Here is a 144,179-nt window from a genome sequence, read left to right as displayed (position 1 = left end):
TAATAAATATCCAATTTTTTTTTTTTTTTTTAACAAATTTTTTCCTCAGTTTAGGCCGATACGTATTCTTCTACATATTTTTGGTAAAAAAAAATTGCGATAAGCAATTGATTGGTTTGCGCAAAAGTTATAGCGTCTACAAAAATAGGGAATAGATTTATAGCATTTTTATTATTTATTTATTTTTTACTAGTAATGGCGGCGATCTGCAATTTTTATTGTGACTACGATATTGCGGCAGACACATCGGACACTTTTGACACATTTTTGGGACCATTCACATTTATACAGCGATCAATGCTATAAAATTGCATTGATTACTGTGTAAATGTGACTGGCAGGGAAGGGGTTAACACTAGGGGGCGCTCGAGGGGTTAATGTATGACCTAAGGAGGTGATTCTAACTGTGGGGGGAGGGGACTGACTGGGGGAGGTGACCGATCGCTGTCCCTATGTACAAAGGACACGCCATCGGTCTCCTCTCCTCTCTGACAGGACGTGGATCTGTGTTTACATGCACAGATCCACGCTCCTGTTCTGTTACCCGGCAATCGCGGGTGCCCGGCGGACATCGCGGCCGCCGGGCACGCGCACCGGGTCCCGAGTGATGCAGCGGGCATGCGCGCGCGCCGCCGGCGGCGCGCGCGCCCCCTAGTGGCTCGGGAGGGCGAGGACGTCATATGACGTCCTCCCAGAACAACAGAAGCCTCGTCCAGCCGTCATATGACGGTGGGCGGTGGCTTAGTGGTTAAGGGTGTACCTCTGTCAGCGAAATTTGGTAGTACGCAAAGCACACAGCCAAATCTCCTGTTTCTAATCATAATAACAATTTCGTCTAATGATATAAATGCATCTCACCTTTTGATCGTATCCATCCTCTGGTGTGTGCCCCATCCAGCCAACTAGACAAAAAAATCACATCCTCATGCTTCCAGTTCCAAGAACACACTGCAGCCAGCCTCCCTCAGCTGTCTGAGTGAGCCACTTTATTAGCATATCAATAGCAAGTCCCAAAGCTTGAGGGTTCAGCCTCCAACAGCCAATAGCACCTCTTACAAAGTTTGTGACCTCACAGGATATGACCTCACAGGATATCAATGACCATATAAGGATTTAACAACACAGGAAAATGCAACAACCAATGAACAATGACTATAGGAGTCTTATGGGTGTGTCTGAGCAGAGACAGGGTGCATGTATGTTTTTAGAAGCCACATGGCTTTCAAATATTAACCCCGTCTCCAACCAGAACAACCCAAAATACTCCTGTATTTCCTTTGATAGAAATCCCTATTATACATTGTTCCAGAGAACAATGTATACCTGGATTATTCTACTGTCTTTGTGGATGAGAGATTATCGGCAGGCGTACACTCATTGGGCCACAAATGTGTTGATCAGGCACACAGGGGCAACATGAGAGCACACTGGTTAAACCGATAATGTCTTTGCAGAGCGAACACACCCCCACCAGACGATTGTTCGGTGCATCGCACAGGGGCCCTTAGCTGGCGGACACGTCCCCACTCCACAAACATTTCTCTACATCCCCAAAGAGCTTTTCACTACCAAACGGATCTCAACCAGCGTTGGTCTGCTCCAGTCAGCTCTTTAGAGCGGGCTACGATTGAACACACACTGGGAGACTTATGACAATACATTAATATAAAATTTTCCACAACAGTTCCCTCCTCTTGTCATATGATCCCATGTGTCCATCGATGAATCCTGATCTTCTTCTTAGTCCATAAAAAGTAAAACACGGCTTGACATGTAGACTTTGTTGGAGATGACGTGGTGAACTGTAGTAATCGCCGGTCGGTCTGGGATCCTCTGTGTCTTGTACGTGGGTCAGGCTTCGGGGCATCTCATCAGGGAAGATGTGGTCATCTGCTCAGGCTCTGGTCACGTGTCCAATCAGGCAACAGGAGCACCTCATCATGGCATATAGAAGGAATAGAAACAAAAACATGAGTATATATATCCCTACTTCCTTCACTATGATCCGCTGCAAGATAAAAATTAAATCCCAAACGATTCCCAAACCCTTAAAAAGGATTCCAACCTTCACTATCTATAGCTCTGGCTTTGCCTTGTAGGGATCTAAACCTTATCCATATGGGCCTAAACTTTGTCACTACTATCCCCGGATCCAGATATAACAATCTTTACTTATGAATTCCCAGAAACCCTTGGACTGTGGGAACTTCCTTGTAGCTTCAACAGTTACATGAAACATCCCATCCTCAATGGATGAGAAATTGTTCAATTGTTTCATAAGCTCAAGTGCAAGCAATTCCCTTCCAGATGTCCCTGCCATTCTTACCTTCTCTCGCGCCATCAGATCCTCACGATCAGCCGCGACATAAGATGCTGGGACGAGTTTCATCAGCACACATGAACCTCTTGCCTTACGGGAAATTACCTTATAAAGCTGTAGATCCGCATTAATACCAAACTACAGTTGAAACACTTGTGGGCTACCTAGTTATTCCGATACCAAAGCTGGCAAGATCCAGAGCTATTGTTAAAATTATAATTAATTTTACCGTCTAGAAATGTTTTGTTAAGTTCTATTGACAGGTGTCTGTTTGGATTTTACTAGTCTGTCAAAACTCCTCACACCAATATGAACGTCACATATAGCATGTACCGCCGTCATCGCTGGGGCACTAGTAGACCCGATCATGTGTACTGTTCTCTTTCTTAGCTAGTTGGGATGCTTTTCATCGTTACCCTTGCCAAAATTTATTAAACAAAAAAATATAAATTAACGAAGATACTTCTCTACTCTTTGTGGTTGATCAGCTTCTTGCAGTGGCTGGCGTGGTCTCATCCCTCAAGCTTGTTTATAATGACCCAGTCACCTGGTTGTTAAGGATGTAAACTGGTTATTGTGTCAGGGTCCAGGATGGACTCGTGAACCCTGTGGTGGACCTTTTGAAGTTCATGTTACAGTGATTGCACCCACCCCATCAGCTGAGAATGTAGGTGACAGCTAATGAGGAAAGTACAATTCTGTTTTTGGTTGACCTTCAAACAAACCTCATATGACAATAACGCAGACATCGGGACTGTGGTCACTGCATAACCTGCGCGTGGCTTACCATCTGGGGTGTAATACCTGGAACCAGTGACAAAAAGGTTCTTAGCATCTGGGATGGGAGCCTCTTTCACCAGACTGCTGCTTGCTGATTCAAATTCTATCAAAGAAAGACAATCTTGGCACAAACTTGGTTAGAATTACAAAGGTTAGTATTGTTGGTTTGAAAAATGTGTCATTCTCACCACTCTCATCCCCCCTTTTCTTCCCTCCTCATTACAAACTGGAGGAAGACATGCAGGGTTTAGAATGGTGCAGAATAAAACAGTGAAATAGCCTATGATACTTTTACCTTCTTATACACCTGTACACACACTTCCAGAAACTCTTTGGACCTGAAAAGATACTTATAAACAAAGGTTATTACTCTATCCTTCAAAGAATGGTAAACAATACAACATTCATGTACATGTAAATTGTCACTGACATTCCACAAAACTGATAATAACTAAACCCTCTGTAAATCTTACTTTCACGTTTTTTTTTTTTCCCTAAAATACAACAGCCGCGACACGCAAGAGGGCTGTCACAGGAGGTTCAAACATCTTGTTACCACATACAAACAATTAAACAAAGACAAACATTTAGATACAAATGTGGGGGAGATATTTCATAGTTCCCAAAAACGAAAAATGAAAAAAAAAAAAAAAAACGACCAGATGGAATGCTGCCTTCACTCTTTTAGTGATAGAAAAAGAATACAATTTGAAAAGCATGAGAGCATTTCGAAATCTTTGCATGGACCAGCCACACAAAGTTCAAAAACAGGCCTGTGTATTTTTAATCACACAAACGTGTACTACGCATCCATCATCTCACTCAACATTACATATTTCTGAAGCCGCAGTCGCGCTACATCAACTCCAGAGGGATACCCAAAATAGTATCCTTGGACCACCTATGTCAATCTTTCTGGGATTTAATGGCCTTTTCCTCAGAACTCAGATTTCATGTATTATGTAGCTGTCTGACTGGGGTGCATGGACGACCTATTGCCCATGACGATTCAAATCGCTTTTTTTGGCGAACTCTGCATCCAGAGAACCCTGCGCTTTATTTTTGGAGCGATTATGGTTTGTGCCTCTATCACCATAATCGACCCCCGCATTCCGATTATCCTACACGGCCTGAGCGGGGCTGTTAACGTACTACTCCTCACGTTTATGCTAATACAATCGCGAACTGGAATTCCGACTATTATACACGGCCCGACCAGTCTCACGATATACAGCCCTCTAAACGTGTTTGTCCGACAACTACAAAAACACCATGAAATCCTCCACTATTCAAAACAATATTATGGCTTCTCTCTGTACCTAGATATTACGACAATAACTTGGATGCCTCCTGTTTGCTCTCTACCCAAAACTGTATTACAGTATAAACCTTCATTTAATTTAACAATAAAAATGATTTCGTCCTTCCAAACACAAGTCAAAAGACCCCAAGCCCCTCCCACCAACTTCCTGTTGCACACCTGAGTAGGAAGGGGTAGGGGGAGGGGAAGCCTTGAATAGCTTCATATTTTGTCTATCAAGACATTAGAAATCTTCACTAGAAACATAAACTTCTTTAAAACAACTGGAATAAAAACCTAAATGATTCTACTGGAAATGGAATTCAGTACCAAACCAGAGATATTTTGCTGAAGACTAAAATCAGCATAAACAAAAAGGCAGTTGCAGCAATCGAAAATCGGTCCACGGCAAAATGGTGAATGAAACCAGGACTACAGAAAAATGGCTGACATTAACAAATGACAAGACACAAAGTTACATAAAACGTCTTAAACAATACACTCTTGTCGCAAATACAACACAATATTTGACTCTGAGAGTTAGAACTTCCCCCATGTTATTACCTAGAAACCAGAGACCCCACAGAGTGTAAACAGCTCCTATTGTGATGTCCCAACAATGCATGGGCACTTGGATATGCGACAGGCATTTCAACTTAAAACCAATATTCAATACAGAAAACGCAATAGTTTCCTTGAAAAGTATGTAAACAGTACAAAAATAGAATTCACAAAATGGTGCCTAGAAGCCAGATTGTAGCTTAAAGCACATGGCTTTGCACACACAAAGGAATACACAATGGAGCAGCTTCCCCTATAGGAGGCTCACAGGTCTTCAAAATGGCCGCCGATGCACATGGTGACCACAACAAAGGCCAGACCCCAACAAAATGGTGCATTTTCCCGCCAAAACTGACCAAGATGGATAAACATTTCAAAGTTCATACACAAAGGAAAAGAAAATGGCCGACCGTAGTCACATGGCAGACAACAAAAGGAAGTAGTAGACAAAAACCATTTTCCTGCCAAAACCAAAAATTTCTCTCCACAAAATTACACATTTGAGATACTAAATGAACGCTTAGAGAAACATTTAAAAGTGTTAAAGTTACAAAAAAAGCACAACTTAGCAACACATGCTATCCAATGAAACAACCAAGCCACATAACCCACAATTACACGGCTGTAACATACCCTCAAACTCAGTTCACATCAGTTTTCACAGGAACAAGACACAGAGATACAGACAGTGAATGCTTGTATGTCTGTTCAGAACATTATAGTTCCCTTCCCCCAGGGCGTAGCCCCTTTCAATACAAAAACAACAATGCCTGCCCCTTCACTAAACTCATGGCATCTTTACAAAAAGGTTCAGCTACTTACAAAACTACTCAGCCACACACACACACATTGCAGGCTGCAAATAATATCAATTCATACATTTCTATTTCTCATATGCATTACACAGCATCACGCACGCACACACGCACACACGCACACACACACAGGCACACACACACACAGGCACACACCAGGCATACGAACAAACTTCCAGCATTATTTCAAAAGACGAAAAATGTGTTCTTTTCGCGAAGCAGAACCTCCCCAACACATCTTAATGATCCGATTCTGAAGGAGGTTCTGTTCACTCCTGGCTGGCTTGCCATTCTGTCAGCGAAATTTGGTTGTACGCAAAGCACACAGCCAAATCTCCTGTTTCTAATCATAATAACAATTTTGTCTAATGATATAAATGTATCTCACCTTTTGATCGTATCCATCCTCTGGTGTGTGCCCCATCCAGCCAACTAGACAAAAAATCACATCCTCATGCTTCCAGTTCCAAGAACACACTGCAGCCAGCCTCCCTCAGCTGTCTGAGTGAGCCATTTTATTAGCATATCAATAGCAAGTCCCAAAGCTTGAGGGTTCGGCCTCCAACAGCCAATAACACCTCTTACAAAGCTTGTGACCTCACAGGATATGTCCTCACAGGATATCAATGACCATATAAGGATTTAACAACACAGGAAAATGCAACAACCAATGAACAATGACTATAGGAGTCTTATGGGTGTGTCTGAGCAGAGACAGGGTGCATGTATGTTTTTAGAAGCCACATGGCTTTCAAACATTAACCCCGTCTCCAACCAGAACAACCCAAAAGACTCCTGTATTTCCGTTGATAGAAATCCCTATTATACATTGTTCCAGAGAACAATGTATACCTGGATTATTCTACTGTCTTTGTGGACGAGAGATTATCGGCAGGCGTACGCTCATTGGGCCACAAATGTGTTGATCAGGCACACAGGGGCAACATGAGAGCACACTGGTTAAACCGATAATGTCTTTGCAGAGCGAACACACCCCCACCAGACGATCGTTCTGTGCATCGCACAGGGGCCCTTAGCTGGCGGACATGTCCCCACTCTACAAACATTTCTCTACATCCCCAAAGAGCTTTTCACTACCAAACGGATCTCAACCAGCGTTGGTCTGCCCCAGTCTGCTCTTTAGAGCGAGCTACGATTGAACACACACTGGGAGACTTATGACAATACATTAATATAAAATTTTCCACAACACCTCACACTCAAAAAAAATGCATAAGGTCCCCCAAAATATCCAAAGCAGACTCTTAATCTGAGCATTTAGCCTGACTGGCCAGGAAAGGGGAGGGCGAGCATGCAGCCCCCCTCCTGAACCTTACCAGGCCACAGTTCCTCAACATGGAGGGGTCTCCCATGGCAAAGCACCTTGTCTCCATGTTAACAAAGACAAGGACCTATTCCCAACAACTGTGGCGGGTCTTTGTGGGGGTCTGCAGGCAGGGGGCTTATCGGAATCTGGAACCTGCCTTTAATAATAATAAGACAGATATTGCCCCCTACTTATATGAGAATGGAGTCGTTTGTAAGTTGGATGTTTGAAAGTAGAGGCCTGCCCTATATACTCTGCAGAAATTGGGGCCTTAGGTGTTGGTGTTGCCACAACACTGTAAGTCCTCACAGTTACTCTTGGTGGGTGCAGAAACAGGCCCTGCTGTGAGATATTAGATCAAGAATTCTAATTACATGTCCCTGTTGAACAGGGGCAGAAAAATGGGGCCTTAGGCACTGGTGCCACAACACTGCAACCCCTCACAGATACTCTAGTTGGAGCACAGGAATGAGCCCTCCTGTAAAATATTGCATCAAAAATTGTAATTACACGCCCCTGTTAAACAGGGGCTGAAAAATTGGGCCTTAGGCACTGGTGCTGGTGCCACAACACTGCAACCCCTCACAAATACTGTTAAACAGGGGCTGAAAAATTGGGCCTTAGCCACTGGTGGCGGCGCCCAGAACCAAAAATATTCTTACAAGCTATCAGCATGATCATTGAGGAGGAAGAGGATAGTCACTCAGCATAACAGGATAGTCACTCAGCATCAGCATAGGTAGTCTTGAAGGGATCTGACATTTCAGAAAAAATGATTCAGTTACATGAGCATCAGGTGCTTGGTAGCTAGTGGTGATCCAAGACTGATTCATTTTTATGAAGGTCAGTCGATCAACCGAGTCGGTGGACAGGCGCACCCTGTGATCGGTTACAAAACCTCCAGCAGCACTGAATGTGCATTCCGAAAGAACGCTGGATACAGGAAAGGCCAGTAGCTCAATTGCATACTGTGCAAGCTCTGGCCAGTGATCCATCCTCAAGACCCAGTAACCCAGAGAATTTTCGGTGGGAAAGGTGTCCAAGTCAGATCTTGCCCCTAGGTATTCCTGCACCATGTAATACAGACACTGGCGATGGTTGCTGGAACCGATCATACCTTGGGGCTGCGGACTAAAAAATTGTCTGAACGCATCGGTCAGACAGCCACCTTCTCCACCACTCCTTCTTTGACTGACCGAAGCCTCAGCAACAAGTTGTCCAGGAACAGGAGTTTGTAACCTTCCAGTCTCTGGGAACACGTTGCACAGACCTTTCTGCAAGGCCTCCCAAAGATGTTTCATCCTCTGCTCTCTCTGCGATGGCAAGATAAGGTCCACAATCTTACCCTTGTAATGTGGCTCAAGGAGGGTTGCCAGCCAGTATTGATCCCTCTCCTTGATACCACAAATACGAGGATCCTTCCGCAGGCTTTGCAGGATTAGGGAGGCCATGCAGCGTAGGTTTGCTGAGGCATTCGGTCCGGAGTCCTCTGGGTCACTAAGGACGACATGATCTGCAGCCACCACCTCCCAGCCACGTACAAGTCCATGGGTTTCTTGGGACTGTAAATGATCCCTTAAAGACTGCTGCTGATGCTGAGTGCCAGGCTCCACCTCCATGCTGACACAATCCTCCTCTTCCTCCTCCTCCTCCTCCTCATCCTCTTCCTGTGTGATCGGCGGGCACACAGGAACACTGTCTGGATAAAGGGGGCCTTTAGAGCTAAGGAAGTCCTCCTCTTCCTGCCTCTGTTCTGCCTCAAGTGCCCTGTCCATTATTCCATGCAGCGTGTGCTCCAACAGATGGACAAGGGGGACAGTGTCACTGATGCATGCACGGTCACTGCTCACCATCCTCGTGGCCTCCTCAAATGGTGACAGGACAGTGCATGCATCCCTAATCATGGACCACCGGCGTGGGGAAAAAAACAAGCTCCCCTGACCCTGTCCTGGTGCCATAGTCGCACAGGTACTCATTGATGGCCCTCTGCTGCATGTGCAGCCGCTGCAGCATGGTTAATGTTGAGTTCCACCTGGCGGTTCTTGGGCAGGTTAAATTCCTTTTGGAGGTCAGCCAGCCGAGCACTGGCATTATATGACCGGCAGAAATGCACACAGACTTTCCTGGCCTGCCTCAGGACATCCTGTAATCCCAGGTACCTGCCCAAGAACCGCTGCACCACCAAGTTAAGGACGTGAGCCAAACAGGGCACATGGGTCATTTGTCCCTGTCGGAAGGTGGAGAGGAGGATGGTGCCATTGTCGCAAACCACCATTCTTGCCTTAAGTTGGCGTGGCGTCAACCACCTTTGAACCTGCCCCTGCAGAGCTGACAGAACCTCTGCCCCAATGTGGCTCCTGTCCCCCAAGCACACCAGCTCAAGCACCGCATGGCATCTTTTGGCCTGTGTAGTTATGTAGCCCCTTGAATGCCTACGGAGCACCGCTGGTTCCGAGGACAAAGCACAGGAAGAGGCCATGGAGGAAGAAGAAGATGAGGGAGTGGAGGAGAGAGGTGTGTCAGAATCACCAGTAGTTGCATTTTGGAGGCGTGGTGGCGGAACAACCTCCAACGCTACTGCACCTTGTCCTGCATCCTTCCCAGCTGCCAGCAGAGTCACCCAATACGCTGTGAAACTTAGGTAACGTCCCTGTCCATGCCTGCTAATATGCACCTTACCGCTGACTGCCCTGTCCAGCGAGGCCAAGACATTGCCTTCCACATGCCGCCAGAGAGCCGAAATCGCCTTTCGTGAGAAAAAGTGGCGTTTGGGAACCTGCCACTGAGGAACTGCACATTCCACAAACTCACGGAAGGGGGCAGAGTCTACCAACTGAAAAGGTAGCAGTTGAAGTGCTAGCAATTTTGCCAAGCTAGCATTCAACCGTTGGGCATGTGGATGGCTGGGAGCGAACTTCTTTCTGTGGTGCAGCAGCTGGGGCAGGAAAATTTGCCTGGTACAATCTGACGTTGGTGCAAGTACTCGGCTGTGACACACCTAATTCTACACCTTCATTCCTCTCAGTGCAGGTCTCACAGAGGACTGAAGGTATAGTGGGGTTGGAGATCTCAGCTGATGAGGAGCAAGGAGAGGTCGTCTTTGTTCTTTGGTATGGGTCTTTTAGGTACGCTTGCTAACAAATTGCATGGCAGGTCAAGATATGTCTGGTCAAACATGTGGTGCCCAAGCAGGAGATGTTTTGGCCTTGCGAGATACGCTTGAGACATATGTTGCAAATAGCAGCGGTGCGATCTGATGCACTCATCTCAAAAAAGGCCCACACCAAAGAACTTTTGGAATAACGTGCAGAGACAGCAGCGCCCTGCACAAGCAGAGCTGGTGTGATGCAGTCAGTGTGCTGCCCTTAAGCTGGCCCCTGGAGGGCATCCTGCCATGTTGGTGATGTGACTCCTCCTCTCTCCTATCAGGCACCCACGTGGAGTCAGTGACCTCATCATCCCCTCCCTCCCTCATTACTGGAGCAAACCTGGCAGTATGCTGCAGCAGGGGCAACATGACTGCCAGATTGCTGTCCTTCTAGGGCACCCCCTCTGTCTGGGCTCACATTACTGCCTTCCTCTAGCTGAGTACCATAATCCGAGCCTTCAAAACTATGGGCATCCTATTGGAGCATGTACCCAATACTGTGGTCAAACAGTTCGGGGGACTCCTCAGGTGGACATGGTGGGGCTAGAGAAGGAGTGACTGATTCCATTGAGCCGAGGGAAGAGGCCGGGTTGGCAGTTGCTTTGCCAGACAAAGTACCCTGAGCATGGGTGAGAGAGGATGAGGAGGATGAGGATGGCTTGGTCATCCACTCGACCAAGTCTTCCGCATGTTGCGGCCAGCTGCCGAAAAAAAAGGCCAAGCGTGTCCCACGGCCACGTGCTGATGAGGATGCACCGTGTCCATGACCAGCACGGTTTCCTCTAGACACAGAGCCTGCTTGCCCTCTTCTATTGGCTTGTGACTGTCTACCTCTCCTTGTTGGCCTTCCAGACATACTAATGGCCTGCAGTGAGATGTAACTGCACTAAGCTGGGATATATATATACTGATACTGCAGCTAGCAAAATCAACTGCCTGCCTGTAGTATTATTATTATGAGAACACCACCAATCTTCTACAGGTAGCTTTAGCTGAACACTGTGCAGATGTTGCACTACACTAACTTGTAGCTTTAGCTGAACACTGTGCAGAGGCCGCACTACACTAACGTGTAAATAATGTAGCTGCCTGCGGTAGTGATAGGATCAGAAAAACACCACCAATCTTCTACAGGTAGCTTTAGCTGAACACTGTGCAGAGGTCGCATTACACTAACTCGTCGCTTTAGCTGAGCACTGTGCAGACGTCGCACTACACTAACTTGTAGCTTTAGCTGAACACTGTGCAGAGGTCGCACTACACTAACTTGTAGCTTTAGCTGAGCATTGTGCAGAGGTCGCACTACACTAACTTGTAGCTTTAGCTGAACACTGTGCCGAGGTCGCACTACACTAATGTGTAAATAATGTAGCTGCCTGCGGTAGTGATAGGATCAGAAAAACACCAATCTTCTACAGGTAACTTTAGCTGAACACTGCAGAGGTCGCACTACACTAACTTGTAGCTTTAGCTGAACACTGTGCGGAGGCCGCACTACACTAACTTGTAGCTTTAGCTGAACACTGTGCAGAGGTTGCACTACACTAACTTGTAGCTTTAGCTGAACACTGCACTGTAAATACTGTAGCTGCCTGACTTTGGTACTAATAGGATCAGAAGAACACCAGCATTTTTTTCTTCAGGTAGCTGTAAATACTGTAACAACACCTGCCTGCCTGTTAGTAGGAAGATAATAACAGGAACGGATCTAGCTAAACTGAATACAGTGTATATATATATATATATATATATATATATATATATATATATATATATATATATATATATAACACCTGGGATGCGTATATATACACAATACACTGTAAGTGCAGCTAACTGACTGACTGTCCTGCCTAATCTATCTAACTTAAATCAAATGACACTGTCTCTCTGTCTGTCTTTCAACGCTGGAACACACTACACAGGGCCGACGTGCAGGCGGCCTTATATAGTGTGGGGCGTGTACTAAACCCCCTGAGCCATAATTGGCCAAAGCCACCCTGGCTTTGGCCAAATACAGCTCTTTGTACAGACGGAGCTGTGATTGGCCAAGCATGCGGGTCATAGTGCATGCTTGGCCAATCATCAGCCAGCAATGCACTGCGATGCCGCAGTTAATTATGGGCCGTGACGCGTCACTTGAATTTGGCATTAACGGCCCATATCGTTCGCAATTCGGCGAATGACCGAACAGACGATGTTCGAGTTGAACATGGGTTCGACTCGAACAGGAAGCTCAACCCTAATACTCAAATTAAGGGTTACTTCTTAAAAGAATAGCCCTCCTTAGTGACATGGAACATATAATTACTCTAGGACAACAGAAATAAGAGATGGACCATCAAAGCATATGGATGCTGGATACAAGGCAAATAGATGGATAAACCTAATAAAACATGTCTCATAAATCATGGGTAGTATTAAATGGAATCTTATATTTTTCAAATATATAGCATCACTGCGTACTCTACAAGTGGACACAGGTGTTCACCTACTGGCTCAACCATTTACCTATAAAAAGCACACAGAGCCTGGAGTACCACCATGAATCCGCAAGATGGAAAACTACCCACTTTAATATATGATTGGTCCAGTTGTCAGAGAACTCACAGTGCTAATGCCCCTCTCCATGCAGCAGTGGCTAATTCCCATTCTGTGTACTCGCACACCCATACGAATGTGTGCGCGCACTTGCACACCCATGCGAACATGGGTGCGCACTCGCGCATGTACATTCACGTCCACCAATCCTGGTGCATGGAGCCCTATATAAACAGAGTCTCTGCCTGATACCAGTGCTGGATCGTCTTCAGCTTGTTCCTGAGTTTCTGATTGCTGTTTGACCTGTTACCTTGCTCCTGACAAACCCGGCTTCCTTGACCATTCTCCTTGATCACCCCTGCCTGTTATCTACCTTTACTGATTATACAGACCTTGGCTTGGATTCTCTACTACAGCTCTGCTTCCTGATTCTGTACCTCGCTGCCAGCCCGTTGCCAACCTTTGCCTGTCCTTGACTATGAACTTGCCTTCCATTTATGTACTTTGTTGCCAGCCAGTTGCCAACCTTTGCCTGTTTCTGACGTTGCAGTTGTTCCTGAATCCATACTTACCTGCCTGGCTTTTGCTAAACAGTTCTGGTGATGAGTCTTCGCTCCTTCCTCCGAGAGGATCCTGTATCTCCAGGCTCCAGCCTTCAGCCTGCAGGCACCTGCACTCTTTCGTTGCCCCAGCACTCCCTGTCCTCACTACCAGGGGTGTTGGGACCGGAACCGTGCAAGAGGTCACCCTCAGAATTTCGGACTCCGCTGTAAGGTACGTGACACCAGTAAGGAACAACCTGCTTACCAGTGTTCAAGCTCTTAAAATGGATGAAGCCCCACCAATACATATACTGGAAATTATGTAAATAACACTCTGCAACAAACAAAAAGACAGGAAAAAATAGGAGTCAGTCATAATGCAAAAACTTGATTGTACATCCTATACTCCACATTGCATCCAGACAGTGTTGCTCATCTAGTTAGCCACCAGTATTATTCCCACATATCCAACGCCCAGAGCTCCTAGTTAGTCACCTCCTCCATCAGCCCCTCTTATATGCCTCCATTGCCTAATGAACGCACACAAGCTGCCACACCTCGACATGGCCGACAATGTCATTGGGTGGTGCATCCACCACTACTGAACATGCACCTAGAGGTGCTGGCTCAGGTGCCCATTAGCTCCTGTCCACTTACCAGCACACCCACATGAGTGACAGATAGGACTCAGAGCAAAAGAATAGAAGGACTGGAGAGTGCGCATGCGTGGGACTTCCGTGAAGACCTGCTGATCGGGAGCTCCGACCCGCTCCGGCACTCCGAGGTCCCCAACGGCAGTTATACACAGTGGGACCCCTCGAGACAGACCCCCCCTAGCCTGCGGAAGGTTCCAAGCACTGACCTGTATGTTGGGAAACATACATAAAAAGAAGGTCAGCCAGCAGCTCGATTTTGGCCTACCCGCCCCCACAGCTCCCAAGATGGCGGACGCGGCTTCACCAGGTGGAGGCACAGGAGACCTGGAGTCCATAGTGGACCCTAAACCACCCACCCAGCACGCCATTCCTCTGCTGGCAACCCCTGTAAGTAGTCTGCCCCCACACCTGGCTTCCCCAGCCTCCACTGAGTCGCTCCTCAGCAGGACAATGGCAGACATATTGCACACCCCCATGCTGCAATCCCCACTCAGCAATCTGGGCTCCCTGCAGACATACCCCCAGCAATCAGTCCACCAGACTGACATGACCCAACTGCTTAAGTGCTTCTTAGACATGCTGGTAGCAGGCCTAGCTCAGAATGCGTCACAAATCACCACATCTATTAAAGCAGACCTGCAGAGTCTTGGGGAGTCATAGATGTCATTGAACAGGCCGTATACAATACAACTGAATGCACCAACCAAAACACAACTTGCATTCAGTTGCTGCAAGACCAACTCGCACTCACACTCGCTAAAATTGACGATTTGGAGAACAGAAGCAGGAGGTATAACTTTCGCATCAGAGGTATCCCGGAATTGGTCACTAATATTCTAGACACAGTAAAGCTCTTCATAAAAGCTGTCATCCCAGATATTCTGAGTCATAAACTTGAGCTAGACAGGGCCCACAGAGCCCTACAACCCCCCCGCCAAGATGGGCTCCCCAGAGATATAGTGGTTAAACCCCACTACTATGGAGTTAAAGAGGAAATCAAGAAGGTCCTGCAACCTTGATGACCTCACCATACAGGGAACCAAAGTACAAATCTTTGCGGACATTTTCCCGACCACAATCCAGAAGCGGAGAACCCTGAAACCTCTTCTGGAAGCTTTATCACAAAAATCCATAAAGTATCGGCGGTCCTTCCCCTTCCACCTTCAATTCCAACACAAAGACAAATCATTCAGCTTCTCTAGCTTCCAAGAAGGTGAACGTCTGCTCCTGCGACTTGGACTCATCGCTCAAGAATGACCTCCTTAGGGGTCCAACCAACGGCCAAGTTCCTCTAAGAGGCCCCCACCAGGCAGCCCCATTACACCGCTGTGGAACAAGCAGCAAATGAAGAGACATCAAGACTCTCACCCTCCGTGATGACTATCCACTCCACCTATCCTCTTAGGATTGCGGTCTCTCCTTCTGGGTGTTTTTACCCCCGACTGTGTAGTGGACTGAACTACACCCACCGGTTTATCCGCTCCACCTTTTGTTATATCCTTCCCTTAAAATTTAGAGAGAAATTCAGATATAGAAAATACTCTCTCCGGGTGGGCTAACCCCCCACCACCCGACGATTAGGATTACCCGTCTGAACTCACTCTGCTCAGTTTACCTTGTTTAGGTGTTTTGGACTTGTTGCTACTCCCTTCCCCATCCCCCCTCCCCATGAACCCTCTCCCCCACCTCACCCACTCTTATAGAACCATCCGAGAGAGTTGTTTATTGTCCTAAATGTTTGCTTAATTGCCTACTTGCCTGTCAATGTTACCCTTTTACTCTGTCTGTTTATGCTTTTTAGCTCCAATGCCTCGAGGTCCCACACCAAACTTTCATTTGTTCTCCTGGGGACCTGGTGGCCAGAGCGATCATGTATGCCATTCCCTCTGCTGTTATTTAGAGGGGTTCGCTCCTCTGGTGACATCAGAACAGCAACTTCTCCAGAGGTTGTTACTTTTCCGAGCCCAGTTCCTTGTGGGCCTTGGACCAGGACTTGGCTGGCCAGTCCTACACCTCTACTGCTCTAGTCTATCTTGACTAGGACCTATCTTCTTCTTCACTTTCCTACTTTTTCTTTCCCCTCTCTTCCCCTATGTATTCTTCCTTTTTACTTTATCTCCCCTCTTAATCCCCCCAGGAACCTGCACGGAAGGCTACTCTCCACTAGAAAACCCTGCTGAGGGATATGCTCGGACTTTCCAGACTCGATCCCCATTCATCAGGGACTCCATCACCACCTTTGATCACATGCTGGACAAATCGGCCCAAGGGACTTCTCACCTAAAAAGACCACCTTAACAGAGCCTCCTTCACTCACTAGGCCTTATTGATACTTGGAGGAACTAAATCCCTCCACAAAAGACTACACACACTACTCAGCACCACATAAAACCCACGCTAGAATTGATCACATTTTTCTACCCTCTTCTGAATTACATACAGCCCTCCAAGCCTCTATACAAGATGTTCCATGGTCCGATCACTCCCTGGTAACCCTAAAACTAACGGACTCCATAACCCCCCCCAGGACCCCTTCACTGGCGCCTCAATGAAACAATCCTCTCCAATCCAGTGCATTGCATTATGTTGGAAAAGGTATTCAGGAATACTTTTCCATGAATGACACTGGAGACATTTCCCCAAGCTCCCTCTGGTGTGCCCACAAAGCGGTAATGAGAGGGAAGATTATTCAACTCTCCTCCAAACTAAAACGCGAACGAAAAGCTGAAGTCATGAACCTAGAGAAGGAATTTAAAGCCCTTAGTGCATCCCACAAACATAAACCCTCCCCCACTACCCTTGCCAAACTAGAATCTACTAGGGTGGCTCTTAACTTGTCCCTCACCTCCAGTGCTGACAAACATCTCCGCTGGATCAGTGGCAGGCATTACATGAGGTCGGATGAGTTTGGCCCACAGTTAGCTGCTAAACTTACCCGCAAACATAGGTTATTTGCCCTCCCCAAAATCAAATCCTTGACCGGTTCCCTGACCCAGAACCCCAAAAAGATCCTTGATGCCTTCCAGTCCTTCTATTCTAACCTTTACTCTGATGGCAACCCTAACACCCACAATCACCTTGACTCCTTCTTGGAGAATGTCCCCCTTCCGAAACTCTCAGACTCCCACTGCTCTATCTTAGATTCACCGTTTCAGGAGTCTGAGATCTAAGCAGTCATTAAAGACCATAAAAAAGACTCCGCCCCAGGCCCCGACGGCTTCTCAAACCACTATTACAAAACCTTTTCAGATGTACTCTCTCTGTACCTGGCCCGCTTCTTCAACTCACTAAGCAGGGACTCCCCCTTGATCCTGCAGCCAATTTAGCTTATATATCAGCCATTCCCAAACCAGGCAAGGATCCTAGCGAAGTGAGCAACTATAGACCAATCTCCTTAATCAATAATGATTTAAAAATAATGACAAAGATCTTATCAAACAGACTTGCATCATTTATTGACCCAAATATTCACAAAGACCAGGTGGGATTTATCCCAGGGAGGCAGGGTCTGGATCAGATACAGAGAGCAGTGAACACAATTTCTCTTATGAAGTCGGGTTGGGACGGGGGACCCCAACAAGAGGGTTACCTCCTCTCCATAGACCGCCGGTCGCCTGGCCCTACCTCTTTGCAATGCTTCAGAAATGGGGCTTCGGTCCTGACTTCATTAGGATTCTGGAAGCTCTCTATTACCAACCCAAGGCACAGGTTAGACTTCAGGGACATCTCTCCGAACAGTTCCCCATCAAGAAAGGCACGAGGCAAGGATGCCCCCTTTCTCTCCTTCTTTTTGCGGTGGCCATAGAAACCCTGGTGATTGCGATTAGACTCCACCCAGATATTCATGGGGATCGTTGTGGTAAATCAACTCACAAATGCGCACTTCGCAGACAATGTCCTACTCTTTAATACGTCCCCCAAAATCTCAACCCCCAACATTATACAACTTCTCAAGGATTTTGGGCGCATCTCGGGCCTGAAAGTAAACATGACCAAATCGGTTGCACTCAATGTTTGAACTCCCCAAGACCTGGTAGATAGGCTGAAAGACCACTTCGCCTTCTCCTGGAGCCAAACATCTATTCCCTACTTAGGCATTAACCTCACGTCTAGAATTGACCATCTATACAAATATAATTACCCCCCCCCATGATCAAAAAGTTGACAGAAGACCTTCTCCAATGGTCCCTATACAAGATATCCTGGCTAGGCAGGATAAACATGGTCAAGATGACTCTTTTACCCAGAATACTGTATATCTTCGGATCCCTCCCTAAACCAATAACCAAACTACACATCAACAAACTACAATCTGCAATCATTCGCTTCATCTGGGACAAAAAAGGGCACCGCCTCTCTAAGAATGTCCTTTTTAGGCCCAGAACGAAAGGAGGCCTAGGCCTACCCAACCTGTGGTGGTACTATCAAGCTGCCCAATTTTTGATTATTTTTGATTTTGAATATGGAACGAGAAGCAACCCCTAACCACACATTGGACTTCTTGCTCTGGAATGTGATTCCCTACATAAAATGAAAACCCTAACTTCTACCTGGCACCCACTCGCCCACATTTTCCACAACCCCCGGTTCCCCCCAGGATTAGATATTAAAGCCTTCAAGTGGTGGCTGGACAAAGGCCTATATAGAATCTGTCGTTTTTTTAACTCTAACGGTCCCCTCACATTAAGCTCCTGTACCTCAAAACTTGAAATGCCCCCATCCAAAAAATTTTGGTTCTACCAACTAACACACTTCCTCAAGTAGATTTGGAAGAGTAGCGAAAACCCACTTTCGGTAACTCCCTATGAGCAATGGTGCTCCTCAGCCATGGATACGAGAGGGGGCATCTCCCTCATATACTCAGCATTAGCCGAGCCTCTGGAAAAAGCCACCTACATGTTGAGCTGGGAGTGTGACCTTGAACTTGACTGGGATCTAGACTCTTGGCACTCTAACTTTGCTCCGTTCATACAAGGGCATCTTGAATATTTTCCTGAATGAGGCCAGCCTCAAGGTCATTTCCCGCTGGTACTTGGTACCCACCCGCCTAGCCACATATTACCCGCAATCTTAACCCCTATGCTTTAGAGGATGTGGCCACATGGGTACTCTTCTACATATTATGTGGGAGTGCCCCAGAATCAGAGTTTACTGGAACAAAATTTTTAACCTTATTCGCAAAACTACTGGAATTGCGATTAAGCAATACCCAACAATTGCTCTGCTCAACTGTCTAAACCCTAAAACCCCCAACCCATCTCAGACTCTGATTCGCTTCATCCTCCTAGGCGCCAAAATTACTATTCCTCGAGCCTGGAAATCTCTGACAGTTTCCTACCAAATGACTAAACAAAAAATATCATGGATAATGTCCCAGGAAAAGATATCCAACACTATCCTCGACATGGTGGATAAATTCAAACTCATTTGGGAGCCCTGGGCCACTCATATCAGGGTCACTCTCTGAACCTGGTATAGTAGTCACAGGACACATATCTCTCCGAGGCCAAGTCCAAGCTTCCCTTACCACAAGCCTTCCATGTACCTCCTCCTCTCCTACCCCTCTTTTTCTCCCCAGTACTTTCCCCCTTGCTTCCTTCTATCTCTCTTTTCTCATTTCTGTCTTTCCCCTGCACTCGGTGCAGGCGTGAACCCCCACAGGCGTTTGATTTATGGTTCCGCAGACGGGGTTCTTTTGGTTTTTGCCTCAAATGTGACCACTTGAGCTAGGGTGGGATCAGTTTTTCTCTCCTACCTGGGTCCAAAATTAGGCTTGTTAGCCAGCTGTTAATATAGTGGGTCCAATGCTCCGGTTTACATGTGCCTGACCCACTGAACACATTTTTGCTAAACCTTTTTATCTTTTTTGAAACACTGAACTTCATATACTACATGGGCGACCTGACCTGGCTACCTACCACACAGCTTGATCCCAGACGGGGTGTGGGAGGTGAAGGTGAAGGAAGCCCCTAGATAATTCACTGTAAATGAGTGACATGTACTGTTGCCCTCTATAGATCAGTGTTTTCTGTTTACGAAAATGTTCAGGACTTGGATGTTGGTCCATTTTTGTACTTATACATACATTTTGTCAATAAAAAACATTTTCAAAAAAAAAAAAAAAAAGAATAGAAGGACTGCCCAACACCTATATACCCACAAGCCAGTGCAAACTATCCTGTCAACGGAAGTGGAATGCCTGAAATAAACCTGATCTGTCACATCCAATTATCAGCAATCCTCTGGACCATGTTACAAGACAAAAATATAGTTATGTACACTGTGCTTTTTTTTTTACAAAAGCAAAACATATTACAGTGACACAAACAAAAAAGGCTGAAAAATACAGGTGTGAATATTGAATATTGTCTGTGGAGTGTATATAAAGCACCCCCTCTGGGAACACATGTGAAACAGCACCTATAGGAAGGGTTTAAAACTTAATAGGTTGTCCAGAGGATTGTTAATATTTGGATGTGGCAACACAGGTTCTTGACCCAAATAAAGAGAGCTGTTTTGTGCTGCAGTGTTTTTACTTGCTCACTCTTGTTTTTCTTGTGCCCACCCCAGGAGTTTCCTGCATGCTAGAAACATCTTAATATTTGAGGTCTGGACCAACGATTTTTTTTTTTTTTTTCATTAAAATTTTTATTGTTTTGCAGAAAAACATCATAACAGCAATAATAACATTGAAGTCACATAGTCAAGCTACTGATTGACATACCGGTGATTCACCAAGGGATAACAAAAAGTTAGCAACTCTCATGCTTAGTATTCTTTAACAACTCATAATAGCTACAACTGTACTTCAGCACCGGGGAACTTTTGGTGCCCTGCTCCACTCCGGTCACCCCTAAAGGGATCATACTGCGTCCAGCGTGGAGCTGAGGCCCCGCCCCCATGTCCTGTACCGTCCCTTAATGGTCTCCCAGAGACGAGATTAACCATTTCCATCCTCCTAGGATACCATGCCTGTGAAGTATCTTGGCCTCTAAAGAGAGTGTAGAACCATGACACCACTGGTCCTAAGTAAGTCATAAAGACCTAATCATGAGGTGAGGAACCGGTGTCCTATCATGAGGACTCCCACGGGTAACTAAAGAGAGAAGAAGATAAAGGGAGAGGAAAGAAAAAAAAAAGAAAGGAAAAGAGAGGAGAAGAAGAAGAGCCACCAGTCTACCGGATGCAAGTCCCAGTGGTCAGTGATTATTATTGCCAGTGGTGCCAGGTATCAGGGAAATTCCCAGATGCTGAGCCCAGGGTTCCCATATCGCTTTGAAACTGTTTGGTTGTGTCCAGTAAGGAGCTAACCAGTTTTTCTTGTGCCATTATCCAGGAAATCTATCTTTTCATGGGCAATAGAGAGACTGTGGGTAGTTTCCAGGCTTTGGCTATAGTCATTTTTGCCCCTGTTAAGATGGACCAACAATTTTGATTAAATGTTTGTATTGTATGTTTTTAATATTAGCAAAGATTGTTAATGAGTTTTTTCCTTCCTCTGTGTGTCCTGAAGAAGCAAATTGAGAAATGTGTTGATCATGAGGACTTGTCTCCACCGATTAAAAATGCTATCATAAATAGCAATGAGCTTTATATGTTTGTTACTGTTAAATACAGTCATTGTTTTTATGACCTGCAATAGGTCTTTATGTTGTTTTATTAAATATCCTGCAATAAATGTGTTTATAGTTTTATACTTGAAACATGTGTGTTCCCTTTTTGTGCCAGTAAAGTCCGACATTTTTCTTTGGTTTTGTTTGGTATACAATACAGATGTGGCACTTAAGTGGTCCTGTATGCTTATCCATTTCAATGCTAGAAGGCAAGATATTGTGAAAAAAAGGGCATCAGAATCTGTGCACTGCCAGGGGAAAAGTGTACCAATGCAAAGAAAATGTAATTAATAACATTCTGGAAGCAGAGGGCCCTCCATTTTATATGACTTTGGGGGTGACATAGCAAAAACACAAATTCTCAAAAATACATGCTTCAGAGATGTCTTTAAACTATATTAAGCTTTCCAGAACAATACTTTTCTCCAAGACAGAGTCAACAAAACTCAGAATCAAATAATTTGTATATGTGGTAAACGTATTTAATTGTACATTATAAAGCATCAACACACCTATTAATTAATCATAACTTGATGAAATATTTTTGAGGTAATTTTTGCCGTGACACATTTTTTTTATCTAGAAACAGAAACAAACAGTTATGCCTCGTACACACGGTCGGACATTGATCGGACATTCCGACAACAAAATACGTGGATTTTTTTCTGACGGATGTTGGCTCAAACTTGTTTTGCATACACACGGTCGCACAAAGTTGTCGGAATTTCCGAACGCCAAGAACGCGGTGACGTACACCACGTACGACGAGGCTATAAAAGGGCAGTTCAGTACCAAGTGCGGCACCCTTTGGGCTCCTTTTGCTAATCTCATGTTAGTAAAAGTTTGGTGAGAGATGATTCACGCTTTTTCAGACTTGTGGTTTTCAGTTCGTTTTTCTGGTGTTCAGTTTGTGCTTGTGGGTTTGTATCTGGTCTTCAGTGCGTGCAGCGAGTTACCTTTGACTTTGTCATTGTGTTCTTGTTCGTTACCGATTTTCAGGTCGCTCTTCACAGGCCTTGCTGTTCTTCAGTGCGTTCTGTTACTTCATTCTGACCAGCCGACCGATTTCTAGCCATGTTGCATGTACGTACTCATCGTAGAGTTCATGTTGTGCGGGGGCTTGGTGTTGGGGTCCTTACTTTGACACAAGCCCAGTCCATGAACAGGGCAAGGAGGAGTTCATGAACCAAGAATTGGTTGCTCCAGCATGACCAGTTCTGTCAAATGCTTTTGCTCTGTGAGATCCATGAGAATAATCCTGATGATTTCAGGAACTTTCTCTGGATGACGGACCCCGTATTTCACCGTTTGTTGGCTTTGCTGTCCCCTTATATCAGCAGGCAGGATACCTGCATGAGGCAAGCCATCACTCCGGAGCAGAGGCTAGTCGCCACCCTGTGGTACTTGGTGATGGGGAGAAGCCTGCGGGACCTTAAGTTCTCAACAGGCATCTCCCCCCAGGCTCTGGGGATCATTATCCCAGAGACCTGTTCTGCCATCATCCAGGTCCTGCAGAAGGAGTATATTAAGGTAAGATTTTTATCCTTTAACATCACATTTTATTGTATAGAATGTTTGCTAATGTATTGTTTTTCTTTCCTCATTCCCTAAATACCATGATTGTAATATGCTGTGAATGTCCCCTTTGTCCTCATGCATACTGGATTTTTATGTAATTTTTTTTGTCCTTCATACATATTTGCCTTCACTTACCTCCCCAGTAGGGATGAGCCGAACACCCCCCTGTTCGGTTCGCACCAGAACATGCGAACAGGCAAAAAATGTGTTCGAACACTGTTAAAGTCTATGGGACACGAACACGAATAATCAAAAGTGCTAATTTTAAAGGCTTATATTCATGGTATTGTCATAAAAAGTGTTTGGGGACCTGGGACTTGACGGGACTTCCCTGTGGCATTCCCCGTGACGCCACAGGGAAGTCCTGTCAAGTCACCATGCGTCAGAGGGGGGCGGGGTCACCGGGTGCCCCCCCATTATTTAAGAACCGTCAGAAAAGGAGAAGCGTCACACAGCGGGAGCCTCCCTCCATGCCACCATGGATATGGAGAGGCCCGGAGAAAAAGGGAAGAAGACGCCAACGCCATGGAGGAGATGCCGGACGAGAACACCAGAGGAAGAACCAGAAGAACCAGAAGAAGAAGAAGATGGAGGAAGAAACCGAAGGAAGATAGAAGATAGAAGAAAGAAGAAAGAAGAAAGAAGAAGCATTTAAATAAAGGAATTGTCATTTTTAACATTTTTGAGTTTTTTAGTGAAATGGTAGGGGTACTTTTGTACCCCCTTACCATTTCACACAGGGGGGAGGGCCAGGATCTGGGGGTCCCCTTGTTAAAGGGGGCTTCCAGATTCCGATAAGCCCCCCGCCCGCAGACCCCCATAACCACCGGCCAGGGTTGTGGGGATGAGGCCCTTGCCCTCATCAACATGGGGACAAGGTGTTTTGGGGGGCTACCCCAAAGCACCCTCCCAATGTTGAGGGCATGTGGCCTGGTACGGTTCAGGGGGGGTGCTCTCTCATCCCCCCTCTTTTCCTGTGGCCTTCCAGGTTGCGTGCTCGGATAAGAGTCTGGTATGGATTTTTGGGGGGACCCCACACCTTTTTTTTTTAATTTTGGCACAGGGTTCCCCTTAAAATCCATACCAGACCTGAAGGGTCTGGTATAGATTTTGAGGGGGACCCAACGCCATTTTTTTAAAAAATTTTGGCCGGGGTTCCCCTTAATAACCATACCAGACCTGAAGGGCCTGGTATGGAATTTAGGGGGACCCCCATGTCATTTTTTTTTTTAATTTTTGTTCGGGGTTCCCCTGTGGGGAATTCTCATGCCGTTTTTATCAATGAACTTCTATGTGTATTGTCGGACCGGCAATGCATTAATAGCCGCAAGTAGTTTTAAATGACTTTTTTTCCTTTGAAATGTCATTTTGCTGTCAGACTGTTCTAAACTCGGGAAACATGTGCCCCTTTACAGGCATACTATAGACACCCCCCAGGTACGAAACTTAAAGGAATATTACACTTTTATTGTTTCACTTTAAACATTATTAAAATCACTGCTCCAGAAAAAACATCAGTTTTTAAAGCTTTTTTTTGCATTGATCCATGTCCCCTGGGGCAGGACCCAGGTCCCCAAACACTTTTTATGACAATACCATGAATATAAGCCTTTAAAATTAGCACTTTTGATTTCTCCCATAGACTTTTAAAGGGTGTTCCGTGGAATTCGAATTTGCCGTGAACACCCCAAATTGTTCTCTGTTTGGGGGATCAAGGGATGTGTTTTGTTGGTGCAACCCCTTCCTCTCAGCTACTTTATTATTGAGGAAGGGGTTGCACCTCCCAAAACGCGTATATTGATCTCCCGTGATGGCAGATAGCACATGTGGACACACTGTGTGCATCTTCAAAATTTGGCTTTTCTAGAATATGTCAAAAAATGTGCAAAACATTTTCAGAAAAAAAAAAGCAGAAATAAGTAAGGGATTTTGAGGGGTTTTAAACTCTCCCTAAAACATCAATGATGTTCTTCATTTTGTTTTGAACATCATTGATTTTTTTTTGATGTTTTCCAAGTCCCTATGACACCCCATGATCTCCTCGATCAGGATCTGGGCACTTTCACTGGTGAAATGACCTTCATCCACAACATCATGATCACCTAAAAATATAGAAAAAACCATACCATGTATTATAAATCCATCTCTTATCTGAGCTTGTGGTCGCAGACACTCACCTGTTGTGGTGACAATTTCCACCACGTCTCCCTCCTCCTCCTCCTGTTGTGTTTGTGGGATTTTCCCTTCTTCCTGAGGTGGGGAGTCTGTTGTCTCCTCTGATGAGTGGTGTCCTCTGAGTCTTTTCTCCCCTATGTTAAAAAAAATAGGTATACTTAGCACACAGATATTTTATGGTAGAAATAGGAATATGAAACATTGCTTGGAAGTGGGGTACAATTGTCTATTTTGGCAGAGTTCCAAGATGAAGAAATATTGTTTTCCTTTGTCAAGCTTGAATACTTACCTGTTTTGTACAAGCTTCACAGATGAAGACACCCCTATAGGATACACTGGAGCACCTGTGTGGGCCCCCTAATAAAAAGGGTGTTCTTGTGTCCCACGCTAGTGCTCCAGCGTCCATGTGTAAACAGCTGCTGAGTGCCCTCTCCTTACACAGAATCTAAGTAGGCCAGAAAAAATGTATTGAAATGCATCTGGACAAAACATGGTGTTTTATTGGCCGAACGAACAATGTTTCCTACGAACGTATAATGTGTCCATGAACATGAAAGTTGCCATTTTAAACTGTACAACAGTATAGAAAAGCACATGGAACAGCACGAACATAATAAAAATAACAAATAGGAACACAGGACAACTACTTACTTTTTTGCAGCACTCTCCTGATCCTTCTATACTGATCGTGCTCCCTGATTTTGAGGTCCGACCACCGCTTCCTGAGCTGATCCTTGGATTGCAGTACCCCAAAGTTACGGGGCAGATTCTTCACAACTTTCGCCATGATCTTGGCCTTTCTGACATTGAGGTTGGGGTAAGGTCCGTACTTCCCATCATAGTTGGCCCTCTTCAATATGTCAACCATCTCCACCATCTCAACAAAGGACATCTTTGATGCCCTAAATTGTCTCCTCCGGAATTGTGACGTTTCTGGCTCCAGACTTTCCTCCTCCTCCTCCTCGTTGCTGTAATTAGCATGCACCTGCTCTGTCTCCGCCATGTGCTCTTCCCCTACTGCGGCAAACGAGAAGGGGCGGGGAATAGACTAGAAAGAACGTCAGGGGCGGGCGCAGTTTCACGCATGCGCAGTGTATATAAAGCGTAACATGCGTGCGTAGCACATACGATCTGTGAGCAGAGGAAGGAGTATCGGAAGCGCCGATCGTGATAATGAAGGTAACATTTAAAGTTGGGCCTATACTGCTTATAGATTGAGGCCTATATTGGGACAAGATTAGGAGACTTTAGCCTGACATTAGGGTTTGTCTTGTGTAATGCAGATAAAATGGATGGCTTCAATGACCACAATTTCCTCCCCCTGTTCATAGACAAGTACAGGGAGCTGCCCTGTCTGTGGCAGGTCAAACACCCGCAATATAATCATAAACAAAAGAGGCAGGCAGCGCTGGAGAAACTGCTGGAGTTGGTGAAGCCGGTGGTCCCCACAGCAACCATTCCCTATTTAACAGCCAAAATTGGGGGCGTGGCCGGATCCCGAGTGAGATGGCTGCTTGTTAGCAGGGCTCTGATCCATGACGGCTTTACAGGGCACATTAAGCCAGGTGATCAAGACCCCATAAAGACACAAATCATCATCAACTACCGGAGACACCCGCCAGCATGTCCAAGCACAGACAGGAGCGCTCGGCTCCCCACAAACTGACAGAATTCTATCCGCCGGAGAAGCCGTCTACCCAAAATGGCACCGGCGGGACCGTACCTAACATACGAGGTGGACAGAAGGAGACCGCAATGCGGTCACACACCGTTCAACACCCAGACGGCAACTCAGTCACCTCCACACCATCCAATAGCCCAGCCAAATCGAAACTGCGGCTCTCACAGGATGCAGACCCAGCACAGGATGTAGGCTCTCTACCACAGCACCATCTGGTGAGCATAGTACCTCATAACTCCATTGCAGCATTTCCCACATCAAACCAGCCTGTGCTGGACACCACATTGAAGGATATGCTAATGTCAGTGCAGAACTCCATACACTCTGAGATCTTACATATGATGCAACGATTCACCTCTGACATATCTCATATGGGAGACAGAGTGTCTAATGTGTAAACAAAAATGAGGGAAGTCACAGCTTCTGTTAATGATTTAATTGATGCCCATGGGGAAGAAGCTGATGATATAGCATGGCTTAAAACTAAAATGGCCGACCTGGAAGACCGTTCCAGAAGGAACAACCTTAAAATCAGAGGCATTCCAGAGTCAGTTCAACAATCCGCTTTAAAAGATTACTTCTTACATATTCTGGAAAGGTATAAAATAAATACTGCGCTAACACAGAAAAAATAATAAGATGAGCTGCGACTAAAGGTAGTAAACCATAAATCCAATATAATTCAAAAAGTCGCGCTAGAGGAATGAGAGTGGCAACAACCAGGTGCCTACAGCATCAAAAAGAATTATGAAAGTAAAAAGTGGTCACTGTGCAAAAATTATAATACTCCCCAGTGTATGTACCGCAATAAAATTTGAATAAATATTAAATAAACAGAACACAGATATTGCTTTCTATGCCTATAAAAAAAGAAAGAAAAAAAAAAAAAATTATTGAATACAAAAATAGGTGATTATATGTGAACAACAAAAAAATCTTCAGAATGCTAATGCCAAGTGCAACAGTATTTGAGAGCTGTGCAAAGACAATAAAACATATACCATGTGAAAAACATAAATTATACAGTGTAAAAATGAGAACAAACTTAAGTATTCCACCAAAAGTCCATATCCATACAGGAACAATAATTAGTAAAGTTTGTGCATGCTTAATAGCACAAAAACGTATAGATGGGTGTCCCCCAGTGCTGAGTGAATTGTAGAACCAAAACTTGCTGCTGTGACTAAGGTGCGTAGGCAGACCTCCACCATTCAAAACTGCTGCCTCTTACCAGAAAAAGTTGGTCTCTAGATTATAGGAGACCTAAAGGGCGGATGGCTGCAACCCCAGCCAGGGATCTGTACAGCAGACACTGGTAATCGTCCAAATCCCGGAACTCTCTTTGTCAATCACACCATAATGAGTAGGATAGGTCCCCATAAAAGAGATAAAAAGCTCCACATAGCATAAAATCTAAGGTTTTATTGAATGAAAAAGTATAGATTGCACTTACAAGATAGTTGTATAAACAAGCAAACAGGAACGCCGGCAGGCTAAAAAAACTCCCCGTGTCTTCCGGGTGTGCAGATCGCGGTGTCGTCGGGACGTAGCTCCTCCTCCTTTTTGCACAGTGACCACTTTTTACTTTCATAATTCTTTTTGATGCTGTAGGCACCTGGTTGTTGCCACTCTCATTCCTCTAGCGCGACTTTTTGAATTATATTGGATTTATGGTTTACTACCTTTAGTCGCAGCTCATCTTATTATTTTTTCTGTGTTAGCGCAGTATTTATTTTATACCTTTCCAGAATATGTAAGAAGTAATCTTTTAAAGCGGATTGTTGAACTGACTCTGGAATGCCTCTGATTTTAAGGTTGTTCCTTCAGGAACGGTCTTCCAGGTCGGCCATTTTAGTTTTAAGCCATGCTATATCATCAGCTTCTTCCCCATGGGCATCAATTAAATCATTAACAGAAGCTGTGACTTCCCTCATTTTTGTTTACACATTAGACACTCTGTCTCCCATATGAGATATGTCAGAGGGTAATCGTCCGAATCCCGGAACTCTCTCCGTCAATCACACCATAATGAGTAGGATAGGTCCCCATAAAAGAGATAAAAAGCTCCACATAGCATAAAATCTAAGGTTTTATTGAATGAAAAAGTATAGATTGCACTTACAAGATAGTTGTATAAACAAGCAAACAGGAACGCCGGCCGGCTAAAAAAACTCCCCGTGTCTTCCGGGTGTGCAGATCGCGGTGTCGTCGGGACGTAGCTCCTCCTCCCTACGTCGTTTCGTCACAACAGGACATCCCGTGACCACGTCCTGTTGTGACGAAACGACGTAGGGAGGAGGAGCTACGTCCCAACGACACCGCGATCTGCACACCCGGAAGACACAGGGAGTTTTTTAGCCTGCCGGCGTTCCTGTTTGCTTGTTTATACAACTATCTTGTAAGTGCAATCTATACTTTTTCATTCAATAAAACCTTAGATTTTATGCTATGTGGAGCTTTTTATCTCTTTTATGGGGACCTATCCTACTCATTATGGTGTGATTGATGGAGAGAGTTCCGGGATTTGGACGATTACCAGTGTCTGCTGTACAGATCCCTGGCTGGGGTTGCAGCCATCCGCCCTTTAGGTCTCCTATAATCTAGAGACCAACTTTTTCTGGTAAGAGGCAGCAGTTTTGAATGGTGGAGGTCTGCCTACGCACCTTAGTCACAGCAGCAAGTTTTGGTTCTACAATTCACTCAGCACTGGGAGACACCCATCTATACGTTTTTGTGCTATTAAGCATGCACAAACTTTACTAATTATTGTTCCTGTATGGATATGGACTTTTGGTGGAATACTTACGTTTGTTCTAATTTTTACACTGTATAATTTACGTTTTTCACATGGTATATGTTTTATTGTCTTTGCACAGCTCTCAAATACTGTTGCACTTGGCATTAGCGTTCTGAAGAATTTTTTGTTGTTCACATATAATCACCTATTTTTGTATTCAATAATTTTTTTTTTTTCTTTTTTTATAGGCATAGAAAGCAATATCTGTGTTCTGTTTATTTAATATTTATTCAAATTTTATTGCGGTACATACACTGGGGAGTATTATAATTTTTGCACAGTGACCACTTTTTACTTTCATAATTCTTTTTGATGCTGTAGGCACCTGGTTGTTGCCACTCTCATTCCTCTAGCGCGACTTTTTGAATTATACTTCTTACATATGTTGGCGACTTTTCTACCAGATTCCCCACAAAGCGAGCTAATAATTGACCGCATTCATCGCTTGCCAAAACCGCCTCATCTGCCGGAAACCGTCCCACGAGATACTATTGTCCACATCCACTTCTTCCACATAAAGGACAGATTCATGAGAGCTGCCAGAAACACTTCAGAATATCCACAGCAATACGCCAACTTCTCCTTCTATGATGATCTTTCTAAGTTCACAATGCAGCAACGCAAGAATCTAGCAACTATCACAAAACCTCTGATACAAATGGGGCCACCCGGTGAAGCTCATCATTACGAAAGATAGCAAATCCTACACCGTAAGATCTCTGGAAGAAGGCCTTACACTCCTCCGGCAATGGAATATCCTGGAAACACAGGAACAGCGTTAACCTTGAGAGAACCGCTCACAGTGCAATGCCAACTGGGAAGACTTGGACCCTCCAGACGACATGACCACCTGAATCATATAAGCGTCGCAAAGCGACTCAGTGTGCCCTGGATTGCTTGAATGAGCTCAGTTCATTTGTTAAGCACCCCAGATATTTGACGCGGTTACCACCGCACAGGCAGAGTTCTGCGTTTCCTTCCTAAAAGTTGTTTTGAACCACTGATCTCTGTAATTTTTTTTTTGTTTTGTTTTTTTTTTTTCATTTTCATTTTCTTTTTTTGCTGTGTGCAACTATTGTAGACTTTACAATTGTTCACTCTTTATTCCATTCAAACCACCCTCAAGCAAAAACACCAGTAGCAAACTCTAGTCAGCTGAACTGTGACAGACCCTAGAAACAGAAGAACTCTCAAACAGTAAGTTATCCTCTTTACTAAGTCCTATACACACAAATACTGCCAACCTATATCTCATCATTCGTGACTCCCCCACAGAATCATCATGCCTTTCAAAGTCACAACCCTGAACGCCAAGGGCCTGAATCATCCAGGTAAAAGGCACTCTCTATGGTCAGACACCCGTACGCTTCACTGAGATGTACTTTGTGTCCAGGAGACACACTTTAGCCAAACACAAGCGCCTTCCTTCTCACACAAAAATTTTCCACACTTATTCATGGCGAACGCACCTACCAAAACCAAAGGAGTATTGATAGCTGTCAAAGACACTGTAGCCTTCAAACTAATGAACCTTCATACAGATACACAAGGTAGGTTTATAATACTAGTATGCAAAAAAAATAACACAGTTTACACACTGGTAAACCTATACGTTCCAAACACGGGCCAAATCGCATTCCTCAACAAAATATGGAAAAATGTGACCAAATTAAAACAAGGAAAAGTCATTCTCTGCGGTGACTTTAATCTAGTTCCAGATGCTACTATAGATGTGCAAGGACCTACACCGAAAAAACCCAGAACATCGATGCTTCTAACCTTCCTACACTAAAATGAGCTCTATGACATCTGGAGATGTCAGCATGTCTTGGAGAGAGACTTTACTTTCTTTTCAAAGCCGCACTGTACCTACTCCAGAATAGATTTATTTCTAGGAGATAAACAATTACTACAAGATGCCGTTAAGTCAGAAATCCACACCACAACATGGTCTGACCATGCTCCCATCTCAATAACACTGGGGGGAAAACAAGAAAGCGTGACCTTTACTCAATGGCGCAACGACCCATACTTAATGTCGCTACCTGACAACAACATCCAGATTCAAAACCAGCTGAAAGACTTCTTTCACCTGAACGACCGTTCAGTCAACAATCCATTTACAGTATGGGCTTCTCACAAAGCCTTTATAAGAGGTGTCCTAATCAAGATTAGCTCGCGGGCGAAACGCAACAGGACACAGCAGCTTACAACGCTCTTAGATACCATAAAAGGCCTGGAAGTCACCAACAAAAAAGACCCAAACCCATCCACTAGTCACAAATTCTGGCAAGCAAGGAGCAAACTTAGATCCCTCCTCAATGCCAATCATGCTAAACTATTACTCAAATTGCGAGCCAATTTTTATGCCCACGGCAACAGAGCCGGCAAATTGATGGCAGCACTGATCAAAAAATGTAAATCCAAACAAAAAATTCCGTACATTTTAAACCCCACCCAAGACAACAAAATGTTACACCCGCATAACATCGCAAACGCCTTTAAAGAGTACTATAGAAAATTGTACAACTTAAAGGATGACCCCTCGGTAAAACAACCCACAGACTGGAACATTGAAAACTTTCTAGCCTCCCTACAACTGCCTACACTATCTGACGAACAACTGTCAACCCTCAATGCTCCATTCACTATAAACAAAATTACTCATGTAATCTCATCTCTTCCAAACGGCAAAGCCCCAGGTCCGGATGGGTTCTCTGCTGAATATTACAAAACATTTTCCAAAACTCTGAATCCTTACCTATGTCACATATTCAATGCTGCTGTGTCCTCGGGCGAATTTTCCACAGAAATGTTATCAGCTAATATAATTACGCTACCTAAACCAGGGAAGGAGCCAGTGTCACCACAAAACTTTCGCCCGATTTCGCTACTAAACACCGATCTCAAGATATATGCGAAATTGCTGGCCCAGAGACTAGCACCACTGATGCCAAACATTATCCACCCAGATCAGGTGGGCTTCACTTTGGGCAGACAGGCACCCGACGCCACCCGAAAAATTATAAATCTTATACACCTTTCTAAACTTACTAAAACTCCTGCAATCTTTGTAGCGCTGGATGCCGAAAAGGCGTTCGACCGGATCCATTGGGGATACTTAACAAAAACGCTTACTAAATTTGGATTTCAAGGCAACATATTAAAAGCCATACTAGCCCTGTATTTGTCTCCCTCGGCCCGAGTATTCACAGACGGTATCCTCTCTAAACCCTTTAAAATCACCAATGGTACTAGGCAAGGGTGCCCTCTCTCACCTTTAATATTCACACTCATGATGGAACCCCTGGCCCAAACAATTCGAAATAACATATCAATCCAAGGCATACAGGTAACAGACCAAAATCATAAAATCACCCTGTTTGCGGATGATATCATCCTTACTCTCACGGAACCGGCTTCTTCCCTCCCAGTGGTGTGCGACATTCTTGACAAATTTAACACATGCTCATTTTACAAAGCTAACGAGTCAAAATCCAATATTTTACAAACAGGTGTAGCAAATCCCATAAAAAGAGAACTACAATCCAAAATTCCATTTCAATGGGTATCCTCCTCTATGTCCTATTTAGGCATATCCCTAACCATACCAACAAATAATCTATTCTCACATAACTTCACCCCGTTCCTAAACACTTGTAAACAAGATCTGCAAAAAATCAGCAAACAGCACCTATCGTGGGCAGGTAGGGTTGCAGCATTCATAATGTTCACCCTTCCAAAATTATTATACCTATATAGAGCAATACCAATAGTCATCCCTGACACATTCTTCAAATCCCTACAAAGCATGCTGCGATCTTATATTTGGCCACATAAAAAACCACGCTGTCCTCATTCTGTTACTATTAGACTTAAAAAAGCAGGCGGAATGGGACTCCCCGATGTGAAAGAATACTACGTAGCAGTACTTCTAGACCAGATTCGCCATTGGTTCACTCCCACACTGGGTAAGCAATGGAGACACATAGAACAATCCTTTATAACCAAAGGAGATCTGGGGACATTACTCCTAGCTGAATGGGTAACTCAAACAGAATACCGCATTAGTCATCCAACAATCATAGCTGCCCTTAGGGCGTGGAAATATTTTGTCTCCAATATCCAGGGAATAACATCTGACACAAAGATCCCGATTAAATTGGAAATATTCCAATTTATTATCTCAGATCTCTCTTTAAGATACTGGGCGGACCTCAGAAAGGAAACACTGTCTGCGGTAACTCAGGACAATAAACTCCTTCCTTGTCATTCACTACAAACACAGTACAATCTATCGCAGAAAAGCCATTTCACATATAGACAATTAGCTTCCTACATGACACAGAAAGAAGTCCCCATACTGAGATTACCTAAAAAAGTGTGGGAATTTTTATCCTCCACATCGCTAGCATTAAGAGGAATATCTCTGTTCTATACACACATCCGTGACAAAGGCACGTTCACTAAAGATTCAGCCCTCAAGCGCTGGGAAAGAGATTTAAACACAACCTTTTCTGACTAACAATGGCACCAAGCAATCCACTATAACCACACAGTCTCTAAGAGCATCAACTACTGGGAACTTTCTCAAAAGCTTCATCTACTCTGGTATCTAACCCCGGTCCAAATGTACAAATTTGCAAACATAGATGATAACACATGTTGGCAAGGCTGCTCACACAAGGGCTCACTGATGCATATACTTTGGAACTGCCCACATATATTCCCCTTCTGGAAAAAAGTATTTGCGTTCATATCAGACCTCACTGGAATTTTCTTAACACCCTCCCTCCCACTAGCAATCCTTAGCTTAGGGATCACAAATATTCCAATTAAGTTCAGAAACATAACAATGCACATTTTATTCGCTGCTAGATTAATGATAACAAGAAAATGGAGACAATCCATAGTCCCTAACATCTCTGATGTCAAGACCCACCTTAAACTGATTAAAGAGTACGAACAATACTCAGCCTTACAATCGGGCTTCACTGGGAAATTTAGGAATTCTTGGGAGCCGTGGCTCCAACTCCAGCACAATGTCAGTTAGAAATAATCTTCTGTAAGTGACTTCACCATGAAACCTTTTTGAAACACTCAGACTATCTAACATGTTGAGTTTACTATTAACTTTTTCTATTAGATGTTGTATGAAAATATTGTTCGATATACATACCTTTGGTGTCTACATTATTACCAACTGTCAAAATGTTAAACTTCATGTATATTCGCAATTGTAAAAATAAATAAATAAATAAATAAATAAATAAAAGCCAAAATTGGTGGCCTGAGGAGTAGGGATGAGCTTCGAGTTCGAGTCGAACTCACGTTCGACTCGAACATTGGCTGTTCGCCCGTTCGCAGAACAGCGAACAATTTGGGGTGTTCGTGGCAAATTCGAAAGCCGCGGAACACCCTTTAAAAGTCTATGGGAGAAATCAAAAGTGCTAATTTTAAAGGCTTATATGCAAGTTATTGTCAAAAAAGGGTTTGGGGACCTGGGTCCTGCCCCAGGGGACAAGGATCAATGCAAAAAAAAGTTTTAAAAATGGCCGTTTTTTTGGGAGCAGTGATTTTAATAATGCTTAAAGTGAAACAATAAGGGTATAATATTATATTATACTATAGTATGCCTGTAAAGGGGCGCATGTTTCCCGTGTTTAGAACAGTCTGACAGCAAAATGACATTTCAAAGGAAAAAAAGTCATTTAAAAGTACTCGCGGCTATTAATGAATTGCCGGTCCGACAAAACACATAAAAGTTCATTGATAAAAATGGCATGGGAATTTCCCACAGGGGAACCCCGGCCAAAATTAAAAAAAAAAAAACAGTGTGGGGTCCCCCTCAAAATCTATACCAGACCCTTCAGGTCTGGTATGGATTTTAAGGGAAACCCGTTCCAAATTTAAAAAAAAAAATGGCGTGGGGTCCCCCTAAAAATCCATACCAGACCCTTATCGGAGCACGCAACCTGGCAGGCCGCAGAAAAAGAGGGGGGACGAGAGAGCGCCCCCCCCTCCTGAACTGTACCAGGCCACATACCCTCAACATTGGGAGGGTGCTTTGGGGTAGCCCCCCAAAACACCTTGTCCCCATGTTGATGGGGACAAGGGCCTCATCCCCACAACCCTTGCCCGGTGGTTGTGGGGGTCTGCGGGCGGGGGGTTATCGGAATATAGAAGCCCCCTTTAACAAAGGGACCCCCAGATCCTGGCCCTCCCCCCTGTGTGAAATGGTAAGGGGGTACCTACCATTTCACAAAAAAACCCAAAAATGTTAAAAATGACAAGAGACAGTTATTAACAATTCCTTTATTTAAATGCTTCTTCTTTCTTCTATCTTCTCTCTTCCTTCTGTTTCTTCCTCCATCTTCTTCATCTGCTTCTTCTTCTGGTTCTTCTGGATCTTCTGGTTCTTCCTCGTCCTGCATCTTTATCTGCGGCGTCTTCTTATCTTCTCCTCGGGCCGCTCAGCATCCATGATGGCATGGAGGGAGGCTCCCGCTGTGTGACACTTCTCTTCTTCTGACGGTTCTTAAATAACGGGGGGCAGGGCTCTGATGCACGGGGACTTGACGGGGACTTTCCTATGGCATTCCCTGTGCTGTCAGAGGGGGCGGGGTCATCCATTACGTAACCCCGCCCCCTTCTGAAGTCACGGGGAATGCCACAGGGAAGTCCCGTCAAGTCCCCATGCATCGGAGGGGGCGAGGTCACCAGGTGGCTCCGCCCCCCGTTATTTAAGAACCGTCAGAAGAGGAGAAGCGTCACACAGCGGGAGCCTCCCTCCATGCCATCATGGATGCGGAGCGAACCAAAGAGAAGAAGATAAGAAGACGCCGCGGATGAAGATGCAGGATGAGAACACCGGAGGAAGAACCAGAAGAACCAGAAGAAGAAGATAGAGAGAAGATAGAAGAAAGAAGAAGCATTTAAATAAAGGAATTGTCAAAAACTGTCTCTTGTCATTTTTAACATTTTTGACAGTTTTTTTGTGAAATGGTAGGGGTACTTTTGTACCCCCTTACCATTTCACACAGGGGGGAGGGCCGGGATCTGGGGGTCCCCTTGTTAAAGGGGGCTTCTATGTTCCGATAAGCCCCCGCCCGCAGACCCCCACAACCACCGGGCAAGGGTTGTGGGGATGAGGCCCTTGTCCCCATATCTGCCAGTTTGCGTGCTTGGATAAGGGTCTGGTATGGATTTTTAGGGGGACCCCACGCTATTTTTCTTTAATTTTGGTGCAGGGTTCCCCTTAAAATCCATACCAGACCTGAAGGGTCTGGTATAGATTTTGAGGGGGACCCCACGCCATTTATTTTTTTTTTAATTTTGGCCGGGGGTCCCCTTAATATCCATACCAGACCTGAAGGGCCTGGTATGGAATTTAGGGAGACCCCCCCACGTAATTTTAAAAAAAAAATTTGGTTCGGGGCTCCCCTGTGGGAAATTCCCATGCCGTTTTTATCAATTAACTTTTATGTGTATTGTCGGACCGGCAATTAATTAATAGCCGCAAGTAGTTTTAAATTACTTTTTTTCCTTTGAAATGTCATTTTGCTGTCAGACTGTTCTAAACACGGGAAACATGCACCCCTTTACAGGCATACTATAGACACCCCCAGGTATGAAATTTAAAGGAATATTACACTTTTATTGTTTCACTTTAAGCATTTTTAAAATCAGTGCTCCCGAAAAAACGGCCATTTTTAAAACTTTTTTTGCATTGATCCATGTCCCCTGGGGCAGGACCCAGGTCCCCAAACACTTTTTATGACAATAACTTGCATATAAGCCTTTAAAATTAGCACTTTTGATTATTCATGTTCATGTCCCATAGACTTTAACGGTGTTCGCACAAATTGTTTGCCTGTTCGCAAGTTCTGGTGCGAACCGAACAGGGGGGTGTTCGGCTCATCCCTACTGAGGAGCACTTATCTTAGGGAGCACAAGAAGGTTCAGGATTCCCAGAGATCAGGAGCTGCAGCAGATGACGTTTATATCCAAAGGCTGTGGTACTATGAGAGACTTTGTTTTCTGTTAGACCAGACTGAAGTCAGGGAATCCCTCTCAACCCTTCCTTCCGCCCTATCTTCCACCCCAGCTGAGGCTTCCGATGTCCAACCTGGGACTTCCAGCCAGGAAGAAGTGGAGGAGTCCAGCTTGAGCCAGGTATAGCATTGTTCTACAGATTTCTTGTCAATAAATAAATTATGTTTACTAGATGTTATTATTGATCACTAATTGCTGATTTAATAAAGTGTTTTACATATTAATAGACAGTAGTGGGCAAACATAATTGGGACAAGAATGAAAAATGCTGGGCTCAGAATGATAGTCTGTTATATTTGTTAACATTCAATTTGCAACAGTCATGATATGTAAATTGTGTGTGATTGATGAAGAAAAAACAAAAACTATGTCCCTTTTTCATACACAGGAAGACCTCAGCCAGGAGGAGGCTGTGGAATGTGGCACACAGGAGGAGGCGGGGGTTAGTGGCAGCCTGGAGGAGGCAGGGGTAAGTGGCAGCCAGGTGGTGGCAGGGCCCAGTAGGAGCCTCACAGAATCTCAGGTTCCTCCCCTCTGCCTTCCAAACAAAAGACTCGGGAAGGGGAGTAACGTGGAGGATTCAGCACTCAGGCTGATTCAGGAGGCTTCTGCGTCCCTCAGAGCCACCCCCACACGTGAAGAGGCCTTTGCTTCCATTGCTGCCACAAAACTGCAGGACATGCAGGAGAGCCAATGCCTCATGTGTGAGGAAATCATTTATAAAACATTAAATAAGGGGTTGAGGGGGCATCCTTCTCCTCCTGCCACAACTCCACCACCACAGACACAGTGTGGAAGGAAGACAAGAGAGTGATGGCCTGCGTTCAGCCTGGTCTGACAAAAGATGCAGGCTCTTGTATGACCACAGCCTGGGGACAATACATGTCATCTGCTGCTGTTCATTATCTCTTGGACTTCTGGACCAGATTGTACTTCCTTAAATATATGGACTCCTCAGGCCACCAATTTTGCCAATTTCTGCTGTTTCTGCAGCGTTGCCTCCCTCTTTCTTTGGTTAGGACCCCTAAATACATTTTTGGTTTGATTTATTAGACTTGCCTATGTGTGTTTTCTTTCAAAAAGGACAGTTTGTTTATGAGTAGGCAGGGACATTTCAAAAATACAATGTGAAATTAACAAGAGACACCAACACCAAGCAATCTCCTTGAGATTAAATAATACAAGATAATAATGGTGTTGTGGTAACTTGACACACAAAACACACCAAAAACTATTCTGGAGTAAAAAAAAAAGAAAAAAAAAGAAAACACAAGATCAGGCTTTAAAAAAATTAAAAAAAAAAAAAAAATCTAAAAACATCCAAAAAATAATATTTTTTCGGTAGATTGACAAATAAAAATATTATATTGATGAAATCATGATAAATAATAAAGAAAGAAGTTTGTGAGAACACTGTGTGAATATGAGCAGCAAAACTACTTCATTCTTCTAGCATTATAAAGAAGAAGAGAGTGCACTGCATTAAACAATTTAAAACATTGCAGCGTGACAAAAGTGCTATATCCATTCTGAACGCTAATTTTACCAGACCTAGCAGTTCTGTCTCGGAATTTATTCTGAGCATGCGTGGCACTTTGTGCATCGGAATTGTCCACACACGGTCAGAATTGACGTGATCAGATTTTGTTGTCGGAAAATTTTATAGCCTGCTCTCAAACTTTGTGTGTCAGAAAATCCGATGGAAAAAGTCAGATGGAGCCCACACACGGTTGAAATTTCCGACAACAAACTCCGATCGCACATTTTCCATCGGAAAATCCGACCGTGTGTACAGGGCATAAAAGTAGTACATAAAACAGTTCTAAAATCTATTGGAAGGTTTACACTTTGAAATGAAATAAAGCAAAGTCCCTCAACTTTGTAACAAGTGGCAAATATTCTTAATTGCATAGGATGTAACAATTTAACGTAGTACTAATAAAATGTGAACATAGAGTGCACAAAAACACATAAGAAACCACAACGCCACATTTCAGAGATGAGAAAAGTATTTTAAAGAAATTAAAACCATAGAGCATCTTGATTTGGCAGCAATGTAAGGGGGGGGTGACAAGGCATGTTTTAAAAATAATAATAAATAAATAAAAAAGTACAGTGGAATATGCCCCAGACAAGAGACATATACAATATTTATTGGTGTATAATACGCGCCGGCGTATAACACGCACCCTAAGTTAAGGAGGGAATTTTAAGGAAAAAACTTTTTAAGGAAAAAAAAAACTTACATTTAAATTACCATCAATGCAGCCTTATCAGTGTCCATCTGCAGCCTTGTAGTGTCATTTGCATCCTTGTCCAATGTCATTTGCAGCCTTTCAGTGTCATTTGCAGCCTTTCAGTGTCATTTGCAGCCTTTCAGTGTCATCTGCAGCCTTGTGTCATCTGCAGCCTTGTGGTGTCATCTGCAGCCTTGTTGTGTCATCTGCAGCCTTGTTGTGTCATCTGCAGCCTTGTGTCATCTGCAGCCTTGTGTCATCTGCAGCCTTGTTGTGTCATCTGCAGCCTTGTGTCATCTGCAGACTTGTGTCATCTGCAGCCTTGCCCAGTGACACTGCAGCCTTGTAGTGTCACTGCCATTTTTAAATATGGCACCGCTGAGACTCTCGGCGGCTCTCGGCTCCTCTCGGAGCCCTGTGGGTGGAGCCGAGCGCCGCTGACATTCATACATAGCCGAGTGTGCTCGGCTAGGTTTGGCTAGCTCCACTCACAGTCACATCCAGTCCCTATGTTATGTCCATCTTAGGGCGGGACTGGGCGTGAATGTGAGCGGAGCTAGCCGAACCTAGCCGAGTACACTCGGCTATGTATGAATGTTGCCGGTGATTGCTCCTCCACTCACAGTCAGCAGGGGATCGGCATATAACACGCACCCGCAAATTTCCCCGGATTTTAAGGGGAAAAATGCGTGTTATACGCGAATAAATACGGTATTTCGCAGACTCACTGTAAATATAGAAATTATTTTTTGTAAGCTGTATTTGAAGAGGGAGAGATAAGGTCACTTTTAACATCAAATAAAAAATATAGTAGATTTTGTCATCAACAAAAGACAAAAATTTAGTGCAAGCATCCTGTAAATCATGTAAGTATTTATTAGGCTGGATTTGGAGAGAGAGGGATGAAGGAGGCTTTAACATGAAATAAACATAGTGAATTATATCTGCGACAAGGTGTAGAAATATTGGGCAGACATGCCCCACATCATGTAAATATTTTATTTAGTAGCCTGCATTTGAAGATAGAAAGATGAGAACTGGCTGTGTATATACCTCAACAGGCAAAATCTAAGCTGACCCTGGAGGAATTATATTATGCTATTAACACTCAGCTAAATGTGCTTCCAGAGGGGGTTGTGATTTTGGCTGGAGATTTTATTCATGTAGATCTGGAAACAATTCTTCCTCAATGTTATAAGAATGTGCACTTTTCAACAAGGGAGGACACTATTGTAGATCAGGTATACACACATTTTTCCTGTGCATATTAAAGCTACTTTGTCGCAATGGCAATGTGTTGGATCAGATCATGCCTCTGTAATGATGAATACATGTTATAGGCCACTTGTTTGTAGATCAAGGCCAGATATTAAAACTGTACAGGTTTGGAGTGTGGAATATATATAGCATAAGATGCAGATTTAAAATAATTAGCTTTATCTGTTCTAGCCTATATTTGCTTATGTTTGGCGATGTTATTGGTCAAAAACTACTAGGTGTTCCCAAATCAAAACCTTAAGGGTTCAGCTAAGAATGAGAGCTGTGGCCTTTGGATCAGGTGACCCTATGGCCTACCAGAAAGCTTGGAATGAATTAAAGAAATGCATTAAGGAGGCTAAAGCTAGATATAAACAGCTCATTGATTTTTATTTTAAGAATCAAAATTCTAATAGCATGTGGACAGGGATTAAAGCAATGGTAGATTTTAACCACTTCAGCTCCGGAAGGTTTACCTCCTTCAGACCATTTTTTGCGATACGGCACTGCATTGCTTTAACTGACAATTGCGTGGTTGTGCGACACTGTACCCAAATAAAATGTATGTTTTCCCACAAATAGAACTTTCTTGTAGTGGTATTTGATCACCTCTGCGGTTTTTATTTTTTGCGCTATCAACAAAAAAAGACTGACAATTTTGAAAAAAAAAAAACAATATTTGTTACTTTCTGCTATAAAACACATCCAACAACATACTTTTTTTCTAGTGAAAAAGCAGAGATTGAAAAACAGCAGAAATTGTTTTTATTTGGAGATTGAAACAGGCTGGACTGCTTATCAGGCTTCAGGTCAATTTTTATCATTGCACCATTAAGAGAATTCTTCTCCACTGAGCTATAGTGTGGTATTCTGGCTGCAGGGAGAAGGATAAGAAGTGTCTGTCCTATGTGGTGAAAACTGCACAACAGACTACAGGTAAAGATCTACTGAATTTGGACACAGCATTTGCCAGCTGATTAAAAAAAATATTTTATTAATTGTAATTATATAAAATTTACAATTCCATTGTATTATGTCCAGGTGTACCCCTTTCTCTTATTCGCTCCCTCTTTCCCACCGATATCCCCCTCCCCAAACTACCTACCCAACCTATCCAACTCTCAAAACCAGACCTCCATACTGCACGCTGGAGTGTATACCAGTGAGCAGGGAACAATATACACCCAGAATTCTCTGATATAGCCAGCCATTAGGGATGGGCTGAATGACCCCTAGCTCGGTTTGCACCAGAATTTTTGAACATCGCAAAAGTTCTAAACCGAATAATAAACCCTATTGAAGTTTATGGGACCCGAATATGAAAAATAATAAGGGCCTATTTTGAAGGCTTATATACAAGTAATTGGGCATACAATGGTTACGGGGTCCAGGTACTGCCCTGGAGGACATGTATATAAACCAGTGGATTGTCGACTGGGAAACTCTCCACCTCTGTTTTCGTCCCTAGATAATCATCCACCATGTGATTTAGACACTGCCAGTGGGATGTGGAAGTTGACAGCCCTGGGCGGCGAGGACTAAAAAAAATAGTGAAATGCATCACTTATGTGGCCGTCTTCTTCACCGCTCCTCTCTTGACCAACACAAGCCTCAAAACAGCATTTTCCATGACACTGTAACCTGGGGAAAGCATTAGATAAACTCCTCTTTAAGGTGTCCTCAAGAGATTTCATCTTGCACTTTCTGTGGGGATGGGATGAGTTCTGACACTTTCCCCTTGTAATGGTGTAAAGGAGGGTTGTGAACCAACAGTGATCCTTCTCCTTTACGGCACATATTCTTGGGTCCTTTCGCAGACTTTGAATCATGAGGGAGCCTATGCACCACAAATTTGCGGAGGCATGAGAAGCAGACTCCTCTGGGTCACTAAGGATTATAGTATCTAGAACTGCCACCTCCCAGCCATGTTTGACATATGTCTTCCTCTGCTTCAATGCCTCCAAAACTGCCAGAATCATCCTCCTCCTCCTTCTCTTCTTGTGTGTTCTGTGGCATAGGAACAATGATGTCTGCATAAAGTGGGCCTTGAGAGGAAAGGAAGTCCTCCTCTTTCTTCTGCTGCTCTGCCTTGAGTGCCCTGTCCATTAATGCCACGCAGAGTCTGCCCCAGCAGGAACACAATAGTGACTGTGTCATTGATGCATGCTTTCTCATGGATCACCATCCTTGTGGCCTCATCAAAATGTGACAATACAATGCATGCATCCTTTTATGAGCAGCCATTGGCGTGGGAAAAAAAAGCTGAGCCGGCCTGAGCCTGTCATTGTGCCATACTCTCACAGGTACTCGTTGACGTCCCTCTGCTGCATGTGCAGCCGCCGCAGCATTGCCAAAGTTGAGTTCCACCTGGTGGGCATGTCACAAATCATGGAATCCCCACTGAATTTCAGCCAACCGAGCACTGGCTGTGTATGACTGCCTGAAATGGCTACAGACTTTTCTGGCCTGATTTATCAGATCTTCCAACCCTGGGTACCTATTTAGGAAATGCTGCACCACCAAATTGAGGAACTCCTGTCTGTCCTTAGATAGGGAAAGTTGATGCATGGCACATGTGTCAACTTTCCCTGTCTGAGGGCGGACAGGAGGTTTGTGCCATTATCACACAGCACCATTCCTGGCTCCACCTGGAGTGGTGTGAACCACATCTGGGTCTCTCCATGCAGAGCTGCAAGAATCTCTGCTCTGGTGTGGTTCTTGTCCCCTAGACACACCAGCTGAAGCACTGAATGGCACCTTTTAGCCTTACTCATTGAATAGGCCCTTGAACGCTTAGGAGGTACTTGTGGTTCATAGGACAATTCAGCAGAGGAGGGCATGGAGGCGGAGGAGGAGGGAGTAGAGCTGACAAATCTGACATAATCACCACTAACTGTATGGAGACATGGGGGCACAACAAGCTGTAGCACTGAGCCCTGTCCTGCATCCTTCCGAGTTGCAAGCAGAGTTACCCAGTGTGCTGTGAACAAAATATATCATTCCTGACCATGATTGCTGGACCACGTGTCAGCAGTAACATTAACTTTGTGGATGACTGCCTGTCAGGGCTGGGCTCAGCCCTTCCTTCTTAAAGCTGGCCACTCAGCTGTTGGCTAATTGCTAGCTCCTATCTCTCCACAGTGACTCACCTGTTGATGATATCCTGCTCATCAGTCCTGCCTACTTAAGCCGTCCAGCGCAGATGATCTCTGTCTTCGCCTTGGTCACATCTCTAGAGACGCTCTCCTGTGTTCCTGTTAAAGACTTGCTTGGCTGACATTCCTTCTGGCTCCAGATTCTGCTTGCTGTTCTACTACGCTCATCTCTGGCTCTCTGACATTTTGGCTTGTCTGACTATCCATTCCAGTTCCTGAATTCTGGCTATGTTTTGCCTATGTTTACTCTGTTTACCTTTTTATTATCATTATTGTTATTATTAAATAAGTGTGATTTAACTGTCTTTCTGTCTCAGTCTGATTCATGATTTCTGACAGTAGGCGAAGGCCATGAATTCAGAAGATGCAGTCAATACACTTGTTGGTAATATTTTTTCCAGATTGGATGAGCAGGGTCACTGCATGGATCAGTTTGATATGACCTTACAAATGCCTCTGAGTTGCATGGCTCACCTGGAATCTCCCACTGTGGCTGCTCCAGTACAACCGTCCCTGCTGCTGCTCTATGCAGGCATCCACCTTGAGTATTACCTCTATAAGAGGTATGTCTGGTTCCGCTCCTCTCCCCCAGCTATTTGGGGGTACTTCAGTCCAATGCAGAGGGTTTCTCAACCACGTTGAGGTATAATTTGAGATGCTGCCCCAGGTGTTTCCCACGGACAGAAGCAAAGTAGGTTTAGTGATATCTTTGCTTTCTGAGGGAGCCTTGGCCTGGGCAAACCCTCTATGAGAGACGCAAAAACCTGTTGTCTTGAGTTACCCAGAGTTTGTGGCTTCTTTTAAAAGGGTATTTGATGTTCCCGCATGCTCCGCTTCTGCTACCAAGTGCCTCATGTCCATCAAACCGAACTGTTGCTGATTATGCTATTTAATTCCATACTCTGGCAGCAGAGGTTGCTTGGAACAATGAGGCCCTCGTGGCTGCTTTTTCGCATGGTCTCTCGGATACCATCAAGGATGAGATAGCAGCTTGAGAGATACCCACTGAGCTGGAGAAGTTGATCACGTTTGCCATCCTCATTGACCCCAGACTCAGAGAAAGACTTCCTTTTAAGGAGCGCTTGCAGAAGCCTCCTGTACATTTGGCTCAGAGCTTGGCAGTCCCACCCTTGCCTCCCTCACTTCCCATGCCTCCTGGTACCGAGTCGGTCTGTGAAGATGAACCCATGCACTCGGGGTATATACGTCTCTCTGCAAATGAGAGAACCCTTAGGAGGAGGGAGAGATTGTGCCTTTATTTTGGCCAGGCAGGTCACTTTTTGAAGTCTTGTCCTACCCGTCCTGTGATGGACAGGCCTTAGGTGGCGTGGTTTCATCCCCAATTATCCAGAAGGATAAGCCCCTGGTTCCGGTTACCCTTCTTGAGCTGAGTCGTCCGTCGAGATACAGGCTCTAATCTACTCCGAGGGCTGCAGGCCTGTTCATTGATGCTGCCTTTGTATCAAAGCACTCGATTCCGCTGCAGCTGCGTGACACTCCACTTGCCATTGAGGCTTTTGATGGGAGACCTCTGCAGCCTGCCCATGTGACTCATGAGACTGTTCCGTTGTCCATGGTTATAGGGGCTCTTCACCATGAGATAATCCAATTCCAAGTTATTTCCTCACCTACAGTAAGTTTCTGCTGGTTATTGGTTATCCTTGGTTACAGAGGCACAACCCATCTTTTGATTGGCTCCGGACTGAGGTTCTCTCCTGGACACCACAATGCAGTATGACATGCTTCCAGAAGGTAGCCAAGGTCCTGTCCACCTCTTCACTCTCCTCCCTGCCAGAGTAGTACCGCGATTTTAGAGATGACAAAGGTGACAAAGGTGAAGCCGGTAGTTTGCCTCCACACCGGTCGTATGATTGCGCAATTAACCTTTAACCTGGTGCCATACCCCCTCGTGGCTGGGTTTACCCTTTGTCAGTCTTAGAGGATAAGGCCATGGAGGAGTATGTTACAGATGCACTTTCTTGAGGTTTCATCCGCAAATCCTCGTTTCCTGCTGGTGCTGGTTTCTTCTTTGTGAAGAAGAAGAGTGATGAACTGAGACCTTGTATCAGTGTTGCTAACCGTCAGTATTTTTGCTGGCAGCCAGTAAAAAACGGGAACTTTTCTCCTGCCAGTAAGAGGAAAAGTTTGCCAGTAAAAAATATGGCTGTGATGTTCGGTTTGGTATTGGGCATGTGCAGCTCGGGTCCAGAGCCGGCCGAGACCATCAAAGTGTCTGCTACAGTGTGTTCGGGCGGTACCGGTGGGGGGGCTGGTCTGGCGGAGGCGGTGCCTGAGCATTTTGTGTGAGGCCATGGTGCAAGGGAGCAGAGCGGCCAGAGCTTTGTGTGCGGGTCTGCGGGATGGGAGGAAGGCAAGCCGGGAGCGGGACTGTCAGTGATGTTTGGACTGGAGGGGACTGAGAGGACCACCTGGCATGGAGAGAGACGTCACTGTGACTCAGGAGGGGGCATGTAGGTGATCTGTGCTGCTGTGCACCGCTGTCACTGTGACTCAGGGGGGGGCGTGTCGGTGATCTGTGCTGCTGCCCACCGCTGTCACTATGACTCAGGAGGGGGCGTGTCGGTGATCTGTGCTGCTGACCACCGCTGTCGCTATGACTCAGGAGGGGGCGTGTCGGTGATTTGTGCTGCTGCCCACCGCTGTCACTATGACTCAGGAGGGGGCATGTCGGTGATCTGGATCTGTGCTGCTGCACACCGCTGTCATTGTGACTCAGGAGGGGGCGTGTCGGTGATCTGTGCTGCTGCCAACCGCTGTCACTATGACTCAGGAGGGGGCGTGTCGGTGATCTGTGCTGCTGCACACCACTGTCACTGTGACTCAGGAGGGGGTGTGTCGGTGATCGGTGCTGCTGCCCACCACTGCCAGTGTCACTATGAGAGTCCATTTCATGTGCGCCGCCCATTCTAATTTCCTGTCCCTGAGCCACTTACTATATTGAAAATAAAGAAAGAAATATGCTTTTGCCTGAATATCTACCTTGAATCACATTGATAGTTGCATATTGTACTTATTTGTAGCCTAAATACTGAAATTTGCACTTAAAACTGTAATTTTATAACTTTTGGAAATGCCAGTAAAAACTTGGCTGTGCCAATACATTTTGGATGTCGTGTCAGTAAATTTCAATCTGGTAGGTTGGCAACATTGCCTTGCATTGATTATAGGGAGCAGTGGAAAACTGCGTTTAATACCAGAACAAGCCATTAGGAGTACCTTGTAATGCCTTTTGGCCTTTGTAACGCCCCTGCAGTTTTCCAGGAATCCTCCGAGATTTGTTGCAGTTATGTGTGGTGGTTTATCTCAACGATATCCTCATATTTTCCAAGTCCTTGGAGAGCCACCACACAGATGTCTGTCGTGCGCTTCAGAAACTAAGAGAGAGAACAATCTCTACTGTAAATTGGGAGAAGTGCAAAGTCCATTGTGAACAGGTTAAACTCCTGGGTTATGTCATTTTCCCTGCTGTTTTTTCGATGGACCCAGAGAAACTTTCAGCAGTCCTACAGTGGCCCCGACCCATGGGTTTACATCCTCTGCAGTGTTTTCTTGGCTTTGCCAACTATTATTGGAAGTTTATTCGTAACTTCTCATCTCTGGTCAAGCCCCTGATATGACCACCAGACAGGACGATAACCCACAGAGTTGGTCTCCGGAATCCATTAAGGCATTTGAGAGTCTCAAGGCTGCCTTTGTTTCTGCTCCTGTGTTGGCACTTGCTGATCCTGTGTTACCTTTTATCCTTGAGGTTGATGCTTCTGAGACTGGAGTAGGTGCCCTTCTGTTTCAACGTCCCACCTGCATCCTTGTGGCTACTTCTCCAAGAAAATGTCACCTGCGGAGTGTAATTATGAGATTGGAAGAATGGAGACATCTCCTCGAAGGTACCACTGTGTTGGTTCTCATTCTTACTGACCATAAGAAATCTCAAATTCTTGTCTGAGGCTAAGCGCCTCTGTCCCAGAAGGGTGCGATGGGCTCTTTTCTTGTCTAGTTTCAATTACATTGTCTCATTCTTACCCTGTACTAAGAATGTAAGGGCTGATGCTTTGTCACAACAATTTTCCTCCACTTCCAAGATGGAGTCAGTTCCAGTTCCTGTGACTCCTCCTGATCATATTCTGGACAAGGTTCGCACCAGTTTCACTTCTACTTTGCTGCTCAGGTCCATGCACCCCCTGAGAAACGTTGTGACTGCTGCTTTGTCCCAGAGAGTCTCTGTACTGCTGTGTTCCAGACTTACCATTCTCCCAAGGCTGCTGGCCACCCTGGAAAAAATCAACTCTTTTGGACCATTTCTTAACAATTCTGGTGGCCTAGTCTACGTGCTGATGTAACCGGCTTCATAGCTGCCTGTTCTGTGTGCGCTCAGAGTAAGACTCCACGACACCTTCCAGTGGGCCTCCTACAACCCATACCCAATGGAGAGAGGCCCTGGACCCACCTGGATTTCATTGTGGAGTTACCCAACTCCAAGTGCAACATATTTATCCTTATGGTGATTGACCGGTTCTCGAAAATGTCCCATTATATTTCACTTTGGACGTTGCCCACTTCTAAGGAACTGGCTTACATTTTTGCTCTGGAGATCTTTCGCTTACATGGGCTACCCAAGGTGATTGTCTCGGATGGGGTACTCAGTTTGTGTCCCGGTTCTGGCGAGCCTTTTGTGCACATTTGAGAAACTTGCTTTCTCCTCTGTGTATCATCCGCAGTCTAATGGGGCCCCAAAATGAGCCAATCAGTCCTTGGAGCAATTCCTACGTTGCTATATTTCTGACAGTCATAATAACTGGTCAGATCTCTTACCGTGGGCGGAGTTTGCTTGCAATTGTGCCTTGAATTCTGCTTCCCGATTGTACCCATTTAAGGAGAACTATGGTTTTCAACCTTCCATGTTGTCTGACTCGTTTGTTCCGCAGAGTATTCTTGCGTTACAGGTGTATCCAGGAGGCATCAAGTCCAGGCGGCTTTGCGACATGCTAATTATAGGTACAGACTGACCGCAGACGCCTGCCTGCGCTTTCCTACCAGGTTGGGGACAGGGTCTGGCTGTCATCTCGCAACCTCCAACTTCGTGTTCCTCTCTGAAGTTCGCACCTCGGTTTATTGGGCCTTTCCGTATTCTTCGCAGGATTAACCCAGTGGCTTATGCATTAGACCTTCCTTCTAATATGCGTATCTCGAATGTATTTCATGTTTCCTTATTAAAACCTTTGGTCTGCAACCGCGTTACCACTTCGGTGCCTCGTCCTCATCCTGAACAGGTTGAGAACCATAAGGAGTATGAAGTACAGTCCATTGTTGACTCCCATAGGTTCCGTGGGAGCATACGGTACCTGGTGCACTGGAAAGGTGCAGTCCGGAGGAACGCTCTTGGGTCTCATCCTTGGACGTACATGCCCCTGTCCGCCGTGATTTCCATAGACATTTTCCCCTCAAGCCTGGTGGTCCTCTAAGGGGGGAAGGGTTGAGGAGGGGGTACTGTCAGGTCTGGGCTTAGCCCTTCCTTCTCAAAGCTGGTCGCTCATCTGTCGGCTAATTGCAAGCTCTTTTCTCTCCATGGTGACTCGCCTGTTAATGATATCCTGCTCATCAGTCCTGCCTACTTAAGCCATCCAGCCCAGATGATCTCTGCCTTTGCCTTGGTCACATCTCTAGAAACGCTCTCCTGTGTCTCTGGCTCCCTGACATTTTGGCTTGTCTGACTATCTGTTCCAGTTTCTGAACTCTGGCTATGTTTTGACTACATTTACACCCCACTTTATACTGTACGGTGGTTCACATTGACTGGTGCAGACACTCCTCTCACAAATTATGGGTATCCCTGGAGCAGGAATCTGTACCAGTCCTCTTAGCTGGTCTTCTGTGGACAGGGGTTATACTCCCGACTCGCGTCTCCATATCCCTTGATCGAAGCAGCTTTACTGGAACTTGTTGGCACTATAGGATGGCCGAGATTTATGGCTTCCCCCTCACCGCTGACGCCTATTATTGGCCACCCAGACTTTGTTCCGGGTATCTCCGATAAGGTCTTTCAGCTGCAGCCTGACCATAGCCAGATTGCAGTTTCTGCCTTGGTCCTTTGGGATGGGTCAGTCCATCGGTCCTATACTGACCACTCAACTCCTCAGGTCTGGGCAGGTGGAAGATTTTGCAACTTCCTCCCAATTTCCTCTAGTCCCTTCCAGCCCATACCTGTTTCCACAGGTAACCTACTTCATTTGAAGACCTTTGTCTGTGAGATGAGCCCTTATGGAAATCTATCTCCTCCTCGCACGGAATCTTACTTACCGTTACATTCTCCATATTTACGCAAATGGAAAAGAGACCTTAACACTACATTCTCGGAGGACCAAAATAATTGGATACTCCTATTTACTCACAAATCTTCCCTTTGCAATAAATACCAAGAGATTACATTTAAAATCTTGATGACAGACCCCATCAGTACTAACCTTACTATTTCCCAGACAGGCACATTACTCCATATCTTCTGGGAATGACCAAAGCTCTGCCTTTTCTAGCAACAGATCCTGCAGTTAATTCACAAACTTATGAACATATCTCTCTCTTTGACAACCCAGCTACAGTGCTCCTTAACTTAACACCTATGTCCAGTAAGAGATACTGTAAGTCTTTGTTGAAACATCTTCTGAATGTCGCCTGGGCATGCATCCCCAGCATGTGGAAACAACAATCCCCACCTACTGTGTCACAATGGTTTGCAAGAGTGAGCGATATTCAACTGATGGAACATTTGACCGCTACTCTCTAGCACAAGACGTAGGAACACAACACACGATGGCTGTACTAGGATTTGTTCTATTTCTCAGATGAATATTTGACCTACTCTTAAATTGATATTAATTTCCTTTTGGATTCAGACTTCTTGAGCCGTTGTCCCCACTGATGCTCCCCACCTTCTCTTTCACTTTCTTCTCCCCCATTCTCCCCTTTTCCTAGACACCCAGGGTGTTGATTTCTCCCTTTCAAAACCAAGGAAAATGCTACCTGGTATGCGCTGACCATTTGGTGGAAATGCTTTGAGGCCCAGACATTGTTGCCCTAAACCATATGAGGTTTCTGTTTAACCCATACCTCATAGTTATGTGCTTACCAGTCTGTGCCATCTTTTTGGTGTGTACATGTCCATCATGTTCTCCTATGTGACTTCCACCACAATACAGGATATACTTACAGTGGATGCCATGGCCAAAACCCTATAGGCATTGTTTGTTATTGTAAGGAACTTAGTCTATTGCTTTAATGCTGTCTTTAAACCCCTTGTTTGTACACACTTAATATATTGCTGTTGACAGTTATCATTAAGAACAGATTGTTATGTCATACTACATTGTCTTGTTGCATACCTTCAATAAAGAATTTAAAAAACAACAAAATCCAATTTAGAGTGTATTTATTTCCCAGAAAAAAAAGATAGCAAACTATTGCACTGACTGCCTATGCAATAATGAAAGGTGAGAAATCAGGCAACCTATAATCAAAACATTGACATTAGAGTGTATTATTTGACCAAAAGCAGGTCACCAAAATATTTTACAGACTCCATCCACAGAAAGTAAGAACTATTACAAGAAGAAAAAAGAGAAGCGCCACCTCTAACAATTCAAGACAACATGCACTTGTATGGTGTGGGGATGGATGCTGCCACTCTCTCGATCCACTGCACAGAGCAGGTAAGTATAACATGTTTGTAAAGTCATGTTTAAAAAAAAAAAAAAAAAAGGGGTTGTAAAGGTAAAAATTTTTTCACCTTAATGCATTCTATGCATTAAGGTGAAAAAACTTTTGACAGTACCGCCGCCCCCAGGCCCCCCGTTTTACTTACCTGACGCCTCGAATCTTCGCTCCTCGTCCTCGTCAGCTTCATTGCAGCTCAGCCTGGTCGCTGATTGGCTGCAGTGGATGGATTGAAAGCAGCGCAGCCATTGGCTCGCGCTGCTGTCAATCACATCCGATGACGCGGCGCGCCGGGGGGCGGGGCCGAGTGATACAGCGAGCGGCTATAGCCGCCGGCTGTATCACGGGAGCGCGCCCGCAAGCACTCACCACCGTGCGAGGGAGCTCGCATGAAGGTGGTAAATGCTTGCGGGGAGGAGCTGAAACAGCCGCCGAGGGACCCCAGAAGACCAGGTTCGGGGCCACTCTGTGCAGAACGAGCTGCACAGTGAAGGTAAGTATAACATGTTTGTTATTTAAAAAAAAAAATAAATAAATAACTTTACAACCCCTTTAAGCTATCAGAAATAATCACAGTATTTTGCCTAATACTATTATGCCCTATGATCATCAGCTCCATCTAGTGGACATAATGCAGAAGATTACTCCATTAGATAATCCATAATCCAATAGATGGAGTTGAGGATCATAATAAATAAAAATATTGGAGAAAATACAGGGATCATTTGCAGAGCAATTAAAAAAATAAATAAGTGTGACACTTTGGCAGTGCCAGAGCAGGGATGACCCTGCAGAAAAAAAATCCCCAAATTTGACAGCTGAGAAGCAAATTAGGTGTAAAACCTTAGTGCTGGAGCAGCATAATACACTGCAAACACTGAGAAGCAAACCAGAAATTACCCTTCAGAAAGACTCAGAAATTTGGCAGCTGAGGAGCAATGGCATAAAACTTAGGTATGGCACCTTGACAGTACTGAAGAACCAAATTAGAGCTGAAGAGGCAGCACAAGATAAAAATGCTGGCAGACCTGCAGTGGTGAAGAGAAAGAAGGGGTACACAGTTCTAAGCTAATGCAAGGTCTCAAACACTGCTATGAGAAGCCGGGTGCCTGTCTAGGGCCACAACCAAGGAATCCATATGATACAAAGAAGAAAGGCGGCACATCCGGAATGAAGAAAATTATGTTGATTGAAAGTCCATGAAATTTAAAAGCATGACACCCAAACGATCCAGGGTACTCAGCAGACACGTTTCACACAGACGTGCTTACTCTAAGCATGTGGGTGGAACCAATCAACACTGAACAGGTGAAAAATCACCTATCATAAAAGGAACATCCCCAAACGCACAGAGGGAATATATCAACCAAATGAAAAAACATAAACACACTGATGTATACATACAATACATGTAACATCCAAAATAAAATAAAAAAGTATACACTGTAAACAAGTTCACATAAAAATTATAAATGAACGAAGAAATTTGGACGAATTTCGTTACATTATTCGGAGCATTCGGTAAAATTTGTTTGTATTGTAATTCAGGCATTCGGATATATCGAAATCTCCGAATAACAAAAAATTTGTCCGAATATTAATTTAGAATGAAATGAACTGCACATGTCTACTTGTAATGTGGATCAAGGAGAGTTGCCAGTAATAGTCCCTCTCCTTAAAAGAGATGTATGTTTTTTTTGTAAGATTCATACTTACCTAGGTGGATGTAGCATTGGTCTGATGTTAAATCTACCGTTGCCTCTCACACTGAGAATCGACCAATCAAACACTGCCGATTGTTTAGTTCTCACTGCTCCATGAGCAGAGCGCTGGTGACTGTCAGTCAGCAGCTCTCTGCTCTGTCCACCCTGCCGCTCACTGGAGCACTGGGCTATGGACAGGGCAGGAACAGCCGGCTTAGGCTCTCAGCGGGTTATGGGCATATCCTGACTCCATTGTTGCGATCTTGCCTGAGCCTGGGCTGGCTCTGTGATGTCAGCCATCAGCAGGCTTCATCCCGCTGTCTGCTGAAAATGGGTCACAGGAGTGCAGAATGAACTACACTCCTGCGATCCACAGGAAAAGTACAGCCAAACAAGCTTTGGCTGTACTTCTCCTTTAATTCCATGAATCCTAGGGTTCTTTTACTGGCTCTTAAACATGGGGGAGCGCTTGTGCCTCAAATTACTGGACCAGAAGGAACCCTAGTCCTCGTGGTCACTGAGTATGACATTATCTTCAGCTACCACCCCTAGCCATGTACCAGTCCTGGAGTTTGGAAGGTATGAAACCCACCTCTGGAAGACTGCCTGATGTCATCTTCAGCTTCAGTGTCCACATGGCAATCATATGTATCCTCCTGTGCCCTAGATATAACCGGCTCTGAAATGCAAGGAAAACGTCCTCTTCCTCGTGCGGCTCTGCCTCAAGTGCCCAGTCTAGGATTCTATGCAGTGTGTGCTTCAGCAGGAACACAAAATATACAGTGTCACTGATGCATACATTGTCATGATTTACCATATTTGTTGCCTCCTCAAATAGTGACAATACAGTGCATGCATCCTGTATCAGCAGCCACTGTCCTCGCGTCAGAGTCAGATTCGTACAGGCACTCACTAACTTCCCTCTGCTGCCTAAGCATCCAATATAGCATGGCAAAGGTTGAGTTTCTCTTAGTGGGCATGTCATAGATCACTCTGTTTGTAGGCAGATGAAATTCCTGCTGAATTTCACTCAGCCAACCACTGGCTGGGTGGGACCACTTGAGATGGCTGGAAACTGTTCTGACCTGCCCCAGAAAATATTTTAACTCTTGGTTCATATCCTGAAACCGTTGTACAACCAGATTGAGGCCATGTTCCAGGCAAGACACACATGTCAACTTTCCCTGATGGAGGGCAGACAGCAGGTTACTGCACACCACCAATCCTGTGGTGTGCAGTAACCTGTCGCAAGGTTAACCACCTCTGGCTACCACCTCTGGCTACCACCTCTGCCCTTCCATAGCTGAACAAATTTCTGTCCCAGTGTGAACCCTAGGCATACTAGCTGCATGGTATATTTTAGCCAGGGGCATAGAATAGCCTCTGTCTTGAACACTTAAGGGGGAATGGTGGATCAGATGATGACTCTGCGGAAAAGGGTGGGTGCACAGATGGTCTCCAATCACCAACCATTTATTATATTTCCATTCGTGGCACATGCCCAATGATAAACTTTGTAGCCTTTATAGCTGTTAGCATCACAGAAAACACAAAATCAGAGATTCCTCTGGCTCCCCTATGTACCAATATACTATTAGTGTAGTGTCTTCTTTTGCGGAAATAAAACATCTTTACACCCCTTACCTCACTGTCCAGTTGGCTCTATGAAAAAACTTTTCCATTACTTCCTGGATGGTCCTTGACATGACGTAGGAAGGAGTTTACCAGCTGACCTCATTAGCACACACCCTGCATCATCTACCCTCCAACTGCAGCACATCACTACCACCTCTTATCAGCTGCATGTTTTTCTATGCAATCAGTAAATATCATTCTTACTAAATACACAGCCATAGAGTTCTTTAAAGCCCACCATACACTATAAAATCTGATTGTACAATCTCCTTTAGATCTACCATCAACTATGTAGTGCAAGGGCCGGTCTGATTGGATACAGAGTGATTAGATACATGGTGTGTCCTCCTATTGTATTGTGTTTTGGTAAATCTAAAGGAGATCGTACAGAGATTGTACAATCAGCTAGTATAGTATATGGCCACCATTATACACCTAAAATTAACTAGTTGCACTTTAGGTGCCATAAAATGTTAATAGCACACCAAACACAGAAGCAAACACACATTTTGCCATGTGAAAAAAAAACAAGCAAAAAATGCAGCAAAGCGCACAGTAAAAAATGTGCAACCCACAAAAAACATGCGCTTCCACTACGCTACGTGTGAATGGGACCTGAAATTGAAATTGGTGTATTTACACAAGAACAATGAGGGCCCATTCACATCTGTGTGCTTCTGAATGCAGGCAAATCACACATATGGTGCTCCTGATGTTGTCACTAATAGGGCAGAGACAGAACACATGCCACGGTCACCAGGAACATATGGGGTGTCGAACAACCAACTAGGTTATTGTCAGACCAGGTGAAAAAAAGGTTACAGTGGTAAAATCTCCACATCATAATACATGCCTTGACAAATGATTTTGTGCAGTCCCTAGAATTTTTCTGAAGAATTTGGAGTGTTTACAGCAGTGGTCAAAAGTTTTGAGAATGACACAAATATACATTTTTACAAAGTCTGCTCCCTTAGTTTTAATGATGGCAATTTGCATATACTCCAGAATGTTATGAAGAGTGATCAGATGAATTGCAATTAAGTCCCTCTTTGCCATGAAAATGAACTTAATCCCATAAAAAAACATTTCCACTGTATTTGTGAAGAAGGCTTCAAGGCGTCCAAGAAAGTCTAACAAGTGCCATGACCAACTCCTACATTTGATTCATCTGCAGGATTGGGGGACCACCAGTGCAGAGCTTGCTTAGGAATGGCAGCAGGCAGGTGTGATTACATTTGCACGCACAGTGAGGAGAAGACTTTTGGAGGATGGCCTGGTGTCATAAAGGCCAGCAAAGAAGCCACTTCTCTCCAGGAAAAACATCAGGGACAGACTGATATTCTGCAAAAGGTACAGGGATTGGACTGGTGAAGACTGGGGTAAAGTCATTTTCTCTGATAAATCCCCTTTCCAATTGTTTGGGGCATCTAGAAAAAACCTTCAGTCCTGTGTCATGCCAACAGTAAAGCATCCTGAAACCATTCATGTGTGGAGTTTCTTCTCAGCCAAGGGAGTGGGCTCACTCATGATTTGGCCTAAGAACACAGCCATGAATAAAGATTGGTACAAAAACATCCTCTGAGAGCAACTTCTCCCAACCATCTAAGAACAGTTTGGTGAGGCACAATGCCTTTTCTAGCATGATGGAGCATCTCGCCATAAGGCAAAGGTGATAACTATGTGGCTTGGCGAACAAAACATTAACATTTTGGGTCTATGGCCAGGAAACTCCCAAGACCTTTAACCCATTGAGAACTCATGGTCAATCCTCAAGAGGTGGGTGAACAAAAAAACCCCACAAATTCTGACAAATTCCAAGCATCGATTATGGAAGAATGGGCTGCCATCAGTCAGGATGCTGCCCAGAAGTTGATTGACAGCATGAAAAGGCAAATTGCAGAGGTCTTGAAAAAGACACTGCAGATTTGCAGCCCTATCCGGCCTTATGATTAATCCTAAGAAATGCCTAGTGCTTAATATTTCACTCACTAACATGGAATTGATCCCGGCTAGGGCTGCACTCCCATTCACATGGGCAGAAAAATCAATCCCATATCTTGGAATTCATTTAACAGCATCTCATTCTGACTTATTCTCAACCAATTATCCTCCTGTATTAAGACAGATCACAAATCTAATAAAACAATGGTCGCAACTTCCTTTATCCTGGATAGGGAAGATTAATGCAATCAAAATGACTATTCTACCCAAATTGCTTTATCTATTCAGAGTCCTCCCTATTCCAATTCCTTCCTATTTTTTGAGAATAGTACAAAAAAGAGCAACTTCGTTTATATGGGGCTCTTCTAAACCACGTATACCTATACACACACTAGGCATATGGAAAAATGCAGCGCATGTACAAATGAATATAGGTCTTTAAAATGGTGAAACAGTCAAGAAATAACTAATTGACCACAGGTGCCTTGAAACACAAACGTCCATAGATGGATGTAAATGTCCAACCGCACAGGAGGTATAAGTACTCCAAGGGGTGGTGATGGTCTGATGGTTGTCAGAAAACACCTGGCATCATACAGCGACTTCCCAACCGAGAAACCGGGTCCCAATGGGTCATTCAGAGAAAGTGCAAAAAAGCCTCTTACCAGATCCTGTGGATTCCCATGTCAGCGACAGGGAATCGCATGCGCAGTTTGTCACAAATGACGTGAAATGGGAGCTCAGGAATCGCCAATCTCTTGGATTGTGGTCTGTATGGATCTCGGCCGGCAACCGGATGGGTCCTCACAACGAACCGTCCTCACACCGAACCGTCCCAGCGTGCATCAGAAGTTTCACAAACGGTCCCCCGAAAGGAGCAGTTGGAGGGACTGGATCTCATGCGGTAAATGTGGAAACAAAAAGAATGTGCCTCCACATGGTGCAGATAAAAAAGGATGTTTTTATTGACAAAAACGACCATACACAAATAAAAGCGTGATCACGGTGGATAAAAACAAATGGGCAACAAAGAGAGTGGTGTATGTACCCGACGCGTTTCAACCTAGGGGTCTTCAACAGGGGCCTATGCCCCTGTTGAAGACCCCTAGGTCGAAACGCGTCGGTTACATACACCACTCTCTTTGTTGCCCATTTGTTTTTATCCACCGTGATCACGCTTTTATTTGTGTATGGTCATTTTTGTCAATAAAAACATCCTTTTTTATCTGCACCATGTGGAGGCACATTCTTTTTGTTTCCACATTTACCGCATGAGATCCAGTCCCTCCAACTGCTCCTTTCGGGGGACCGTTTGTGAAACTTCTGATGCACGCTGGAACGGTTCGGTGTGAGGACGGTTCGTTGTGAGGACCCATCCGGTTGCCGGCCGAGATCCATACAGACCACAATCCAAGAGATTGGCAATTCCTGAGCTCCCATTTCACGTCATTTGTGACAAACTGCGCATGCGATTCCCTGTCGCTGACATGGGAATCCACAGGATCTGGTAAGAGGCTTTTTTGCACTTTCTCTGAATGACCCATTGGGACCCGGTTTCTCGGTTGGGAAGTCGCTGTATGATGCCAGGTGTTTTCTGACAACCATCAGACCATCACCACCCCTTGGAGTACTTATACCTCCTGTGCGGTTGGACATTTACATCCATCTATGGACGTTTGTGTTTCAAGGCACCTGTGGTCAATTAGTTATTTCTTGACTGTTTCACCATTTTAAAGACCTATATTCATTTGTACATGGGCTGCATTTTTCCATATGCCTATTTTGTTGTTTTTGTCAAACTGTATGCAGCAGCTTTCATTCATTTTACTGGTTAGCGCTGTGTTTTCTATTTACCTCTATACACACACTACATCTTCCCAAAAATAAAGGAGGCCTGGGATACCCTAATTTTACTAACTACTACAGAGCAGCACATTTGGCCAGTCTGTCCAAATACCATGCAAAACAGGAAATCCCATTATGGGTATTTATAGAGGCTTCAGAAAATGACCCTCTATTAATATCAAATTTATTATGGCTTGATCCTAAAGACCGCTTTAAAATTCATAATCCCATAACTAAACACTTCTTATCTCTCTGGGATAAACTAAAAACCAAATATCAATTACAATCTCCACACAATCCTCTCCTTTCTTTTATCAGAAATCCGGCCTTTTATCCGGCATGGATCTACCCAAATTCTTTTAAAGCTTGGACAACATCAGGCATTCAGACACTAAATGACTTCATAGCATCTAAATCATTCCTTTCATTCCCATCGCTTAGAGAAAAATATGATCTACCAAACTCTGAGATATTTAGATATCTCCAAATCAAAAATTTCTATACACCATTCCTAAAGGGGGATACACCATTATCCCAATTATCCATTTTTGAATCAATCTGTACAAAAGATCCATTTGCTAAAGGTACAATTTCATCACTTTATAATCAATTATATGGAGTAGCAAATCTTAATAGACCCTCTTACGTTCAGAGGTGGGAGGAGGACCTGGGACGAACTTTAGAAGACACGGACTGGTCTAACATATGGCTCACATCTAAGTCATCTTCACCCAACATCTTAGCACTGGAGACAAATTATAAAGTCCTAACTCGCTGGTACCTTGTACCCGCTAGAGTGGCAAAATATTCACCTAATACCTCAGCTCTTTGTTTTCGAGGATGCCCAGAAATAGGCACATATTTACACATATGGTGGACGTGCCCAGTAATCCAAACCTTCTGGAAGGAAGTCTTCGTGATTGCATCTAAAATATTTAAAAAAATAATACAACCAGATCCATATTTAACTTTACTTAATCTAAAACCGGAATGGTTAACACTCTCTCAATTCAAACTTATGATCCAACTAATAACGGCTGCAAAACAAACAGTGGCCAAGGCATGGAAATCTCCTACATTGGTACTAGCAGAAACAATTCACAGAATGAATAATACAATGTCCCATGCTAAGATGGTAGCCATCGATCAAAATCAAATTCCAAAATTTGAAAAACTTTGGCATCCTTGGATAAAACAACAGTTCCTGTCAAACTTCAATGACTCTGTCCTGTTGCCATGGTAACAGATTAAATGACTTACAGAGACACCCATTCTAAGGCTTCAAAGAGAACTAAAAAGAATAATAAACTGACGAGCGGGACAACCTTGTGGACCATACCTCTACCTTTCAACCCTTTTTCTTCTTTCTCTTTCCTTTTCTCCACCTTACGATTAAAGCTCATTATCAGAATTTATTTGACCTATATACACTCTACCTGTAAACAATATGTATAGTAGGTATAAATCATTTAAATACCTACAAAAGTAACTAAGGAAATGATATATATCTTTAATTTAGGTTTACGTGAACCCAATGTTTAATATTTGAAATTTCATGATATTTACCTATATAAACCCTACTGTAAAACAATGAGCTTACTTTATAGATCCTTATAAACTTACTTTATGTATCTTTATAACATTGTATACTCAATAAACTTCTTTTGACAAGGAAAAAGACACTGCAAATATTGACTCTTTGCGTTAACTTTAAGTAATTGTCATTAAAAAGCCCTTGACACTTATGAAATGGTTATAATTTTCTTCAGTATATCATAGTAACATCTGACAAAAAGATCTAAAAACACTGAAGCAGCAGAGTTTGTGAAAATGTATATTTGTGTCATTTTCAAAACTTTTGGCCATGGCTGTAGTGTGAGATGCATACACACAAACCAGCATAAAAACAACTTGTTTCACATCAGCCACTACCACAATATTCTGTATTTATCTCCCATGTTTGTTTTGATCTTGTAAATGTGGACTCAAAACAAGTCCTTAAATGCCATAAATACCATTTTTCTTAAAACTTGCATAGGTCATAACAATATGAGGTTATTTTGGGTGGGTACGTGTAGGGACCTTATCTGCTTGAATGTAGGTTTTCTGGATACATAAAATATAAATTTTGTAAAAGGGCTTCCATCCACATCAAGTGTTACTTGAACAGCCCTTTAACATTTAAAGACATACTCTTAATAGCCATATGAAAACACAGAAACATTAATTGTGCATGTCAGAATTAGACATAAAAATATAGTAACAGATGGTGAAATTATCAAAATGTACATGAAGACTATAGAATTGATGAAAGTAGTGTTAATACTTCATCAAGTTAAGGTAATGGAGAGCACCAGGCCCCAAACCAAACCAAAAAATAAAGTAAAAAAAAGATCAAACATTTTAGCTGCACTACAAAGAAACATATTTAAAAACCTATGTCATAAAGTATTAAAACTATTATTTTGCAAGGGCTGAGCCAAGGTGAGCCTCCTTCTACCAGACTCCCATCATAGATAAACAAGCATGATCAAACAAAATACCATAACACAGTGAAATATAGCACATAAGAGAAAGTTATTACCACTTGCTGCGATTGTGGTGATATATATAAGTTTTTGGAGCAGAGGAGGACCAGTGGCAGGCACCAAGTCCCAGAAATTCATTATTCCTAGCTCTTTCTCTGGGGATAGAAAAGAATGTAAAGAGCCTTTTGTGGGTAATTAGTAGGGATGAGCTTCCTGTTCGAGTCTAACCCATGTTCGACTCGAACATCGTCTGTTCGCCCGTTGGCCAAATTGCGGCGATATAATTCGTGTATATTTCGTGTGGCGCGTCACGGCCCATAATTCACTGCGGCATCGCAGTGCATTGCAGGCTGATGATTGGCCAAGCATGCACTATGACCCGCATGCTTGGCCAATCACAGCGCCGTCTGAACAGAGAGCTTTGGCCAATTATGGCTCAGGGGATTTAGCACACGCCCCACACTATATAAGGCCGCCTGCACGGCGGCCCTGCGTAGTGTGTGTTCCGGCGTTCATAGATAGAGAGAGAGAGACACAGACAGTGTCATTTGATTTGAGTTAGATAGATTAGGCAGAACAGTCAGTCAGTTAGCTGCACTTACAGTGTATTATGTATATATATGCATCCCAGGTGTTGCATATATATATATATATATATATATATATATATATATATATATATATACACTGTATTCAGTTTAGCTAGATTTGTTCCTGTTATCTTCTTACTGACAGGCAGGCTTGTCTTGTTACAGTATTTACAGCTACCTGAAGAAAATTGCTGGTGTTCTTTTGATCCTATTAGTACCACAGTCAGGCAGCTAGGCTATTTACAGTTAGTGCAGTGCGTCCTGCTCACAGTGTTCAGCTAAAACTACAAGTTAGTGGGGTGCGTCCTGCTCACAGTGTTCAGCTAAACCTACAAGTTAGTGGGGTGCGTCCTGCTCACAGTGTTCAGCTAAACCTACAAGTTAGTGTGGTGCGTCCACCTCACAGTGTTCAGCTAAACCTACAAGTTAGTGCGGTGCATCCTGCTCACAGTGTTCAGCTAAAACTACAAGTTAGTGCGGTGCGTCCACCTCACAGTGTTCAGCTAAACCTAGAAGTTAGTGCGGTGCGTCCTGCTCACAGTGTTCAGCAAAAACTGCAAGTTAGTACTGTGCGTCCTCCTCACAGTGTTCAGCTAAACCTACAAGTTAGTGTAGTGAGACCTCTGCATAGTGTTAATCTAAAGCTACAAGTTAGTGCAGTGCGTCCTGCTTACAGTGTTCAGCTAGCTCCGTTCCTGTTATCTTCTTACTGACAGACAGGCTTGTCTTGTTACAGTATTTACAGCTACCTGAAGAAAATTGCTGGTGTTCTTTTGATCCTATTAGTACCACAGTCAGGCAGCTAGACTATTTACAGTTAGTGCAGTGTGTCCTGCTCACAGTGTTCAGCTAAAACTACAAGTTAGTGGGGTGCGTCCTGCTCACAGTGTTCAGCTAAACCTACAAGTTAGTGTGGTGCGTCCACCTCACAGTGTTCAGCTAAAACTACAAGTTAGTGCGGTGCGTCCACCTCACAGTGTTCAGCTAAAACTACAAGTTAGTGCAGTGCGTCCTGCTCACAGTGTTCAGCTAAACCTACAAGTTAGTGTAGTGAGACCTCTGCACAGTGTTCATCTAAAGCGACAAGTTAGTGCAGTGCATCCTGCTCACAGTGTTCAGCTAAAACTACAAGTTAGTGTGGTGCGTCCACCTCACAGTGTTCAGCTAAACCTACAAGTTAGTGCGGTGCGTCCTGCTCACAGTGTTCAGCTAAACCTACAAGTTAGTGTAGTGAGACCTCTGCACAGTGTTCATCTAAAGCTACAAGTTAGTGCAGTGCGTCCTGCTCACAGTGTTCAGCTAAAACTACAAGTTAGTGTGGTGCGTCCACCTCACAGTGTTCAGCTAAACCTAGAAGTTAGTGTGGTGCGTCCTGCTCACAGTGTTCAGCTAAAACAACAAGTTAGTGTGGTGCGTCCACCTCACAGTGTTCAGCTAAACCTACAAGTTAGTGCGGTGCGTCCACCTCACTGTGTTCAGCTAAACCTAGAAGTTAGTGCGGTGCGTCCTGCTCACAGTGTTCAGCTAAAACTACAAATTAGTGCTGTGCGTGCTGCTCACAGTGTTTAGCTAAACCTACAAGTTAGTGTAGTGAGACCTCTGCACAGTGTTCATCTAAAGCTACAAGTTAGTGCAGTGCGTCCTGCTCACAGTGTTCAGCTAGATCGGTTCCTGTTATCTTCTTACTGACAGGCAGGCTTGTCTTGTTACAGTATTTACAGCTACCTGAAGAAAATTGCTGGTGTTCTTTTGATCCTATTAGTACCACAGTCAGGCAGCTAGACTATTTACAGTTAGTGCAGTGCGTCCTGCTCACAGTGTTCAGCTAAAACTACAAGTTAGTGGGGTGCGTCCTGCTAGCAGTGTTCAGCTAAACCTACAAGTTAGTTTGGTGCATCTACCTCACAGTGTTCAGCTAAACCTACAAGTTAGTGCGGTGCGTCCTGCTCACAGTGTTCAGCTGAAACTACAAGTTAGTGCTGTGCGTCCTGCTCACAGTGTTCAGCTAAAACTACAAGTTAGTGTGGTGCGTCCACCTCACAGTGTTCAGCTAAAACTACAAGTTAGTGCGGTGCGTCCACCTCACAGTGTTCAGCTAAACCTACAAGTTAGTGCGGTGCGTCCTGCTCACAGTGTTCAGCTAAAACTACAAGTTAGTGTGGTGCGTCCTCCTCACAGTGTCCAGCTAAACCTACAAGTTATTTTTTTGCGAGCTCTGCACAGTGTTCAGCTAAAGCTACCTGTAGAAGGTTAGTGGTGTTTTCCTGATCCTATTACTACCGCAGGCAGCTAAAAAAGTTACAAGTTATTTTTTTGCAAGCTCTGCACAGTGTTCAGCTAAAGCTACCTGTAGAAGGTTGGTGGTGTTCTCATACTACAGGCAGGCAGTTGATTTTGCTAGCTGCAGTATCAGTACATATATATATATATATATATATATATATATATATATATATATATATATCCCAGCTTAGTGCAGCTAAAGGCCATTAGTATGTATGGAAGGCCAAGAAGGAGAGGCAGACAGTCACAAGCCAATAAGAGAGGGCAAGCAGGCTCTGTGTCTAGTGCTGGTCGTGGAGACGGTGCATCCTCATCAGCACGTGGCCGTGGGACACGCTTGGACTTTTTTTCGGCATCTGGCTGTGTTGAGTCGCAACATGCGGAAGACTTGGTCGAATGGATGACCAAGCCGTCCTCATCCTCCTCATCCTCTCTCACCCATGCCCAGGGTACTTTGTCTGGCAAAGCAGCGGCCTCTTCCCTTGGCTCAATGTCATCAGTGACTCCTTCCCTAGCCCCACCATGTCCTCCTGAGGAGTCCCTCGAACCGTTTGACCACAGTGTTGGGTACATGCTCCAGGAGGATGCCCAGCGTTTGGAAGGCTCTGATGATGATACTGAGCTCGATGAAGGCAGTAACGTGAGCACGGACAGAGGGGGTGCCCAAGAAGGACAGCAATCTGGCAGTCATGCTCCCCCTGCTGCAGCATACTGCCAGCTTTGCTCCAGTGATGAGGAGGGAGGGAATGATGAGGTCACTGACTCAACGTGGGTGCCTGATAGGAGAGAGGAGGAGGAGGAGGAGGCGGCACATCACCAAAGAGGCAGGATGCCCTCCAGGGGCCAGCCTAAGGGCAGCACCTTGACTGCATCACACCCCAAAGCTCCACATGTGCAGGGTGCTGCAGTCTCTGCGCGTTATTCAAAAAGTTCTTTGGTGTGGGCTTTTTTGAGATGAATGCATCAGATCGCACCGCTGCTATTTGCAACATATGTCTCAAGTGTATCTCGCGTAGCCAAAACATCTCCTGCTTGGGTACCACATGCTTGACCAGACATATGTTGACCTGCCATGCAGTTCGTTGGCAAGCGTATCTAAAAGACCCACACCAAAGAACAAAGAGGACCTCTCCTTGCTCCTCATCAGCTGAGATCTCCAACCCCACTATACCTTCAGTCCTCTCTGAGACCTGCACTGAGAGGAATGAAGGTGTAGAATTAGGTGTGTCACAGCCAAGTACTTGTGGGTAACCTGCTTTTGGTACACCGACGTCAGATTGTACCAGGCAAATTCCCCTGCCCCAGCTGCTGCACCGCCGAAAGAAGTTTGCTCCCAGCCATCCACATGCCCAGCGGTTGAATGCTAGCTTGGCAAAATTGCTAGCACTTCAACTGCTGCCTTTTCAGTTGGTAGACTCTGCCCCCTTCCATGAGTTTGTGGAATGTGTGGTTCCTCAGTGGCAGGTACCCAAATGCCACTTTTTCTCACGGAAGGCGATTCCGGCTCTCTACCGGCATGTGGAAGGCAATGTCCATGCCTCGCTGGACAGGGCGGTCAGCGGTAAGGTGCATATTACCGCTGACTCATGGTCCAGCAGGCATGGACAGGGACGTTACCTAAGTTTTACGGCACATTGGGTGACTCTGCTGGCAGCTGGGAAGGATGCAGGACAAGGTGCAGTAGTGTTGGAGGTTGTTCTGCCACCACGCCTCCAAAATGCTAATGATTGTGACACACCTCTCTCCTCCACCCCCTCCTCTTCTTCCTCCATGGCCTCTTCGTGTGCTTTGTCCTCGGAACCAGCGGTGCTCCGTAGCCGTTCAAGGGGCTACGCAAGTACGCAGGTCAAAAGATGCCATGCGGTGCTTGAGATGGTGTGCTTGGGGGACAGGAGCCACACTGGAGCAGAGGTTCTGTCAGCTCTGCAGGAGCAGGTTCAGAGGTGGTTGACGCCACGCCAACTTAAGGCAGGAATGGTGGTTTGCGACAATGGCATCAACCTCCTCTCTGACCTCCGACAGGGACAAATGACCCATGTGCCCTGTTTGGCTCACCTCCTTAACTTGGTGGTGCAGCGGTTCTTGGGCAGGTACCCGGGCTTACAGGATGTCCTGAGGCAGGCCAGGAAAGTCTGTGTGCATTTCTGCCGGTCATATAATGCCAGTGCTCGGCTGACGGACCTCCAAAAGGAGTTTAACCTGCCCAAGAACCACCTAATCTGTAACATGCCCACCAGGTGGAACTCAACGTTGGCCATGCTGCAGCGGCTGCACATGCAGCAGAGGGCCATCAATGAGTACCTGTGCGACTATGGCACCAGGACAGGGTCAGGGGAGCTTGTTTTTTTTTCCCCACGCCAGTGGGCCATGATCAGGGATGCATGCACTATCCTGTCACCATTTGAGGAGGCCACGAGGATGGTGAGCAGTGACAGTGCATGCATCAGTGACACTGTCCCCCTTGTCCACCTGTTGGAGCACACGCTGCATGGAATAATGGACAGGGCACTTGAGGCAGAACAAAGGCAGGAAGAGGAGGACTTCCTTAGCTCTCAAGGCCCCCTTTATCCAGACAGTGTTCCTGCGTGCCCGCCAATCACACAGGAAGAGGAGGAGGAGGAGGAGGAGGAGGAGGAGGAAGATTGTGTCAGTATGGAGGTGGAGCCTGGCGCTCAGCATCAGCAGCAGTCTTTAAGGGATCAGTCCCAAGAAACACATGGACTTGTACGTGGCTGGGAGGAGGTGGCTGTGGACCATGTCGTCCTTAGTGACCCAGAGGACTCCGGACCGAATGCCTCAGCAAACCTACGCTGCATGGCCTCCCTGATCCTGCAAAGCCTGCGTAAGGATCCTCGTATTCGTGGTATCAAGGAGAAGGACCAATACTGGCTGGCAACCCTCCTTGATCCACATTACAAGGGTAAGGTTGCGGACCTTATCTTGCCATCGCAGAGGGAGCAGAGGATGAAACATCTTCGGGAGGCCTTGCAGAAAGGTCTGTGCAACGCGTTCCCAGAGACTGGGAGGTTACAAACTCCTGTTTCTGGACGTGTTGCTGAGGCTTTGGTCAGTCAAAGAAGGAGCGGTGGAGAAGGTGGCCGTCTGACCGATGCATTCAGACAATTTTTTGGTCCGCAGCCCCAAGGTATGATCGGTTCCAGCAACCATCGCCAGCGTCTGTTTTACATGGTGCAGGAATACCTAGGGGCAAGATCTGACTTGGACACCTTTCCCACCAAAAATCCTCTGGGTTACTGGGTCTTGTGGATGGATCACTGGCCAGAGCTTGCACAGTATGCAATTGAGCTACTGGCCTGTCCTGCATCCAGCGTTCTTTCGGAAAATTCAGTGCTGCTGGAGGCTTTGTAACCGATCACAGGGTGCGTCTGTCCACTGACTCGGTTGATCGACTGACCTTCATAAAAATGAATCAGTCTTGGATCACCACCAGCTACCAAGCACCTGATGCTGATGTAACCGAATAATTTTTTTTGAAATCTCAGATCCCTTCAAAGACTGCCTATGCTGATGCTGAGTGACTATCCCTGAGTAATTATCCTCTTCCTCCTCAATCATCACGCTGATAGCTTGTAAGAACATTTTTGGTTCTGGGCGCCACCACCAGTGCCTAAGGCCCAATTTTTCAGCCCCTGTTTTACAGGGGCGTGTAATTACAATTTTTGATGCAATACTTTGCAGCAGGGCTCGTTTCTGCGTTACAACTAGAGTATCTGTGAGTGGTTGCAGTGTTGTGGCACCAGCACCAGTGCCTAAGGCCCAATTTTTCAGCCCCTGTTTAACAGGGGCGTGTAATTACAATTTTTGATGCAATACTTTGCAGCAGGGCTCATTTCTGCGTTACAACTAGAGTATCTGTGAGAGGTTGCAGTGTTGTGGCACCAGCACCAGTGCCTAAGGCCCAATTTTTCAGCCCCTGTTTAACAGGGGCCTGTAATTACAATTTTTGATGCAATACTTTGCAGCAGGGCTCATTTATCCATTCCAACTAGAGTATCTGTGAGGGGTTGCAGTGTTGTGGCACCAGCACCAGTGCCTAAGGCCCAATTTTTCAGCCCCTGTTTAACAAGGACGTGTTATTACAATTTTTGATGCAATACTTTGCAGCAGGGCTCATTTCTGCGTTCCAACTAGAGTATCTGTGAGGGGTTGCAGTGTTGTGGCACCAGCACCACCACCAAAGGCCAAATTTTTCTGCCCTTGTTCAACAGGGGCATGTAATTACAATTCTTGATCTAATATTTCACAGCAGGGCCCATTTCTGCACCCACCAAGAGCGAGTGAGCACTTACAGTGTTGTGGCACCAGCACCACCACCACCAAAGGCCCATTTTTTTTGCCCTTGTTCAACAGGGGCATGTAATTACAATTCTTGATCTAATATTTCACAGCAGGGCCCTGTGAGGGCTTACAGTGTTGTGGCCACAACAACACCTAAGGCCCAAATTTCTGCTGAGTATATAGGGCAGGCCCCTACTTTCAAACATCTAACTTACAAACGACTCCTACTTGAGGAAGGAGACAACAGGAAGTGAGATGAAATCTACCCCTAGGAAGGGAAATTCTCTCCTGTAAGAGTTAATATGGGAAAAACATTTCTCCTTTCCACTGATGCTTTCCAATCCTTGTTCCACAAAAAACCCCACATTTTCAAAAAACATTTGTCATTGGGACAAAAAGTGAGGGGAAATCTTCTGAAGAGGAGGAAAGACAGCAAAACAAATGTCACAGGGGTGATAACCCTTCCCTATGTTTTCCAAAAAGCTTAAAAAAGATTTTTTTGGCTGGAGCTAAACATGTTAAAAATGTACCCGTTAAAAATTACAAATTCTACTTAACAACAAACCTACAGTCCCTGTCTTGTTTGCACCGCCTGTATACTGCTGTTCAGAGTATATAGGGCCTGGTGGCCCCACACCTTTCCTTATTTTAATTTGGGTGCAGGGTTCCCCTTAATATCCATACAAAACCCAAAGGGCCTGGTAATGGTCTGGGGGGTACCCATGCTGTTTGTCTCACTGATTTTCATCCATATTGCCAGGACCCGACATTACATTAAACCCGCAAGCAGTTTTAAATGAGATTTTTTCCTTTAAAAATTACATTTTGTGCAGGGACTGTTCTAAACACGGGAATCACGCGCCACTTTACAGGCATACTATAGACACACCCCAGGTACGATATTTAAAGGAATATTTCACTTTTTTTTTTACTTTAAGCATCATTAAAATCACTGCTCCCGAAAAAAAGGCCGTTTTTAAAAGTTTTTTTTGCATTGATACATGTCCCCTGGGGTAGGACCCGGGTCCCCAAACCCTTTTTAGGACAATACCATGCAAATTAGCCTTTAAAATGAGCACTTTTGATTTCGAACGTTCGAGTCCCATAGACGTCAATAGGGTTCTAACGTTCGTGCGAATTTTCGGTCCGTTCGCAGGTTCTGGTGTGAACCGAACCGGGGGGTGTTTGGCTCATCCCTAGTAATTAGGAGTTTGGTGGGAAAACCTATAAGAGATATTATTTCTCTGGAGACATTTGTACATTTCTTTCACTCTTTTCTTTTGCGGTGGCGGTTGAAATGTCATAAAAAAACATACAGATGAATATAGATCAGGAAGAGGGTTTTCTTTTCTAGTGACCAACATGAGACATTCTTTATTGTGGTAGAAGTGAATCCTGACTAAAATGTCTCTGGGAACTTGAACTGAAAGATGCTTGGGTTTCGGAAACCTGTGGGCCCTGTCAACGATGAATTCCTGGACAAAATGCATACACAAAAGACATTTAAATAGTAAAATATTGGATTCATTATGTCTGCTTAGTAGGGATGAGCTGAACACCCCCCGGTTTGGTTTGCACCAGAACATACCGAACAGGCAAAAAATTTGGAAGAACACACGAACACCGTTAAAGTCTATGGGACATGAACATGAAAAATCAAAAGTGCTAATTTTAAAGGCTTATATGCAAGTTAATGTCATAAAAAGTGTTTGGGGAACCGGGTTCTGTCCCAGGGGACATGTATTAATACAATTTTTTTTTTTTTAAACGGCCGTTTTTTCGGGAGCAGTGATTTTTTTAATACTTAAAGTGAAACAATAAAAATGAAATATTCTGGATACATCACCGGAAGTGAGCCGAGCAGGGCGCCTCAGAGAAGAGCTCCTGAATCCCCAACGCTCCATCCGCATCCATCCGAGCCTCATCACGCCTGGAACAGGTCTGGACCCCACAGATTTGTTGGGCATCGTCCCCTGCACCGGCCCATACCACTATTGTGCCGTTTCACTGCCTCCGACCTAGTCCACGGTCTCCTGGCCTAGTCCATTACAGCCATTCCTGGCACAATCCTCAGGCTTCCAAGGCCTCATACCTGCCATCCTCCACCCAGGCAGCACTGCATCTCGCCTGTCTTCCTCCCAGCCTTGTAGGAGAGCCTCTGGAGTGAGTTGTCTGAAGCTGCAGCCAGCTCTCCTTTCAGTCACAGCTTGAAGCCGGCCGCCATTTTAGCTCAATCCAGCTCCATCCTCGGGCACAGATAGACTAATACTCTCCATCCTTCCACCAGACTCTGCCACATCATCCCCTGCCATCATCCATGTGACAGACCTAGCCAGAACAGAGGCTGCTGGAGAGGACTAAACACGGCCTGAATGCAAGCCTGTTGCCTTTTGATTATGGGCCCTGGATTTTCAATGGGACAATACTCTTTGTGAGGTGAATGAGAAATCCAGGCTGAACTGTACTAATCGAAAAACCAAATATATACCTCAATATGGGATTTTTAAGGGCAATGTAATGATCAAAGATTTGAATAAAAAATGTTAAATTTTATTGATACAAAAACGAATAGAATACAATACAAATCAGCATATAATGAATGTTTTGAATAAATGTTTTTTAAAAAAAAGGGACATCAGATACATGAGACCAAGTGATGCATCCTACTGCTAAATACAAACACCACCCAAGTTGATACGATGGCGTCCGATAGCAGATTTCCAACGCGTTTCAACTTTATTGTCAAAGCAAAGTCTTCCTCAGGGAAGGAATTGCATCACATTCTAGAATTTCAAAAAATAGCATAATTACAATGATAAATATATACACATGTCGCCTATATCTAGAAAGACCGCATTTTAATTGAAAAATCATAAATGCGACTTACATTCGAGCATGTAGCTGCAGAAAAATGCCTTTTAGTGCTGGCAGGGGCCCTGATCACCAATTTGTCTAAACCGCTCAGTATCCTCTACGGGGCGACCCGGTATGCTTATAAAGAAACCAATATTTGGCAGCCATAAGGAGCAGAGAGGCTAAAAAACATGAATAGTGTTTAAATTAAAAGGAATTAAATCAATAGTCTTGGAAATCTTAGTGATTCATGAGAATCCAAGTTTCATAGTAGCCACCAAGTAAAAAAATCCATGATCAAATTACCTTGAGTGAGTCATGTAGCATGTATGGGTGAAGTTCCCAGTTGTAGGTGAGAGAGAGCTCTGGTCCTAGAGTTCCTCTCTGTTAAAAGCCAGTTGCAAAGTGCTGCCCTTGGCCGTCCCTGGCGTCCTAATGTAGGGGATATGGGTGGGGTTTATGTGATGGGCGTGGCATGGGTTTAGGAGTATTACCCTGTTCATTGGTGGTGCAGTGTGGGAGGCGTGGCCTGCATCGGCCGCCGTCTCTGTCATATAGTCTCCTTATAAGGTAGTAGAAGGAGAGCATTACTAGGCATCCTGTTGCTATGGTGATGGACGCCTCCAGCTTGACGCTTGAGGGCGTCTCACAATCATCTATGTTGCCTCCCCTCACAACACAAAAGCATGCACTTCCCCTGCCGCATTGTAAAGCCCACCTCCATCTATGTGTTGTATGGAGTGTGGGCGCGGCATCCTGGGGAGGAGGAGAGGTGCGTCTAGTCGTCAAGGCAACCTGTATAGTGTAGGAAGTATTGAGACGTGTGAGGCGTCGGAGTCACGTGATTCCGACGTCACTCACTCATCACTGTGAAAGGAGAGTATGCGCTGTGTAGTGTATATAGCGCTGATGTTTATTTTATAGCTCACATAGCATCAGGGCACAAAGATTCTGATGCCAGTCAGGTAACTAAGAGGGACCTTTTTAAACCTGGACAGCGCCAATAGATGCAGTGAGTAGCATCATTGTTGTGAAATGACATTTTGGTGTCATATTGCTATAGAGGACAGAACTTTTATATTTATATCAGGTCTCTATTAATTAAATCTGAACTGTTTACTAGTGTCATTTAAAGGAACAGGAGCTTTGATTGCACTCCTATTTGAACTGAAGTATACCCAAACCCCCTTGCTCTGATTTTCTTGGCATTGTATTTGAATGCCAACGAGCCTACATTAGGGCTTATAACCACCGGCACAATAAAAACTCCCCTGGCACCAAAACAGGTGGTGTCTTCGTGGGGGGTGGGGGCCATGATAAAAATCATGACCCCCCCTTGTGCCGGGTAGGGATAAAGAGAGTGGAAGAACGGTGGCCATCATGGCCCCAGGCGTCAGCACAGAGAGGCAAATTTATCAAAATAGGTTGCATGCAGATGCATCTATGATAACAGCGATCAAGACAAACAATTACATTGAATAGGTACATATACAATTTCGATTGAAGATTGTTATAATGAAATGAATTACACTACCTAGATGTAGTACATAAAAATATTAAAAACGATTATTAAAGAAAAACTCTCCTATATGGTTTAACTGGGTGGGGTGCAGAAGAACCAGGCAGTTTAAAATATATATAGCCATCAATTAAAGAGTTCCATTTGGGAACCAAAAGCATGTTGTGTTGTTAATGGAACTCTTGATGAAGAAAAATTGAATTGGAGAGACAGTGTGGTAGATTATTTGTTAGTCAGTTTTCCCCGAGCTGAAACCCTCCAAAAAGGGTCTGAAACTTTCACTTTCGTTTAAACCAGGGGGGGTGGTAGCCCTAAGGTACCTTATCCAACGCATTTCTCGCTGGAGAAGGACCTTGTTCCAGTCCCCTCCCCTAATTGGCAAATGAATCCTATCCAGAACCGTGAAGTTCACAGAGGGTAGCCGATAATTGTGATATCTGGCAACATGCCTTCCCAAGGGTAGGTATAGGTTGCCGATATACATGCTTTGCATATGCTTATCGACTCGTTTACCAAATTCTTGTCTGGTTTTTCCTAGGTAGAAGGCACCACACTGGCACTGCATAAGATATACAACACCCTGTGTTTTGCAATTGGCAAAATGGTGCAGGGAGAACCTCTCCACATTGGGCAGTGCCAGTGTGGTCCTCCTACCAATGACCTTACATTGGGCACAGGCTCCACATGGATAGGTGCCCCATGTTTTGCAGGGGTCCTTTCTTGCTGTGCCTTTGTACTCACTTTGAATAAGTGCATTCCCTATTGAACCACTTTTCCTATAGGTAATTTGGGGTTTGGGGCCAATTAGTCCTTTTAGGCTTGGGTCGTCAGTGAGAATAGACCAATACTTGGAGACTATCTTGTTGATTTTAAAGTGCTCGTTGGAAAATCTCATAATGATCCTTGTAGAGGCATCCTCTTTGGTGGATTTTTTTGAGAAAATCAAATCCCTTCTGTTGGTCAGTTGGACTCGATTGAATGCCTTCTTCAAGGATGATTTTGTGTAACCTCTATTCATGAGTCTGATGGTTAATTTGTCCGCTTTGTGTTGGAAATCTTCATCGTTACTGCAGTTTCTTTTAAGGCGGAGAAATTGGCTGTATGGGATAGATACAGGGTGCTATTCCAAAAACCCAGCAGACTCAAATAGATAATTTTTTAGACAGGAGCAACGCACAATCACAACCCTCTCCAACCCCGACACCACCCCCTCTGACACAACTTTCAATGATACCTATGACAGCCTCACTGGTGAAGGAAAGTTAAATGTCATTAATCTTTCATCTCACCACCTTACAAAAACAGAACAGGAAGTGCTTTCCTTGGGCCTCTCCTTTTGTCCTAATCGTAGCCTAGATAGCTTTGAAACCGTTAAAGATATAAACCTGTTTGCCAGAAAACTTCTACTTAAAAGCTTATATACTAAAAAAACTTCAGCCACACTTGAAGTGGCACCTAATCTCAAAGCAGCCGATTTCAAAGCTCTTAGAGACCTCAATCTCCTATTGCAAGAAAGCGGCCCTGCGGAAGAGTTCTGGGAAGGGGACCTTGACAATGAGAGTAGTGAGGAAGAACAGGAGAAACCCAATAAAGTTCAAACGACCAAGAAATACAAAAGGAAATCTCACAAGTTTCCACCATTGAACCAAAATCCAGCCATAGCCCTCTTTGTAGGACAGGTCACCAAGGAAATCGAGAAAATGGAAAAATATAACAGTAGTAAAAAAAGTAAAAAAAGTAATTTGAACAGGGAACAACAACAGGCATTAAATTCCCTCAGAAACAACACAGAAATTACAATCAAAGCAAGGGAGGAAACATTGTCTTAATGGACAATGCCAAGTATGAAAAAATGTGCTTTAATATATTGAACAATACTAAATGCTATAAAAAGATTTCTCCAGCCATAGTGGATAAATTCAACCAAGAATTTTTTTCCCTAGTGGACGAATCCCTAAATGAAGGAATAATAGATAGGGACACATGGGACTTTATACGTACTAGACATCCGCGCCAACCCACGTTCTACGCACTACCGAAAGTGCATAAAAAACTAAATGATCCACCAGGGAGACCTATAATTTCTGGGAATGGCTCCATCACAGAGGGAATTAGCCAAATAATAGATCAATATCTAAGACCCCATGTAATGGAATTACCATTATACACAAAAGACACCATACATCTGCTACAAATCCTGGAAGAAATATTCATTCCCGACTCAGCCCTACTTGTTACAGTGGATGTGGAGTCTCTCTATAATAGTATCCCACATGATCTAGGTATAGCAGCAATCGAACGTGTCCTACAACAGAGGGCAACAACTGACTGGAAGTTCAATGCATTCATTTTATCCATGCTTGAATATATTCTCAAACACAACACCTTCCTGTTCAAGGGCTCCCACTACCTCCAGGTACAGGGAGTGGCTATGGGAACGTGCTGCGCACCCTCATATGCCAACCTGTACCTGGGGGAGTGGGAGAAGAACTTTCTACAAGGGGAGGCAACATCTATATATACTCGCCACATTTGCATGTGGCAGAGGTATATAGATGATCTCTTCATCATCTGGGATGGCCCCCCTGAGCAATTGGTAAATTGCCTAAAAATGATGAACACCAATGACTTCAATCTTTTCTTTACGATGACATCTGATCCTCATGAAATAAATTTTCTGGATGTCACCATCTTCAAGAATCATGATGGTGGACTATCAAGTAAACTTTATAGAAAGGAGACTGCGGGCAACACTTTGTTGCACGCAGATAGCTTTCACCCAGATCCTCTAAAAAGATCGATCCCATACAGCCAATTTCTCCGCCTTAAAAGAAACTGCAGTAACGATGAAGATTTCCAACACGAAGCGGACAAATTAACCATCAGACTCATGAATAGAGGTTACACAAAATCATCCTTGAAGAAGGCATTCAATCGAGTCCAACTGACCAACAGAAGGGATTTGATTTTCTCAAAAAAATCCACCAAAGAGGATGCCTCTACAAGGATCATTATGAGATTTTCCAACGAGCACTTTAAAATTAACAAGATAGTCTCCAAGTATTGGTCTATTCTCACTGACGACCCAAGCCTAAAAGGACTAATTGGCCCCAAACCCCAAATTACCTATAGGAAAAGTGGTTCAATAGGGAATGCACTTATTCAAAGTGAGTACAAAGGCACAGCAAGAAAGGACCCCTGCAAAACATGGGGCACCTATCCATGTGGAGCCTGTGCCCAATGTAAGGTCATTGGTAGGAGGACCACACTGGCACTGCCCAATGGGGAGAGGTTCTCCCTGCACCATTTAGCCAATTGCAAAACACAGGGTGTTGTATATCTTATGCAGTGCCAGTGTGGTGCCTTCTACGTAGGAAAAACCAGACAAGAATTTGGTAAACGAGTCGATAAGCATATGCAAAGCATGTATATCGGCAACCTATACCTACCCTTGGGAAGGCATGTTGCCAGATATCACAATTATCGGCTACCCTCTGTGAACTTCACAGTTCTGGATAGGATTCATTTGCCAATTAGGGGAGGGGACTGGAACAAGGTCCTTCTCCAGCGAGAAATGCGTTGGATAAGGTACCTTAGGGCTACCACCCCCCCTGGTTTAAACGAAAGTGAAAGTTTCAGACCCTTTTTGGAGGGTTTCAGCTCGGGGAAAACTGACTAACAAATAATCTACCACACTGTCTCTCCAATTCAATTTTTCTTCATCAAGAGTTCCATTAACAACACAACAGGCTTTTGGTTCCCAAATGGAACTCTTTAATTGATGGTTATATATATTTTAAACTGCCTGGTTCTTCTGCACCCCACCCAGTTAAACCATATAGGAGAGTTTTTCTTTAATAATCGTTTTTAATATTTTTATGTACTACATCTAGGTAGTGTAATTCATTTCATTATAACAATCTTCAATCGAAATTGTATATGTACCTATTCAATGTAATTGTTTGTCTTGATCGCTGTTATCATAGATGCATCTGCATGCAACCTATTTTGATAAATTTGCCTCTCTGTGCTGACGCCTGGGGCCATGATGGCCACCGTTCTTCCACTCTCTTTATCCCTACCCGGCACAAGGGGGGGGTCATGATTTTTATCATGGCCCCCACCCCCCCGAAGACACCACCTGTTTTGGTGCCAGGGGAGTTTTTATTGTGCCGGTGGTTATAAGCCCTAATGTAGGCTCGTTGGCATTCAAATACAATGCCAAGAAAATCAGAGCAAGGGGGTTTGGGTATAATTCAGTTCAAATAGGAGTGCAATCAAAGCTCCTGTTCCTTTAAATGACATTAGTAAACAGTTCAGATTTAATTAATAGAGACCTGATATAAATATAAAAGTTCTGTCCTCTATAGCAATATGACACCAAAATGTCATTTCACAACAATGATGCTACTCACTGCATCTATTGGCGCTGTCCAGGTTTAAAAAGGTCCCTCTTAGTTACCTCACTGGCATCAGAATCTTTGTGCCCTGATGCTATGTGAGCTATAAAATAAACATCAGCGCTATACACACTACACAGCGCATACTCTCCTTTCACAGTGATGAGTGAGTGACGTCGGAATCACGTGACTCCAACGCCTCACACGTCTCAATACTTCCTACACTATACAGGTTGCCTTGACGACTAGACGCACCTCTCCTCCTCCCCAGGATGCCGCGCCCACACTCCATACAACACATAGATGGAGGTGGGCTTTACAATGCGGCAGGGGAAGTGCATGCTTTTGTGTTGTGAGGGGAGGCAACATAGACGATTGTGAGACGCCCTCCAGCGTCAAGCTGGAGGCGTCCATCACCATAGCAACAGGATGCCTAGTAATGCTCTCCTTCTACTACCTTATAAGGAGACTATATGACAGAGACGGCGGCCGATGCAGGCCACGCCTCCCACACTGCACCACCAATGAACAGGGTAATACTCCTAAACCCATGCCACGCCCATCACATAAACCACACCCATATCCCCTACATTAGGACGCCAGGGACGGCCAAGGGCAGCACTTTGCAACTGGCTTTTAACAGAGAGGAACTCTAGGACCAGAGCTCTCTCTCACCTACAACTGGGAACTTCACCCATACATGCTACATGACTCACTCAAGGTAATTTGATCGTGGATTTTTTTACTTGGTGGCTACTATGAAAACTTGGATTCTCATGAATCACTAAGATTTCCAAGACTATTGATTTAATTCTCTTTTTAATTTAAACACTATTCATGTTTTTTAGCCTCTCTGCTCCTTATGGCTGCCAAATATTGGTTTCTTTATAAGCATACCGGGTCGCCCCGTAGAGGATACTGAGCGGTTTAGACAAATTGGTGATAAGGGCCCCTGCCAGCACTAAAAGGCATTTTTCTGCAGCTACATGCTCGAATGTAAGTCGCATTTATGATTTTTCAATTAAAATGCGGTCTTTCTAGATATAGGCGACATGTGTATATATTTATCATTGTAATTATGCTATTTTTTGAAATTCTAGAATGTGATGCAATTCCTTCCCTGAGGAAGACTTTGCTTTGACAATAAAGTTGAAACGCGTTGGAAATCTGCTATCGGACGCCATCGTATCAACTTGGGTGGTGTTTGTATTTAGCAGTAGGATGCATCACTTGGTCTCATGTATCTGATGTCCCTTTTTTTTTAAAAACATTTATTCAAAACATTCATTATATGCTGATTTGTATTGTATTCTATTCGTTTTTGTATCAATAAAATTTAACATTTTTTATTCAAATCTTTGATCATTACATTGCCCTTAAAAATCCCATATTGAGGTATATATTTGGTTTTTCTTAAAGTCTTATGGGATGATGGCAATGACACACCCGACCTTTTGAGTCATTAATCTATGTGAACTGTACTAATCGGACTCAGTCGTGTATATATGTATATATTGTATAGGGACTCCTTACTGTAGATTTGTGTCCCTGAAGAGGGAGGGGGGATTCCTCCAGCAGCCCCCTGCTGATAAGACTGATTCATTCTGTTGGGACACATCCTGTGAGGAGATGTTGGTGTCATCAATTCCAACTACCTGTGTTTATGTTAATTGAATGAGCTGATGACATTGTCCTCTATACAATGTAGGAGACGGGATGACTCCTATTGGAGCTGCTATTGTGTTAATATAACTGTGTGAAGCTCGGTGACCACAAGTCTGGGCGAAAGGTCATGTCTCAGTCACCTAGGCTGTATAAAGGATTAGATAATTAGCTCATGTTAATTAAGTTACAGTTGTATTGTTAGAGGAGGTTCCAACGGCATATAAAGTCTTGTAATTTTGATTCTAAATAAAGTGAGTTCTTGGTAGCAACAAGCAAGTGTCGCCTTGTTTTGTGCTCAGAGAGGTTGGGATATCTGTATACAGACTGGGAGGAAGTGGTATATGACGGAAGCACTCAAGCGGAGTGTGGGACGTTCTGTGACATTGGTGGCAAGCAGCGGGAAAGCTTCCTGCAGTCTGGGAAATCTAAACCTCCACCTGGATCCAAGATCAGGATAGCAGACTTCAGTCACCCCAGCGGAGATATGGACCTGACATCAGAATTCCCGGGGCTGCTGCGAATCATCCTTTCAACATACACCAGGACTGTGTCTGAGGATGAATACCTGGAGCTTAGGCAGCAAATTCGGGTGGAGCTCTGGATTGCAGCCCTCTGTCTCGCTGGTATAAAACAGGGCAAGTGCTTTCCAACCCAAGAGCAACGGGCCAGTGACCAACGGGCATTGCGGATGGCATTCCTGGGAGAGCAGCCCCAGGAGCAATGGGTGACTGAGTTGGACAGGTTGGTCCAGCAGGAGATAGAGCTGGACAATCGTTATCGGGCTCTGCAATGGCACGCAGAGGAGGGATATTTAGGGGAGATGACAGAATGCTCTCCAGAGGGATATGACTTTGGTGGCCCTGGATTGCTGTGGGAGAACCTTACAGATCTCTTAATGTTTAGCGATGAAGGGGAACCTGACCTTGAGGACCTGAGAGAATATAGAGAGTCTATGCTCGGTCTTGCAGGGGTCTCAGAGCTCAAACCTGATCTGGACCATTTGCTAAGGAAGGAACAGCATCTGGAAAGGGCATACAGGAAACTGCTAGAACAAGTTCAGCAGCATGCCAGAGAATCGACAGTGGAAAATCCGGAGATTGCCGTCCCCAAACCTGAAGAGCTGACAACAGGGCAGAGCTCTGCTAACCTCTGCCCAGAAATTATGGCATCTTCTGGGTTCCATGGACAGTAGATGGTGAACCTCTATCCCCAGACATCAGTTGCAGAGACATGGGATTTGATAGACTTTTCTGCTGAGGAAAAACAACCTGATGAGCCTCCAGCAGAAGAGCTGCTATCAGGGCCAAAGTTCACTGTGTTCTGCCCAGCACCAACAGTGGCTTCGGCCTTCTTGAGAGAAGAGGTAGTCGGCCTTTCTCCCACAACACTGACAGGGACATGTGATTTTCTGCCAGCAGCATCTATGGAGTTAAAACAAACTTCTCCAGCTGAAGATCTGGTAACTGAACAGAGGGTCCAAGACCTCTGTCCCACACTTTTACCAATTCCAGAGACTGGGGATTTAATAGACGTTTCTGTAGAGGAGGAGCCACCTGGCAAACCCCCAGCAGAAGTGCTGGCAACCGGACAGAGGGTCCAAGACCTCTGTCCCACACTTTTACCACTGCCAGAGACTGGGGATTTAATAGACGTTTCTGTAGAGGAGGAACCACCTGGCAAACCCCCAGCAGAAGTTTTGGCAACCGGACAGAGGGTCCAAGATCTCTGCCCCACACCTGCAGCAATTGTGGAGGCCCAAGGTGAGGAGGTGGCAGTCTATCGCGAGCTGCAGATCAGGATCCAAGGAGAGAATGCAGTCATCACCTCACAACTGCAGCTTGATCTGGTGTCGGTTGATGGGGCTTCAGTCCCCACCTGTATACCCCAGGGATGCTGGGCAGTCGGCCCAGATCCCCAACAGCAGGATGGAGTGAGCCCAGTCCCCCTGTCTTCTCTCCAGTGGCAGAAAGGATTCCAGGGAGAAGGGCCAGTCCGGGCCTCTCCCCAGCGGCGGATATGTTCTCTGAGAGAGGCAGAGGATGGCTGGGTGAGTAATACTCTGTTTGGAATAATTTGTTTGGGGTACTGTGTGGGTACAGGCAGTAGAGGACTGGAACTATGGACTAACTTCGGAGTCAACCCGTCTGGGGTCTCCTCCTGTGTTAGTCTCCTGCCGAAAGGGGAGAAATGTGACAGACCTAGCCAGAACAGAGGCTGTTGGAGAGGACTGTATGCAAGCCTGTTGCCTTTTGATTATGGGCCCTGGATTTTCAATGGAACAATACTCTTTGTGAGGTGAATGAGAAATCCAGGCTGAACTGTACTAATCGGACTCAGTCGTGTATATATGTATATATTGTATGGGGACTCCTTACTGTAGATTTGTGTCCCTGAAGAGGGAGGGGGGATTCCTCTAGCAGCCCCCTGCTGATAAGACTGATTCATTCTGTTGGGACACATCCTGTGAGGAGATGTTGGTGTCATCAATTCCAACTACCTGTGTTTATGTTAATTGAATGAGCTGATGACATTGTCCTCTATACAATGTAGGAGACGGGACGACTCCTATTGGAGCTGCTATTGTGTTAATATAACTGTGTGAAGCTCGGTGACCACAAGTCTGGGCGAAAGGTCATGTCTCAGTCACCTAGGCTGTATAAAGGATTAGATAATTAGCTCATGTTAATTAAGTTACAGTTGTATTGTTAGAGGAGGTTCCAACGGCATATAAAGTCTTGTAATTTTGATTCTAAATAAAGTGAGTTCTTGGTAGCAACAAGCAAGTGTCGCCTTGTTTTGTGCTCAGAGAGGTTGGGATATCTGTATACAGACTGGGAGGAAGTGGTATATGACGGAAGCACTCAAGCGGAGTGTGGGACGTTCTGTGACAATCCACATTATATGGGAGGATATTCTGTGATTCTGCCAGAGAAATGAAGCTGACCCAAGGCCCACGCGCGGCAGCGGCTCCTAAGATGGCCACATAGTCCGGGAGCGCCACTCTGCTCCGACACACAAGTGCCCACACAGGCACGCAACCAGTCCCATCACAAGCTCATCCGGTAGCCCCAGAGAGGTGATGTGAGCGGGTACAACATCCGATACACAGGAACGGTTAATAGGCCCCCAAAGGCACAAATCTCTCCTGCTGTGGATTCTCCTCAGGGAACCAAGATGGTGGCCACGACCCAACCTCCGGCATGGGATAATCAGGGTAACTTCACACATGGCACAGCCCTGGAATCCATACACCTTATGGGGTGTACACACGGTCGGACTTTTCGTCTACAAAAGTCCGACAGCCTGTCCGACAGACTTCCGGCGGACTTTCGGCGGACTTGCAGCAGACTTTCTAACGAACGGACTTGCCTACACACGACCACACAAAAGTCCGACGGATTCGTACGTGATGACGTACACCGGACTAAAATAAGGAAGTTCATAGCCAGTAGCCAATAGCTGCCCTAGCGTGGGTTTTTGTCCGTCGGACTAGCACACAGACGAGCGGATTTCGGGGTCCGTCGTAGTTACGACGTAAAGATTTGAAGCATGTTTCAAATCTAAAGTCCGTCGGATTTGAGGCTGAAAAAGTCTGCTGAAAGTCCGGAGAAGCCCACACACGATCGGATTACCAGCCAGCTTTAGTCCGTCGGCGTCCGTTGGACTTTTGTAGACGAAAAGTCCGACCGTGTGTAAGCCCCATAAGTCCTCTCCCCGGAGCATTAGAGAGCACTTACCTAATAGGAGCTGCATCCCCTGCATCCACGGAATCATTGATAGGGCACACCATGAAGGACTTTTTATTATCCCCTATGGAAGAAAGCTCCATTCTCCCAGAGTTAAGGGAGAATCTCCATGCCTTCCGGCCTGATATGCCTAATAACTTAGCGGACTTGTTCTCCAGATTCTGAGACATGTTGAGCACTGGACTTTCTCAAACAGCTGCCAAAATTACAGGGGACATTAAAGCAGAACTCCAGACTTTAGGATCCCATATAGAAACAATCAAATCACACCTGGACACCATGATCGCCAGAACGAATCAAAACACTGATCGTATACAGGACCTTCAAGACCAGCCTGAGACGGTCATGTCTAAAATAGACGACCTCGAGAATAGATCTCGAAGATAACATTTTAGGATCAGAGGTCTTGCGGAAAAAGTCACAGATGTGCATGCAGTGGTTCGCTCTCATATTCAGAGCCTTATCCCCAATATTCACCCCCGAAAATTGGAGTTCGACAGGGCTTATAGAGCTCTGGGACCCCTGCGTTCAGACGGACTCCCAAGATTAAGCGCGTTCAGACGGACTCCCAACCTTATGCGATTAAGGAGGAAGTTCGGCAGCAGGCATGCTCCATCGCAAATCTCAAGATCCAGGATCATTCTACTCAAATCTTTGCGGAATTATCCCCATCTACCATCCAAAAAAGGAAATCGCTTAACCGCTCCTCTCAGTGCTTGCTCAGAAGGACATAAAATATTGGTGGCTATTTATATTCAATCTCAAGTTTTCCTATAAGAACAAGTCGTATAGCTTCTCCAAGCTTCAGGAGTAGGGATGAGCCAAACACCCCCTGGTTCGGTTCGCACCAGAACCTGCGAACGGACCGAAAATTTGCATGAACGTTAGAACCCCATTGAAGTCTATGGGACTCGAAGATTTGAAATCAAAAGTGCTAATTTTAAAGGCTAATTTGCATGGTATTGTCCTAAAAAGGGTTTGGGGACCCGGGTCCTGCCCCAGGGGACATGCATCAATGCAAAAATAGGTTTTAAAAAAAGCAATTTTTTCGGGAGCAGTGATTTTAATGATGCTTAAAGTGAAAAAAAAAGTGAAATATTCCTTTAAATATCGTACCTGTAGGGTGTCTATAGTATGCCTGTAAAGTGGCACGTGTTTCCCATGCTTAGAACAGTCCCTGCAAAAAATGACATTTTTAAAGTAATAAATGTCATTTAAAACTGCTTACGGCTTTAATGTAAAGTCCGGTCCCGGTAATATGGATGAAAATCAGTGAGACAAACGGCATACCCCCCTAGTCCATTACCAGGCCCTTTTGGTCTTGTATGGATATTAAGGGGAACCCCGCACCCAAATTAAAAAAAGGAAAGGCGTGGGGCCCCAGGCCCTCTGAACAGCAGTATACAGGCGGTGCAAACAAGACAGGGACTGTAGGTTTGTTGTTAAGTAGAATCTGTTTGTAATTTTGATCTGGTACATTTTTAAAGTGTAGCTCCAGCCAAAAAAATCTATTTTTAAGCTTTTTAGAAAACATAGGGAAGGGTTATCACCCCTGTGACATTTGTTTTGCTGTCTGTGCACCTCTTCAGAAGATTTTACCTCACTTTCTGTCTCAATGACAAATGTTTTTTGACAATTTGTGGTTTTTAGTGAAACAAGGTTTGGTGATAAAGCATCAGTGGAGAGGAGACACATTTTTCCCATAATTACATGCCCCTGTTAAACAGGGGCTGAAAAATTGGGCCTTAGCCACTGGTGGCGGCACCCAGAAGCAAAAATATTCTTACAAGCTATCAGCATAATCATTGAGGAGGATAGTCACTCAGCATAACAGAATAGTCACTCAGCATCAGCATAGGCAGTCATGAAGGGATCTGACATTTCAAAAAAAAATATTCAGTGACATCAGCATCAGGTGCTTGGTAGCTGGTGGTGATATAAGACTGATACAATTTTATGAAGATCAGTCGATCGACCGAGTCGGTGGACAGGCGCAACCTGTGATCGGTTACAAAACCTCCAGCAGCACTGAATGTGTGTTTCGAAAGAACGCTGGATGCAGGACAGGCCAGTAGCTCAATTGCATACTGTGCAAGCTCTGGCCAGTGATCCATCCTCAAGACCCAGTAACCCAGATGATTTTCAGTGGGAAAGGTGTCCAAATCAGATCTTGCCCCTAGGTATTACCATGTAAAACAGACGCTGGCGATGGTTGCTGGAACCGATCATACCTTGGGGATGCGGACTAAAAAATTGTCTGAACGCATCGGTCAGACAGCCACCTTCTCAATCGCTCCTTCTTTGACTGACCGAAGTCTCAGCAACAGTTGTCCAGGAACAAGAGTTTGTAACCTCCCAGTCTCTGGGAACGCATTGCACAGAACTTTCTGCAAGGCCTCCCAAAGATGTTTCATCCTCTGCTCCCTCTGCGACGGCAAGATAAGGTGCGCAACCTTACCCTTGTAACGTGGATCAAGGAGGGTTGTCAGCCAGTATTGGTCCCTCTCCTTGATACCACGAATACGAGGATCCTTCCGCAGGCTTTGCAGGATCAGGGAGGACATGCAGCATAGGTTTGCTGAGGCATTTGGTCCGGAGTCCTCTGTGTCACTAAGGATGACATGATCCGCAGCCACCTCCTCCCAGCCACGTACAAGTCCATGGGTTTCTTAGGACTGTAAATGATCGCTTAAAGACTGCTGCTGATGCTGAGTGTCAGGCTCCACCTTCATGCTGACACAATCCTCCTCTTCCTCCTCCTCCTCATTCTCTTCCTGTGTGATCGACGGGCACGCAGGAACACTGTCTGGATAAAGGGGGCCTTGAGAGCTAAGGAAGTCCTCCTCTTCCTGCCTCTGTTCTGCCTCAAGTGCCCTGTCCATTATTCCACGCAGCGTGTGCTTTAAAAGGTGGACAAGGGGGACAGTGTCACTGATGCATGCACTGTCACTGCTCAACATCCTCGTGGCCTCCTCAAATGGTGACAGGATAGTGCATGCATCCCTGATCATGGCCCACTGGCGTGGGGAAAAAAAAACAAGGTCCCCTGACCCTGTCCTGGTGCCATAGTCGCACAGGTACTCATTGATGGCCCTCTGCTGCGTGTGCAGCCGCTGCAGCATGGCCAGTGTTGAGATCCACCTGGTGGGCATGTCACAGATTAGGCGGTTCTTGGGCAGATTAAATTCCTTTTGGAGGTCAGCCAGCCGAGCACTGGCATTATATGACCTGCGGAAATGCACACAGACTTTCCTGGCCTGCCTCAGGACTTCCTGTAAGCCCAGGTAACTGCCCAAGAACCACTGCACCACCAAGTTAAGGACATGAGCCAAACAGGGCATATGGGTCAGTTGTCCCTGTTGGAGGGCGGAGAGGAGGTTGGTGCCATTGTCGCAAACCAAAATACCTGCCTTAAGCTGGCGTGGCATCAACCACCTCTGAACCTGCCCCTGCAGAGCTGACAGAATCTCTGCCCCAGTCTGGCTCCTGTCCCCCAAGCACACCAGCTCAAGGACCGCATGACATCTTTTGGCCTGCGTGCTTGCATAGCCCCTTGAATGCCTACGGAGCACCGCTGGTTCTGAATTCAAATCAGCACAGGAAGAGGCCATGGAGGAAGAAGAAGAGGAGGGAGTGGAGGAGAGAGGTGTGGCAGAATCACCACTAGTAGTATTTTGGAGGCGTGGTGGCAGAACAACCTCCAACACTACTGCACCCTGTCCTGCATCCTTCCCAGCTGCCAGAAGAGTCACCCAGTGCGCGGTGAAAGATAGGTAACGTCCCTGTCCATGCCTGCTGGACCATGAGTCAGCGGTAATATGCACCTTACCGCTGACCGCCCTGTCCAGCGAGGCCAAGATATTGCCTTCCACATGCCGGTAGAGAGCCAGAATCGCATTCCGTGAGAAAAAGTGGCATTTGGAAACCTGCCACTGAGGAACCGCACATTCTACAAACTCACAGAAGGGGGCAGAGTCTACCAACTGAAAGGGCAGCAGCTGAAGTGCTAGCAATTTAGCCAAGCTAGAATTCAACCGCTGTGGATGGCTGGAATGTGGATGGCTGGGAGCGAACTTCTTTCGGCGGTGCAGCAGCTGGGGCAGGGAAATTTGCCTGGTACAATCTGACATCTGTGTACCGATAGCAGATTGCCCCCAAGTACTTGGCTGTGACACACCTAATTCTACACCTTCATTCCTCTCACTGCAGGTCTCAGAGAGGACTGAAAGTATAGTGGGGTTGGAGATCTCAGCTGATGAGGAGCAAGGAGAGATCCTCTTTGTCCTTTGGTGTGGGTCTTTTAGGTATGCTTGCCAACGAACTGCATGGCAGGTCAACATATGTCTGGTCAAGCATTTGGTGCCCAAGCGGGAGATGTTTTGGCCACAAGAGATACGCTTGAGACATATGTTGCAAATAGCAGCGGTGGGATCTGATGCACTCATCTCAAAAAAGGCCCACACCAAAGAACTTTTGGAATAACACGCAGAGACAGCAGCGCCCTGCACATGCGGAGCTCTGCGGTGTGATGCAGTCAGTGTGCTGCCCTTAAGCTGACCCTGGAAGGCATCCTGCCTCGTTGGTGATGTGCCTCCTTCTCCTCTCTCCTATCAGGCACCCACGTGGAGTCAGTGACCTCATCATCCCCTCCCTCCTCATCACTGGAGCAAAGCTGGCAGTATGCTGCAGCTGGGGGAACATGACTGCCAGATTGCTGTCCTTCTTGGGCACCCCCTCTCTCTGGGCTCACGTTACTGCCTTCCTCTAGCTGGGTACCATCATCGGAGCCTTCAAAACGCTGGGCATCCTCCTGGAGCATGTACCCAACACTGTGGTCAAACAGTTCGGGGGACTCTTCAGGAGGATATGGTGGGGCTAGGGAAGGAGTGACTGATGCCATTGAGCTGAGGGAAGAGGCCATGTTGGCAGCTACTTTGCCAAGCAAAGTACCCTGAGCCTGGGTAAGAGAGGATGAGGAGGATGAGGATGACTTGGTCATCTAGTCTACCAAGTCTTCCGCATGTTGCGGCTCAAAATGGCTAGCTGCCGAAAAAAAGGACAAGACTGTCCCACGGCCACGTGCTGATGAGGATGCACCGTTTCCACAACCAGCACTGTTGCCTCTAGACACAGAGCCTGCTTGCCCTCTTTTATTGGCTTGTGACTGTCTGACTCTCCTTGTTGGCCTTCCAGACATACTAATGGCCTGCAGTGAGATGTAGCTGCACAAAGCTGGGATGTATATGTATACTAATACTGCAGCTAGCAGAATCAACTGCCTGCCTGTAGTATTATTAGTATGAGAACACCAGCAATTATCTTCAGGTATCTTTAGGTACACACTGTGCAGAGGACGCAGTACACTAACTGTAAATACTGTAACTGCCTGCCTATGGTATTAATAGGAGCAGAACAACAGCAATTGTCTTCAGGTAACTTTAGGTGCACACTGTGCAGAGGACACACTACACTAACTGTAAATACTGTAGCTGCCTGCCTGTGGTATTAATAGGATCAGAAGAACACCACTAATTTTCTTCAGGTAGCTTTAGGTGCACACTGTGCAGAGGACACAGTACACTAACTGTAAATAATGTAGCTGCCTGCCTGTGGTATTAATAGGAGCAGAACAACAGCAATTGTCTCCAGGTAGCTTTAGGTGCACACTGTGCAGAGGACGCACTACACTAACTGTAAATACTGTAGCTGCCTGCCTGTGGTATTAATAGGATCATAAGAACACCACAAACTTTCTTCAGGTAGCTTTAGGTGCACAGTGTGCAGAGGACACAGTACACTAACTGTAAATACTGCAGCTGCCTGCCTGTGATATTAATAGGAGCAGAACAACAGAAATTGTCTCCAGGTAGCTTTAGGTGCACACTGTGCAGGGGACACACTACACTAACTGTAAATGCTGTAGCTGCCTGCCTGTGGTATTATTAGGATCAGAAGAACACCACTAATTTTCTTCAGGTAGCTTTAGGTGAACACTGTGCAGAGGACACAGTACACTAACTGTAAATAATGTAGCTGCCTGCCTGTGGTATTAATAGGAGCAGAACAACAGCAATTGTCTCCAGGTAGCTTTAGGTGCACACTGTGCAGAGGACGCACTACACTAACTGTAAATACTGTAGCTGCCTGCCTGTGGTATTAATAGGATCATAAGAACACCACAAACTTTCTTCAGGTAGCTTTAGGTGCACAGTGTGCAGAGGACACAGTACACTAACTGTAAATACTGCAGCTGCCTGCCTGTGATATTAATAGGAGCAGAACAACAGAAATTGTCTCCAGGTAGCTTTAGGTGCACACTGTGCAGGGGACACACTACACTAACTGTAAATGCTGTAGCTGCCTGCCTGTGGTATTATTAGGATCAGAAGAACACCACTAATTTTCTTCAGGTAGCTTTAGGTGAACACTGTGCAGAGGACACAGTACACTAACTGTAAATAATGTAGCTGCCTGCCTGTGGTATTAATAGGAGCAGAACAACAGCAATTGTCTCCAGGTAGCTTTAGGTGCACACTGTGCAGAGGACGCACTACACTAACTGTAAATACTGTAGCTGCCTGCCTGTGGTATTAATAGGATCAGAAGAACACCACTAATTTTTTTCAGGTAGCTTTAGGTGCACACTGTGCAGAGGACATAGTACACTAACTGTAAATACTGTAGCTGCCTGCCTGTGGTATTAATAGGAGCAGAACAACAGCAATTGTCTCCAGATAGCTTTAGGTGCACACTGTGCAGAGGACACACTACACTAACTGTAAATACAGTAGCTGCCTGCCTGTGGTATTAATAGGATCAGAAGAACACCACTAATTTTATTCAGGTAGATTTAGGTGCACACTGTGCAGGGGACGCACTGCACTAAATTGTAAATACTGCAGCTTCCTGCGCTACTATACTAATAGGATCAGAAGAACACCACTAATTTTCTTCAGGTAGCTTTAGGTGCACACTGTGCAGAGGACGCACAGAACTAACTTGTAAATACTACAGTTGCCTGCGGTACTGTACTAATAGGATCAGAAGAACACCACTAATTTTCTTCAGGTAGCTTTAGGTGCACACTGTGCAGAGGACACACTACACTAACTTGTAAATACTACAGCTGCCTGTGGTATTGTACTAAAAGGATCAGAAGAACACCACTAATTTTCTTCAGGTAGCTTTAGGTGCACACTGTGCAGAGGATGCACTACACTAACTTGTAAATACTGCACCTGCCTGCGGTACTGTACTAATAGGATCAGAAGAACACCACTAATTTTCGTCAGGTAGCTTTAGATGCACACTGTGCAGAGGATGCACTACACTAACTGTAAATACTGTAGCTAATAGAACTAAAAGGATCAGAAGAACACCAGCAATTTTCTTCAGGTAGCTGTAGATACTGTAAAAACACCTGCTTGCCTGTCAGTAGTAGGAAGAGAATAACAGGAATGGATCTAGCTAAACTGAATACAGTGTATATATATATATATATATATATATATATATATATATATATATATATATATATATATATATATATATATTTATACAACACCTAGGATGTATATATATACAATACACTGTAAGTGCAGCTATCTGACTCGCCTGCCTACTCTATCTAACTTAAATCAAATGACACTGTCTCTCTGTCTATCTCTCTCTCAACGCAGGAATACACTTATATATTGTGGGGCGTGTACTAAACCCCCTGAGCTATAATTGGCCAAAGCCTCCTTGGCTTTGGCCAATTACAGCTCTCTGTATACACAGCGCTGTGATTGGCCAAGTATGTGGGTCATAGTGCATGCTTGATCAATCATAAGCCAGCAATGCAGTGCGGTGCCGCAGTGAACTATGGGCCGTGAGCGCCACTCGAATTTGGCGCAAACGGCCCATATCATTCCTAATTCAGCGAATGACCGAACAGGCATTGTTCGAGTCGAACATGCGTTCGATTCTAACGCGATGCTCATCCCTATTCAGGAAGGAGAAAAACTCCTCCTTCATCTGGGACTTATTACTCAGACCACGTCTTCTCCTTTACCTGGACCTGCTGCTGGATCCTCTAAATGAGAGATGCCCATGAGCCCGATCACTCTGGTGTGGCAGAAACCAAAAACCAAGAGATCCAAGGAATCCTCCCCTACGTGATTTACCTAACTATGTTTGACTATCTAAGCTTGATGAGCTCAAACTGTTTTTTCGCTCTGGGTCCTTCCCATTTGAATGGCCCCAGCTGGGTCTCTTCGGAGCACTTGTTGCACTCCTTCTCTTTTTCAATTTTTTCCACTTTTTGAGGGTAGGGAGGGATTTTGGGGAAAGGTCTGTTTGGGTTCTACACTGGTTCTAGATATTTTAAAACATGATGCTTTAAATGTAGTGTATCAGATATGGTAGTTGGGATTTCACCCTTTTTTTTTTTAATTAGTATTATTTTAATTGTGGGGCATGTCCTAGCTGATTTCAGCAGGAGGGACCGCACAATTGAAACTACACTGGTAACAAGATTAACGGGACCCCATGTCCGAATTATACCACTATACCTTCTTTCCATAGCACCGCTGATCCTCTTCTGACCACCCACATGTTAGCCTTTCCTCCCTTTATCCCATATGGGTCTGAACAGGTTACACACCTTGATAGGCAGTTTTATTTCAATTAAGCTGTTTGCGTTACTATCATAAATTTCTATTGTTTGGTTATTTCATTTCATATACGTTGTAATACAAAGGCGCTGCTGTCAGAGCAGCCTATTGGTGCCTCTGCCTGAACAGGAGATATGGATTACCACTCTCCCCTGGACAGGGTTGCTTCTTCTCTGGCAGAAGAAGACTCTTTAATTTTGTTTAAGGGAGCGTTGGGGCCTTGCCCCACCTCCCTTCTGAAGTTAGTTATATCTTCTCACCATTGTTACTTACTTTTCTCCTCTCTTTCTGTTGCTCATGCTTGTCTTTCTTCCAGATGTCCTTCCAAAAATTATTGCATCCTTTCCCTACCTGACTTGAATTCCAGACACCAGGACAAATCCTATATACCTCTTCCACGAGGCTCACAGGTAAGTATGTCGCTTGAGCTCCCCCTCCATCTGCTCCATGGCTGAAGCTGATAAACTGACCTCACCCCTACGAATAGTATCCCATAATACACAGGGATTGAACTCCCAGATTAAAAGATGAAAAATGTTTCAATGCTACCATAACCAAAAGATTGATGTGATCTTGTTAGAGGAAACACACTTCCCTGGATCATATTGCCCCAAGTACATCCATCCTAAATTCCCAAATTTTTTCCTCGCTAATGTGGAAAATAAGACTAAGGGTGTAGCAATTCTTTTCTCACACAAATCGAAATTCACACTCCAGCTGGAACATAAAGATCTGGATGGAAGATTCATCCTAACCAAGGGAGTGTTGGATGACCGACTTTACTCCTTTGTTTCTTATTATGCACCCAATCGAGGCCACGCAAAATTCTTTTTACAAATGTTCCAGGAACTGGGACCCATGCTGGAAGGCACAATTGTGGTGGGAGGAGATACCAACATAGCCTTCGACTCGGGGCTTGACAAAAAGCGCCCACCGGGTACTCAAAACACCCGCCCATCCAAACAAAGCTTACGGATTGCTAGACTCATTCACCAACATAAAGTAATTGACATTTGGAGAGAACTCAATTCACAAATTCTGGACTATACCCATTTTTTGCACCCACACCAATCCTTTTCCAGAATTGACCATATCTTCCTGTCTACCACGCATATACCCCTAGCACACAAATTATTCATAAGATATACTGTGTGGTCTGACCACTCTATGGTTTTTCTTCTCATACAAGGAGCCCAGAGTCCTCATGAAAAGAAACAAATCAATACTTAGTGACCCGGTAAGATCAATTGAAATTGAAAAAGCCATCAATGACTACTTCTCCCTAAATGACAAGGAAGATATAAACCCTGAAACTCTGTGGGAATCCCATAAAGCCACCATCAGAGGGAAACTTATCCAGATATCTTCCCAAATCAAACAAGCAAATAAAGCAGACATAGATAAACTAGAAAAGGAATTCCTAACTATTAGCAAGAAACATAAAAGATACCCTAAATCTATTCCGCCAGCCAAACTCGATGAGGCCAGACTGGCTTTAAACCTTACTCTTACATCAAGAGCAGAGAAAAATTTACGATGGAGCGGGGCCCGGTTTTACCAAATGAGACATAAAATTTAAGATTTAATGCTAGCAGCTGGTCTAACTCCCAAACTTCGCTCTACTACCTTACTAAAAATATGTCTCCTAAATAGATCTGGAACACACAACCCTCAGAAAATAATGAGCACCTTCCATGATTTCTATAAAACTTTATATAGCGGAGGGGCGCAGGAGGATCAGGCTGGTATTGACTCCTTTTTAGACTCTTTACCTATTCCCAAACTGGAAGATCGCCATATCGATAGATTGGAATCTCCAATAATGGTGGAAGAAGTTCTCTTGGTAATCAAAAACATGAAACGGAGGTTGACTCCCGGGCCAGATGGGTTCCCCAACCCCTATTACAAAAAGTTTGCACACATTCTGTCCCCATATCTAGCACGATTCTTTAACACTCTGAGGAAGGGAATGACCCTGGAACACTCACTTAACTCAACGTTTATCACAGTGCTTCCAAAACCAGGGAAAGACCCGGGAGAGGTTAGCAACTACAGGCCCATATCATTAATTAATAATGACCTAAAGATCCTAACCAAATTGTTAGCGGACCGGGTGTCCTCCTTCATAAGCTTATACATACATAAAGATCAGGTGGGGTTCAAATTAGATGGGCAATTGACATTAACTCACTGTTGAGATCAGGCTGGGATGGGGGGCAATCTCAAGAAGGACTTTTAGTATCTATAGATTTACACAAGGCCTTCAATCCTGTCTCATGGCCTTATCTTTTCAAAATATTACAGTATTGGGGGTTTGGCCGACAGTTCACTAACATTCTAATAGCACTATATTTGATTCCCGAAGCGCCAGTACGTCTTCAGGGATACTACTCAGAGCCATTTACACTCTCTAAAGGCACATGACAGGGTTGCCCCCTATCCCCCCTAATCTTCGCGATTGCGATTGAAGCTTTAGCCATAGCGATCAGGATTCACCCAGATATTTGTGGCATACAATGTGGCCCACAATCACACAAATTCACTCTTTTTGCAGATGATCTGCTCCTCTTCATCACATCACCACTAATCTCTCTACCAAACATCTGCCGCCTACTGGACGATTTTGGAAAAATTTCGGGACTACATGTCAATATGTTAAAGTCGCAGGCCCGTAACATAAATCTACCAGATTCCTTAGTTTCCCGGCTAAAAAGCCACTTCGCCTTTACATGCCATGATTCTCACATTCCCTACCTAGGGGTGCATTTACCGTCTAGGATAGATCAGCTATATGCAACCAAATATCCGCCAATATTTCACAAATTGGAATCGGATTTGCGTGAATGGTCTCGACTACCTATATTATGACTAGGGAGGGTTCACACTATAAAGATGACACTACTTCCACATATTCTCTATTTCTTTTGCTCCCATACCTATTAAAATGAGCCATTTGAAACGCTTTCAGGCAAAAATTATAGCCTTTGTTTGGGGATCGAAGGGGCGCAGGCTAGCTAAGGGGTCCTCTTTAGAGCCTGAAACAAGGGAGGGATGGGATTACCTAACCTACACAAGTATTACCAAGCAGCACAATTCGCCCAAATATCAGTGATCTACTCTCGGATTGCAAAACCTGATTGGGTGCATATGGAAAGGGAAGCAGTACCACAATTCACGCTAGATTTCACACTAGAACCCCTGCGCCAAATTTAAAAAAAAAATGTGTAGGGGTCCCCACAAAATCCATACCAGACCCATCAGGTCTAGTGTGGATTTTAAGGGGAACCCTGCACCAAAATGTAAAAAAAATGGTGTAGGGTTCCCCTCGAAATCCATACCAGACCCTTATCCAAGCACGCAACCTGGCAGGCTGCAGGAAATGAGGGGGGACAAAAGAGTGCCCCCTCCTGAACTGTACCAGGTCAAATGCCCTCAACATGGGGAGGGTGCTTGTCCCCTCCCATACAGCACCCCATATTGACAGAAAAACACAGAATTGTTGACATTTTTGGAGATTTATTAAAAAAGAAAAACTGAAATATCACATGGTCCTAAGTATTCAGACCCTTTGCTGTGACATTCATATATTTAACTCAGGTGCTGTCCATTTATTCTGATCATCCTTGAGATGGTTCTACACCTTCATTTGAGTCCAGCTGTGTTTGATTATACTGATTGGACTTGATTAGGAAAACCACACACCTGTCTATATAAGACCTTACAGCTCACAGTGCATGTCAGAGCAAATGAGAATCATCACGTCAAAGGAACTGCCTGAAGAGCTCAGAGACAGAATTGTGGCAAGGCACAGATCTGACCAAGGTTACAAAAAAATTCTGCTGCACTTAAGGTTCCTAAGAGAACAGTGGCCTCCATAATTCTTAAATGGAAGACATTTGGGACGACCAGAACCCTTCCTAGAGCTGGCTGTCCGGCCAAAGAGAGCTATCGGGGGACAAGAGCCATGGTGAGAGAGGTAAAGAAGAACCCAGAGATCACTGTGGCTGAGCTCCAGAAATGCAGTCGTGAGATGGGAGAAAGTTGTAGAAAGTCAACCATCACTGCAGCCCTCCACCAGCCGGGGCTTTATGGCAGAGTGGCCCGACGGAAGCCTCTCCTCAGTGCAAGACACATGAAAGCCTGCATGGAGTTTGCTAAAAAAACACCTGAAGGACTCCAAGATGGTGAGAAATAAGATTCTTTGGTCTGATGAGACCAAGATAGAACCTATTGGCCTTAATTCTAAGCGGTATGTGTGGAGAAAACCAGGCACTGCTCATCACCTGTCCAATACAGTCCCATCAATGAAGCATGGTGGTGGCAGCATCATGCTGTGGGGGTGTTTTTCAGCTGCAGGGACAGGACGACTTGTTGCATTCGAGGGAAAGATGAACACGGCCAAGTACAGGGATATCCTGGATGAAAACCTTCTCCAGAGTGCTCAGGACCTCAGACTGGGCCAAAGGTTTACCTTCCAACAAGACAATGACCCTAAGCACACAGCTAAAATAACGATGGACTGGTTTCACAACAACTCCGTGACTGTGCTCGAATGGCCCAGCCAGAGCCCTGACTTAAACCCAAATGAGCATCTCTGGAGAGACCTAAAAATTGCTGTCCACCAACGTTTACCATCCAAACTGACAGAACTGGAGAGGATCTGCAAGGAGGAATGACAGAGGATCCCCAAATCCAGGTGTGACAAACTTGTTGCATCTTTCCCAAAAAGACTCATGGCTGTATTAGATCAAAAGGATGCTTCTACTAAATACTGAGAAAAGGGTCTGAATACTTAGGACCATGTGATATTTCAGTTTTTCTTTTTTAATAAATCTGCAAAAATGTCAACAATTCTCTGTTTGTTTTTCTGTCAATATGGGCTGCTACATTAATGAGGAAAAAAATAAATGATTTTAGCAAATGGCTGCAATATAACAAAGCGTGAAAAATTTAAGGGGGTCTGAATACTTTCCTTCCCACTGTATATATATACCAGTCTGACTGTATATATATATATATATATATATATATATATATATATATATATATATATATATATATATATATATACATATATATATATATATCAAATACACTGCCACTAACTAACTAACCTGCCTGCCTAATATAGCTCAATCTCTCTCTCTCTCCGTCCACTATAACACACTATACGGGTGCTGTGTAAGCAGCCTTATAAAGTGTGGGGCATGGACTTAGTCCCCCTGAGCCATGATTGGCCAAAGTCACCCTACCCTTGGTCAATTATGGCTCTCGCTGAGGAGCGTGCTGTGATTGGCCAAAGCATGCAGGTCAGGTGTATGCTTTGGCCAATCATCATACAGCAATGAACATTTGCTGTGTTTGCTGAATTTGCTGTGAACATCCCATAAAATTTGCTGTTCGACGAACAGGTGAACACCCAATGTTCGAGTCGAACTTAAGTTCGACTCGAACTCGAAGCTCATCCCCAGTAAGGATTTGAATGTCTGTATTGAGTAAAGAGATTGGTGGTAATTATTCCACCAATTACATTAATTAATTAAATAATTTAGTTTAATAGGGTTCCACTATTTCTGACATTTTCTTGTAAAAAAAAAGCACATAAAAGCCCTCTGGGCCAGGGACTTTTTTGTCCTTAAAGCTTTAATGGCTTGTAGAACTTCAATGACTTTCATCTCCAAATCCATTAGGTTTATTTGGCCAAAACTCCACCAATAGCAGAAGTGGGTAGATAGTGCCAATGTTATGTCTAGTTTTGAGAGAGGCTTGACTTCATTTGGAGAGATTGCTTATTATACTGTACCTTAAATGTTATTTGATATTTCTTAAACAGAACATGTGGCAAAAACATAACATTTGGCAAGAATCATGTTTTACAATAAACACTTCGCTCTGTCTGCATTTTGCTCTTGTATATACTGTTTTTTTCAGAAAAGCTACAATGTTATCCATGTCAAAATCTAGCCTGGTAATTTACACAGATGTGCTAATAACATCAGGCTATCTATTGACAGTCTGACCTAAAATTAGATATATCCAACTCAGTATGTATAATCAGTATAGAACATGGGTATTGAAAGTGCTGGACTTCCGAGTTACCTATACACCAATGATTACATCTCTTTGCTGCTGAGAGATTTTACAACTTCTTGGCAGTCGCCAAAATTTAATATACTGATAATGAGATAATTGAAAACAAGTTTTTAAAGTCTAATATTATCCAAAGGTTATTTACTTATTTTTTTTGTTGGTTTAGATAACATGGAGAAAAGACACAAGCGCTGTTTCATTTTCTCTTCTTCTGTGTGGACATTTTCTGTTAAACTGTAAATAGTGTCTTGCCTCATATGGAAGATGTATTTATTCTTCCTCTTTTCCTCATATCTTTCTTTTCCTATCTGACACTTATCACTTTGACAGGAAGTGAGGGTAAATTTCCCTCATGGAGACACAGAAAGCAATAAATTCTTCAAAGAGACTCCAATTTCTCCTTACTCAACTAGACATTTTGTTTTTATGGAATCCTGTGTTCCAGGGGATTTATGTCCTTTTCTGTTTAATACCTTTGTTTATTAGCTACATGGCATAGAAAGTCCAAAGCACAAATACACAGACTTATAATTTTGATACATCAGATACAAATACTTGTTTGATATAGTACAGTTTAATGATGTATAGATCTATACATAATACAGACACCTCTGAAGTGTTAAACATAATTCAAAATCACTTTGGTAAAAAATAGAAATCATGGAGAGAAGATTATCTGGGGGAAAATTAAAAAGGAACCAACTTGGAACCAACTTGGGTGTCACTAAGGTGACATTATATATATATATATATATATATATATATATATAAATATATATATATACACACACACACACAGTGGGGCAAAAAAGTATTTAGTCAACCACAAATTGTGCAAGTTCTCCCACTTAAAAAGATGAGAGAGGCCTGTAATTGTCATCATAGGTATAACTATGAGAGACAAAATGTGGAAACAAATCCAGACAATCACATTGTCTGATTTTTGAAATAATTTATTTGCAAAATATGGTGGAAAATAAGTATTTGGTCGCCTACAAACATGCAAGATTTCTGACTCTCACATACCTGTATCTTCTTCTTTAAGAGGCTCCTCTGTCCTCCACTCATTCCCTGTATTAATGGCACCTGTTTGAACTTGTTATCAGTATAAAAGACACCTGTCCACAACTTCAAACAGTAACACTCCAAACTCCACTATGGTGAAGACCAAAGAGCTGTCGAAAGACAACAGAAAAAAATTGTAGACCTGCACCAGGCTGGGAAGACTAAATCTGCAATAGGCAAGCAGCTTGGTGTGAAGAAATCAACTGTGGGAGCAATACTTAGAAAATGGAACACATACAAGACCACTGATAATCTCCCTCAATCTGGGGGGGGGGGCAAGATCTCACCCCGTGGGGTCAAAATGATCACAAGAACGGTGAGCAAAAATACCAGAACCACACAGGGGGACCTAGTGAATGACCTGCAGAGAGCTGAGACCAATATAACAAAGGCTACCATCAGTAGCACACTATGCCACCAGGGACTCAGATCCTGCAGTATCAGACGTGTCCCCCTGCTTAAGCCAGTACATGTCCGGGCCCATCTGAGGTTTGCTAGAGAGCATTTGGATGATCCAGAAGAGGATTGGGAGAATGTCATATGGTCAGATGAAACCAAAGTAAAACTGTTTGGTAGAAACACAACTCGTCGTGTTTGGAGGAGAGAGAATGCTGAGTTGCAACCAAAGAGTCGTCTCCAAAGTCGTCCTGTCCCTGCAGCTAAAAAACACCCCCACAGCATGATGCTGCCACCACTATGCTTCACTGTTGGGACTGTATTGGACAGGTGATGAGCAGTGCCTGGTTTTCTCCACACATACCGCTTAGAATTAAGGCCAACAAGTTCTATCTTGGTCTCATCAGACCAGAGAATCTTATTTCTCACCATCTTGGAGTCTTTCAGTCCTTTAGCAAACTCCATCCGGGCTTTCATGTGTCTTGCACTGAGGAGAGGCTTCCGTCGGGCACTCTACCATAAAGCCCCGACTGGTGGAGGGCTGCAGTGATGGTTGACTTTCTACAACTTTCTCCCATCTCACGAATGCTTCTCTGGAGCTCAGCCACAGTGACCTTTGGGTTCTTCTTTACCTCTCTCACCAAGGCTTTTCTCCCCCGATAGCTCAGTTTGGCCGGATGGCCAGCTCTAGGAAGGGTTCTGGTCATCCCAAACGTCTTCCATTTAAGGATTATGGCGGCCACTGTGCTCTTAGGAACCTTAAGTGCAGCAGAAATTTTTTTGTAACCTTGGCCAGATCTGTGCCTTGCTACAATTCTGTCTCTGAGCTCTTCAGGCAGTTCCTTTGACCTCATGATTCTCATTTGCTCTGACATACACTGTGAGCTGTAAGGTCTTATATAGACAGGTGTGTGGCTTTCCTAATCAAGTCCAATCAGTATAATCAAACACAGCTGGACTCAAGTGAAGGTGTAGAACCATCTCAAGGATTATCAGAAGAAATGGACAGCACCTAAGTTAAATATATGAGTGTCACAGCAAAGGGTCTGAATACTTAGGACCATGTGATATTTCAGTCTTTCTTTTTTAATAAATCTGCAAAAATGTCAACAATTCTGCGTTTTTCTGTCAATATGGGGTGCTGTGTGTACATTAATGAGGAAAAAAATGGACTTAAATGATTTTAGCAAATGGCTGCAATATAACAAAGAGTGAAATATTTAAGGGGGTCTGAATACTTTCCGTCCTCACTGTGTATATATGCACTGAGAGGAATGAAAGTGTAGAATTAGGTGTGTCACAGCCAAGTACTTGTGGGCAATCTGCTTTCGGTACACCGACGTCAGATTGTACCAGGCAAATTTCTCTGCCCCAGCTGCTGCACCGCCGAAAGAAGTTCGCTCCCAGCCATCCACATGCCCAGCGGTTGAATGCTAGCTTGGCAAAATTGCTAGCACTTCAACTGCTGCCTTTTCAGTTGGTAGACTCTGCCCCCTTCCGTGAATTTGTGGAATGTGCGGTTCCTCAGTGGCAGGTATCCAAACGCCACTTTTTCTCACAGAAGGCGATTCCGGCTCTCTACCGGCATGTGGAAGGCAATGTCTTGGCCTCGCTGGACAGGGCGGTCAGCGGTAAGGTGCATATTACCGCTGACTCATGGTCCAGCAGACATGGACAGGGACGTTACCTAAGTTTCACAGCGTATTGGGTGACTCTGCTGGCAGCTGGGAAGGATGCAGCACAAGGTGCAGTAGTGTTGGAGGTTGTTCCGCCACCACGCCTCCAAAATGCCACTACTAATGATTGTGACACACCTCTCTCCTCCACCCCCTCCTCTTCTTCTTCCTCCATGGCATCTTCCTGTGCTTTGTCCTCGGAACCAGCAGTGCTCCTTAGGCGTTCAAGGGGCTACGCAAGTATGCAGGCCAAAAGATGCCATGCGATGCTTGAGCTGGTGTGCTTGGGGGACAGGAGCCACACTGGGGCAGAGGTTCTGTCAGCTCTGCAGGGGCAGGTTCAGAGGTGGTTGACGCCACGCCAACTTAAGGCAGGAATGGTGGTTTGCGACAATGGCACCAACCTCCTCTCTGCCCTCCGACAGGGACAAATGACCCATGTGCCCTGTTTGGCTCACATCCTTAACTTGGTGGTGCAGCGGTTCTTGGGCAGGTACCCGGGCTTACAGCATGTCCTGAGGCAGGCCAGGAAAGTCTGTGTGCATTTCCGCCAGTCATATAATGCCAGTGCTCGTCTGGCAGACCTCCAAAAGGAGTTTAACCTGCCCAAGAATCTGTGACATGCCCACCAGGTGGAACTCAACGTTGGCCATGCTGCAGCAGCTGCACATGCAGCAGAGGGCCATCAATGAGTACCTGTGCGACTATGGCACCAGAACAGCATCAGGGGACCTTGTTTTTTTTCCCCCACGCCAGTGGGCCATGATCAGGGATGCATGCACTGTCCTGTCACCATTTGAGGAGGCCACGAGGATGGTGAGCAGTGACAGTGCATGCATCAGTGACACTGTCCCCCTTGTCCACCTGTTGGAGCACACTGGGAGAATCTAGGATGGAAAAGGACCTGGGGGCCCTAGTAGATGACAATGGCATGCAATGCCAAGCTGCTGCTAATAAAGCAAACAGAATATTGGCATGCATTAAAAGGGGGATCAAATGCAGAGATAAAACGATAATTCTCCCACTCTACAAGACTCTGGTCTGGCCGCACCTGGAGTATGCTGTCCAGTTCTGGGCACCAGTCCTCAGGAGGGACGTACTGGAAATGGAACGAGTACAAAGAAGGGCAACAAAGCTAATAAAGGGTCTGGAGGATCTTAGTTATGAGGAAAGGTTGCGAGCACTGAACTTATTCTCTCTGGAGAAGAGACGCTTGAGAGGGGATATGATTTCAATTTACAAATACTGTACTGGTGACCCCACAATAGGGATAAAACTTTTTTGCAGAAGAGAGTTTAATAAGACTCATGGCCACTCATTACAATTAGAAGAAAAGAGGTTTAACCTTAAACTACGTAGAGGGTTCTTTACTGTAAGAGCGGCAAGGATGTGGAATTCCCTTCCACAGGCGGTGGTCTCAGCGGGGAGCATTAATAGCTTCAAGAAACTATTAGATAATCACCTGAATGACCGCAATATACAGGGATATGTAATGTAATACTGACACATAATCACACACATAGGTTGGACTTGATGGACTTGTGTCTTTTTTCAACCTCACCTACTATGTAACTATGTAACTATGTAACGCTGCATGGAATAATGGACAGGGCACTTGAGGCAGAACAGAGGCAGGAAGAGGAGGACTTCCTTAGCTCTCAAGGCCCCCTTTATCCAGACAGTGTTCCTGCGTTCCCGCCGATCACACATGAAGAGGAGGAGGAGGGGGAGAAGGAGGAAGGGGGAGGAGGATTGTGTCAGTATGGAGGTGGAGCCTGGCACTCAGCATCAGCAGCAGTCTTTAAGGGATCAGTCCCAAGAAACACATGGACTTGTACGTAGCTGGGAGGAGGTGGCTGTGGATCATGTCATCCTTAGTGACTCAGAGGATTCCGGACCGAATGCCTCAACAAACCTACGCTGCATGGCCTCCCTGATCCTGCAAAGCCTGCGTAAGGATCCTCGTATTCGTGGTATCAAGGAGAAGGACCAATACTTGCTGGCAACCCTCCTTGATCCACGTTACAAGGGTAAGGTTGCGGACCTTATCTTGCCATCGCAGTGGGAGCAGAGGATGAAACATCTTCGGGAGGCCTTGCAGAAAGGTCTGTGCAACGCGTTCCCAGAGACTGGGAGGTTACAAACTCCTGTTTCTGGATAACGTGTTGCTGAGGCTTCGGTCAGTCAAAGAAGGAGCGGTGGAGAAGGTGGCCGTCTGACTGATGCGTTCAGACAATTTTTTAGTCCGCAACCCCAAGGTATGATCGGTTCCAGAAACCATCGCCAGCGTCTGTTTTACATGGTGCAGGAATACCTAGGGGCAAGATCTGACTTGGACACCTTTCCTACCGAAAATCCTGTGGATTACTGGGTCTTGAGGATGGATCACTGGCCAGAGCTTGCACAGTATGCAATTGAGCTACTGGCCTGTCCTGCATCCAGCGTTCTTTCGGAACGCACATGCAGTACTGCTGGAGGCTTTGTAACCTATCACAGGGTGCGTCTGTCCACCGACTCGGTCGATCGACTGACCTTCATAAAAATGAATCAGTCTTGGATCACCACCAGCTACCAAGCACCTGATGCTGATGTAACCGAATATTTTTTTTTGAAATCTCAGATCCCTTCAAAGACTGCCTATGCTGATGCTGAGTGACTATCCTGAGAAATTATCCTCTTCCTCCTCAATGATCACGCTGATGGCTTGTAAGAACATTTTTGGTTCTGGGTGCCGCCGCCTAAGGCCCATTTTTTTCATGGGGCATGTAATTACAATTTTTGATGCAATACTTTGCAGCAGGACTCGTTCCTGAATTCCAACTAGAGTATCTGTGAGGGGTTGCAGTGTTGTGGCACCGTCACCAGTGCCTAAGGCCCAATTTTTCAGCCCCTGTTTAACAGGGGCATGTAATTACAATTTTTGATGCAATACTTTGCAGCAGGGCTCGTTCCTGTGTTCCAACTAGAGAATCTGTGAGGGGTTGCAGTGTTGTGGCACCAGCACCAGTGCCTAAGGCCCAATTCTTGATCTAATATTTTCACAGTAGGGCCCGTTTCTGCGTCCACCAAGAGCGAGTGAGGACTTACAGTGTTGTGGCACCAGCAACACCACCACCAAAGGCCCAATTTTTCTGCCCCTGTTCAACAGGGGCATGTAATAACAATTCTTGATCTAATATTTCACAGCAGGGCCCTGTGAGGGCTTACAGTGTTGGCCACAACAACACCTAAGGCCCAAATTTCTGCTGAGTATATAGGGCAGGCCCCTACTATCAAACATTCAACTTACAAACGACTCCTACTTACAAACGGAAGGAGACAACAGCAAGTGAGATGAAATCTACCCCTAGGAAGGGAAATTCTCTCCTGTAAGAGTTAGTATGGGAAAAACATTTCTCCTTTCCACTGATGCTTTATCACCAATCCTTGTTTCACAAAAAAACCCAAATTTTCAAAAAACATTTGTCATTGGGACAAAAAGTGAGGTGAAATCTTCTGAAGAGGAGCACAGACAGCAAAACAAATGTCACAGGGGTGATAACCCTTGCCTATGTTTTCCAAAAAGCTTAAAATAGATTTTTTGGCTGGAGCTAAACACGTTAAAAATGTACCGGTTCAAAATTACAAACAGTTTCCACTTAACAATAAACCTACAGTCCCTGTCTTGTTTGCACCGCCTGTATACTGCTGTTCAGAGTACAGAGCCTGTATACTGCTGTTCAGAGTACAGAGCCTGTATACTGCTGTTTCCTTTTTTAATTTGGGTGCGGGGTTCCCCTTAATATCCATACAAGACCCAAAGGGCCTGGTAATGGACTGGGGGGTACCCATGCCGTTTGTCTCACTGATTTTCATCCATATTGCCAGGACCCGACATTACATTAAAGCCGCAAGCAGTTTTAAATGACTTTTTTTCCTTTGAAAATGACATTTTGTGCAGGGACTGTTCTAAGCACGGGAAACACGTGCCACTTTACAGGCATACTATAGACACCCCCAGGTACGATATTTAAAGGAATATTTCACTTTTTTTTTTACTTTAAGCATCATTAAAATCACTGCTCTCGAAAAAACTGCAGTTTTTAAAAGTTTTTTTTGCATTGATACATGTCCCCTGGGGCAGGACCCGGGTCCCCAAACCCTTTTTAGGACAATACCAAGCAAATTAGCCTTTAAAATGAGCACTTTTGATTTTGAACATTCGAGTCTCATAGACGTCAATGGGGTTCTAACGTTCGTGCAAATTTTTGGTCCGTTCGCAGGTTCTGGTGTGAACCGAACTGGGGGGTGTTCGGCTCATCCCTAATTATAGGGGTATTTTTATTTAAAAAGTGTAATTTTGGCCGGAACACCACTTTAAGGCTGCCCTCGTTCACTATTATTATTTATATGTGATCTTGAATATTTGGCTGAAGCAATCTGTACACATCCGAAAGTGAAAGGGGTTGAAAAGGCAGGTACCCACTAAAAGGTATCACTGTTCATGGATAATATATTACTGTCCATTACCTCCCCACATGTTTCTTTACCAAACTTTGATGGACCATTTCACTCTCTTCTTGGATTTGAGCATTCATCAGTCCAAGATGACACACCTTCTGAAATTGCTATATGCCTTCCAGTTTCTATACCCTCTCACATTATTGAAATTCAGCATGAAAGCTCTTTACTTTTATCTAGGTTTTCTCCAGGCCCAGGGTCAAAAATCCATTATGTTTGCCCCTAAGTTTCCTTGGGGACTGGTGGTCCCTTACATGTACTATTATCTAGCTGCCAATAAAACTCCTTTAACTCATCTTTGCATCACTAGTGACCTCCCCCTATGGGCTCATATAGACATTTCTGATTCTTATCCTATCTATCCGTCCTATCTTCTTTGGATTGCCCCACACCTCAGTTTAAGATCCCTCAACCCAATTCTGTTGTTTACGCTTAGGATTTGGGACTCCATTAAATACTCTTCTGGCCCTGCTTGCCCATTCCTTCTTATATTGTAATTACCTAATTGTCTGCTTTTTCCCAAGGTCTGGACAGTCCCGTGCAATTCTGCTGGTGGTCTGAACATGGCTTCAGGGAAATCTTTTCACTTCTCAATTGTGTCCATCCAACAATTATGCAGTAGCCATGATATACTGCCATATGAACAGTTCCGATACATAAAAGTAAGGCAATCTATTCATTCACTCTTACTCCACAGCTTATCACCATTCTGACTGACAACGTTCTAATAGAGATCTTATTCCAATCCTTTTTCTAAAGCCTAATATCCTTAACCTTTTCTTCTATAGCTTTTGTTAAATGGATGCCTGTTACTAATCCCAATGGGAGATATAACTGATTTAACTGCTGGACCTGAGGATTGGCAAAGGTTTTGGCAAGCAGGCTTTCCACAACATTTTAGTCCTGGAAAATTTTATACCAGTTGTATTACACCACAGTATGACTGGTGAGAATTTTGCCAGATTTTTTTCTTGTTCAATGGTTTTTATTAGTTTAGCTTAACATGGACAAATACACTTGGAGCCATTATACTGGCAACATGACAACAAGTTTGAATACACCAAGGGTGAAAGTGTACAGAAAACTGTCAATGATCCATAGAGAAACAGTACAAGCTGACATACTAAGGTAAGGCAGTTACAGTAAAGCAAGAATCAAAATCTCTATTACAATAGTTGTAAACAGAAACCTCTGTTATACATAAACAGGTAGCCAAACCAAAGGGAGAGGAAAAAAAAAAGTTTCAAAGAAATTATTCCAAGCCCTAAAGCAGCATTGAAGACCATGAGTAAAATGGTAACCAAGCATGGGAGTCAGAAAAGAAAGAAACACAGAAAGTCAGTACAAGAGGGGTAAATAGAAGATAGTGAGGGTGGGGGGGGATATACTGGGGGTATATACTGGGATTAAACCTGAGGTGTGGTCCACTGAGAATGGTAGTTATGGGGCCCAGAGAGTTGCCTTCTTTGGAGCAGGAGAGATTCATCGAAAAGAGGATGTATGTAGTGAGTTACCCAAGGTCGCCATATGTTATTTTTTTGTTTTTTTCAACAAAAAACTTGTAAACAAAATCAAGCCAAATATGCTGCTTTAACTTCTTTGTCCCTCAATTGTATATAACATACATATGCTTTTGTGTGTATTTAGGAAGGTAAAACATTTAGCCCCTTTCACACGGGAGGGATCCGTGATGATCCGCCCCTGTGCAGGGACCTCCCTGTCAGATCTCCGCTCTTCCCTATGGGGGATCGGATGAACACAGACCGTCTGCAGAATTGCAGACTGTCTGCAATTAGGATTTTCCTCCGTCTGCAGAATTGGACGATAGCGGGGATGGATGATATCGGTTGTCAGCGGATATTCATCCGCTGACACCCGTTATCCCATAGGGATGCATGTATGTCCATATTTCATCCGAAAACAGATGGATGAAATACGGACATACTGTCCGCACATGTGAAAGGGGCCTTATTGTAAAGATCATATTGTTATGCAGTTATAAAATTGTAACCGAAAAATGTTAAACTACAGAAAATTATATAAAATAATACAAACATAGGGGTGTATTTACTAAAACTGGAGAGTGCAATATCTGGTGCAGCTCTACACAGAAACCTGTAAACAGAAACCTAAACTTAAATTAAGTAAGGAGAGAGAGATACAATTAAAATATGCTTATATGCCAAGCACACAGATCAACAACGTTTCATTTTAACTGTCCTCTAGGTGCTTTACCTTTGTGTTTATCTGCAGTAGACCATATTAGTAACTGCACCATATTTCTTGTACCCTCACTTTAGAGACACCAAAGATAAAGAAATGTTAATGTATGCAGAATGTAGTCTTTTAAACAAATATCTGTCACATGAAGAGAGGCCCCTACGTCCCCACTGTTAATTACAGAGCAATCAAGATAGGGCGGTGAGAGGAATAATCATTACTGTCTGAAAAGCTAAATATTAGATAGCTTTAATATGAATAAGCATCTAATGCCATGTGCAATGTAGATGAGGTTAATTTCACCACAAAGATTAGAAGCGATAATTTTAAGAATCTAAATGTTAAAAAAAATAACTAAAGGATAATTCTTTAATAATAACTAAAACATTAAACACTACCATGCATAGATTATCTATAAGCAATATGCATGTGCTGAAAGTAAAAGTTTGAATTAGTGAAGAATTAGCCTATCATGTACATGACCCAACATAATTTAAGAACAGTAGCATCCTATTTTTGTAAAATAAATAATCTACCCATGGCTCTGATAGCATATGCATGTGTGCACCAAATAAAAAAATTCAGGATCCTTGCGAGATGACTAATGCCCTGTACACATGGTCGGATTTCCCGATGGAAAGAGTGCGATCGGATTGTGTTGTCAGAAATTCCGATTGTGTGTGGACTCCATCTGACTTTTTCCGTCGGAATTTCCGACACACAAAGTTGGAGAGCAGGCTATAAAATTTTCCGACAACAAAATCCGATCGTGTGTACACAAATCTGACGCACAAAGTGCCACGCATGCTCATAATAAATTAAGAGACGAAAGCTATTGGCTACTGCCCCGTTTATAGTCCCAACGTACGTGTTTTATGTCACCGCGTTCAGAACGATCGGATTTTCCTACAACTTTGTGCGACCATGTGTATGCAAGACAAGTTTGAGCCAACATCCGTCGAAAAAAATCCATGTGTTTTGTTTTCTGAATGTCCGATCAATGTCCCACCGCGTGTACAGGGCATAATTCTTCATGGTATGTTTTCTTTAGGGTTTATTGGCAGCAATGCCTTTTCATTTTTTCAATTAAATTACCTTTTTATATAACAGAAGTTTTTTTTTTTCTCAGTTGTAACAAATATTTTTGTTATATAACGTAAATGTATACATGGCCTAATAAAGGTTTGCGCAGAGACTGTAGGGGATGGAATGGTCTTAAAGTAATAATGCAGTATTGCAGTGATTGAAAAATATATATTTATAAAAAAAAAAGCAGAAAGAGTGAACAAAGAGATAACCTCAACAATATACTGTTGGTCATGCATTCTCAAGTCAGCAGGCTGTAGTAGCCACTGAATTCCTTAAGTGTAACAGAAAAAGTTGTGTCATTAGCCTCACTGTGCAGTGTAAGCATAAGAACTAAATTGACAGAAAGGCAAATCCCGCCTCTTTTAGCATTGGGGCCTGGGAGATGTATGCCACCATTCACCATTCATTGGGTTTGGATGTTTCCATCAGTTTTCTTTCTGTGTGGCAGGCATAATTTATCATGATTGGTATGGATATTCATTACGGGATTATGTCACTGATAATAGATTTGCATTGTGGGACTTTTTTTTTTAAATAAAAGGCTTGCCAAAAACTGTGTAGATGTGTTTATTTACTGTTCATATTTGTGTGAATTATTAAATGTATGTACCCCTTACTCATTTAAAGGGGGGATATCTCTGCTCAAGTGTATATAAATAATAAATCAATGTGCCATGCTATACTCTGCAAACTAAGTATCCTATATCTATTTACAAAATTACACATCCAGTGTTCAGGATCCTATTCCTTGTGACACAATGCTATTTATCATCAAGTATATCATATAGTCAATAAATAAGTACAAAATTACATGTAAAGTGTTAAAATTCCTATACCATATGAAAATAATTGTTAATTATGACAGCATGTAGAATATAATTAATTAAATAAGTGCAGTCCGTGAAGTGCACTAAAGTGATCAATAGTGTCCATCAATATCTTTATAAAGTTCAGTTGAAGTAGATTCTTGTGAAAAGTGCTCCAAACTCCAAAGTGTGTCACCCTAGAGTGGTTATTCTCACCTCACGGTGTGTGACCGCACAATTAAGTTTGGTCAGATATGCTGTTGAACCACCCCTGGGTTCTGTGATATCTGGATTCTGCAGGATCCTGAGCCATTCTAAGGGTGTATCCTCGGTGCATATGTAAAGAGACAAGCTACATAGTGCTTTATCATTTATCACACATTTATTTTAAAAATCCTAATACAGGGTACTCACACATCCAAGGTGCTTATAGCGCACCACACTATATCCAGCAGATCTTTAAATAATCCAATTAGGACTGTATGTCCGTTCATTTGCCCATGGTTGCTCATCCAGCAAAGCTGCCACTGCCTGCACCATCCAGTCCCCTCCCCAATGCGTGTTGACACAGGGATCATGTGTCTTCCTCAGGGGGATTGCTCTTCTCCAGTGTCCTGTACACTTTGAGTGTCCTCTCCCATTCTGCTAGGCCAGGCATCTCATGTGCAACCAATGCCCTTCTTGCGGGGCATCTCTCATCCCATCATCTAGAGCCTGGCTATTAAGAAGGTGATCTTGGCTGTCTTCAATCTGTTTAAGGTGCATGATTTTTACCTGGAAGTCACTGTAATAGAAGACTCCATATTTGTCTGCAAAAAAACTAATGTCAAGAAACAGCACACCTTATTTATTGAGGTAAACACATAGCTCAAAGTAACAGCCCCATCTTCCCCGCATATCACTTGCAGTTCTCAGCATCCTACTCTTTGTCTGTGTAGTATAGCTCTAGTCAAGAGTGGCCAGATGCGGAGTAATTCTTGAGGTATAGGAACATGAAGAATATCAACTTCTGACCTGTCAGTAATGTGGAAAAGAGGAGAAGAGACTGCCAGAGGTGGCGAAGCTGGAACCCACTGGAAGTAATTGTAAAAGGCTTGCTCTGCGAACAGACTATGCCCATCCGCCCACTCACATTACATAACACCACACCCACCACCACATATGACACTGCTCTGAAATACACCACCTGAATTTTCACTACCTACCCCCCACTCTCACCACTTACCCTCCTGCCCCACTAGCTCTCCATATATCACCCTGCCAACCTTAAAGCCCCCCATTCACCACCTACAAGTGCACAGGCAACCCCCACACTTGAATTATCCAGCACTGGGCTTGTGCCAAGAACCACACCAGCCATTCTACTCTTACTGCCTATGACTATACTACCCATCATGCCTGACACTGCCCTATAATGTTATCTGCTCTCTTGCCATGTATCTGATATCTCTCTAACTAATCCCACTCTCAAGAATTACCATTTTGATGACTACCACCACAACAAACCCCATCTCTTTTCTCTCAGCACCTAATACCACTACTGTGCCAGCTCCTCATGTTGTCAGTAACTACAACTGTTCCAGCCCTACACTGACCCTTCACCACCTACCATGGCAGTTGCCACCCCCATCCCCTCCAATGTACTCTCATCACCCATCACTAAACCAACTTTTACCCACCCCTTGCTCACACACCTCCATCTCCTGACCACCTCACCAACAAAATTAGCCCCCATGTTTGCATGCCTCACTCCTCTGGACACATCAACAAGTGCTCACACACCTCACTACCAACAGTAACAACCCCCCCCCCACACACACACACTCACACACATATCAAGCTCAATGCACTTTACCACCAATATTGACCCTCCCAGACCCTCCTTACCTGCAGATACCATCACATGTCATACCCTCTGCACTCTTTAGAGCATACTGCCCACTGTCATACCCTTTTCACTCCTCTACAGCACATACTGCCCACTGTCAGGCTCCTCTTTTGTTCATGCACATGGGTTATTCCTGTCCCACGTAATGTCCTGTGCACTAGTCCTTCACTGCCCACAACTGCACTTGGCACAAAATAATATACAAACAAGAGGAAATAACAACCCACACTCTTCTCTCCCACTGCAATCTCACTCCCACCTCCCACTTGGCCCCAGCTTCCCAGTGTCTCCAGAACAACCTTTCTATATACTTGTAAGATACTTACTGCAAGAGTATTTGAGGACTTGACGAAAGGCTCCACAACCATCATCAGGTGCCCCTTGCCAGCTCTTCCACAACACTGAGCCCCCCAATCCACTCATACTTCTTGCTCACTGGCCACCATATCTTATTTAAATATAACAACCTTTTAATAACTCAGTTAAAGTATTAGAATAACTTCTCTTTTCCAAGTAAACTGCTTATTTCAGAATATACTGTATGATCAAAGGCTGTAAATACTTCTTACAAAAGGTATTACAGAGGAGCTCTTGCAATTCCTGGCAAATTCACTAACACTGAAGGAGTAATTATGCAAAATAATTAGCCTCTATAATATGCATTATGTAAATATGTTACTACATATTTAGTGCTTGAAAAGTGATGAAGATAAGATAATGAATGCTGACATGTTAAAAAAATAATAAATTTAAAGACTAGTGTTCTGCAAGCAAGAGCATAAACAACATGGCTATGTCGAATGTAAATCTTCAAAACATTGCCAATATGCTTTCAGTTAACTTGTATAAAATGTGATAGGCTAGAAGCTGATAACTCACATAAGCCAACAGAGGACAAGTATTGATTCCCAGGTCTGTAATCTGTGAGCTAGTATAGATAAATTCCAACAGGCTTGCTGCATTGCATTGAATTAGGGATGGTTTGGTAATGATAAATGAGAAAAGGATTCCATCAATGAATGTCTGCTAAAAAATAGAGCCTGGGCAAGTAAAACACAATGTTAACCTTTTGAGTACCTTAAACATGGTAAAAGATTACTTTAGGATCAGGAGCAAGAGAAATATTTCTAAATGCATTTCAAAAATCTGTAACCTTTAATCCAAAATTAAGTGTTCCAAGATGTCAATGGTAGTTTTTATAGCAACAAACATAAATAGTATTAGATATTACCATTTAAAGTGGTAGTAAGGGTTAGTAAAAAAAAAAAAAAAACCCTGCAAGGTAAAGGCATAATGTGCTAGTATGCTTTGCATATGAAGGACTTATGCATTGCATACTAGCACATTATGAAGTACTTACCTTGAAACAAAGCCCTCCAGCAGAGGGCTATAACCGCTGACAGGGCTTCCATCTTCTCCCGGTCTTCCCACCAGGTTCGCAGGCTGTGGCCAGTTGAATGGCTGAGCCACGATGACATCACTCATGTGCGCGGGAGACACTGACGCGGCAAAGATCTCTGAAGGAACGGCACAGGTATGCCATTCCTTCAGAGCGCATGTGCCTGGAATGTCACCAGCTGCTGCTCCCTAAAATATCTCCTAAACGGTGTAGGATATATTCATTTAACCTACAGGTAAGCTTTATTATAAGCTTACCTGTAGGTAAAAATCAAAATACAGACTTTACTACCACTTTAAAGCAGAACAAAAGTATTTAATTTTCTAGTGCAAATGCTCTGAAATTGCAAATTAAAAAATATACATGCATGCATACTTGAAAATCTGTGTTACATTTTGCTTTATTTATAAATCATAGTATCCATTTGCCATCTTGTAGAATCTTTTCCAGAACATTAGCAAGACGTGATTAATGCTGAATTTTAAAGTTGGCCATAGAAGCATGGAAAATGTAACAGATTCCTCTATCCACTTAAACAGTGTGGATGGAAGCATCATTCCTGCCAGCTGTCACAATACCCAAACAGGGACTACATCGGACTGACTGCTGATAATTTTCTGACAGGCCCTTTGACAAAAGTCAATTGAACATTGTCAATTGTCCTGTGGCACAGTGCCAAAAAGGTGATATGTTGCTCAAATTTTAGTGAGCCAGCAGGAATCAGCCATAATTTGAGCAGCGTATGGTCAGCTTAAAGTGGTTTTAAAAGTAAAAGGTTGTAAACCTTTACCTATACACAGTGAAATGACTGGCCACAGGTAATACCCAGGGATGAAACACATCCTCCTACTTAAGTTGTACCTGTTTATTTGCAGCATTTGTCCTGGCATCCATGTAAAATAAATATAAAAAGATAAAAAGGATTTTTCACAGACTCACAAAGCAGGGTGCTAGGAACAGCAGTTACACACTGTACAAGAGGCTGTCAATTTGACATTGATTCCTCCCCTGTCACCTTTTTTTGCTTGGTGTCAGGAAATCTTGTCAGAAGTTACTCAAGCAGATAACAGAGGAACTAGAAAGTGGAGAGAAAAGACAGGCTAGAAAAAGCGAGAAGAGTGACAGAGATATAAGCTCATTACTGTGCTGCTTCTCCTTTCATTGTTCAGTCACAGCCTGGGGTATGTGCAAGACAATATGGGCTCAGAGGAAATAGGAACTTGTTTTGTTACTTTAACTTTTATTGGGCTATTTATTTCATCTTTTTATTTTTGTCTGGAGTTCTGCTTTATGGTAATACTACTGTCTGTAACGGCTATCTACATTTATTGCCAATAATCAAGCATGTAATTGGGTACTTATATTCCTACCCAAAACCTCCCTCTCTCCTGCTCTTTTATCAACCATATGTTACTTGCTTTTCTAAATGCTGCAGTCAGTTAAAAAGGAAAGCAAAGTACAGGGCAGAACTAGGAGGAGCCACTTTGTTCTGTGCAATGATGGTCTCTGCCCCATAAGCAAATGATATACTAAAAGGGAGGTGTGGAAACCCTATGACCTCTTATTTGTGAAGCCCACAGAGCTCAAACCAAGAGTTTATAGAGAATTCATGTCCTGCAGTTATAACTGTGACGAAAATGTAAGCGTAGGATAGTTTTGCCCTAACAAGATGTGGTGTGATCTGTAGAAGTAGTGTAATTGTAGATGTAGTTTAATTCTGGGTTATTAAAAATATAGTATTCTATGTCAGTCATGCACATATGTTCTTTCATTAGCATTTGAAAAGGACAAAGACATTTTTTTCTAGGATCGAAGTGACAGCTAGATGCCAATAAAAGTTTCCATTAGAGTAAAGAGATTGCCACCATCCTGAGGCTTCAAAGAAAACTGCTAGTCATTTTGGCTACATTGATCCGCAGGGGGCATTTGCAAGGCTCCGGACAGTCTGTAAACTTTGATTAATACCAACAGATCTAAGGAACCTAGTTTATCTCTCATAAAAGCTAAAATATTAGCATCAGAGAGATGAAAATAATTCCTTTTGGTTGTACACCTGATGGGTTACGTGTACATGTAACTCTGTATGTTTAGCAGGTGTGGAATCCTAGAGAACCACACAAAATCGTTATATGGCGCCTGATTGCAGCAGGCAGGCAGTGATTGGTACTGTTGCGATCGGACTGATGGCTGGTATCGGAAATCCTATCCATGACCCAGCAATCAGCGCCGTTCTAGGCCAATTTGACTCTGGTCATTTCAGAAAACAAAACATTTGTGGGCTGAGACAGGAACACCCCCCAGGGTTGATTGGCCAAGGGCTAAAGTCCAGCCTGCATCCATATTTCAATAAATTGGGTAGCCTGAGATATGGACATGGTTCTTCAACGAAGCCAGTTCGAAACTGGGGAGTTCCCACATGTTCCAGTATGCTTCTACAAGATAGACTTGGGTAAAATTTATTTCTGTTTTTATCCCTTTTTATTTTCATAGCAAATTGCCAATTTGTGTGTCTTTCTGCATTTTTTGTATCTTTTTTGGTAAATCCTTTTTTCTTTGTATATCTTATATGCACTGCCCACTTTCGGGATTTTAAATGATAAAATTAATAAGTGACTTCTGTGTACTAAGCTAGGACTCATATCTCTGGAGAGGTTGGTGTATTTTAGTGCCTAAGTACTCGGTCTAAGTTACGTGCCAATCGGTATGCAATTGCACTGTGTGTTGGCAGATTGCATGCAGATTGTAAGTTAACAGATCTGCCAGATGGAGATCTGTGTGTGTGGTGGCTCAGCAGACCAGTCTGCGGACAAACTGTTGGGTGGTGGCAGGCTATCGTTTATTGTGTGTCTGGTGTGTGGGGACAGTGGGAAGAGTGATTAACACCGGGGTTCAAGCTAGTAGGATAGCTGGAGGAACCCTAGAAGTGTATAGTAATTGCTAGACTGCTCCCCAACCCTTAGAGTACACCAGATTGTGTGTAAGATTTGTATCTGCCTGTGTGTGGTCAGCTAGCTGGATTGGAGTGGAGTCTCTAGTGGTGGCCAAAGGTAGTGCAGGCTGTGAAAGTACCACAGCCAGTCTTACATGCACAGTAGAAGTTCCCCCTTATTCCCTTAGTTCCTCATATACCCCTTTCACTGAACGCATGTCGCAGTTAGCTAGTCGCCATGGGTGTGTAAATTTGTGACCATACCTACACCTGGTTAAAGTTTACCGAGGGGGGGGGCGTGCAAGGGCTGGTGCATTCATAACATGATACACCTTGAATATGGGAATATGGGTATGAAATGTTATGAATGGTGAATGGGCTGTAGTTTAATAAAAGAAAAACATCACAGTTGTTCATCTAACAAAACCTCATGTGAATTTGTTCTGTGCAAATGGGGAATAATGGAGTGTACTCAGTCTATATTGTCACCTCATCCCATGCTCACCTCTATGACTTTTCCAGAGTCTCTCCCATCCTCTGGAACTCCCTACCCCAATCTGTCCAAATATTTCCTTTCAGACAATCCCTGGAAACTCATCTAGTCAGAGAGGCCTATCCGCCCCCACCTAACAACTGTAAATGTATTTTATCCATCAGCCCGCCCCCCACAGTTATTACCTTTTGTATCTCTTAAGCCTCCCTCTTAGATTGTAAGCTCTAATGAGCAGGGCTCTAATGACTGAACCTTGATAGCAGCGGCAGTTGCTGAACTATATTGCTCAGCAGTGGGTGTGTTTCTGGTAGTACCTCTGCATTTGTGCTTAGCACTATGGGCAGAAGGCGGAGGCACAAATACCCCGAAAAATAGCAGCTCAATGGAAACTCCCTCAGGCTCTGAGGACCCTCCCTCTGCAACGCCATCTCCCCCTGATAACCTGGGGAGGCTTATCAGAGTGAGCCGTCGGGGTTTGGGGTTGCAACTGCTTCTGGTATTTCAGCCCCTGTATATATTACTCAGGAGGTTTTTTTCTCAGCCATGAGTGGATTAGAGGAAAGATTAGTGACCTTAAATCGCATCTTCACAAGTAGAAGAAAATGCAGGCCCCTTCTATCACCCAGGACCCTCAAACAGAGAAACTCTGGGAGAAGGAAGATCATCACCCTCTGGGGACCGGGAAGAGACTGATGACTCCTCTTCTGAGGAATCAAGTGGGGAAGGACCCTATTCAGCCTCACAGGCTGAGAAATTGCTGGTGCAATCTCTTACTGAAATGGTCCGCTCCACATTTAAGTTACCCGTAACTGAGTCTGTTGAAAAGCCCACTTCTGGTTTGGGTTCACTGAAGCCTCCTCAAGCTGTGCATGCCTTTCCTGTTCATTCATTGCTGGGAAAGCTTATTTATTTATCCTATGGAGGAAAACATTTACTAAAAGGTTGAGTATACCTGTAATTGACACTGCTATTTCCTAGGTAAATTAAAATTTGACTTGTCCAGTTGACAGTGCTCAAATGCTTAGGAATCCATCTGATGAAAAATTGAAATTCCTGTTAAAAAATATTTTCTCTTTGGCAGATTCAGCAGCTCAACCTGCAGTGGCGGCAATTGGGGTATGTCAGTCCCAGAGAGACCATTTGAGACAGGTGCTCAAGGTTTTCCCTAAACAGCTAGCCCAGGATTTAGCCAAGCTGCCAGGGGCTTGGTATTTTGCAATTGACACAATCAGAGATTCTATTCTGCAAACCTCTAGCTTTACATCTGGGTTGGGGCATATCCGTAGAACCTTATGGTTGAAAAATGGTCAGCCGAAGTGCCATGCAAAGCTCCTGGCTGTTTTTTCCTTTCTGCGGTGAAAAACTGTTGGGGATGGGAAAACGAGTAAAACATCCCTCATTTAAACGGGCTCTCTTCTCCAGTGCCAGGGGCGCCTACCTTCAGGCAGTCGCGACGGCCTCCACCATCAGGTTCAAGAGGAGGTTGACCCCAGGGACAAAGGAAGCCCTGGGGGGAAAAAACCTACAAAACAGAACGCTAAAGCCTCTTATGAAGGAGTGCCCCCGCTCGCTCGAGTGGGGGGGAAGACTTCTGCAGTTCTCAAGGGTCTGGCAGGAGGAGTTTCGAGACAGATGGATGGTCTCCTTAATAGCTCTAGGCTACAAACTAGAGTTCTGAGATTTCCTGTCTCCTCGTTTTCCTCAGGGCAAAGGTCCATAGATCCAGCGAAAAAGAAGTCTCCTTTTTTCAAGCATTAGTCCGACTTTTGTCTCAAAAAGGGTCATGGCGGTCCCCGCGATGGAGCAGGGGTTGGGGTTTTTTCAAACCTGTTCATGGTGCCAAGGACCAAATGGAGATGTCAGACCTATGCTAGATCTCAAGGATTTAAACCAGTTCCTGAAATATCCACTTTTCCATGCGGAATCAGTCTAATCTGTTGTCTCCATCCTATAAGGAGGAGAACTTCTGGCATCAGTCAACATCAGGGATGCATACCTGAATGTGCCTATTTTTCCCCACTCATCAAAAAATATCTGCGTTTTGAAGTAGAAAAACTTCACTTTCAGTTGTAGCTACTGCACCTCGTATTGTTTACAAAATTTCTGGCCCTTGCTTTGGCCAGATTAAGGACTCAAGGTATAACAATTGTAGCATACCTAGATGACCTGATCTGAACAGACAGGTCGGTAGCCCTCTTAGAACAAAGCATGGTCTCCACAATCAGCTGCCTGGAATACCTAGGTTGGGTCTTCAACCTAGAAAGATCTTATAAAAAACCATTAAGAAGTAGACATGTGCATTCGTTTTCGTCCGAATGCATTTTCGTCCGAATTTCAGGTATTTTCGTTATCGTTTTAACAAACGATAACGAAAGTGCAGAATACGAAAACCGAAAGATTCGACATAAACAAATGCTTTATTTTCATTTTCGTTGCCACAACAGTTCAATATAGATAGGAGATTCGACATGACGCTAACAATAACAATCTGTGTCTATCGAACCTGTGGTTGAATGTGCCTAACCTTAACTCTATTAATCCAAGATTATTCTACATAGAGAGAAAAGATTCGACATAGAGAGAGAAGATTCGACATAGAGAGAAAAGATTTGAAATAGAGAGAAAAGATCGCTGCTGGAATTGGGTGGGGGAAGTAAAATAAAAATAATGATGATGATGAATGTTATTGGCCGATTTTAACCAAAGAGGAGGGGCAGTAAAATAGCTAGAACTAAGTACACATGTACAGCCAACTTACTTTCACTTATGATTTGCTAGCAGAGAGAGACACACACACTGAATCATTTCAGAAGACGAAAGAAGAAGAATTATATAGCAATTAAGCATAAGCACAGCAGCAGAACAATAGTGATGCAAGCTACAGTTCAACTTAACTTTTTCATAATAATCTGCTGCTATTGTGTTAGTGTTGTGAACTTGATAGTGATACTAGTGTTGCTAGTGTTGTGATAGCCTCAGAGGCTGCCCGTGTTGAGGGGGGATTTATTATTATAGATTCTATATTATAGTGCCATATCAATATCTGACACAGTGTCGGATGCCGCCCCCTATTGCACTTGGAGATTGAGAAACGAATGTGAAAGTTGGCTGACTGTTGGGGTAGAGTAGACCATTCAACATGAACGATGAAGATTCGACAAAGCAACGAAAAACATACAAACATTGAATCTTTGGCTTACGGTGTCTGTTGAAAGTTCTAAGAAGATTCGATGGAGCAGCTAAACTATACAACGCTGCAATCATACATTTCCAGTCAAATGCATCCGCCCATAGGCTATAGAAAAATTCTAATGTTGGCTGACTAGTAAAATAATTAATAAATATAATTATTACTAGTCATACAATATTAGAATTCTACTACAGCTAGCTTGTAGGCGGAAAATTTGACCGGAAATGTACACGCACAGTTTAGCTGCTCTGCCGAATCTTCTTTGAACATTCGACACACACCATAAGCCTTCAATGACAGATTCAACGTTAATTAATTTGGATTTTCAGACTAATGCAATTTTTAACAAAAAACAAAATGAATAAAAACGAATTTCGGGAGTAACTAAATAAATTTATTTTTCGGACGAAAACTAAATTCCGAAACAAAATATTTCAGTGTGCACATGTCTATAAGAAGACTAAGAATACTTGTGTCTGGTTATAGATACAGCCCAGAAGAGGGTGGTTTTTTCCTCCAGGTAAAGATCAGGGACCAGTATTCCATCCTATCTTACAAACGCTATATTTAACGGTTTGGCTTTTGAAACCCATATTCTGAAGAATCGTGGGCTTTCACGCTCAGTAATATCTACCTTGATTAATACAAGGAAGCCAGCTTCCAGAGTCATTTATTATAGAGTCTGGAAGGCATATGTCCTGGTGTGAGTCTAGGGGTTGGCATCCTAGACGGTATATTCCTTGCCTTTCTGTAAATAGGATTAGAAATTAAGCTGGCATCAAGGGCCAGGTCTTGGCCTTATCAGTATTATTCCAACGACCACTTGCTTCTCATTCCCTGGTCCGGTGACACGGCTTAATCCACCGGTTAGTTTACCCTTAAACCCTTGGGACTTGAATTTGGTTTTGTCAGGTTTACAAAGACAGCCTTTTGGGCCGATACAACATACTCCCTTGATCCTTTTGACAAGGAAGTTGGTTTTTCTGGTTGCCATATCTTCTGCAAGAAGGGTATCAGAATTGGCTGTTCTTTTTTGTAAAGAGCCATATTTAATTATTCACAAGGATAAGGTGGTGTTGCGTCCTTATCCTAGCTTTCTGCCGAAGGTGGTTTCAGGTTTTCATATAAACCAGGATATTGTTCTACCTTCATTTTTTTCCAGAACCCTGTTCTAACAGATGAAAGGTCGCTACATTCTCTTGATGTAGTGAGAGCAGTCAAAGTCTATTTGAAGACGACTACTCAGATTAAAAAAAAAAAAAAAGATTTTTTTGTTTGTGTTGCCTGAAGGTCCTAGAAAAGGACAGGCAGAGTCAAAATCTACTATTTCTAAGTGGATCTGGCAAGTAATTATTCAAGCTTATGGTTTGAAGGGAAGGTTCCACCTTTTAAAATCAAAGCACACTCCACCAGGGCTGTTAGTGCTTCATGGGCAGTGCATCACCAAGCCTCCATGGCTCAAATCTGCAAGGCTGCAACTTGGTCTTCAGTCCATACATTCACCAGATTCTATCAGGTGGATGTAAGAAGGCATGAGGCTATCGCCTTTGAGCGCAGTGTACTGCAGGCAGCAGTATAGGTCCTCAGGCCTGATGGCACCCTACTTTTATTTGTGCCTCCCTCCCCTCAGTTGGCATTGGTCTGGGACATCCCACATAGTAACCACTATGGCTCTGTGTCCCATGATGTACGATTAAGAAAATAGGATTTTTATAACAGATTACCTGTAAAATCCTTTTCTTTGAAGTACATCACGGGACACAGAGGTCCCTCCCCTCTTTTTGGGAATGCACGTGTATTGCTTTGCTACAAAACTGAGGTACTCCCTGTAGGGGGAGGGGTTATATAGGGAGTTGTTTTGGGGTGTGCCAGTGTCCATCACCTAAAGGTGGCCTATATAACCCACATAGTAACTACTATGGCTCTGTGTTCTCGTGATGTACTTCAAAGAAAAGGATTTTACTGGTAAGCTGTTATATTTGGTCTGTCCTCCCTATGCACCAGAAAGTGTCTCTTATTTTTCTCCCCTTCTCCTTTCTTCCTTAGAGGTGGAAATTGCTCCATTTTGATGTAAACTGAATTTGGTGCCTTAAATTGTTTGTTCCCTCTCAATCTGAGTTAGTCTTACCATAGATTTAGTTCAATATAAGAGAAATCTAATGATAAAAAATAAAGATTTAAAAAAATAGCTTTAAGAGCCAAACAAAAGTTTACTGTAATTGATGAGAACAGATTGTACTAAAAGAATAAATAATTTTATCTTTTTTCTGTAAACTTCTAATCTACCATGCTCATGAAATGGAGATGAACAAAAATACACATGGTTGAATTTAAAAGTACAAAAAAGGCCAGCATATCAAAAGAATGGCCTTTAAGTTCTTTTGCTGAAGCATCAAAAGAAAAAAACGCATTCCATCAACATTTTAGGAACACAAGGTCCCCTTTATCAAGGTGATAAACATGCTTGAAAAACATCTATATATTCAACACAGCTAATTTGCCAAACTAGGCCCACCTTATGGTGCAGCTCACTGAAGTATGTAGTAATATACATTTTGTATGTTTCTTACCTATTAAAACCCCAATTTTAGAATGTCGAATGATATTGATGGGGAATCCAGTGTACGTTATGGCAGTAACAAAACCAAATGTATTTTTAGACCAAATAAAGCCACAGATCCATCTAGTTTTGAAAGAACCCGCTAGTTTTAAGTAATTTTGTGATATGCTGGGATTGTTTAAGTGACAATAAACAAATTTTTTTACACCAACTTTTCAGTATCAATTATACCATGAATTTGTTTTTTTTGTTTTTTTTTCCTCTTGCTGTTGTTTTAAGGCTTAATTTTTGTCGTGTGCATACTCCCTATCCTCCACTGATCATAGCTACCATTGCAAATCAAGCAGTGTCATTATTTATGCTCACATGCTCCACTCTATGCACACTACTATTCCTATAGAGCTGAATGTGTCTGCACTTAGATGAGTAGTCCATTTCAGGGGCAAGCAGAAAGGGCTGGCTACATTCACATATACAAGGGGGGCATGGAGAACAAACACAGTCACCTTAGAACAGGAATCCTGAGAATGGTAGAAAAAAGTTTGTATTTGAGAGATGAAACAAAAAAAAACATGATAGAAGGCACATTCTACTTATATTTAAACACATTCATTTTTTTTTTCTTTTTGAGTAAAGTGTCACTTTAGGGCCACCCAGAGCCCAAAGCTTAATATTTCTGTGTTTAGTAGAGCCAAGTGTTTTTGATCAGCTGCAGGCAAAAAGAATGTACAAACTAATGGCAGGCTTACGCTGTCCCGAGCTGTTTGCATGTAACTGCAAAAGTTATCATATGCTGTTAGGGACATAGGAGCGGCCCTGTAGGTAGGGATAAGCTAAGTGTGTGGTCCGATGATAAGTTCAAACCAAACTGGCTGTCTGAATGCTAAATGTTTAGAGTGTTCAGCGTGAATGAATGTGACAGCTTCCAGCTGGTTGCTAAGGAAGCAGTGGTTGCTTGCACCTGCTGTGTCCTTACTGACCACTGTCCTTGGGCACGTATGCAAATCCCGGGCATTGGAGGCCTAAATATGGCCATTCAATATACGTGGGCTGCAGGGACGGACTGACAACTCATGGGGCCCCCAGGCAATAGGGGATCATGGGGCCCCCAGGTTTAAAGATGGCCATCATGTGGCAGCCATCTTTATGATGCAACATTAATGTGTCAGGGCTGTGTGGAAGGCACCAAACTCAGTGACATGCAGAGTGGCAGGAGGCTTAAAGCTGGTGACCCAATTAAGATATCAGGAGTCTCTTATGGGAAGTGCCATCTTAACAGCATCATGGGCCCCTGGGCAAAGTAATGCACTGGTGACCTGCGGTGTGTATAGTGTGCCGTGGCACACAGTGGGTGTGGCTAAATTTTGCTGCATATTGGGTGTGGCTTTTTAATCTAATTAGAAATTTTAGTCTGATTTTTTACAAAGTTTTTTTTTTCTTTTTTCTTTTTTTGTATTGTAATGTTCAAATAATTTTAATATAATTTTAAATTTAATATAATTTTAATATAATATAATTGTTTTTACATTCTTTTCACAATGCTGTTGGGGGGGCACTTTGATGAAGTAAACCCCTGAAGTCTAATTTTTGAGACAGAGAAAGGGACTAAAAGAGAAAGTTTTGGGACTTTAATTGGAGCCTGTGTACACAAGCCTTCATCGCTGGTTCATTAAAATAGAAGGGGGAATTTTGGGACTTTATATGAGGCAAGTGATCGATAATCAAGTACAGAAATAATTTATTTTGATTTGTAAACATAGCACATTACAATAAGAATGTAAAAAAGTAATTTCATATATATACATAACATAAGTACATTACATATGCATACATGCATGAACATTGACGCAGTCCATCCTGACCCATCCTTGTTCTAGTAAATAAAATACCAAGTTGTATAATTGTATACCATATCCAACATTGTTATGTGTCATAATCTGAATGATTGGTAGTATTAATATAATGTTTGCATCCCATATAGCTTGACACGTTTCATTGTTGGGACCACTTATCAGGAGCGGATGCCTTGGTTGGGACCACTTATCAGGAGCGGATGCCTTGGTTGGGACCACTCATCAGGAGCGGATGCCTTGGTATGTCTAAAAAGAACATAATAGCAGTAGGTCAAGTATATAGCTCAAGCAAACAGGGGAGAAATTGAATAAGAGGCAGAGGATTAACCAGTCCCAATCACTTACATTACATTGGAATGGGAGAGATATGTGGTGTGATGGAAAGGGTGACTGCTGGATTGCTCTGTCACAGGAGCTGAGGTGGCAAAACCGGCACACGAGACGAACACGTGCACAATATTTCCTAGAGGGAAAGGGTCTCCATAAGTAACAAGTGGTAATAGAAGTGTCTATAAAATTAATGAGTTAAAAAACTTAAGGGTAGTGAAGTAATTAGGTGTAACCATTATACCAAGGAGAATAGGAGAAGTAGCCACACAAGTGTGGCAAATGTGGAGATGATCAGGACTAAGTATGGGACCCAAACATCAGAGGGTAATAGGTGCTGGAAACCACATGCATCGTAACCAAGGAAAACAAGTTATACAGTGAAAAGGTGAAGGTGTATATAAACACCAACATAACAGGTACCAAGATAATTACCTTGGACTTAGTAGCGTGATGTGGTCCGCGTGTGAAGTACAGAATCCCTGACCAGCAAGTGAGGTTAGAAGGGACAGTAAGGGGTATTTATATACGTGTACGACATGCATGCACGCGGGTATCCACCAGCGCCACACTAGCATGATAACGAGGGTAGGCACCTCCAAACGGGTGGCAGCCGCCGCCCACGAGTGGCATCAAATAACTCCCCATGTGTTCAGCTTAGAGTGGAAAACACGCCCCCATCATGACACCCGTGAATGACGTCACAGGTGTGGCATGATGCATGGCGCTGATGCGCAGTGTATGGTCTGCCCGATCTCCCAGTCCCACCCACCGGGCGAGGGGAAGAAAGAGAGGGGGAGGGGCTTCAGTGTGCATCGCAGCAACAACAGACAGCAAGAATGGCCCCATGAGACAACAGCATGTCATGGGATGAAGAACTGCTGCTCATGCAGGGGGCAAAATACTGTAAGAGCTGTATGAATACTATATGTACGAACTAACAATGGGTTCATTTTACACACCAGACTCATAATGCGTACCGGTGTTGGTGCAGCAACTAAGGTATGCTGATCAAATGCCTCCATCCCTATTTAAGCATAAAAGAGAAAGTTCTGGGACTTTAAATGAAGCCTGTGAGTACACAAGCCTTCATCCCTGGACACATTTCCAGTCCCTTTCTCTGTAGCCTTAACTGCACTTCAGATAAATAAACAGGTGACAGAGGCTCCTGCCCATTCATGAACTGAAGCACGAATACCTGCAACTGCTGATGGCAGGAGAGGGAAGGAGTGGGAGCTCTGGAGGTTATAACCTACAGAATCCCCCTTACGTCCTCCAGAGTGCCCCTTTACATCCTCCAAAGTGTCCCCTCTGTAATACTGTACTAAGGGGGTACTATGGAGGAAATAAGGGGGCAATCTAGAAGTACTAAGGGGCACTCTGTAGGGGTTAGTACCCTCAGAGTGACACCTTGTATCCTCCTGTAGAGTGCCCCCTTATGTTCTTCTCCTCCAGGGTACCCTTATTTAATCTCTTGCCTACTGGGCACTTTTACACCCTTCTTGCCCAGCCCAATTTCCAGCTTTCAGTGCTGTTGCACTTTGAATGACAATTGTGAGGTCATGCAACACTGTACCCATGAGAAATTTTTATCAGTGTTTTTCACACAAATATAGCTTTCTATTGGTGGTATTTAATCACTACTGGGTTTTTTATTTTTTGATAAATAAATGAAAAAAATGCAGAAAATGAAAAGAAAAAAACTTTTTCATAGTTTGTTATTAAATTTAGCTAACAGGTCATTTTTCTCCTTCACTGATGTGTGCTGAGGAGGCTGCACTGATGGGCACTGATGAGTTGGCACTAATGAGGCAGCACTGATGGGCACTGATCAGGAAGCACTGATAGCCACTGGTAGGTGACACAGATTGGCAGCACTGGTGGGCACTGTTGGGATTGCACTGATAATCAATGTTATGATTATCATTGTAGATATCCCTTTAACAGAACCTGGTTATCGTCTCTCTTCTCCTCTCCTCGCGCTGTCAGAATGAGGAAAGAAAAGACAATAACCGGCTTCTGTTAATATCGTGATCAGCTGTGATTGGACACAGCTGATCATGCCGTTAAAGCCACCAATTGGCTCTTTATCTCAATCTGTGATCAGTAGTATCCGGAGGATACTGCAATCACAGAGTGCGGCAGGTGTGATCGTGGGAGGACGTCATATGATGGCCTTCCAGAACTGGCTGTCCGCACTGTCGCCGTCATTCGGCTTTAGCGCGGTTAGCAAGTGATTTAATACCTCCTTGCGTGGTCACAACTGATGAGCGGCTGCTGATAAAACAGTTTAGAGAAACAAATCCTTGTCTGTGATTCTGAACAATGCATGTGCAGTCTGGAGTCAGCCGAATAGTGAACTGCCGTTCTTGGTCGCTACTTGTGCAGCATGAATGTGTGCATATGAATTTAAGCCACATCCCACTGCCTGATCTGAGGCTGAGCCAAGCAGTTCTCTAATCAGTTTGCTCCAGACTGCGCATGCACAGTTCAGAGTCACCGACAAGGATTTTCTTTTCTAAAGTGTTTTACTTCCAGCCACTTGTGAGCCAGAGGGGAGCCAGATGTACTCGCCGCTCCCTTCCCCTTTGTTTTGGCTGCAGAAATCACAGTTTCAGCAGAGTGCAGGTAGCAGGGCCAGAAATTGTGATGACAGGCCAGGCTACTGCTGAGAAAGACAAGTGCTCTTAATGTGTCCCCTCTTCTATTGTGGTGTTTGAGGGAGCTCAGGAAGATTCACAGCACAAAGCAAGCATAAAACTAGGGGTGGGAGGTGTGCTGGCTGGAATGCTGAGAAGGAGCCAGTGCAGTGACCTCTGTTATCAAGCCCAAGAAGAGGAGGGGAAGAGCATGGGAAGGATCTAAGAGACACCCTGCAGTGGCTTGGAAACCAGAAGAGACAATTGCTGGCCTTCACCTCCTTCATCAATCACAGAGAGAGGATGGGAGCATGAGAGGCATCACAGAGGTATCTGTGCTGTGGCTGCAAGGCTAGAAGAGACAGTGACAGGCTGGATCAGTGTGATAGCGGTGTCCTAACGGCTCTTCTACTTGTTACGCCCAAAGTAGTGTTGGTGGGACAGCAGAGTCAGCAGATGCCCGGGAAACCTGAAGATCGAGCGGTATATGCTGACAGACAGCAGAGCTCTCTCACCATGTGTCTGTTCTGGATGTTTGGTAACAGTCTGGGGTGGGTCCTCTACTGTCCCCAGGCCCTCTGGCAGCGCTCAATATACCTGAATGGTCGGTAAGCCCCTGGTGGGCAGTAATATTGGCCAAGTATTGCCATGGCCATATTTGAGCAAAGATGTCACCACTATTTCCACCTCTTCACTTATATACTGTAACAGATGACAGCCAAGGGAGTTGTCATTTGGCTAGTGGTATCCTTGGGATAAGTTGTGCACTGGTCATCATTTTTGTTTTGCTTTTTCAGCAGATTGGAAGACATCATGATTGACAATGGTTTTAACTTAGAGGGGTAGTATCTGGGGGCCTCCTTACGGAACTTCCAGATTCCAATAAGCACCCTGCCAGCAGACCCCCACAACCACTAGCCAGGGCTATAAAGATGCCCTTATCCTCATCTACAAGGCCCCCCTTCCATGTTGAGGAAATTGGGCTTAGTATGGTTCAGGGCATAATCTGTCAGATTATGGCAAGAGGATTTAAGGGTATTATGGGTCTTTTGTCCCAGTACCTCAATACTCTGTGTTCCTCCTCTCCTTTATTTTCATTTTCTTTGGAGCGTTTTTTGGTGGTTTAACATCGTATCCCCATCAATGGGAAATTGCAGATACCAAGTGGATGAATAGGAGGCAGGTCATATCTCCTTAGATGCTGCTAAGCTAGATATGTTCCATGAAGTGCAGCATTGATTGGCATGGTCATGTTGTGCGCCAGGAGCAGTGTCATGACATTTTTTTAAATTCTGTTCAGTGGAGAAATGGTCTTTTAATGCAGTGTAAAGGTTAACATTGGAAAAAGAAATAAATGTATAAGAACCAGTGCGCAAAACCACAATGTGAGTGAAAGAATTTTAAAACTGATGGTAAAATACCCGATAGAGAGCCGCCAACATAGATAGGTCCACTCAGTTCCCCCAGAATAAAATATTAAATAAAGATATGTGGCGCTATTCCATCAATCAGTAACAAATTAAGATGTGAGATGAAGTAGGCAGAGTAAGCTCCACCTCATATAATGAATGCCAGGAAAAATTATTTAAAGCCTAGGAATAAATGTCACCATACAAGAGTAAATCAGAAAAAGGAATCAGTTCTGCAATATGAAGAAAAAATATATAAATGAATACCAGCAATTGAATAATAAACTGACTCAGTGCTTAGTGAAATAAATATATCAGCTACCGCTCATCAGGTGACAAAAATAGTGAATCTGTGAATATGATAGGCTGACTTCCCAAACTGGATGATCACCAAAAAAAAAAAAATCATACACAAGTGATAACTAGTATCTCACAGGCAACCACTGGAGATTGAATAACTTCTAGTGCTAATAACAAAATAAGTGAATCTTCAGCGTGAACTGAAAAATAGATGTAATGGACTGGCATAAAGTGCAAAAAAATTCCTAAGGTCAGCAAAGATATTCATATAATGCACAATATAAAATGAATTCCAAAAATAATAATAGTGCAATCATGCCATAATACACTAGTGTAAAATAAATGAAATAATGTTAAATAATAATGTATATTGAATTAGTAATTTAAATAAATAAAAAATCAAATGCGATAGGACAGATAATCCCACCACAGAGATGCTGTCCCAAACGGTGACAATAGTGCAATATAGTCCATACAAAAGGTGCAGTAGTGATGGGTGATTTCCACAAAAAAACAGTCTTTGAACACAGTGCAAAATGTGCAGTGACTGATGCTTTTCTTCTATGCACGTTCTAGTGCATCTCCCAGGTGTTTCCCCCAGCCTCTCACCTCCAGCAGCGGCCCCCAATGGGCCAAATAAAGCGGGTAGATATTCTAGGAGAGGATGTGTTTCCTGCAGCGTGTCTTAAACATCAAATGGGTCTGTCTCTCTGCAATTCATCCCAACAGCTCCCAGCACTCTCAGCGATCCCAGCGGTTATTTAAGAACAAAGGAGAGGTCTCACGGTACAGTAATTAAAAACACATTTATTGAAAAAACGTAGTGACTTACATGTAAAATGACAGCAATCAGTAGATGTGAAAAGCTTCCGGGTTCGGCCGTCCCCGAGAAGCGTCGCCACCTGACTCCTCCTACCCTGGTCAGAGTAGGAGGAGTCAGGTGCCGACGCTTCTCGGGGACGGCTGAACCCGGAAGCTTTTCACATCTACTGATTGCTGTCATTTTACATGTAAGTCACTACGTTTCTTCAATAAATGTGTTTTTAATTACTGCACCGTGAGACCTCTCCTTTGTTCTTAAATAACCGCTGGGATCGCTGAGAGTGCTGGGAGCTGTTGGGATGAATTGCAGAGAGACAGACCCATTTGATGTTTAAGACACGCTGCAGGAAACACATCCTCTCCTAGAATATCTACCCGCTTTATTTGGCCCATTGGGGGCCGCTGCTGGAGGTGAGAGGCTGGGGGAAACACCTGGGAGATGCACTAGAACGTGCATAGAAGAAAAGCATCAGTCACTGCACATTTTGCACTGTGTTCAAAGACTGTTTTTTTGTGGAAATCACCCATCACTACTGCACCTTTTGTATGGACTATATTGCACTATTGTCACCGTTTGGGACAGCATCTCTGTGGTGGGATTATCTGTCCTATCGCATTTGATTTTTTATTTATTTAAATTACTAATTCAATATACATTATTATTTAACATTATTTCATTTATTTTACACTAGTGTATTATGGCATGATTGCACTATTATTATTTTTGGAATTCATTTTATATTGTGCATTATATGAATATCTTTGCTGACCTTAGGAATTTTTTTGCACTTTATGCCAGTCCATTACATCTATTTTTCAGTTCACGCTGAAGATTCACTTATTTTGTTATTAGCACTAGAAGTTATTCAATCTCCAGTGGTTGCCTGTGAGATACTAGTTATCACTTGTGTATGATTTTTTTTTTTTGGTGATCATCCAGTTTGGGAAGTCAGCCTATCATATTCACAGATTCACTATTTTTGTCACCTGATGAGCGGTAGCTGATATATTTATTTCACTAAGCACTGAGTCAGTTTATTATTCAATTGCTGGTATTCATTTATATATTTTTTCTTCATATTGCAGAACTGATTCCTTTTTCTGATTTACTCTTGTATGGTGACATTTATTCCTAGGCTTTAAATAATTTTTCCTGGCATTCATTATATGAGGTGGAGCTTACTCTGCCTACTTCATCTCACATCTTAATTTGTTACTGATTGATGGAATAGCGCCACATATCTTTATTTAACATTGGAAAAAGACATCCAGGCATGCACCTTGGGTGGTCAGAAAAGGGGGGGGGTTTCTTTCCTGAAAGATACCGGGCCACAAACCTTCCATGTTGGACAGGTACCATGAAAGAGCAATGGCAAAGCCTCTCACACCATATCCTCACTGGAAGGAGGGAGTTTGTGGGAAGGACTTATTGTTATTGGTATCTAGAAGCTCTTTTTATAATAAGTGTCCTCCAGATATCTGCCCTCCCAGGGAATGGGTGTACACTACAAAAAAGTGGCAACCACTCCAACCTTTAACTGGCCTTTTCAGCAAGGTGCACATGGAAGGGCGGTGCACATCACAAACAAAAGATTTTCCAGCATACTTAACAGCCAGCCTGCAAAACAACCAAATGAAAAATAGAAAGTTTTGTTTGCACACATTTGCAAATACATGCGCAAATGTCAGTGCCCATGCCAAGGGACCTCTGTATATACTTCGGTCTTAACTCTAAATTTCCAGAGCCTCCATAGTAGAAGTACATATAAGAATGGATAGATTAAAGGAAGGTATGTCTGGAGGGAGCCCACCCCTTCTTAAAGGTACGGGGATGTATGTGATGCCCAGCAAGAACATTAGTACATCTTATTATTCATTCCCAGAAGGAGTTAAAAAATAAATGCACCAACACCTTGGACAAATTTTTTAGTCAAAAATATCCCCTCCAAAAAAAAATGCTCCTCAATGTGAATTCAATGTCAATTATGCTGCCCAGCAATGTAAATATTCCTTTATCACGATGACTGCACAATAACCCACAGAATAATCAAGGACCTCCAGTGTCGCCCCACTCCGCGGTGCTGTTCGCGTGAGCCTTGATTTGAGGCCCATTTTAAGGGGCCATCAGTGCTCTCCCTTGTCCATCTGTGCTGTGGAAAAATCCCAGATATGGGGACATATCTCCTCTTCCTGGGAGAATGTTCCTCCTGCCATATGATGTCGCTGCCCCTGTGTCCACCCTGTGGCGTCTCTACAACGTGCAGGGTGCATGCGCGGTACAGGCTCACGTCCGCACCCAGCCGCCAACATGTTGGCTGGGAGGAGGCATATAATGGCAGACCCTCTGGCGTACACATTGCCAGAGACACACAGGGATACCAGTACCACAGGGGAGGGGGTAGGCTATGGCCTTGAAGCCCTTATGTTTATCTCTCTTAGCTAATTTTATTGCCATCGGATAGTCATGATTGACCTAAATGTCCATTATTTGGACATTTTTTCCATGTTCAATTTTGGGGCACTTACTTCCCTATCCCCCTTCTTTTTCAATCGTTTAGTTCAGTGATAATATTGGCCTCCTGTGGACTTCTCTACCCTGGTGTTTGCTTAACATACAGTCAATCTGTGTAAGTTACCCGTTTAGTTTAGTGCTGGATTGCACTATGTTACCTATATATGTAATCTATAATATTTCTGTCTGTATATTGTTTCTTGTAGAGTCTAGTTCTAGTCTAGTCTTGTCTGCCTCCTGTAGCCACCCCTAGTCCTGTGGTGGAAACTGACCAGATCATTAATTGAACTTACTCATAATCATACTCTGCATTAAGTCTATGGCTAAGCAGTGGGAATGGCATGCACGTTGTACACATATGTATATGATATAAAAAATAATGTTTAAAAAAAAAGCTTCTGCTAAAAAAAAAAAAAATATGTAAAAATTATGTAATAAATATTATGTTGTGATACTTAATTGTGTTATCTTTACCCATTAGAGTGGATAACCTTACGGCTGATAATATGCCCTGAGGAAGCCTAATTAAACGGCAAAACATGTCGGGACCTCCATCTATACCCCTTTATGCAGACTAAGGACCACTATGTCTATGGGTTACAAAAGTGTTTTTAATGGCGATATTGTTTTAAAATGCAAGTAATAAATATTGACATTTTAACCATAATTTTTGGTTTGAGTTATATATCTGCACCGTTATAATCCCACTTAATTTTTTGCTCCTTGGATACCAAAAATGGGATGAGGTGCTGCTAATCATAGTGAAATATCCACACAAAAAGCATATTCCACAGAATAATAAAGTTGCTCTCCTGCTACAATGACCTGCCACAAATTATGTTGCATTACTACAAAACTGCTGCGAAATTGCTCAAATTATACCAAAACCTAAAGCTAGTCCATACTCAATGATAGTAACCAGCCCCTTTCATTGGTGGTCAGTGGTAGTAATGTTAAACCCCACTCTATTGGTCATGAGTGGTAACATTGTCAACCCCTCTTCATGGTGGTCAGTGGCAGGCTGTAAAAATACAATAACCCCCTCAATGTTTAGGTACCTGATCACATGCTCCCACACTGCTTTTGCTTTCCCCATCTGGGCTTTATCTAATCTTGGCCTCTGAACGCTGAACTTTACAGTAGTAAACAATGCTGTCTGACAGTAATCTCATAGTACCAAGGCCAATCACAGCAGCCCTGTACCATGTGATATCTGTGACCAATCACAGAATCACAGTAGTACACAAGGTTTCATCAATGAAATCTTTACACAGTATTTTACCAACTGCTGATCATCACTGTAATAAGCAATCACAGTGTAAAAAAAAAATCCTTGATGGCCCCCTCAAGGATTACAAGGTCTCAGGTGTGAATGAGGAACAGGTGTGTTAAATTTGGTGTTATCACTCTCTCATACTGGTCACTGGAAGTTCAACATGGCACCTCATTGCAAAGAACTCTCTAAGTATCTGAAAAAGAATAATTGTTGCTCTACATAAAGATGGCCTAGGCTATAAAAAGATTGCCAAAACCCTGAAACTGAGCTGCAGCACGATGGCCAAGACCATACAGTGGTTTAACAGGACAGGTTCCACTCAGAATAGGTCTCTTTATGGTCGACCAAAGAAGTTAAGTGCATGTGCTCAGCATCATATCCAGAGGTTGTCTTTGGGAAATTAACTTATGAGTGCTGCCAGCTTTGCTGCAGAGGTTGAAGAAGTGATGGGTCATCCTGTCAGTGCTCAGACCATACGCCACACACTGGATCAAACTGGTCTGCATGTCTATCATCCCAGAAGGAAGCCTCTTCTAAAGATGGTGCACAAGAAAGCCCACAGTTTGCTGAAGACAAGCAGACTAAGGACGTGGATTACTGGAACCATGTCCTGTGGTCTGAAGAGACCAAGATAAACGTATTTGGTTTAGATGGTGTCAATCGTGTGTGGTGGCAACCAGGTGAGGAGTACAAAGACAAGTGTGTATTGCCTACAGTCAAGCATGGTGGTGGGAGTGTCATGGTCTGGGGCTGCATGAGTGCTGGGGAGCTACAGTTCATTAGGGGAACCATGAATGCCAACATGTGCTGTGACATACTGAAGCAAAGCATGATCCCTTCCGTGAGCTGCAGGGCAGTATTCCAATATTATAACAACTCTAAACACACCTCCAAGATGACCACTGCCTTGCTAAAGAAGCTGAGGGTAAAGGTAATGGACTGGCCAAGCATGTCTCCAGACCTAAACCCTGTTGAGCATCTGTGAGGCATCATCAAACTGAAGGTGAAGGAGCACAAGGTCTCTAACATCCACCAGCTCAGTGATATTGTCATGGAGGAGTGGAAGAGGACTCCAGTGACAACCTGTGAAACTCTGGTGAACTCCATTCCCAATAGGGTTAAGGCAGTACTGGAAAATAATTGTGACCACACAAAATATTGAAACTTTAGGCCCAAAATGGACATTTTCACTTAGGGATGTACTCACTTTTGTTGCCAGCAGCTTAGACATTAATGGCTGTGTGTTGAATTATTTTGAGGGGACAGCAAGTTTACACTGTTATAAGCTGTACACTCTCTACTTTACATTGTAGCAAAGTGTCATTTTTTTCAATGTTGTCACATGAAAAGATATAATAAAATAGTTGTAAAAATGTGAGGGGTGTACTCACTTTTGTGAGATACTATATATATATATATATATATATATATATATATATAGTGGGCTCAAAATTTCAAGTCCTGAGCTACTAGCTAGGCCTTAACGGTTATTCGCCACCAGCTGCCCCACACAACCCCAACCATGCCTCACCCCTAAACATGCCTTCAAAAATTATCTCATGAAATGACACTTAAATGTTTTATGCAGAATTACATTACAAAAATAAATATTAACAACAACTTTATCAGTGCCCCTCAGCACAGCCTCACCAGTGCCCATCAATACAGTGTGATCAGTGCCTGTCAATACAGCCTCCCCTGTGTCCGTCAGTACACTCTTACCACTGCCCATCAATACAGCCTCACCTGTGCCCATCTTTACAGTCTCACCACTGGCTATCAATACAGCCTCACCTGTGCCCATTAATACAGCCTCATCTGTGCCTGTCAGTATAGTCTCACCTGTGCCTATCAGTACAGTCTCCCCTGTACCCATCAATACAGCCTCACCTGTGCCCGTCAGTACAGTCTCACCTGTGCCTGTCAGTACAGACCATTGGACTGGTGTTCTGTCTATCAAATGCGCCAGGTGAGGAGGCAGGACTGTGTGATTTGAGTGGCACCGGACGAGGAGGTGGGACTGTGTAACGTGAGTGGCGTAGAGCGAGGAGGTGGGACTGTATGATGTGAGTGGTGCCGGAAACCCAGCAATTCAAATGAAAGCTGTTACAGTGGGCAATCCCCAATCTCTGATGATCGGCCAGCTCGACTCTTCCTCTCCTCTGTTCCTCTAGATGGGAGAATGGCTCCCGTTCAACCCCACCTGCTGGGGGTGCTTGCCCCCCCCCTCCAAGGCAGCCCACGCTCGCCAGCCATCATTTTCCACTCAAAATGCGAGTAGGCGAGTGGAAAATTTGGGGGCTGTATATACAGTATATATATGGAGAGGATAAATGTGCAGGCATTTTTCAAATGAGTTGCACCAGTCAAAGCTGAATTTAAAGGCATGGCAGCCCACTTTTATTAAAATCAACAAAAAGTCTGCATAGATATCAGTTGGCCACACAAGGGTCCTTCCACATCAATATGAACAAACAAAAATATCGAGCCACCAGGCTCCCTTGTTGGCAGCACCTCTGCTCTTCTTACCAGTCCAAGTGCTTCAAAAAATAAAAAAATAAAAATATTTTAATTTGCTTCTCTGCTGGTCCTCTTGGCTCTCTTAGCCTTTAGTCTCAGTGCCCTGCTCAATAGCCTAATCCTAGCTTCTGGATAGGGTCCTTCTGACACCATAATAGAAGTCCACTTGACTCCTGGAATCAGACCTCCTGTCCCCTGGCTGGGGCACCTCTGACCTGGTGTCTCCCACACTTGTTCGCTGTCTCCAAACTTGGAGCTCTGAGCTGTCCTCAGGTTTGAGTGCATAACAACTCTACACACCTATGTACTCAGACAGACTGCAGACACCTGGTAAAATCCAAACATAGGATACGGAGAAAACAAAAAACACAGTTTTCTCCACTTAGAAACATTAGTTCAGAACCTCACATTAACCCCCAAAAGCAAATCCAGTGCCATATTCTCCTCCATTTTCACAGTGACAGTGTCTAACTCTGTCACAAAATATATATATATATATATATATATATATATATATATATATATATACCAAAAGTTTCGGGATGCTTGCCTTTACACGAACATGAACTTTAATGGCATCCCAGTCTCAGTTCATAGGGTTTAATATTGAATTGGCCCACCAGTTGCAGCTATAACAGCTTTAACTCTTCTGGGAGGGCTATCCACAAGGTTTAGGAGTATGTTTATGGGAATGTTTAACCATTCTTCCAGAAGCACATTTGTGAGATCAGACACTGATGTGGATAGGATGGCCTGGCTCGCAGCCTCCGCTCTAATTCATCCCATAGGTGTTCTATTGGGTTGCTTGCTTTGTGCACTGGTCCAAATCATTTGGTGGAGGGGGGATTATGGTGTGGGGTTGTTCCTCAGGGGTTGGGCTTGGCCCCTTAATTCCAGTGAAGGGAACTCTTTAGGCGTCAGCATACCAAGACATTTTGGACAATTTCATGCTCCCAACTTTGTGGGAACAGTTTGGGGATGGACCCTTCCTGTTCCAACATGACTGCGCACCAGTGCACAAAGCAAGGTCCATAAAGACATGGGTGGAGGAACTTGACTGGCCTGTGGAGTACTGACTTCAACCCGATGGAACACCTTTGGATAAATTAGAGCACCAAAAATAAAAGTGTAACGCTATATACTAGACAGACGTATAACTCAAAAAACCCAACCCATAAGTGCATACAAACAGTAAGTAAAAACCTTATCACACCTTGTATGACCATAAGTATGGATTGCACAGTAAAGTAACACTGTGTTATTCAACAAAACAGTTAGGTAAAACAGTAAATGATAAACCTTAATTGACAAATATAGATAATAATTAATATTTGGAATACCCCAATGGTTCAACAAATCTAACACCTAAATTGATGCAAAAAAAATCCTGAAACATAACAGTCCATAATATAAGTTTGTAAAAAAATTGTAAAAGAAAAAACCACCACCTATGGAGATTGCACGTTAAAAATGATGGAAATATAGCTCCCAGGTTTGCAAGTGGATAAATTTCACCAAATCTGGCAGGTAAGTAGACAGTGAAGGAACCACGAGTGAACAGAGGGTCTAGATCGGTGCCGGGCCCATCACCGGAAACATCAAGAGGCTTACCGGAACTTAATGACTTGAAATGAAATACGTCATACAAGTCAAAAAGGCTTATTGACCAACCGGTCCGAGCAATGTATCATGTCAAATGTCGTCAGCATACAGTAGGAAGGGTGTATCAGCACAGCTTCCACATCCATAGGCAATCCGACATAGGCCAAACGAGTGATTCATATGCCATGTAAAAAAACTCACATAGCGCGATAACTTTTAAAACACTGGTTTATTAAAATAATTAAAAACAAACTCACGTATTAGAAGATCAGAAACAGCTCAAACATCATATAGCGGCAATCGTGAGGGGTCCACCCGACATGTTTCAGCTGAGAAGCCGTCACATGGGAGCAGATACTGCGAGCCAGCCCTTCTCGACCAAATCAGTGCCTGACCTCACAAATGTGCTTCTAGAAGAATGGTCAAACATTCCCATAGACACACCCCTAAACCTTGTGGTCAGCCTTCCCAGAAGAGTTGAAGCTGCTATAGTTGCAAATGGTGGGCCAACTCAATATTAAACCCTACGGACTACATATATATATATATATATATATATATATATATATATATATATATATATATATATAGATATATAGATATATAGATCTATATAGATCTATAGATCTATATAGATATATAGATCTATATATATCTATATAGATCTATATATCTATATATATATATATATATATATATATATATATATATATATATATATATATATATATATATATATATATATATATATATATATATATATAGATATCTATATAGATATAGATATAGATAGATAGATAGATAGATAGATAGATAGATAGATAGATAGATAGATAGATAGATAGATAGATAGATAGATAGATAGATAGATAGATAGATAGATAGATAGATAGATATCTAAATATATCTATATCTAGATATATATATGGGTTCTTCAAAAAAATTCCTCACTTTTTTAAACTCTTTTAAATAAAAAATGTTGCAGAAACAACCCCTTCCTCTATATAGATAGTAGATAGATTGTATACTTTCACACAGAGTAAATAATATGTACTGATTTGGGTTACTTTTACCAAAGAAATGTAGCAGAATATATTTTGGCCTAAATTTATGAAAAAAATTATATTTATTTATTATATTATATATATTATATTTATTTATTATTTATTTATTTATACATTTTTATAACAGAAACTAAGAAAAACATATATATAGCAAAAAATAAAAAACCCAGTTGTGATTAAATACCACCAAAAAAGCTCTATCTGTCTCCAAAACAAAATGCTAAAAATTTAAATTTGGGTACAGTGTTGCATGCCTGAGTAATTGTCATTGAAACTGTGACAGTGCTGAAAACTAAAAATTGGCCTGGGTTGGAAAGGGGTGAAAGTGTTCGGACTTGAGATAGTTTTGTTACATGCTTGGGACATGCCTTAAACCTGCATGTGATGCTGGTCTTTATTTATCTATTGCTTTTTTGTGCCTAGAATTTGCATGTTCTCCCTGTGCCTACGTGTGTTTCCTCCCACACTCTAAAGACATGTTCCTAGGTTAATTGGCTCCTGTCTACATCAGCATTGGTATGTGTATGAATCAGAGTCAGGAACCTTAGATTGTAAGCTCCTTGAGGGCAAGGAATGATGTAATTGTACAATATATATGTAAAGCACTGAGTAAATTGTCTCTGTATATAAATAACTGAAATCAATAAATATATTTTGTTTTTTTCATGAGTAACAAGGTGTACCCCTAACTCATTTACAAAGGTTTAAGGTCTGGATTTCCTAGGGGTCCCCTTATCTTAAAGGGGCTTCAAGATATCAACAAGTTCCTTGCTGCAGAACACTACATCCACCAGTCCAGGGATGTGGGGATGTGGCCCTTGCCCCCATAAACACAGTGACAAGCTGTGTTGCCAGGGGACCTCAGGCAACTCAATTTTGAGAGTGTGTGACCTGGTATGGTTCGGGGGAGGGGTTTAAGGCTTGGTGCCCCTTCAATTTCTGGCCAGCCAAGCTGCATGCCCAGATAAGAACCTGGTATGGATTTTGGGGGGAATCCCACATCATGCTTTTGCATGGGGTCCCTCTTAAAAATCCACACCAGCCCCTTATCCAGGCATGCAACCTGGATGATCAGAAAAGGAGGGAGAAGCAAGTGTGTGGTATCCTCCTGAAAAATACTAGGCCACATGACCTGCAGAAGAAAAAATTACAATAAAAAAGAAGTGAAATCCTCCCAAAATCCATGCCAGATGCATATCCTAGATTAGGGTTTGGTATGGATTTCTACGGGGGACCCTACACAGAAAAATGGCATGGGATCCTCCCAAAATCCGTACTAGACTTTTGTCTTAGATGGGGATTTGGAATAGATTTTAAGTGGGATCCCACACAACAAAACAAAACAAAATTTTGCATGGGGTCCCCCAAAACTCAAAACACGCCTTTACTTTTACTGACAGCCTGGCTGGCCAGTAACCCAGATAGCAAGGATAACTTGCCGCAGTGTTGAATTGTACACCTGTTACTTGCTGCACATTTTCACTGGCAAGTTATACACTGTCAGAGCACTTGAAGCACAAGTTCTAGTTGACACTTTTGAAATTTGTAGCAAATTTCCGTGGCAAGTCTCTAGCAAGAGCAAAGTTGCAGTGGTGAGTCTACAGCAAATTATCTGCAAGTCTACAGCATGAAAATTCCACCGCAGTGACCCCTGTGGTGGGAGGACTATTGCACAGTATAACTGAACCAGTGCTTGCAGCAGACTTGCAGAATGTTTGAAAAAAATGTTGATCTGGAGTCATGCAATACACACTTGCTGCAATCGTGCACGGAACTTGTGAAGCCTGGCAGGTCTAGCAATAGCTTAGCAAGTAATTTTCAAACTTTCAGCACAATTGCTTGCTATCTGGGAAAAGGAGTGTCAGTAAGTGTCCACTCCCTCGAACCACACTATGCCACATTCCCTTTCAATTGGGAGGGTACTGTGCCAGAGGGGCCCCTATTAAGGCACTTTTTGCTCATGTTGATGAGGACAGGGGCCTCACCCCATACCCATAGGCCAGTGAATGTAGGGGTCTGTGGGAAGGCATTTCTGGCCATCATATTTCTGCCTTCTCCATACATGAATGAGAAAGGGGTACATAGTATTCCTTGCTACTCAGTCATAAAAAAGTAAATACAATGACAATGTAATTTAACTGCTTGCTGACCAGCCACCATCATTATACGGCGGCAAGTTGGCTCTCCGGGGCGAATTGCCATAGGTGTATGTTGGCCAGTGCTGTATTTTGGCCTAGGTCGACAAGGCCCAGGCCTAGGGTAGCACTTTGCAGGGGGCGGCAAAAAAGCCATCCCTCCACATGAAAAAAGCCCCCATTCCTCCCGAGTCAGCCCATTCCCTGCCAAGGTTGCTGGCTGCAGTGTTCGGACATCGTCTCTCTCTCTTAGAATATAGAGCGTGTGCTCACAGTTTACCCCTCCCCTTCCCCTCCATGCAGACAGGAGAGCAGAGGGAAAGAACTGGTCAGCCTCCTGTGTTGTGACCCCAGGTGCACATGGAGACATCACGGCTGGTCGGATTGCGGCTTCAGCAGGCAGACCCAACTACATTCTGCATGTCCTGGAGGGGGTGAGAGATACCGGTCCTTCTCACTGTATCTCCTTGCAAACTTCATGCCCCGGCTTATCTGTGTTACATCTTTCCTTTCTCCTATCCCCTGTTATCTGAACTAGGGAATCTCTGATAATTAACCCTCTGTGTTCTTGCTAGGGGAGGACTGTGCTTTTCTACTCTGCTTCAATGGGCACTTGTACACTGCTGCTTACATATATATATATGGTTAACCTTGGTTAACCTTCTTAATTTCTGCAGGCTGGTGCTTCTGGAATCAATAGCATTTAATACCTTAGTGTTTGCTTGTATATGTGGTTAACCATGCATAGCTACCTGTATGGCTAATGCTGCCTTCTGATATATGAAGAAAAGTGTATTTTCTCATTATAAATCAGTCTGGATTTTATTGTCCATCCTGCTAACTACATTTAGAGTATTTTCACACTGGGGTGGGGGGGCGTCAGCAGTAAACCGGCGCTCGTTTTAGCGGCACTTTACCAGCTTTTCGGCTGCTATCGGGGAGCTTTTAACCCCTGCTAGCAGCCGCAGAAAGGGTTAAAACCGCCATGTTGCAGCTCTGCCAAAGCGCTTTGCAGGCACTTCGGCAGCTCTGCCCTTTCGTTTCACACTGGGGCGGCACGAGAGGCGCTTTACAGGCGCTATTTCTAGTGATAAAATGCCTGTAAAGCACCTCAGTGTGAAAGTGGCCTTAAGACTGATGGATATTTTTATTTTTGTCTCTTTAACTACATATGTCTCTATTCGGAGTGAACGCAGTTTGCTGAAAATGCCAATGATTTTACCCCACCGCCTTATGATCTATCCAATCTCTGTTGTGCCTGCCCCATCAGCTGCGTCCATAATCCACCTCCCAATGCACACACTTTCTGTGTGTATGTTAAGGTGTGCAGGACAGGTGAGATTAGAATGCAATTGGAGACCCTTATTGGGCACTGGCAAGGCTGCATTGGTGAGGCTGTATTGATGGGCACTGATGAGGTTGCGTTGATGGGCAATGATCAGGCTGCATTGATTGGCACTGATCAGGCTGCATTGCTGGGCACTGATGAGGCTGCGTTGATGGGCACTGATGAGGCTGCATTGATGGGCTCTGATGAGGCTGCGCTGATGGGCACTGGTGATGCTGAATTATTGGGCACTGGTGAGGTTGCATTGATGGGCACTGGTGAGGCTGCATTGATGGGCACTGGTGAGGCTGTGCTGATGGACACTGGTGAGGCTGCATTGATGGGCATGAAAGAGGCTACGCTGATGGCCACTGGTGAGGCTGCTTTCATGGGTACTGATGAGGCTGCACTTCGTACCTTGTTTTAATGTACAGAGGAAGAGGTGGAGCTCTAAGAGGAAAAGGTGGAGCCTAAAGAGGAAGCGTGTGGTTTACAGATGATAGGGCCTTGTCTTAAACAGGAATGGGTGGGTCATATTTAATTTAGGGGTGCACAACTTTAGTCAAGCCTAGGGCAGCACAAAACCTAAATACACCACTGGCGTCAGCTGCTTTATAAGCTTGGGAGCGCGCGCACGTGTGGCGCGACTCTGAAGCTGATGTGCATGGCCGACAGTCGCAATGTCCGCTGGCCACACGCGATTGCTCCTCATAGAGACAGAACAGAGATCTGTCAATGTAAACAGACAGATCCCCATTCTGTCAGGGAAGTAGAGAGAGAGCTGCTGTTCCTAGTAATAAGGAACAGCAATCTCTCTCTACTCTCAGTCAATCCCATCCCCCACAGTTAGAAACACCTCCCTAGGACACACTTAACCTCTTCTTCGCTCCCTAGTGTTAACCCCTGACCTGCCAGTGACATTTATATAGTAATCAGTGGCTATTTTTAGCTATGATCGCTGTATAAATGTCAATGGTCCCAAAAAAGTGTCAAAAGTGTCCGATCTGGGGGCACATGCATGGTGCGAAGCTGGACGGAAGTAGGAGATAAGAGCTCCATGAGCGACGAAGATATAAGCTGATTCCCCAGGCTCAATGATCCCTGACAACCTATCTACTCCACGTGAGGGAACAGAGCAAGATGTGCCAAGATGGTGCCCAGCCAGACAGTGCTCCAGCATGCATACAGACCGCGGCCTCCTCTCCAGCGCACTCCATGGGGGACAGTGAGTACTCTATGCAGCTCACCAAAGCTGACTTAGAAGAGAGTCTCACGACCATGTATGACAAGCTAGCTAGGAAATTTCGATCCAAACTGCACAAATCCAAAAACACACTGTCCCTGGAAATTGCTGCCCTGGGCACCAGGACGGACTTACTAGAAACCAAGCATGATGAGCTCAGCCTTGCTCATTCTGATCTCAGAAAGGAACATGAGACCCTCTCTGAAACAGTACAACAGCTACAAGCCCACCTGGAAGACCTGGACAACAGGAATAGGCGAAACAATTTGAGAGTGCAAGGGATCCCAGATACAGTGACTGACCTGCTCCCTGCTATGCAGAAATTATTCCAGTCACTTCTCCCTGACTCTCCCATCGCATCCTTCACCTGTGATAGGATACACAGAGCTTTATGCCCTAAACCTCCTCCAGAAAGACCCCCAAGGGACATTGTGATGTGCCTGAAAGATTTCCTAATTAAAGAGGAGATCCTCCAAGCCTTGCACAATACTCCTCATATCCAGCTAGATAGCATCACAGTTGAAATATTCCCAGATATTTCACCTACTACCCTGGATAAGCACAGGAGGATGAATGAAATAACAGCAGTGCTCCAGTCGGCCAGGATCCAATAACGTTGGGGTTTCCCCTTCAAGTTACAGGTTCCTCACAATGGCACCACCTTCATGGTAACTACGATCTCTTTGTGAAGCTGGGCCTCCTTGATGCGGCTGACCACCCAAGAATGCCATCTACCCCACGTCCTTCGGCCATATGGGCTACACCCTCCCCCAGTAGAGATCGTCGCAGCCAACATTAAGTATTGCCTATCGTTACTTTCTGCAGATCTATCTAGGTAGTCACCAACTGCCTACAGCCAGCATGCTCAGTAACTCACAATTAGTCTCCACTCTGAGCGGATGTTCTGTCATGCCCATTTGTTTGT

Source organism: Aquarana catesbeiana, linkage group LG03, assembly GCF_042186555.1.
Source record: "Aquarana catesbeiana isolate 2022-GZ linkage group LG03, ASM4218655v1, whole genome shotgun sequence".
NCBI lineage: Eukaryota > Metazoa > Chordata > Amphibia > Anura > Ranidae > Aquarana > Aquarana catesbeiana.
Note: the sequence above shows the minus strand (reverse complement) of the source record.